Below are 144,179 nucleotides of genomic sequence, written 5' to 3'. Positions count from 1 at the left end.
GCTTCTGAACTCCCAGATGCATTGCTTTCGAAGTGACACTGGTTAATCTGTTCTGTACCTTACAGTATTTAATTTATACACTTTATTTTGTTGGTTTATGTGTAATTCATCTGTAGGTATAATCCTTACTTTCCTAAGTTATTGTGTGTTATGTATACTACACCCTGATTTGGAGAAACAATGCCTCATTTGACGGTATACATCTATATAGTTAAATGACAATAAACTTGACTTGACTTGAAATTGCCGGGGCCCTAATAGAGATATTTTAGCAACAGGTGAGGTACCAGAGGATTGGAGGATAGCTAATGTTGTTTCGCTGTTTAAGAAAAGCTCTAAAAAATAAACCAGGAAATTATAGGCCAGTGAGCCTGATAAGAGTAGTGAGTAAATTATTGGCAGGTATACTAAAGAACCAAATATTTGAGTATTTGGATAGACATGGACTGATTAAGAATAGTCAGCATGGCTTTGCGCATGGTAGGTCATGTCTAACCAATCTTATAGAGCTTTTCAAGGAAGTTACTAGGAAAATTGATGAAGGCGAGATAGTGAATGGTGCCTACATGGACTTTGGCAAGGCCTTTGACATAGTCCTGTATGAGAAGTTGGTCAAGAAGGTTCAGTTGCTCGGCATTGGATTAGATATTGACTCTGTGGGAGAAGCCAGAGAGTGGTAGTAGATGGCTGCCTCTCTGACTGGAGGCCTGTGACTAGTGGAGTGCCACAGGGATCAATGCTGGGTCCATTGATTTGTCATCTACATCAACAACCTGGATGATAATGTGGATAAATGGATCAGCAAATTTGAGGATGACACCAAGATTGGGGCCGTAGTTGACAGTGAGGAAGACTATAATGGCATGCAGTGTGATCTGGACCAGATGGAATTTAACGCAGACAAGTGCGAGGTCTTCAACTCTACCATCTACCTAAACTTAGTGCATTTTACAGGGGCTAGTTAATCGACTGCCCTGCATATCATTGGCTTGTGTGAACATGCAAAGTCCACACCAAGAATGCTGAAAGTCAGGATTGAGCCTGGGTCAGTGGAGCGATAAGGCAGCAGCTCTTCTCGCTGTGTATGCTGCATTCTGGAGCAAAACTCAAACAAGCTGCTGGAGGATCGCAATGGGTTGAACAACATCAAGATCCTCCAGCAGTTAGTGTTTTTGTCATAAGGAGATTTCCTTCAATGGGTGAAGGTAAAACCAAGGGGCCAAATTCTCATGATAAGGAATTGCCTACCTTACTCATTATTTTTCACACTATTTTTGTTGTAACTTATATTAAAATTTTACATCTTACACTAGTCTATTGTCACAAAACAACAAACTTCATTATGTATGTTAGTGATAATAATCTGATTCGGATTCCCTATCCCTGAGTGTATTCCTTTGCACTTTCAAATCTTGCAATTGTTGCTCACTAGAGGGTAGGTCAGGACCTACATGCTGGAGAGAGACACGGTGTCAAGAAAAACCACTTGGGACAAGCTAACAAGTGTGGTGGAATCCTTTGGATTATAAACTTACACTAAAAACCTCCTGACTCTTGGCCAATCTGGCTCCAGAAACATATAAAATCTCTGTTTTGGATGTCCCAATCTACTGTCAGGGATGAACATTTTCGAGACACTGGTTTCTGTGTCTAGTTCTGCTGCTAAAGTTTATTCAAGGTGTGAAGGATTTGCAGAAGAAATTCATTGAAATTATTCCAGGGACGGGAGACATTAGTAATGTGAATAAACTGTAGAAATTCAGGTTGTGCTCCTTTGAACAGAGATGTATGTGAAGATATCTGATAGCAGCATTTAAAATCATACAGGCTATAGACAGTGCTTACAGTGCGAAACTGCATTAGCGGAGGGTTTAGAACGAAGTGTTCAAGGTTGTAGGCGATTACCAAAGGAACCAGGAGAGACATGGAGTCATAGAGTAGAATCATTTGGCCATTTGGCCATCTAGTCTGTGATGACCTGGTCTTCTGCATAGTCCCATCAACCTATATTTGGATCATAGCCCTCCATACTCCTCTTATCCAAGTACCTATTTAAACCACTTAACATTTACAATTGAAATTGTATCTACCACCTCTACTGGCAGCTCTTTCCACACCCGTACCACCTTTTGAGTGACGATGATCCCCTCAGATTCCCCTTAAATATTACACCTTGCACCCCAAACCTATGACCTCTAGTTCCAGTCTCACTCAACCTAAGGGGAAACAGCTTCAATGCAATCACCCATTATGCACCCCTCATAATTTTGTATAACTCTTTAAAAATTCCCACTATTCTCCTGCATTCCATGAGGAAAGAAATCTTACATTTTTTGTGAAAGGACTGAGTCTGGAAAGTACTAGTACTAGGGGAACTGGTAAAGATATGTTCAGTTTTGGAGTTGAAATTATTTGATTGTGTGTCACAACCACAGATTCAGCAGCACAACAGATACAGCAATTGTGCTTGTGAAAATGCACGTCTCAGCTAATTATTATTTTGTTGTTGTAGTATTTAACTCCATTCATTCCGTCGTAGTATTTGTCGAGACTTGGACATGAACATAGCCATGCTTCGTTATCTCCATTCCGCCTTGCCTGAGAAATTGGACTGTTGAGTCAACTGACTGTGAGGACTAGCAATATTTGCTTTATTCTTAGTTGTTCTTTTCAATCGCAATGTAGGCTTCGTTTTCCAGTTGAATGTTTTAGTTAACAGCCCTGTTTGACCTAGTGTTTATTGTTTTGTTTTCCCTTTAACACTGTTTGCATTAAAGTCTGTGAACTATCGACCCACTTCAGTGTCTTTCACTCCGCACTTGGGCCATGTCCGAACCGGGTGACATTGTGGGCACATGTGCCAAAAGGCTTTTTCCCAGGGCTGAAATGGCTAACACGAGAGGACACAGTTTTAAGGTGCTTGGAAGTAGGTACAGAGGAGATGTCAGGGGTAAGTTTTTTACGCAGGGAGTGGTGAGTGTGTGGAATGGGCTGCCGGCATTGTGGTGGAGGCGGATGCTATAGTGTCTTTTAGGAGACTCCCGGACAGGTACATGGAGCTCAGAAAAATAGAGGGCTATGGGTAACCTGAGGTAATTTCTAAAGTAAGTACATGTTTGGCACAGCTTTGTGGGCCGAAGGGCCTGTATTGTGCTATAGGTTTCCTATGTTTCTATAACATTGTAGGCCAAAGAGACCATGCCGTGCAGTAATGTTCTATGTTCTATATATGGTGTAAAGTTTGCCTTGCATACCAGTCATACAGATCAATTCATTACATAGTGCATCCAGGTGGTACAAGACAAACAAACGACAGAATGCAATATCTATAGAGAAAGGGCAGTGCAGACAGACAATAAGGTGCAAGATTATAACAAGGTAGATTGTGAGATCAAGAGTCCAGCTTGTGGTACTAGGAAGCTATTCAATAGTCTTATAGCAGCAGGGTAGAAACTTCCCTTGAGGCCGGTGGTACATGCTTGCAGGCTTTTGTAGAAGAAGAAAAGAGAATGAACAGGGTGGATGGGACCATTGATTATGTTGTTTTACTGAGGCAGCGAGAAATATAAACCGAGTCTAAGGAAGCGAGGCTGGATTCTATGCAAAGCTAAGCTGTGTCCACAACTCTCTGCAGTTTCTTACAGTCACAGGTAGACTATGGAGCTGGATTAAGAGTCCATAAGACCATAAGATATAGGAGCAGAAGCAGTTCATTCAGCACATCGAGTCTGCTCCGCCATTTAATCGTCAACTGATCCAATTCTTCCAGTCATCCTCACTCCCCTGCTTTCACCCCATACCATTTGAGGTTCTGGCAAATCAAGAACCTATCTATCTCTGCCTTAAATACGCCCAATGACTTGGCCTCCACAGCTGCTCGTGGCAACAAATTCCACAGATTTACCATGCTCTGACTAAAGTAATTTCTCCACATCTCAGTTCTAAAAGGACGTCCTTCAACCCTGAAGTTGTGCCCTCTTGTCCTAGAATCCCCTACCATCGGAAATAACTTTGTCATATCTAAGCTGTTCAGTCCTTTTAACATTCGGAATGTTTCTATGAGATCCCCCCTCATTCTCCTGAACTTCAGGGAATACAGCCCAAGAGCTGCCAGACGTTCCTCATACTGTAACTTTTTCATTTCTGGAATCATTCTCGTGAATCTTCTCTGAACCCTCTCTAATGTCAGTATATCCTTTCTAAAATAAGGAGCCCAAAACTGAACACAATACTTCAAGTGTGGTCTCATGAGTGCCTTATAGAGCCTCAACATCACATCCCTGCTCTTATATTCTATACCTCTAGAAATGAATGCCAACATTGCATTCGCCTTCTTCATAACTGACTCAACCTCGTGGTTAACCTTTAGGGTATGTTGCACAAGGACTCCCAAGTCCCTTTGCATCTCAGCATTTTGAATTCTTTCCCCATCTAAATAATAGTTTGTCCATTTATTTCTTCCGCCAAAGTGCATGACCATACACTTTCCAACATTGCATTCCATTTGCCACTTCTTTGCCCATTCCCCTAAACTATCTAAATCTCTCTGCAGATTCTCTGTTTCCTAAACACTACCCGCTCCTCATACTGTAGCCTAAATTCTTGACATACATCGTAAAAAGCAGCGGTCCCAACACTGACCCCTGCGGAACTCTACTGGTAACTGGCAGCCAGCCAGAATAGGACCCTTTTATTCCCACTCTCTGTTTTCTGCCCACCAGCCAATGCTCCACCCACACTAGTAACTTCCCCGTAATTCCATGGGCTCTTATTTTGCAAAGCAGCCTCGTGTGCTGCCTTCTGAAAATCCAAGTACACCACGTCAGCGGTATCTCCTTCTTCATTCTGCTTGTACTTTCCTCAAAGAATTGCAGTAGGTTTGTCAGGCAGGATTTTCCTTTCAGGAAACCATGCTGGCTTTGGCTTATCTTGTCATGTGCCTCCAGGTACTCCGTAATCTCATCCCTAACAATCAATTCCAACAACTTCCCAACCACTGAAGTCAGGCTAACAGGTCTATAGTTTCCTTTCTGCTGCCTCCCACCCTTCTCAAATAGCAGAATAACATTTGCAGTTTTCCAGTCATCTGGTACAATGCCAGAATCTATCGATTCTTGAAAGATCATCGTTAATGCCTCCACAATCTCTCCAGCTACTTCCTTCAGAATCCAAGGGTGCATTCTATCGGGTCCAGGAGATTTTTCCACCCTCAGATCATTAAGCTTCCTGAGCACCTTCTCAGTCGTAATATTCACTGCACAAACTTCACTTCCCTGACACTCTTGAATGTCCGGTATACTGCAGGCATTTTACACTGTGAAGACTGATGCAAAATACGCATTCATTCCTCTGCCATCTCAGCATCTCTCATTACAATATCTTCAGAGTCATTTTGTATTGGTCCTATATCTACCCTAAACTCTCTTTTACCCTTTATATACTTAGAAAAGCTTTTAGTATCTTTATTGAAATTAGTCGCCAGCTTCCTCTCATAATTCACCTTTTCCTTCCGAATGACCTCCTTAGTTTTCTTCTGCAAGTTTTTAAAAGCTCCCCAATCCTCTATCTTCCCAGTAGCTCTGACTTCCTTGTATGCCCTCTCTTTTGCTTTTACTTTGGCTCTAACTTCACTTGTCAGCCACAGTAGTGTCCTTCTTCCCTTTGAAAATTTCTTATTTGGAATATATCTGTCTTGAACTTCCCTCATTTTTCACAGAAACTCCATCCATTGCTACTCTGCTATTTTTCCTGCGAGTTTCCCTTTCCAGTCAATTTTGGCCAGTTCCCCTCTCGTGCCACTATAATTTATTTTATTCCACTGAAATACTGACTCATTGAATTTAATTTTCTCTCTTCTCAAAGTCCAATGTGAACTCGATCATATTGTGATCACTGTTCCCTAAGGGTTCCTTAATCTTAAGCTCCCTTATCACCTCCAAATCATTGCACAACACCCAATCCAGCACAACCAATCCCCTAGTGGGTTCAACCACAAGCTGTTCTAAAAAGCCATCCTTTAGACATTCTACAAATCCTCCCTTTTGAGGTCCAATACTGACCTGGTTTTCCCAATTCACTTTCATGTTAAAATCCCCAACGATTGTCATGACATTGCCTTTTCTATCTCCTGTTGTAATTTGCAATCCATATCCCGGCTGCTGTTTGGAGGCCTGTATACAACTGCCATTGGTGTCCTTCTACCCTTGCCATTTCTTAACTCAACCCATAGAGACTCTACACCTTCCAATCCTATATCATCTCTTTCCAATGATTTAATATTATTTCTTATAAACAGAGCCACACCACCCCCTCTGCCTACAAACCTATCTTTCCAATATACTGTATATCCTTGGACGTTAAGCTCCCAATGGCAGCCATCCTTTAGCCAAGTTTCAGAAATGGCCACAACGTCATATTTGCCAATCAGTCGAAGGTAACATAAGGGGAAAACAAGTAGAGAATTTTCGTAAGAGTAGATCTAGATGAGTTATTCTTTCATTAGGTTGGCAGAGACTCAAAGGCTGAATGCATTCCATCAGTGCTGTAATCTTCTGTCAACACTACAATATTCTATCAGTAGTTTAGACCATAAGATGTAAGAGCAGAATTAGGCCATGTGGTCTATCACATGTGCTCTGCTATTTTATCATGGCTGATCCAATTTTCCTCTCAGCCCCAATCTCCTGCCTTCTCCCTGTATCCCTTCATGCATTTGCCAATCAAGAATCTATCAACTTCTACCTTAAATATAGATAAAAACTTGGCCTTCACAGCTGCCTGTGGCAAAGAATTCCACAGATTCACTACTCTATGGCTAAAGGAATCCCTCCTCTTTTTTCTAAAGGACGCCCCCTCTATTCTGAGGCTGTGTCCTCTAGTCTTAGACTCTCCCACCATAGGAAACAGCCTCTCCACATCCCTTCGATCAAGGCATTTCACCATTGGATATGTTTCAATTAGGTCAGCGCGCATTCTGCTGAATTCTGGTGAATACAGTCCCAGAGCTTTGAAATACTCTTCATATGATAAGCTGTTCAAACCTGGAATCATTTTTGTGAAACTCCTCTGAACCCGCTCCAATTTCAGCACATCATTTCTAAGAAAAGGGGCACAAACATGCTCACAATAATCCAAGTGAGGCCTCACCAGTGCTTTATAATGTCTCAACATTATATCCTTGCTTTTATATTGTAATCCTCTTGAAATGAATGCTAGCATTGCATCAGCCTTCCTCACCACAGACTCAACCTGCAAATTAACCTTTAGGGAATCCTGCACAAGGAATCCCAAGTCCCTTTGCACCTCAGTTTTTTGTATTTCCTATCCACTTAGAAAATAGCCAACCCTTCCATTTCTTTCTACCAAAGCGAATGAGCATCCACTGCCCAACTCTCTACTCCATCTGCAATTTCTTTGCCCATTCCCCTAATCTGTCTAAGTCCCTCTGTAGCCTTTCTACTTCTTCAAAACCATCTGCCCCTCCACCTATCTTCATATCGTCTGCAAACTTTGCAACAAAGCCATCAATTCCATAATCCAATTCATTGACATATAATGTACAAACAATTGGTCACAACACAGACCCCTATGGAACGCCACTAGTCACCAGCAGCCAGCCAGAAAATGCACCCTTCATTCCCACTCTTTGCCTGCTGCCAACCAGCCACTGCTTGATCCATGCTAGAATCTTTCCTAAAGCAGTCTCATGTGTGGCAGCTTGTCAAAGGCCTTCTGAAAATCCAAGTACTTAACAGCAACCAATTCTCCTTTGTCTATCCTGCTTGTCATTTCATCAAAGAATTCCAACAGATTTGTTAGGCAAGATTTTCCCTTGAGGAAACCATGCTGACTATGGCCTACGGTATTTTATTGTGTGCCTCCAAGTACGCTGAGATCTCATCCTTAGAATCGAGTCCAACATCTTCCCAACCACTGAGGTCGGACTAACTGGTCTATAGTTTCCTTTTCAGTAGCTGGATGACTCTCAGGAGATGGAGTGGAAATGTAAATAGGCAGTTTGCACAGAACACTCCTGTGGACATTCCCCTTAATAAAAGTATACCATTTTAGATACCTTTGTGCGGGATGCCCTCCCAGGGGAATGCCACAGAGACCAGGTTACTGACACTGAACAGGAGTCTGTGGTGCAGAAGGGAAAGAAGAAGAGGGAGCAGTAGTGATCGGGGACTCAAAAGTCAGAGGAGCAGACAGGAGATTCTGTGGACGTGAATGGGACACCTGGATGGTATGTTGCCTCCCAGGTGCCAGGGTCAGGGATGTCTCGGATCATGTCCACATCACCTTGGAGGGGTAGGGAGAGCAGACAGATGTCTTGGTACATATTGGTACCAATGACATAGGAAGGAAAAGCAAAGAGGTCCTGAGGAGAAAATTTAGAGACCTAGGCAGAAAGCTGAGAAGCAGGACATCCAGGGTAGTAATTTCCAGATTGCTACCTATGCCACACACCAGTGAGGGTAGAAACAGGATGATTTAACATGGCTGAGAAACTGGTGCAGAGGGCGGGGCTTCAGTTCTTAGATCATTAGGATCTCTTCTGGGGGAATGTGACCTATACAAAAGGGACAGGTTGCACCTGAACCCAAGGGGAACTAATATTGTTTGTGGGCAGGTTTGTTAGAGCTATTGGGGAGTGTTTAAAATAATTCGGCATGGGGATGAAACTGGAGTGAAGGGACCCAGGATAAGACAGATGGTAAAAAAGCAAAGATAGCATGCAGTCAGACTGTTAGGAAGGGCAGGCAGATGATAGGACAAAACTGTAGCGAGCAGGGTGAGTATCAGTGCATTAAGGATGCAGAATCGAAAAGGGTAGCAAATACAGTACTCTAAGTGTGATATCTCAATGCACGAGGTATAAAAATTAAAGAGGATGATCTTCTTGTACTTTTATGGATTGTCAGGTATGATGTTGTGGCCATCGCTGAATCGTGGCTGAAGGATCATTGACATTGGGAGCTGAATGTCCAAGGTTACACATTGTAATGGAGGGACAGGGAGGTAGGCAGAGGTGGTGGTGTGGCTCTGCTGATAAAGAATGGCATCAAGTCATTAGAAAGATGTTATGTAGGATCAGGAGATGTTGAATCCTTATGGGTTTAGTTAAGAAACTGCAACGGTAAAAGGGTCCTGATGGCAGTTATGTGCAGGCTTCCCAACAGTAGCTGGGATGTGTGATACAGATTATAATGGGAAATAGAAAAGGTGTGTCAAAAGGGCAACGTTATGATAGTCGTGGTAGATTTTAATGTGCAGGTAGATTGGGAGAATCAGGTTAGTAATGGATCTCAAGAGTGTGAGTTTGTTGAATGCCTACGAGATGGCTTTTAAGAGCAGTTTGTTGTTGAGCCTACCAGGGGATTAGCTATACTGGATTGGGTGTTATGTAATTAACCAGAGGTCATTAGGAGCTTAAGGTAAAAGAACCCTTAGGAACCAGTGACCACAATATGATTGAGTTCAGCTTGAAATTTGATAGGAAGAAAATAAGTCTGGAGTAGCAGTATTTCTGTGAAGTAAAGAAAATTACAGTAGTATTAGAGAGGAGTTGGCCAAAGTAAATTGGAAGGAGATGCTGGCAGGGATGACAGCAGAGCAGCAATGGCGTGAGTTTCTGGGAAAAATGAGGAAGGTGCAGGAGAGATGTATTCCAAGAACAAAGAAATACTCAAATGGCAAAGTAGGTACAACTGTGGCTGACAAGGGAAGTAAAAGCTAATGTAAAACTAGAAGAAAGGACATACAACAAAGCAAAAATTAGACGGAAGATAGAGGAGTGGGAAGCTTTTAAAAACCTGCAAAAAGCAACTAAAAGAATCATTAGGAAGGAAAAGATGAAATTTGAAAGCAAGCTAGCAAACAATGTCAAAGTGGATAGAAAAAGCTTTTTCAAGTATGTAAAAAATAAAAGAGAGATGAGAGTGGATATTGGGCCGCTAGAAAATGAGGCCAGAGAAATAATAATGAGTGACAAGGAGATGTCAGATGAACTAAATGAGTATTTTGCATGAGTCTTCAGTCTTCACTATGGAAGACACTAGCAGTATGCTGGGTGTGAGGGAAGATAAGTGAGTGCAATTTCTATTGCAAGGGAGAAGATGCTGAAAAAGCTGAAAGACCTGATGGTGCATAAGTCATCCAGAACTATGCAACAGGGTTCTGAAAGAGGTAGAGGTAGAGATTGTGGAGGCATTAGTAATGCTCTTTCAAAAATCATTGGACTCTGGCATGGTTCCAGAGGACTGAAAAATTGCAAATGTCACTCCACTCTTTAAGAAAAGAGGGAGGCAGCAGAAAAGAAATTATAGACTAGTTAGCCTGACCTCAGTGGTTAAGAAGATGTTGGAGTCAATTGTTAAGGATGAAGTTGTAGAGTACTTGGTGATTGAGGGCAAGATAGGATAAAGTCAGCATGGTTTCCTCAAGAGAAAATTTTGTCTGAAGAACCTATTGGAATTCTTTGAGGAGTTTACATGTAGGATAGATAAAGGGGTTGCAGTGGATGTTGTATATTTGGATTTTCAGAAGACCTTTGACAAGGTGCCACACAAGAAGCTGCTTACCAAGTTAAGAGCTATGGTACTAGCATAGTTAGAGCATTGGTTGATTGGTAGGAGGCAGCGAGTAGGAATAGAAGGATCCTTTTCTGGTTGGCTGCCAGTGATTAGTGGTTTTCCGCAGGGGTCAGTTTTGGGACCGCTTATTTTTATGCTGTATATCAATGAATAAGATGATGGAGTAGATCACAATCAGAATCAGAATCAGGTTTATTATCATTGGTTTGTGACGTGAAATTTGTTAACTTGGCAGCAGCAGTTCAATGCAATACATAATATAGGAGAAAAAAATTAATAATAATAAATAAGTAAATTGTATTCAGTATACTTTTATACAGTATATGTATTTTGAATAGATTAAAACTCATGCAAAAACCAGTAACACTATATATTTTTAAAAAATAAAATTATGTCCAAGGGCTCAGTGTTCATTTAGGAATCAGATGGCAGAGGGGAAGAAGCTGTTCCTGAATCGCTGATGGCTTTGTTGCCAACTTTGCTGATGACATAAAGATTAGTGGAGTGGCAGGTAGTGTTGAAGAAACAGGAGGCTGCAGAAGGACTTAGAGACAGATTAGGAGAATGGGTGAGAAAGTGGCAAATGAAATACAATGTTGGAAAGTGCACGGTTATGCACTTTGATAGAAGAAATAAATGTGCAGACTTTTCTAAATGGGGAGAAAGTCCAAAAATCTGAGATGCAACTTGAGAGTCCTTGTGCATGATTCCCTAAAGGTTAATTTGCAGATTGAGTCTGTGATGTGGAAGGCAAATACAATGTTAGCATTCATTTCAAGAGGACTAGAATCTAAGAGCAGGGATGTGATGTCGAGGCTTTATAAGGCACTGGTGGGGCCTCACCTTGAGTATTGTGTACAGTTTTCAGCTCCTTATCTCAAGAAGTCACTGCCATTGAAGAGGGTTCAGAGGAGATTCACAAGGATGATTCCGGGAATGAAAGGGTTATCATATGAGGAACGTTTGATGGCTCTGGGCCTGTACTCACTGGAATTTAGAAGGATGAGGGGGGAGATCTCATTGAAACCTTTCGAATGTTGGAAGGTCTAGACAGAGTAGATGTGTAAAGGGTGTTTCCCATGGTGGGAGAGTCTAGGACAAGAGATCACAGCCTCAGGGTAGACGGGCATCCATTTAAAACAGAGATGCAGAGAAATTTCTTTAGCCGGGGGTGGCGAATTTGTGGAACTTTTTTACCACAGGCAGCTGTGGAGGCCAGGTCACTGGGTGTATTAAGGAGATTGATACGTTCTTGATTGGCCACGCCGTCCAAGGTTATGGGGAGAAGACTGGGGAGTGTGGCTAAGGAGGGCAGAAAAGGGTCAGCCATCATTAAATGGCGGGGCAGACTCAATGATCCAAATGTCCTAATTCTGCTCTTATGTGTTCTGGTCTTCTTCTCTCTCTTTCCCTTCTTGAAGTGTGCAGTGACATTTGCAGATTTCCAGTTTTCCAGAACCATGCCAGAATCTAGTGATTCTTGAAAGATCATTACTAATGCCTCCACAATCTCTTCAGCCACCTCTTTCAGAACATCAGGGTGTACAGCATCTGGTCTAGGTGATTTATCTTCCTTCGGACCTTCCAGTTTCCCATGAACCTCTGTCCAGCTATGGATATTTCACACACTTCATGCCCTCTGTTACCTGGAACTTCTACCATACTGCTAGTGTCTACCAAAGTGAAGACTGATGCAGAATGCTTATTCAGTTCATCCTCCATTTCCTTGTCCCCCTTTACTACCCCTCCAGCATTGTTTTCCAGTGGTCTGATATCCACTTTCACCTCTCTTTTACACTTTATCTATCCGAAGAAACTCTTTAATATTATTGTCTAGTTTACTGTGGTATTCCATCTTTACCTTCTTAATGACTTTTCTAGCTACCTTCTGTTGGTTTTTAAAAGCTTCTTAATCTTCTAACTTCCCATTAATTTTTGCTCTATTATATGCCCTCTCTGTGGCTTTTATGTTGGCTTTGACTTCCCTTGTTAGCCACGGTTGTGTCATCTTTCCTTTAGAATACTTCTTCCTTTTTGGGCCTTCCGAATATATATTGTGCCTTCCGAATTGCTTCCAGAAATTCCAGCCATTGATGCTCTGCTGTCAATCCTGCCAGTGTTGTTTTCCAATCAATTCTGGCCAACTCCTCTCTCATGCCTCTGTAATTCCCTTTACTCCACTGTAATACTGATACGTCTGACCTTAGCTTCTCCTCAAGTTTCAGGGTGATTTCAATCATATTATGATCACTTTTCCCTGAGGGTTCTTTTACCTTAAGCTCTCTAATCAGTTCTGGTTCATTGCACAACACCCAATGCAGAATAGCTGATCCTCGAGTGGGCTCAACCACATGCTGCACTAAAAGGCCATCTCGTAGGCACTCTAGAAATTCCTCCTCCTGGATTCCAACACCAACGTGATTTTCCTAATCTACCTGCATATTGAAGTTTCCCACAATTATCGTAACATTGCCCTTTTGGCATACATTTTCTACCTCCCATTGCAATTTGTAGGCCACATCCTTACTACTGTTTGGTTGTCTGTATACCACTCCCATCAGGGTCTTTTTACCTTTGCAGTTCCTTAGCTCCATCCACAATGATTCAACACCTTCCCACCCTATGCCACCTCTTTCTAACGATTTGATTTCATTTTTTACCAGCAGAGCAATGCCACCCCCCTTGCCTTACTGCCTATGCTTTCAACATATTATGTGTCCTTGGACATTCAGCTCCCAGCTATAAATTTTCAGCCATGATTCAGTGATGCCTACATCATACCTGCCAGTCTGCGACTGTACTGCAAATTCATCGAACTTGTTCCGTATACTTTACGCATTCAAATACAACACCTTCAGTCTTTTCGATTTTGTTACACCATGCTGTTGTGATGGAAATGAGACAGATTCTTTGGATCTCAAAGGCAAGGATTCTGGACACACAGTTTTAACAATAAGGAGTTTATTTACAAGGGGAGAAGAGCTTGGGGACAACACAAGCAGCTACAATATTCGCACAAACATGCTTAGAATAGACGAGCGAGGGAAAAGTCGGGTCGGCAGTACAATACACAGGAAAACGGTGTGGGGACAGAGTACAGGTACATATACAAGCAAGGGAAAAGTAACTACAATACCTGCCACCTCTTGACTATGGGCAGGCACGGCTCTCTGCTACAGAGATAACAATAAGCGCTCCCAGAACCCTATTCAATGCACAGCCCAGCACATGTCTCCAGCGCTGTTCTGCAGTCTTCAGCCTGGAGTGAGGCAGGGTGGTCCCTCGAGGATGGCAAAAAAGAGAGCGAGCCAAGCACATGTAGCACCCTTTATAGGTCAGGGGGCTGGAGGATCCAGCCCAGGTGATTCACCAGGGGGGCCAACGGCTTGGTGCTAGACGGGTTAATCCAATTAAGGTGCTCAATGGTTAAGTGTGCATTGATTAGTTGGGAGGGGTGAAATGTTGACTGGCATGTGGTGTGCCTTCCGACCAGGCAGAGGGCAGTGCTGAGCCGTGACAGGCACGGCTCTCTGGATACACGTGCTCAACCTTTTGATTCCTAACTTTGTCTGAGGTCTTGCCAACATCTGCATCCACAACCTCTCCACTAACTATTATACATTATAGTTCCCATCCCCCTGCAACTCTAGTTTGAACGTCATTGTGCAGCATTAACAAACCTTCCCACTAGGATATTTGTCCCCCTCCAGTTCAGTTGCAAACTGTCCCTTCTGTACAGCTCCCACCTTCCTTCAAAGAGACCAAAATAATCCAAAAATCCTATGCCCTCCTTCCTACACCAACACCTTAAGCCACATATTAAACTATATAATCTTCCTAGTTGTAACCTCACTAGCACATGGCACAGGTACCAATCCTGAGATCACAACCCTGGAGGTTCTGCCCTTTAAATTAGCACCTAATTCCCTGAAATCCCTATACAGAACCTTGTCACTCGTCCTACCCATGTCATTGGTTCCTACATGGACCACAACCTCTGGCTGTTCACCCTCCAACTTAAGAATGCTGAGGACTCGATCTGAGATAGATATCCCAGACCCTGCACCCAGGAGGCAATATACCATCTGGGAATCTCATTCTCGCCTACAGAACCTCCTGTGTGTTCCCCTAACTAATGAATCCCCTATCAACACAGCATGCCTCTTGTTACGGACCAGCAACAATAGATGCAGAATGGAGTCGGGGAATTAATGCAAAACAACTAAATTTATTGACGTTTACGCAGAAATATAGAAACTTAAACAAACAACTAACTTAAGCAGAAGTTAACGGTGATATGCGTCTATAGCTCCCAAACAATCAAACTTAGAAACAGTTCTTAACAAAGTCTTACTCAAGCACAGTCTCACAGTGGCAGTTCAGGAAGTCCAGGTGATTCATGAAATAAGTGAGAGGAGAGACTTGTATATTCACGATGCAATGAAGAGACGATCTTGGAGATTCACAAAACAGCGGAGAGGCAATCTTGAAGAAACAGTTACCGGAGTTTGCAGCCACGGAGTACCTTTTTCGAAGAGTCCAAGAAGAGCGGGATTTCACAGAGTAACTGACAGGGAATGTCCCTTTCGCCGAAATGGTCACCACACAACACCCGAAGCCTGCAACCTTCACTCTCACTCTCTCTTCCCGTCGATTTCTTAACGACTCCCAAATGAGCGACTGACTCACTAAATGACTGCGACTCTTTCTATACCGTCAGGAATATGTCATTACGTGACTCTCACAGAAACAAAGTCATGGATTCCCAGTAAACCACGTGGCGCCCCCAGGAATCGAAACTGCAAGCTTCCAGCAAAGCAAGAGTATAGATACAACTCACTTAGTAAATGAAACTAATATCGCGTGACATCCACAGGAATTGAAACTGTGGACCCATAACACTCTTTTTCCCCCTTCCCTTCTGAGTCACAGAGCCAGATTCAGTGCCAGAGACCTGGCCGCTGTGTCTTTCCTCTGTTAGGTCATTCCCCTGACATTATCCAAAGTGATATACCTGTTGTTGAGGGGGATGGTCACGGGGGTACTCTGCACTGGCTCCTCAATCCGTTTCCCCTTCCTGACTGTCACCCAGTTTCCTGTGTCCTGCACCTTGGGACCTCTCCATATGTCCTATCTATCACGCCTTCAGCCTCCCGAATGATCTGGAGTTCATCCAGTTCCAGCTCTAACTCCTTAAAGCGGTTTGTTAGAAGCTGCACTTCTTGCAGTTGTAGTTGTTAGGGAGACTGGAGGTCTCCCTACCTTCCCATGTTGTGCAAGAGGAGCTTTGCACTATACAGCCTGACTGCTGTACTGTCCTAGCTGAGCAGATATAAAGAAGAGGAGGAAAAAAACCTGAGCTTTTCCTTCCTCTGCTTTCTCTGATTTTACTGGAATTTCAGTGTAGATCTCTGTGACGAGGTTTCTGGAGTAGGACATGAAACTAAAACCTCTTAACATAAATGCAACAGCCAACACCTAAAGGAAGGGAAATAGAGATATACAAAAGTGGTTCAAGATTTGAGTGTGTTTGCTACCCTAAGTTGTCACAAGCAACACACACAAAGTTACTGGAGAAACTCAGCAAGTCAGACAGTTCTCTGGAGGGAAATGGACAGTTGACATTTCAGGCCAAAACCCCTTCATCAGCCCTGAGGGAAAGATCTCGTTCAAAACATTGACCGTCATTTCCCTTCAGTGATGTTGCTGTGTTCATCCAGCATTTTGTTACTCAAGATTCCTGGCATCTCTCTTGTTAGCCTGAGTTGCTACTGTGCTGGCTTACCAGCGATTAACTCGCAGGGGGAGCCAAGAGGTCAAAAGAGGCAGCGGGCGATTGCAGACTCAGCTATCTCGATCATGAGCACAACCTCCCCCATTGTCAGGGGTATCTACAAGAGGTAATCTTTCAGGAAGGCAACATCCATCATAAGGACCCACACCATCCAGACCATGCCCCCTCCTTGCTGCTATCAGGTTCTTCAATATTTCTGAAAAGCACTAATGCTTCCTCATACTCTGCTTCTTTTCACACCCCCTCAACTTGCTAACGTCATTATGTTTGTTCCGTCATGCAATTTATGAATAATTTACATTTATGTTAACTTATGTTTGTCGTGTTGTAATGTTGTGTTTATAACCACACCGCTATTTGTTATTTGTGTTTAGGAAATAAAAATGTGGACTTACCTTTTTTCTGTATTAAATTACATACATTCATAAGCAAAGCAATTTAATACAGAAAAAAGGTAAATCCACATTCTTATTTCCTAAACACAAATAACAAACAGCGGTGTGGTTATAAATCCAAGTATGCAGCATTATTTATTAAAAATAGAGTACTGCAGATGCTGTAAATCTGAGGTCAAATAGAGAAGGGTGAAATACCCAGAGACTTAAGAAGCATCTGTGGGGAAAGAAAATAATATCAAAAATATAAGTATGATTTGGAAAGTTTATAATGAATGTAATTTTTTAAAAAAGCAAATGTCATGAATACTTAAGACGATTAGGTTACATTTGGAACTCACTGTGTATCTTCTGTCCTAGCTATAAGCGACTGGTCCTCGGCAAAGTACACATTTACTGCTATTATACCAATGATGCAGATTACAATATTCATAGGAAATTTCAAAGAATGATCCACATTTGGGAATGTAACTATATTCTTGCCAAAAGCCATGTAGCAGATTCTGCTTTTAAAATGTTGTTTTTCCTTCAGAACTGATTGCTTCTACAATGTGGAATTTTTGGAACCAATTTCATTTATTTTTAAGTTAATTTTGTAACAGAGTTTTTGATGCATATGTAGTCTATTTTCTTTTCATGTAATATTTTCTGTGAGAAAATTCAGATATTTGGTCAAATAATTGGGTAGCAATGCTCATAATAATGTTAACTAATTGTATTTCTATACAGAGAAAAGAGAAGATGGAGAATCAGTTTGGAAGATAAATTAATTTCAGGGATTGGAATCAGGTAAATATATAAAATGTCGCACATAAACCTCTTGATATAAAGCGGTTTTGCTTAATAATCCAAGAAACCAACAGTTCCTTTTCTTTGTCTTCTTGAAAAGTTTAATAGCAGTTGGCAGACCAACATAAAGTTCATTCCCATCACCAACTAAGTTGGAGTGTGGAGCAAAGAGAAAAGTATACCCACTAAATTACACCCCCCTAAAAAAAACTCAAATAATATTAAAAAATTCAGATGCTTTTCAGAAAGTCAAATATGCATTAGTAATCATTGCGATGGCAGTGATATCCTAACAAACTTTCTATGTTAATCTGTATCTGTCCCAAAGATCTCAATTTAGCAATTAAATGTTTCCTTTGCACCTCATAGGAATTGCATTCAAAAAATATATGCTGCACCATTTCTTTACAAGTGCCCTCCCTATAGATGCACATATCTTGTATAGTAATTCTGAATGGGAAATTATTCAACCTAATATGTCTAATACATCAACGTGTAACTATAATTTCTTCTCTCCTTTTATACCCATCTCCCAGTTGAGTTCCCACTATCCTCTGAACTTTATATAAATGCCGCCCTTTTGTTTCCTTATCCCAACTTTATTGCCATAGTGATTGAATAGATTTTTAAATTCAAGCTTTCATCTCACCCTTATGGAAATGCACCGCTACATTTATACCTCTAATTTTAAGTGATTGCTTGGTTAGGATGTCTGCCACCTCATTACCTCCAACCCCAACATGGGTAGGAACCCATGTGAAATGTATACCTAGACCCTGCAGCCTTAACAGATGTTGTCCAATCTCAAGAAGAATTTTTTGATAGCTAAAATGATTGCAACCATCTCAGACATGAATACTGATACTTTGTCTGATAATCTTTTCTTAATAGTGACCTGAAACTTTGGAACGTAAACAGCAAAACCTGAACGACCTGTCACCGGAGCTTTTGAACCATCTGTGTAGATACGTAAGAAACCATAATACTGCTAAACTTCCTGTGCCACTGATAAACAAATACTCCTCATCTTGATCTTTTATTTAAGTCCCAAATCAACCACAAGCAAAGGGAAAACCCATGGAGGTGTTACAGAAACAGGTAATCTGGTACCATAATCCACATTAAACAACTCAAGATTCTGCACCTATTCATTTCCCATCCACTGAAAACTGAAGACCTTACAATTACAGTGCTGCCAACACTCTACCAATGTTCCCAAGATTGGATGACCAACTTTATGTCCTCTTACGTTAACCCAATAAACCATTGTTAACTCTAATCTGTGTAGATGCAAAGGTACTTCACCCATTCACACCAGCAATGTCGAATTTGGGATGATTTAATAGTACCACAACATAATCTCAATGCTTCAAGACTGCTGGTGAGGCTGACCCATAATCAAAGACAAATCTAATTGGAGGAATATACATTTGTTTAAGTGACCTTCTACTCACACCCCAATCACACCCAGTCAAGCACCTGAGCACATTAAGGGCTTTTTTACACTTCTCTAGAATTTTATTCACGTTAGCCTTGTGTCCATCTACATACCTAGAAACTTTACCACTAACTCTTATTTAAGAGATTTATCATATAACTTAAGACCAATTGTGGGTATAATGTTCCTTTTAGAAAAACAAATACTTGAATCTTTGCAACAGGAAATTTAAGTCCCCACTGATGTCCCCATTCCTGAACTTCATTAAAGGCTGCCTACATTCTCCTAACCATGAAATTTATATTCCTGCCTCTGTTCCACACTGCACCATCATCAGTATGTAACAACTTGGAAATATCTGAGCCAATATTTAAGAAAATATCATGAATCATACAATAAAAAAAGGAGCGGGCTATTCACATTCCCCTGTGGAGTTCCATTTTCTATCTCATACTCGTTAGGGAATCTTGTTCCCACCCTAACTTCTATCTTTCTATCACATGAAAAATATTGACTCCAACTGAACATTCTACCACCTATTCCCACGTTTTCCAGTTTAAGCAACAATTCTTATGTCCATAACCTTTCACAAGCTTTCTCTACACTTTTGGAATGTTGTTGCTCGCTTCAATTGTTTGCATGATTTGAGTACTTTTTTCTTTCTCTTGCGCATCGGGTGTTGGTCTTTTATTTTTATTTTTTTCTCCAATTGGGTTCCTTTGGGTGTCTTTCTTTGAGGCTACCTGTAAGCAAACAAATCTCAAGGTTGTATAATTTATACATTCTATGTACTTTGAATTTGAATCAAAGAAAATTACTACCACCGTTTCTTTATTAATTTGAGTCTTATGAATATCAGATTCCAAACTTAGATAGACGAAGGAGAATTGGTTGATGTTCTGTATTTGGATTTTCAGAAGACCTTTGACAAGGTGCCACACACGAGGTTGTTTAACAAGCTGTGAGCCCATGGTATTGCAGGGAAATTTCTAGCATGATAAAACAGTGGCTGACTGGCAGGAGGCAAAGATGGGAATAAAGGGAGCCTTTTCTGGTTGGCTATCGATAACTAGTAGTGTTGGGACCGATTCTTTTTACGTTATATGTCAATGATTTGGATGATGGAATTGATGGTTTGAAGCAATATTTGATATGAAGTTAGGTGGAGGAGCAGATAGTTTTGAGGAAGTAGAGAGGCTACAGCAGGGGTCCCCAAACTTTTTTGCACTGTGGACCGGTTTAATATTCACCATATTCTTGTGGACCGGCCGACGGGGGAGGGGTGTTCAAGTTCAACAGTGGGCATGACAGGGAATGAGGAAAGATGCAGCTGACTCATATCGTTTCTTAATGCATGCATTACTAAATGACAATAAAAGAGGACTATGTGTCTTCATAATTATATAAATCATATCGTTTCCTCGTGGCCCGGTAGCACATGCTTTGCGGCCCGGTGCTTGGGGACCACTGGGCTACAGGACTTAGACAAATTAGGAAAATGGGCAAAGAAATGGCAGATGGAATACAGTGTTTGGAAGTGTATGGTCATGCCCTTCAGTAGAAGACATGAAAGGGATGACTATTTTCTAAATGGAGAAATAATACAAAAAACTGAGGCGCAAGATGTGAGATTCCATAAAGGTTAATTTGCAGGTTGAGTCTGTGGTGAGGAAGGCTAATGCAATGTTAGCATTCATTTCAAGAGGACTACAATATAAAAGCAAGGATGTAACGTTGAGACCTTATAAAGCAGTGGTGATCCTCAGTTGGAGTATTGTGAGCAGGTTTGGGCACCTCATCTTAGAAAGGATGTGCTGAAACTGGAGAGAGTTCAAAGGAAGTTCACAAAAATGATTCCAGGTTTGAACAGCTTGTCATATGTAGAGTGTTTGATGTCTCTGGGCCTGTATTCACTAGAATTCAGAAGAATAAGTGGTAACCGCATTGAAACCTATTGAATGGTGAAAGGCCTTGATGGAGTGGATGAAGGAGAGGATGTTTCCTATGGAGGGAGAGTCTAAGACCAAAGGCACAGCCTCAGAACAAAGTCTTAGAATGGAGATGAGGAGGAACTTATTTAGCCAGAGACTGATGAATCTGTGCAATTCATTGCCACAGGCAGCTGTGGAGGCAAAATCATTGGGTATATCTAAGGCAGATGTTGATAGATTCTTGATTGGCCAGGGCATGAAGGGATACGGGGAGAAGGCAGGAGATTGGGGCTGAGAGGAAAAAATGGATCAGCCATGCTGAAATGGCGGAGAAGACCCAATGGGCCAAATGGCCTAATTCTGTTCCTATGTCTTTGTGGTAAACCATATAATATGTTGTAACTGGGTTACCTGTCTGGACACGCCCCTCTGCTGACTGACCCTGTGGCTCCTCCCACAGACCCCTGAATAAAGGCGATTTCGCCCTGCTCCTCTCCCTCAGTCTAGGGGCAGACACTCAGCATGCTGGAAATCACATTTTACTGCGAATAAAAGCCTTTCAGTATTTACCCTACTTCAGTCTTTTGGAGTAATTGAAGGCGCAGTAAATTTTAAAGCATGGAACACACTCTGAGACCCGACAAGTTAGACCTTGATCCGCAAACACCTGAAGCTGGAAACGCTTTCGAACTCTGGCTGGCCTGCTTCGAATCGTACCTAGAGGAGATTAAAGCGACCGACTCCGCAGTGAAGCGCAGAGTTCTACTCTAGGGTCAGTCCACGGGTTTATTCGCTGATCAGAGACCAGCCGAGCTACGACGGCGTGATGAGCGCACTCAAAGAACAATACCTGTGGCCGGTAAACAGCGTCTACGCGCGACATCGTTTAGCGACTCAGCACCAGCGGCCCAGGGAATCAAATGCTGAGTTTGTCCGGGCGCTACAGACGCTCATGTGAGCCTGCAATTGCCAAGAACTGACGGCAGGACAGCATGCAGAGCTCCTAGTGAGAGACGCCTTCATCACGGGGACCAGGCCAGTGTATGTGCGCCAGCGGCTGTTGGAAAAAGCTGATCTTACCTTACGTTCGGTGATCGAGCTGGCCGACACACTGGAGGCTGCTCTGCACAACTCTGATGCTCTCCATGCACGCGATCCCCCGATGGCCTTGTGGACACCGCAGACCCCGCAACCCGCCGGCGACTTGACCTCGGCTGCTGCCAGTCGCGAGTCCGCGAAGTGCTACTTCTGCGGACTGGAGAAGCACCCCCGGAAACGTTGCCCGGCCCGACAAGCTATCTGCTCCAGCTGCGGAAAGAAGGCCCACTTCGCCAAGCTCTGTAAGTCCAATCCACGAGCGGGATCAAGCAGCGCCGCGTGCAAGACATGGGGGTTGCCATCTTGCCTGCCGCCATCTTCCCTGCACGCCACCACCACGTGCGAGACATGGAGGTCGCCATCTTGGTCGGAGCCACCTCCCACCGCCTACGACCAACGGGTGCTCACAGGGCACCCCACCACACCGGAACAAGACAGCGACTCAACCCTGGCTTCTGTGACCCTCGACCAAAGCGCTCCCCACCAGCTCGCAAGGTCAATGATGCACATCCTGGTGGAGGGGCGCAGGACAAGCTGCCTGTTTGACACGGGCAACATGGAGAATTTTATCCACCCGGACACGGTGCAGCATTGCGGACTCGCGATTCGGCCGGTAAGTCAGAGGGTCGCCATGGCTTTCGGGTCGCATACAACAGACATCCGGGGGGTTTGTGTAGCGGTGCTAGTGGTGCAGGGCACAGAATATCGAGACTTTACGTTACTGGTCATGCCTCAACTGTGTGCCCCTGTGCTACTGGGGCTCGACTTCCAGAGCCACCTGAAAAGCGTGACAATGGAGTATGATGGGCCCCTCCCACCAATCACTGTTGTAAATCCCCAGTTTTGTAGGACTACGTCACATACCCCACTACTGACCACACACACACACACACCGACCCGCACATCCCACCCAACACCATGCCAACTGCCGCACTACCGACACCACTTGCGGCCTCTCCACCCTCAAGATCCCACCTCCCCCACCGCTGTTCGCCAACCTGACCCCCAACTGTAAACCTGTGGCAACTAAAAGCAGGAGGTACAGCGCGGGGGACAGAGCCTTCATTAAGTCGGAGGTGCAGCGGCTGCTCAGGGAGGGGGTCATTGAGGCAAGCACAAGTCCTTGGAGGGTGCAGGTGATCGTTATTCAGAACGGGGAGAAAAATAGGATGGTTGTGGACTATAGCCAGACCATCAATAGGTTCACACAGCTCGACGCGTACCCTCTACCCCGCATCGCGGATATGGTCACTCAGATAGCACAGTACAAGGTGTACTCGACCATAGACCTAAAATCTGCTTACCATCAGCTCCCCATCCGCCGGGAGGACTGCCCTCATACCACCTTCAAGGGGGACAGCAGGCTTTATCACTTCCTGTGCGTCCCTTTCGGGTCACGAATGGTGTATCTGTCTTCCAGAGGAAAATGGACCGGATGGTGGACCAGTGCCAACTGAAGGCCACATTCCCATATCTGGATAACATCACCATCTGCGGTCACGACCGACAGGATCACAAGAACAACCTCCAAAAATTTGTCCAAGCGGCCAAAGCTTTCAATCTCACCTATAACAAGGACAAGTGGGTGTTCGGGACCACCCGACTTGCTATCCTTGGGTGTGTCCTGAAGAACAGAGTCATTGGCCCTGACCCCGACCTTATGCGCCCCTGTTGGAACTCCCTCTTCCCAACACCCTCAGAGCCCTCAAAAGGTGCCTGGGCTTCTTTTCATATTACGCCCAATGGGTCTCTAACTACGCAGACAAGGCCTACCCCCTGGTCAAGTTCACCACATTCCTCCTCTCAGCTGAGGCCCACGCGGTCTTCAGCCGCATAAAAGTGGACATTGCCAAAGCAGCAATGCATGCAGTGGACGAGGCCATTCCCTTCCAAGTAGAGAGTGACGCCTCCGACTTTGCACTGGCTGTTACCCTCAACCAGGCAGGAAGACCGGTGGCGTTCTTCTCCCGTACCCTTCAAGGCCCTGAACTTCGACACTCTGCGGTAGAGAAAGAGGCCCAGGCCATAGTGGAAGCTATTAGGCACTGGAGCCACTATCTCACCGGCAAAAAGTTCACCCTGCTGACTGACCAGCGCTCAGTCGCATTCACGTTTAGTAACCAACAGCGGGGCAAAATCAAAAACGATAAAATTCTGAGGTGGAGAATCGAACTCTCCACCTACAACTATGACATCATGTACAGGCCTCGGAAGCTCAATGAGCCTTCCGATGCCCTATCCCGTGGAACGTGCGCCAGCGCGCAGATCGACCGGCTATACGCCCTACATGTAGATCTTTGTCACCCGACTTCTCCACTTCGTGAAAGCCCGGAACCTGCCTTACTCCCTTGAGGAGATCAGGACGATGACCAGGGACTGCCAAGTCTGCGCAGAGTGCAAACTGCACTTCTACTGACCCGAAAAGGCACAACTAATCAAGGCCACCCGCCCCTTTGAGCGACTGAGTGTTGACTTCAAGGGCCCCCTTCTCTCCACCAACTGCAATGTGTACTTTCTTAACGTTATCGACGAGTACTCGCGGTTCCCCTTCGCCATTCCCTGCCCCGACACCACTACCATGTCAGTTATAAAAACCCTGCGCAAGCTCGTCACTCTGTTCGGATACCCATGCTATATCCACAGTGACAGAGGGTCCTCGTTTATGAGTGACGAGCTGCGCCAATACCTACTGGCTAGGGAAATTGCAACTAGTAGGACCACGAGCTAATATCCCCGGGGGAATGGACAGGTGGAGAAGGAGAATGGCACGGTGTGGAAAGCCACACTCTTAGCCCTCAGGTCAAAGGGACTGCCGGTCTCCCACTGGCAGGATGTCCTTCCCGAGGCACTCCACTCCATCCACTCCCTGTTATGCACGTCCGCCAATGCCACCCCTCATGAGCGGCTCTTTTCCCAGAAAGTTGACCACTGGGACTACCCTACCAACTTGGCTGACGTCCCCGGGGCTAGTGTTGCTCCGGAAACATGCGAGGAGCAATAAATACTCCCCAATGGTCGAGAGGGTTCACTTACTTCATGCAAACCCCCAGTTCGCCTATGTGGTTTTACCTGTCAGGCAGGAGGACACAGTCTCCATCGTGACCTGGCGCCCGCAGGAGCACCGGGCTCCTACCCTGAACACTCCACGGTGACTATTAACCCCGTATCCACCGACTCCATGGTGACTATTAACCCCGTATCCACCGATATGTATACCCACCAGACACTGCGCACTCCAAGCCCCACACAGACACCACCAGACACTCCCATACCAGGCGCGACGCACGTGCACGAGGGATTACCGACACCCAACGTGCTGGTACCTCAAGTCAGGCCGGAGCCAGCACAACCGCCGTCGCCGGTGCAATCATACCGGTGCTACGTAGATCACAGCGATGGACTCGACCGCCTGATAGACTTGACCTGTAAATATACTTGTTTTAAATATTGTCAGTCACTTCACCCCACGGGACTCTTTTAAAAAAAAAGGAGGGGTGCATGTGGTAAACCTTATATATGTTGTAACTGGGTTAACTGTCTGGACACGCCCCTCTGCTGACTCCCCCTGTGCTCCTCCCACAGACCCCTGAATAAAGGTGATTTCACCCTGCTCCTCTCCCTCAGTCCAGGGGCAGACACTCAGCATGCTGGAAGTCATGTTTTACTGCGAATACAAGCCTTTCAGTATTTACCCTACTTCAGTCTTTTGGAATAATTGAAGGTGCATCAGTCTTATAGTCTTAACACCAGTCTATAGTCAAAACCAACAGTTCCGTTCAAAGAAAGGTAATACAATGCAATGGGCGTTGCCTTCTGCTGTGGCGAAGGTGGGCAAACTAACACTCGGAGTCTGAATAAAACATCTCCAACATCATTTAGATAGGACACTGTATCACAGGAAGGCTACACCCTGTAACATGGATAATCAATTTTCAGTGTGGTGCAAGCCTTTAAGGGCAAGGTGCACCCGGTAACATGAATATACCATGTTCTCGTGTGGCGGCGAATCGCAGTGCGGGAGAATATTCCGAGCTGGTGCGAAGTGCAGCGAGCTCGCCCTGTACTATGAATATTCAAGCACCCCTGTGACAGAGAGACGTCGATGTTGATTTATCCCCTCTCATGGGTTCCAGGGAACGGTCCGCCCGATTTTCAGAACGCTGAATAAGTAATATGTGCGGATGAATGTTGCGTTATTGGTTTATGCCGGCTGCGGGTGGAGTCTGTCAATCTTTTGCATTTTAAAACGCCTCAGACCGAGCGCTGGCGGTAAAGTAAGCAGAGCGGGGTTTAAAATTTAATCTGTCCTCTCTGGAAGATGGCGGAGGCGCTCGGGGTGGCCGACACCCGCAGACTGCACAGCAAACCGCAGGATCTGAACGATGCCTACGGTCCCCCCAGCAATTTCCTAGAGATCGACATCTTCAACCCGCAGACCATCGGCGTCGGGAGGAGCAAGTACACCACTTACGAGGTCCGAATGAGGGTGAGTGTTCCGCCTCTGTCCTGCACAGCCGGGCAGGGCTGGAAATCGAGCCCGAGGCTTCCGCTGTGGCCTTCATTCTTTCTCCAGACCATGGCAGTCTTTTGCCTCTGTGGGAAAGGTGTTTTATTTTTGGGAGAATGAACGTAGGGTCATTCCTACTGACAAAACAACATTATCTGTACGAATGTATATTTGGCGTTTCTACATTAATTTAGGCATTAAAACAACCAAATGTAGGCTCCGGAGTGTTATTTTCTGTATTGCAATGTCTGCTTTCCGTTTATGCCTTTATATAACCGCATACATTTTATTTGTAAGGGCGGGTCAATTAGCGAGTTGATCTTGTAACTTTTTCATGGTTTATTTTCAGTATTAGCTATAGAGATTTCTAGAAGGACCAAACAATCTCCTGTAAAATCTAACGTTAGTTTACGTCGCTGACAGGCGGTGTGTATTGTCGTTCCAATCACTTAACTTTCTAGTGAATGGAGACATATCTTAGAAGAATTCCTGCTATTCGAAGAATGGACTGAAGGTGCAAATATGTCTAATAATTCAAGATTCTTTAACTGGCATTCACGACATTTGAAAGTAAATTGCGCAGAGCACCACTAGATGCTTTATAGAAAGGTCTGTGGTCTGATTATATCGTGTTTATCTCAACTGTCAAAATTTGTTTTTGGTCCTAGTTCTCGTTTTGCCAAATCCCGTTTTTTAAATAAAACGTGGAATTGTAAAACTGTATCTCATAGTGTATTTTATTTTGGGCTTTACTGAGGAGAGTTTAACAATTGAAATGTAGAAAACAGCATCACTATTGGATAAACAGCACAGATGCTATCCTGCAGCATGGAAAGGTATTAATAAAGTGGTGTGTCAGAAAATGATGTTGCCTTCATTTGTTCATTTGAATTTTCTGTGCTAAGTATGTATATGAAATATTACATTGGAAGTGATTTTTAAAAAAAAAATCTGTCAAATGAGTATGGAAATATCTTAGACCTGTCATTTAGGTGGATGTAGTTACTTCCAAACTGATTTTCTTGAGTGTTTTGTTCCTAATGCCTGGGGGAGGGGGGGGGAATCTGTGGTGCTGACCTAAGTTTTGCTTAAGTGTTAGTAATTTTTCTATCCAGATTCTGCTGAAACACTAGGAAATAAAGGTTGTATAGCAACTCCTACCTGAGAAGCAACTTGGATCCACTCCAATTTGGTGCAACAAGTCCACAGCAGGTGCCATTTCATTGGCTGTTCACTCAACCCTGGAACAGCTGGACAACAAAGATACATACATCAGGATGTTCTTTATGAACTACAGCTTGGTATTCAATACCACCATCCCTTCAAAACAAAACAATAAACTTCAATACCTCCATGTGCAATTGGATCCACTATTTCCTCACTTGCAGATTCTAGTCAGTTTGGATTGGTAACAACCTCTCCACAATCATCAGAACTGGTGCACCACAAAGCTGTGTACTTAGCGTCCTGCTCTATTTGCTTTATACTTATGACTGTGTGGGTAAGCACAGCTCCAATGCCATGTTTGCTGGTGACACCATTGTTGTAGGCCAAATCAAAGGTGGTGACTAGTCTGCATTTAGGAGGGAGATTGAAATCTGGCTGAGTGGTGCCATAATAACAACCTCTCACTCAATGTCAGCAAGACCAAGGAGCTGATTATTGACATCAAGAGGAGGAAACCAGCAGTGCATGAGCTAGTTCTCTTCTGAGGATCAAGGTGAAGAGGATCAGCACTTCCAGTTCCTTCCTGTTGTTTGAAGTGCTGTCCTGGCCCAGCACACAAGTGCAATTATGAAAAAAGCATGGCAATACCTCTACTTCCTTTTGTGAAGATTGACATCTAAAACTATGACAGATGTCTATAGATGTGTAGTGCAGAGTATATTGACTGGCTGCCTCACAGCCTGGTATGGAAACACCCTTTCCTTTGACTGGAAAATCGTACAATTAGTAGTGGATATGGACCAGTCTATGGGTAAAGCCGTCCCCACCATTGAGCACATCTACACAGAACATGAAAACGGCATCCATCGCCAGGGATCCCCACTCCCAGCTCATGTTGTCTTCTCCATACTGTCTTCAAGAAGAAGGTTCTGGACCCTCAGGACTCTCCAGCAGGTTCAGGAACAGTTATACCCCACAATCATCAGGCTCTTGAACCAATAGGGATAACTTCACTCAACACAAACAAGAGAAAATCTGCAGATGCAGGAAATCCAAGCAACACACACAGTGCTGGAGGAACTCAGCAGGCCAGACAGCATCTGTGGAAAAGAGCATAGTCGACATTTTGGGATGAGACCCTTCGGCAGGACTGGAGAAAAAAAGATCTGAGTCAAAGGGTGGAGGGAGAGGAGGAAGAAACACAAGGTGATAGATGAAACGGGGGGGGTAAAGTAAAGAGTTGGGAAGTTGATTGGCGAAAGAGATACAGGGCTGGAGAAGGTGGAATCTAATAGGAGAGGACAGGAGGCTATGGAAGAAAGAAAAAGGAGGGAGGAGTGCTAGAGGGAGGCAATTGGCAGGCAAGGAGCTAAGGAGAGAGGGAAATCACGGTGAGACCCAACATAGATTGGAAGACTGCTTCGCCAAACATTTTCACTCCATCCGCCAGAAGTAGAGGGATCTCCCAGTGATCTCATTTTAATTCCACTTCCCAATCCTATTCCGACATGCCCATCCATGGCCTCTACTGTCATGATGAGGCCACACTCCGGATGGAGGAGCAACAGTTTGTATTCCATCTGGGTAGCCTCCAACCTGATGGCATGAACATTGATTTCTCAAACTTCGGGTAATGTGCACCCCCACCTCTCCACCATTTCCCTCTCTGTCTCCTTATTTCCTTGCCTGCCCATTGCCTCTGTCTGGTGCTCCTTCCCCCTCCCCCTTTCTCCATCCCTGTATGTCTTTCACCAATTAACTTTCCAACTCTTTACTTCACCCCTCCTCCTGGTTTTACCTATCATCTTGTGTTTCTCTCTCCCCTCCTGTCCCTTTACTCTGACTCCTCATTTTTTTTCTTCAGTCCTGCTGAAGGGTCTCAGCCTGAGACATCGACTGTACCCTTTTTTTCCATTGATGCTGCCTGACCTGCTAAGTTCCTCCAGCGTTTTGTTTATGTAACTTCACTTGTTCAATGACTGAACTGTTCTCACAACCTGTGGACTCACTTTCAAGGACTCTTCATCTCAAGTTCTCGTTTATTTGTTTGTGTTTGCATTTACACCTTGTCACTTGCACACTGGCTGAGTGCTCAAGATGGTGCAGCATTTCATTGATTCTATTACAGTTATTATTCTATTCTGAATTTATTGAGTATGCTCACACGAAAATGAATCTCAGGGTTGTAAATGGTGACATATGTACAAACCCCATTTCCAGAAAAGTTGGGATATTTTCCAAAGTACAATAAAAACAAAAATCTGTGATGTGTTAATTCATGTGAACCTTTATTTAACTGACAAAAGTACAAAGAAAAGATTTTCAGTAGTTTTACTGATCAACTTAATTGTATTTTGTAAACATACACAATTTTAGAATTTGATGGCTGCAACACACTCAACAAAAGTTGGGACAGAGGCATGTTTACCATTGTGTTACATCACCTTTCCTTTTAATAACACTTCTTAATCGTTTTGGAACTGAGAATGCTAATTGTAGTAGATTTGCAATTGAAAATTTTGTCCATTCTTGCTTGATATAAGACTTCAGCTGCTCAATAGTCCGTGGTCTCCGTTGTCTGATTCTCCTCTTCATGATGCACCATACATTTTCAATAGGAGATAGATCTTGACTGGTAGCAGGCCAGTCAAGCACACACACTCTGTGTCTACAAAGCCACGCTGTTGTAGCCCGTGCAGAATGTGGTCTGGCATTGTCCTGCTGAAATAAGCATGGACGTCCCAGGAAGAGACGTCGCCTTGATGGCAACATATGTCTCTCTAAAATCCTAATATACGCCTCAGAGTCAGTGGTACCTTCACATACATTCAACTCACCCATGCCGTGGGCACTGATGCACCCCCATACCATCACAGATGCTGGCTTTTGCACCTTTCGCTGATAACAATCTGGATGGTTGTTTTCATCTTTGGCATGGGGAACTCGACGCCCGTTTTTTTCTGAAAACTAGCTGAAATGTGGACTCACCTGACCACAGCACACGGTTCCACAGTCTTTCTGTCCATCTGAGATTAGCTCGGGCCCAGAGAACTCACCAGCGTTTCTGCATAGAGTTGATGTATGGCTTCCTCCTTGCGTAATACAGTTTCAAGTTGCATTTCTGGATGCAGCGATGGACTGTTGGGTGACTATGGTTTTCCGAAGTACTCCCAAGCCCAGGTGGCTATAATTGTCACAGTAGCATGACTTTTCTGTGCACTTTTCAATCTTATTTTAACTCTGTCCCAACTTTTGTTGAGTGTGTTGCAGCCATCAAATTCTAAATTTGTTTATATTTACAAAATACAATCAAGTTGGTCAGTAAAACTATTGAAAATCTTTTTTTTGTACTTTTGTCAGTTAAATAAAGGTTCACGTGAATTAACATATCACAGATTTTTGTTTTTATTGCATTTTGGAAAATATCCCAACTTTTCTGGAAATGGGGTTTGTACTTTCAACTTTGAAATCTGAAGAACTTACTGAACCCTGGGTAAGGATTCATGGGAGTAACTTGCTGAAACATTTTAGCAGCACCAATCAGACTTGGGGGCTGGGGTGGGGTGGAATACTAGCTATGCTCAGCAGGTCTGTTATCTGCAAAGAAAGATTTGACCTTTTCACCATGCTAAAGGAGTTCTACAGGGTACATCCTACAGAACTGTTCATGATGTAATCTACAGCTGTTAAATACCTGGCTGCTAGATTATCCTAGCTTTTAAAGGTATGCAAGTAATGACAAAATGAGTGGTTAATGTTGATGAAATGGCTAAAACTCAGACTCCTGCTCTTGCCTCAGCAATTGTTCATGGTGACACTCTTAACAAGTTTGTGGCTTTTGTTGGTGTGAAAGTTGAGACTGCTTTAAGTGAAGGACATGAATGAGGCCATTGGTATAAATCTTCCACAGGAGAGTGAGTTTACTCATTTAGATACTATCCTAAAGCTCATCAATTAGGACCTATTTAGTCATTGATCTTAATAATGAAAAATACTATTCAAGTATTGTTTGAATGATTTGTATGTTTTTAAATGAATTTCGCTATACCATTCATAGTAATTCAAATGGCCTTGGTCTAGCTGAGTCTGGCTTTCAAAGCCACTTATCTGTCTTGGAATAAAATGTTTATGCCATGACTTTGCTTAAAGCTAGAATTTTGACCTACATGCTACTTAACCAAAGAATACATCAAAACCTGTGGTCAGTTACTATCATATGCTTATTTTTTTTATATATGACAAATGGACCCATGAAGGAAGGTCACAATTAAGATGGAGATACTAAGAACAAAAGTAGAGTGACTAATTCAGAGGTGCATCAAGCAAATGGCACCATGATAGAATCTCAAACCATCTCCCCCCCGCCTCCCCCAACCTTATTCTGGTTTCTGCCCCTTTTCTTTCCAGTTTTGAAGGTCTTGGCCTAAAACATCAAATGTTTATCCCTCTTCTTAGATGCTGCCTGACCCACTGAGTTCTCCAGGGTTTTGTTTTACTTGATTGGGTGCACAAAGTTTGGCAGCAACTCGAGTGCAATGGCTGTCAGCTAATGATAATCAATGTAATATCGGCTTAAACAGTTGTGGTCCTGTTGCAGGAGATGTATGCTGGTGATTTTATACAGGAGAAAGGAATTGATGTTAAAGGGCCTTTTATTCCAAACTCCTACAGCTGGCTCTGACTACTGTCTTCATTTAAGGTAGGGGTAGCCAGTCTGGGGTCCACAGACTCCTCTGTTAATGATAAGGCTCCATGGCATAAAGGTTAGGAACCCCTGCTCTAAGGTCTTCATACTCCAGTTTCTGTCTCTGCTGTGACAAGATTCTCTACACCATTGCCTTTTGCATGTGTAGGGACAACAATGATTGTAGTCTCATTTCACTGAGTGGTGCTTTGTGTCTGAATTTCTAAACCACTAAATTTTGAATAATCTGTAATCCCCAAACACAATTCAACTAAGTGACTATTGCTTGAATATATTCAGTTTACCTATTGTTGCTTTTAATAATTGGCTACTTTGTTATATTTGTGGTGACTTTATGGATAACTGAAAGGGTGGAAAAATTTCTTGTGTAAGAATTTCAAGATCCAGATATTTCTGGCAAAATATTCAGTAGAAATTTCAAGAAAATCATTTGGACTTGTTGGTATGTTTTGTCTACTTGCCATTGTAAACAGTAATTGTTATCAGGCTGGAAGTGCATTTTTAAAAATACTGAATTTTGCTTTGCCAGAAGGTGCATAAATTAAAGTTGATTTTAAATGGCTTCAGACTTGCTGCTGTTTTATTGTTTCCATCTGCTGGAATAATGTATACTTTTCAATTGCAAAACATCATGATAAGGACATGAGCCCAAAGGTCTGGAAATATACCAGCCATTGGAGAAACTTGTTAATGGCACTAGTGGTGTGTTTGAAGCTAATGGTTGTTGGCATCATGTGGCCATGTAGACATTCTCAAATAGTTTTTTGCTGTGCCTATGTGATTCTTCCCACCCCCCCACCCCCGAAATCTTATTTTTTTAAAAAATTGGTCACTACTTCCATATTCCAGTTTTATAACAAAAATACAATGACAAGTAGCTTTTACTGTACCTTGCCTCAGTGTTCTTGCACACTTTTCCCCAACACCTCACTTTGCAAAATGGTGTGCCTCAAGAAAAGGCATCTGTCCTTGCAAGCTGCTATTGCACTTTAGCCTTTTTAAGAATACTTAAACATGTTGCTTGCTTTATCTTGCCCCTCTTCCTTTGCTTTGTATTTAAGCAATTTGCAAAGTATGCATTGTCATGAGATATCTACTAAAAAAATATACAATCCTACTGTGCCTTTACTGTAATCGCTATGAATTGTTACTACTTCAGTGATTGTTTAATCCATCAGATTGGGACTGACTTGATCCGGCGATATTTTCCCTCTGACACTGCTGCACATTTACCTCAAGTTCTGTGGAGCTCTAAATTTAGCTGTATCACCTTTTCATGCTGCCTTGTGGCTTTTCATCTTTAGATAACTAATTCAAAGTTTATAATTAGCATTTGGCTCTATCATCATCATCATCAGGTGCCATGCCCAGTTTGAGCTTTGTCTGCCATGGCCCACACACTCCTGTTTCTGGTCAAGTGGATCAATTTATTGGTATTCATTTCCAGTTCTCTGGCTGCTTTCTCCATTATCATTTGTCTTTGTCTTCCTCTTGCTTTCTTCCCTTCAATCTTTCCCATAATTACCATGCAGTCTAACTCCTCTTTTTGTGTTTGCTCTGTTCATGACATCCTTGTTAGATATTCTTTGCATCCTCCTCAAAAACCACATCTCTGCTGCTACAATTCGTTTCCTCATGTTACCAGATATTGTCCGACATTCTGAGCCATGTAACATAATTGGATAAATGTTAACATTTCAATACTCTGAGGTGGGTTGTCATGCCTAGTTTAGTGTTGGTCAGTATACTCTTCATTCTCGTAAAGGTGTCTTTTGCCATCCCTATTCTTCTTTTGATGTCCATGTCGCACCTGCCATCTGATGTCACTCAGCTTCCTAAGTAGCAAAAGTTCTGTAATTGTTTTATATCTTCCCCGTTTATTCTCAGCCTGCAGATAGGATTCTCCTTTTTCGATATCACCATACATTGTCTTTTTGTAATTGATGAACTCATTTTTGCACTTCCTTCAACAATTTTATCAATTAAGTTTTGTAGTTCTTCCTCCGTACTTGCAATTAACACAGTGTCATCTGCATATCTGAAATTATTGATTCCCAAGATGTTTCTTATCTTTTTGTAATATCAGACAACCGGGTGACCCATTGGGGCACCTTTTGAGAGAAAGGTAGTGCAGTGTGATGTGATGTGCTTTGGAAATTAAAGAAGTAGTAGTCAGTGTATTAAAGAAGAAAGACGCGTAGCAAGACAAATATTGCTCCTCGTTTAACAAATGACACTCTTTATGACCACATCTCTCGCAATAATTACTCTGTGCCACATATTGTCGAGTTGATCTTTCCTTTTCTCCTCTGTCTCTTCCTCTCTCCTCCTTCTCAGCCTGTTTTTGTCATTCTGGAGACACGCAACCCTTTTATCCTTTATCTCTTCTACCATTTGTTTTTTCCCTCCGATCCTGGAGTCGTGCGGCCCTGGCCTGATTGGATTCTTGTTCTGTCCTCCGTCTGTGCCTATTGTTGTCGTTTTGAACACGTGTATGCCTGACCTCCTCTGTCTCGTCTTCTCTCATCTTTTTTGTCCTAACTCTTTGATCCTGGAGTCGTGCGGCCTTGGCCTCATCTGATTGTTGTTCTCTCCCTCTCCTTGCTGCTTCCCGACGATGTTTGGCATCATCTCTTGACCATAATGTCCCCTTTCTTTTTCTACACAACATAATTAGCTATCCATATATTTTTACCCTAATGCTTGATAGAAGATGGGAAGCAGTAACACCAAAGCCTCCAAGATGCTGTTGTTTCTTGATGATGTGGTTGGTGCTCTCCTAAATGGACGTGATAGCCCTGCCATTTTGCTGCGGTTGGTGTGGCTGCTGTGAGCATCGTGAGGTGCTGCTGAGGCTGGCCGTGCTCATGCGTCGGGCTGTTGCATCCTGATTTCCATGGTGGCCGATCGGGTCTTGGGTGAAAGGCAGCTTGTTGATTTTTGGCGAATGAGCAATTTTATACGAATATATAACCCTGAACTTTGCTTGCATTCTGTAAGTTAGCGCATTTTAATTCAATTTAGCCGAAAAAAGTGCCGCTGTAATGCAGCTAATTGAAGGTCACAAACAGACAAACAGACAGACAGAGCATGAGAGTTTTAGTATATAGATTGTTTCACTGTACACATTAAATAAATCGGGGAGAAAACACACCATGGTCTAACGCCTGTCTTGATTTTCGTAAACTGACTCACTTCTCCATCTACTCTTACAGTGGCAGTTTGTTCCCAGTACAGATTTCTGATTAGGCAGAGGTCTTTCGAATCTAGATCTAGAGTTTTCTGTAATATTTCAAATGACTTACTGTGCTTCACTTTATCAAATACTTTTGTGTAGTCGATAAAACAAACAAATCTTCTTGCACTTGAATAGCTCGTTCTGATAGAATCCTTAACATCAATATAGCTGCTCTATACATGTTTTAAAATTAAAATTTCCACAATCTGATTTCCATTTCCAAATGACCTTTCTTTTTAAAACATTCTTCAAATGAAAACCTTCCACATCATTTAAACCTCAGTACACTGAGCCAAACTGCTCCACACCTTGGTATTTCTGACTGTTTTTCTGACTTTGCCCTCTAATCAGCTACATTGAAAAATCATTTTGGTCTGAAAGAGAACTGGTTATGTCTATTTAATTTGTACTTTCTGCTTTGGTTAAAGTTAACATGAAGGCCTGGTATGATTTTTAAGGATGCATTGACTAGGCCAGGAATAAGTCTTGCTTATCCATTTTAAAGCAAACAACAGACCATGGATTTTTATTTTCCATTCTCCAGGTTTATGTAGATACTGATATCTTTGCTTGGGAGGTGAGATGGATGTACAATGAGATTTTGTCAGATGTTGTTGGGATACATCTATTTTCTGACCCAGGAATGGTGGACTTTGTGCTTCAATTCATGATTCTTCCTGTTCCATTTTGTATATGACATATACCTTTTGCCACTATGGTTATTTGTGTGTATTCTGAAATGTCTAATGTGGAAATGCTCTACATTATTTAAACTTATTAGAATATTGATTTTCTGAAGTAATTTCCAAATTTTGCAGGAAACAATAGAATCTATTTGAAATTTTATTTTATTGTACTTGCGAGAACTTGAATATCCACTTGGTATGGCACCAGTTCTGAGTGAGATTGAAAATGGACTTTGCAGTCTGGCTAGAACAATGTCTCTTTGTCAGACAGGTTTAAACAATTGTGTTCTTGCACAGTAATTTAAGATAGTGTAGGTTCTGAAGTTTTTTTTAAAAGACTTGCTGGCATGTCTAGAGTGATTTTAAGAATTGAAATTGGACATTATGATTGGGCATATTACACCCTCCAGTGCTTGTGCGAAAAGTGGGGAGATTCAAAGTTCAAATTAACTTTATTATCTAAGTACACATGTGTCAATATACAACACATATACAACCCTGAGATTAATTTTCTTGTGTGCATACTCAATAAATCCATAATGGAATCAATGGAAGTCTGCAGCAACTTGCATGTTCAAACAGTGTGCAAAAGACATCAAACTGCAAATACAAAAGTAAAATAATAATATAAATACTGAGAACACGAGTGGAGTCCTTGAAAGTACATTCATAGGTTGTGGGAACATTTCAGTGATGGGACAAATGAAGTTCAGTGAAGTTGTCCTCTTTGGTTCAAGAGCCTGATGGTTGAGGTGTATTAACATTTTCTGAACCTGGTGGTGTGGGTCCTGAAGGTGCTACAGGAGCTTCTTGATGGCAGCACAGAGAAGAGAGCATGGCCTAGGTGGTGGGGATCACTGATGGATGTTGCTTTCCTGGACACCTCTCTGTGCAGAGGTCATTACGTTTAAAGCATTCTGACTGATTTTTTTAAAATCCCAAAACATGTGTCCTTGGCTCCATAAAGTACAAATTTAAAATTTTATCTACCCAAATTTGAATTGGAGTTTATAGTGTATATCAAAAAGACTTAATTTAAGTGGACATTATAATGATCAATTTAAAGAAATGCCACTTTAAAATCTAAACAACAGGAATTCTGCAGATGCTGGAAATTCAAGCAACACACATCAAAGTTGCTGGTGAACGCAGCAGGCCAAGCAGCATCTATAGGAAGAGGCGCAGTCGACATTTCAGGCCGAGACCCTTCGTCAGGACTAACTGAAGGAAGAGTGAGTAAGGGCCTTACTCACTCTTCCTTCAGTTAGTCCTGACGAAGGGTCTCGGCCTGAAATGTCGACTGCGCCTCTTCCTATAGATGCTGCTTGGCCTGCTGCGTTCACCAGCAACTTTGATGTGTGTTGCTTCCACTTTAAAATCTGTTGGCTTGAACTCTGTACTGCTGCAATCAATGTCTAGTGTATTTGCATGGATCTCAAAGGCCAAGTTGAGTTTATTGTCATTTGCAGAAGTACTTGTGTATATCGCTGCAGTCAAAATCTTGCAGTAGCATCATAGAAGCTGGATTCACAAGAAAACTATTAAGAGATGGCATCACTATTGCTTGACTACCTACAATGAGCAGTTTTCCTTAACTTTTTTAGTCAAGGTTTACTTGGATTTTCAGAAGACCTTTGAGGTGCTGCACATGAGGCTGCTTGGCAAGATAAGATCCCATGGCATTACAGGGAAGTTACTAGCGTGGGTGGAGCATTGGCTGGTTGGCAGAAAGCAGAGTGGGAACAAAGGGATGCTATTCTGGCTGGTTGCCAGTTACCAGTGGAGTTCCGCAGGGGTCGATGTTGGGAATGCTGCTTTTTACGATGTATGTCAACGACTTGGACTACAGTGTTAATGGACTTGCGGCTAAATTTGGCCGCTGATACAAAGGTAGATGGAGGAGCGGGTAATGTTGAGGAAACAGAGCCTGCAAATGAAATACAATGTTGGAAACTGTATGGTCATGCACTTTGGTGGAAGAAATAAACAGGCAGACTATTACAGGTTTTCCCCGCCATCCGAAGGTAGAGCGTTCCTATGAAACAGTTCGTAAGCCGAAATGTCGTAAAGCGAAGAAACAATTACCATTTATTTATATGGGAAAATTTTGTGAGCGTTCGCAGACACAAAAATAACCTACCAAATCATGCCAAGTAACACATAAGACCTAAAATAACAGTAACATATAGTAAAAGCAGGAATGATATGATAAATACACAGCCTATATAAGGTAGAAATACTTCTCTACAACGATTGCCTGCTCAGATCTCCGTAGTGAAAATCTCACGCAAGCGCTGTTGGCATAATCGCGCTCTCCAGTAACCTTTAAACTATGAAGCTGCCAAATCTACCAAATAACACGTAAAAATACACAGCCTATATAAAGTAGAAATAATGTATGTACAGTGTAGTATCAGTTACCGGAATTGGGAAAACAGTGCCAAGCACACTGATGATGGTGTGTTAGACTGAGTCATTGCAGGCTGGGTGGTGCAGTGGCCCCCACCCTCCGGGCTGCCGACCCGATACATTGCAGCGAAGAACACAGTGGTAGCCAGCAGGCACCCAGCACATGTTTAAGAAAAAAGCTGAAATAAACATGCTAATTAATTAGGTGCTGCTCGGCACATAAATGTCGGCGCAGATCAGAGGCGATTGCCGATTGCATCGCCTCTGATCTGGGCCGACAATTACGTGCTAGGCAGCACCTAATTATTAGCATGTTTAGTTCGGCTTTTTACCTAAAGATGTACCGTGTGCCTCCCGGCTACCGCTGCGTTCTTCGCGAATCGGTATCTGTCCGGGGCCCAGGTGTTGGGGTGGTGGGACACGGGGGTGTCATCTCATCGTCGATCAGGGCAGGCAGCTCATCTTCTCCTATTACTGCCCGCCTCAATGTCGAAGGTTGAGGTTCGTTGTCTGCTGTGGCTGATGTGGAAGGCTTGCTTTGACTGCTGAGCCTTGCACATTTTTCTATCATAGAGTTGTTTGTAAGCACTCAAACCGTCCTGCAAATATCCCCTAAACCTACGTACTCTTTCAAAATTAAAGTCGTACTTTATCATTGCAGCGAAAATCTCATGCAGTTGCTTCACTTTCTGCATTCGGTTTCGATTGTTATCCTTTCCTCTTCCAATTGCATCAGCTCTTCATCTATCAGTTCTTGGTCATGGGATGCCAAAACCTCTTCAACATCATCTTCGTCAACTTCCACAAGTCAAACTCACTTTGTCCTTGCTTCGTTCACCACGATCGAAACGCTTAATTATGTCTAGTTTTATGCTAAGTGTAACACCCTTACGAGCTCTTTCAGGCTTTTCCGATACCTTAGAACTCATCTTGCTAATGGCTGCTCAATGCAATGTATTAAAGCAATGCCGTTCTGAATCCGGGGGAGAGCGGCTGCTCAGGGCGCGTGCTGCCTTTTATCGCGCGCTGCCTTTCACTTTCTGAAAGCAAAAACAGGATACTAATGTAGGTCTTTCGTTACAGTGAGGTTTCGTAAAGCAAACGTTCGAAAGGTTAACCTCCAGGTTGAGTTGGTTGTGAAGAAGGTGAATGCAATGTTGGCATTCATTTCTAGAGGTATAGAATATAAGAGCAGGGATGTGATGTTGAGGCTCTGTAAGGCACTCGTGAGACCATACGGAGTATTGTGTGCAGTTTTGGGCTCCTTATTTTAGAAAGGATATACTGGCATTAGAGAAGGTTCAGAGAAGATTCACGAGTGATTCCAGGAATGAAAGGGTTACCGAATGAGGAACATCTGGCAGCTTTTGGGCTGTATTCCCTGGAGTTCAGGGGAATGGGGGGGATCTCATAAAAAATATTCCGAATGTTAAAAGGCCTGAACAGATTAGATATGGCAGTTATTTCCCATGGTAGGGGAGTCTAGGGTAAGACAGCACGACATCAGGATTAAAGGATGTCCTTTTAGAACTGGGATGCGGAGAAATTACTTTAGTTAGAGGGTGGTAAATCTGTGGAATTTGTTGCCACGAGCAGCTGTGGAGGCCAAGTCATTGGATGTATTCAAGGCAGAGGTAGGTTCTTGATTAGCCAGGGCATCAAAGGGTGAAAACGGGAGTGGGAATGACTGGAAGAATTGGATCAGCCCATGATTGAATGGAGGAACAGACTCGATGAGCCGAATGGCTTACTTCTGCTCCTATGTCTTATGGTCTTATGATTTTGCAGTCAGTAAATGTCATCTTTCATTGATTATGGAAGAAAATGACTTGCAAATCAGGATTTCCTTTTCCTGTATTGTTAATCTGATGAGTAGTAACGGTCAGGTCATCAAGCAGGGCAAACAGTCACTTGCATTGAAGTTTTCTCTAAACAGCAAAGCTGATTGTATGTTTTTTTTTGCAGGATCATAATCATTCCTTAAGATTTGATGTACTTAAAACCTGATTTTTTTTTGGGTCAAAATGGCATGAAGAAATTGTCATTAAAAATTACAGTCTGAGATTACAAGCCATTGCGGGTAGTTGGAGATGGCAATAATGCAGGCATTGCCAACTGATACTTCTGTTCTACACTTGTCAAACCACTCTGAACATAATGTGCCGATTAGGTAGGGATTGTTTGTCCTTAGCTGCTGCAAAACAGCAGTGTGAAATATTGGCTAATCCTTCCATTGCTAGTTAAAGTTCAAGTAATTTGTATTGATTTTGTGTCTGCTGTGTTGATTTTGTAACTTAACTGAAAGAGGATGCTATCTTGCAGTTCCATATTTAATCCATGGGGCATTTATCCAGAATTGTTTTGTACATTTACATACTTTACTACGGGTTTTTAACTGCACTTGGAAATCCAAAATTATGCAACCCTGTCCAGGGGTCTGCGCCACTATGAAAGTCTTCATGTCTGAAAATTAACTCCCATTCTTTAAATCTAGGATAAGGATGTTGATCTTTCCTATTCATTCAGAAGCTACAATGGCTTGCAAAAGTTTGGGCACCCCAGTCAAAATTTCTGTTACTGTGAATAGCTAAGTGAGTAAAAGATGACCTGATTTCCAAAAGGCATAAAGTTAAAGATGACACATTTCTTTAATATTTTAAGCAAGATTACTTTTTTTATTTCCATCTGTACGGGGTCTTTCTTTTTTGTTAAATTTAAAATGGCTTCTCTTGTTATGTTATACTGGGGAATGCTGAGAAAGTCTCTAACTAGACAGTTGCTTGGGTTAATACAGACAGCAGGGTGCTATTAGCCAGTGGGTGGTCATGTATCGTTTTGTTTTCGGGTGATAATGCTGTATCATATGACTGGGGACGGGGTTTTTGGCGGGGAGTCGGAGGAGAGACGGGGAGGACGGCGGATGGGGGTTTTTGGCGGGGAGTCGGAGGAGAGACGGGGAGGACGGTGGACGTGCGGAAAGGCTCCGGTCGATCACTCCGGGTGGTCCCGAGCCGTGAGTCGACAGGATCCGGGTAGTTGTCAGGAATCGATTGAGCTCCAGCGGTTGCGCGCGAAGAACTGGACTTTGATAAGTCTTGGCGCCTTTTTTTGTCATTACTTTCCTCTCTGTATCAAAGTTATATTAATGTCATAGAATTAGTAACATCTATAAAGTGTACTTGTTAAAATTTACTGGGTGTGCTGGCTGAGGATTGATGTTTGTGATTGATTCGGGCAGCGACCGACCCTGTGGGGAGTGTTGAGGCAGGTGCTGGGCGGGATTTCCCCTAGCCAATATAACAGAAAGTTACAAGTGGGGGCACCGTCCTGGATTTGGATTTTCGGTAAAGCTGTAATAGTCGTCGCGTTAAGTGGTGCGAAGATGGATCGAGGTAAGAATGTAAGTTGGTGTGAATTGGAGGAGGTACTGGTGAATCATGCGTGCGTGCTAAGTGGGGTCGATTATCGCATTCCGGCAGATGTACTGGTGCGAGGGTTGAGTTTGATTAAAGGTATCGGGCAGGTAGAACTTATAGCTTGAAGGTGTGGGAAAGAACTGGAGTCCAGCTGGATGTTAGTGCGGATGAGTGCCGACGTCATGACGTTGGAACTACCAGCGACAGTCCATGTCCAGGGGGAGGCAGGGCCGTGGGGTCTCCACACCCTCCTGGAGGACGAAAGTGAGGAGGTGCCGGAGGAGGAACTAGATGAGGCCCCAGGGGAGGTGCCAGTAGCCAGGGGTGGAGGTGTGGAGCGGGAAAGCTTGGCCAGGCCCCATCCCCCAGTTAGGGCTGAGACCTCCGAGTTAGCGGCTGCCATTACCTCCCTGACGAGAAGGGTTGAGGGGCCCCGCCTGAAGCTGAGAATTTTCTGGGGAGCCAGGCCCACCCCGGAAGGAGAGGATGAATATGAGACCTGGGTTGGGTTTTGTGTTTTACAAGGAGCCCTGGTGAACTCTGTTAACATCATGAGGGCATGACTTTTATTGGTGGGGGGGAGAGTGTACGGGGTCTTTCTTTTTTGTTAAATTTAAAATGGCTTCTCTTGATATGTTATACTGGGGAATGCTGAGAAAGTCTCTAACTAGACAGTTGCTTGGGTTAATACAGACAGCAGGGTGCTATTAGCCAATGGGTGGTCATGTATCGTTTTGTTTTCGGATGATAATGCTGTATCATATGACTGGGGACGGGGTTTTTGCAGGGAGTCGGAGGAGAGACGGGGAGTTGGAGGAGAGATGGGGAGGACGGCGGATGGGGGTTTTTGGCGGGGAGTCGGAGGAGAGACGGGGAGGACGGTGGACAGGGGTTTTTGGCGGAGAGTCGGGGAGGACGGTGGACGTGCGGAAAGGCTCCGGTCGGTCACTCCGGGTGGTCCCGAGCCGTGAGTCGACAGGATCCGGGTAGTCGTCAGAAATCGATTGAGCTCTAACGGTAGCGCGCAAAGAACTTGGACTTTGATAAGTCTTGGCGCCTTTTTTTTTCATTACTTTCCTCTCTGTATCAAATTTATATTAATGTCATAGAATTAGTAATATCTATAAAGTGTACTTGTTAAAATTTACTGGGTGTGCTGGCTGATGATTGATGTTTGTGATTGATTCGGACGGCGACCAACCCTGTGGGGAGTGTTGAGGCAAGTGCTGGGCGGGATTTCCCCTAGACATATACAAGCCAATATAATGGAACGTTACACATCTTTTATAGTTTCAAAATAACAAAAAAGGAAAAGGGCCTGAAGCAAAAGTTTGGGCACCCTGCATGGTCAGTATTTAGTAACACCCCCTTTGGCAAATATCACAGCTTGTAAATGCTTTCTGTAGCCAGCTAAGAGTCTTTCAATTCTTGTCTGGGGGATTTTCGCCATTTCTTCCTTGCAAAAGGCTTCTAGTTCTGTGAGCTTCTTGGGCCGTCTTGCATGCACTGCTCTTTTGAGGTCTATCCACAGATTCTCGATGATGTTTAGGTCGGGGACTGTGAGGGCCATGGCAAACCTTCAACTTGCGCCTCTTGAGGTAGTCCATTGTGGATTTTGAGGTGTGTTTAGGATCATTATCCTGTTGTAGAAGCCATCCTCTTTTTATCTTCGGTTTTTTTACAGACGGTGTAATGTTTGCTTCCAGAATTTGCTAGTATTTAATTGAATTAATTCTTCCCTCTACCAGTGAAAAGTTCCCTTTGCCACTGGCTGCAACACAAGCCCAAAGCATGATCGATCCACCCCCATGCTTAACAATTGGAGAGGTGTTCTTTCCATGAAATCCTGCACCCTTTTTTCTCCAAATATACCTTTGCTTGTTGCGGCCAAGAAGTTCTATTTTAACTTCATCAGTCCACAGGACTTGTTTCCAAAATACATCAGGCTTGTTTAGATGTTCCTTTGCAAACTTCTGATGCTGAATTTTGTGGTGAGAATGCAGAAAAGGTTTTTTTTCTGATGACTCTTCTATGAAGATCATATTTGTGCAGGTGTCGCTGCACAGTAGAACAGTGTACCACCACTCCAGAGTCCGTTAAATCTTCCTGAAGGTCTTTTGCAGTCAAACAGGGGTTTTGATTTGCCTTTCTAGCAATCCTACGAGCAGTCCTCTCCGAAAGTCTTCTTGGTCTTCCAGACCTCAACTTGACCTCCACCATTCCTGTTAACTGCCATTTCTTAATTACATTACGAACTGAGGAAACGGCTCCCTGAAAATGCTTTGCTATCTTCTTATAGCCTTCTCCTGCTTTGTGGGCATCATTTATTTTAATTTTCAGAGTGCTAGGCAGCTGCTTAGAGGAGCCCATGGCTGCTGATTGTTGGGACAAGGTTTGAGGAGTCAGGGTACTTATTAAGCTTTGAAATTTGCATCACCTGGCCTTTCCTAACTATGACTGTGAACAAGCCATAGCCCTAACAAGCTAATTAAGGTGTGAGACCTCGGTAAAAGTTATCTGAGAGCTCAAATCTCTTGGGGTGCCCAAACTTTTGCATGGTGCTTCTTTCCTTTTTATCACTCTAAAATTGTACAAAACAAAAATAATACACGCATGTTGCTTAAAATGTTGAAAAGAATGTTTCATCTTTAACTTTATCACTTTTGGAGATCAGTTCTTCTACTCAACTATTCACAGTAGCAGAAATTTTGACCAGGGGTGCCCAAACTTTTGCATGCCACTGTATTGCTGGAAAGTTCTGCGTGGAATGCCCATTCCTAATGATCCCTTGAGTAGTTCATTTGGATACTTATAGCTCATCTTCAACTTTCATGTTATAGGCTTGAAGTTGCATTGGCTGCTGTAGCAAAAGATGCTGAAATCTAGTGTAACAATCTGCTGGAGAACCTCAACGGGTTGAGCAGCAACTTTTTTTTAATGTGGGGGCAGGCGTGGTGTTAGAGGAAGCAAGTGTTGCTTTTTCAGGACAAAACCCTGTGTCAGGACAATTTATTCCCTCAATACAATTTGCTTTAATTTCTTGCAGATCGTAGTGGTAAAATACTAGTGTATAATCTGTCAAACAACAGGAATTCTGTATGTCTTTGCGATGGAGTTCAATGTGAATTTGAATTGCCAACCATAGGCAGGATTTGAATTTGTTTCCAGATCTCAGTTTGTAAATACTCCTCTGCAATGCCCAATGATGCTATAGCCAGTCCTTAAGCTTTTCCATTTTGTTCCAGCCTGGTGACTACGGAGAGACTGGGAATTAAAGGGGGGAGAAAACATAGTATTTATATTTATCTGCAAGTGTTTGGAATTGTGGAGTACTACAATGCAGAAACACGCCTATCAGCCCATCTAGTCCATGCCAAGATGTTACTCTGCCTAGTCCTATTGGCCTGACACTGGACCATAGCCCTCCATTTTCTCTTTAAGTGTTGCAATTAAATCCTCTCTGTCTAAATAATTCTATATCCTGTCTCTGATTAATGAATGGCAAAGCAAAAGTGAAAGGTAAAACTATTTTTGTCAAATAGTCTCCAAGCCTCCCGGACGTCTACATCTGCGCCAAGTGCATCGAGATGCAGCTCCTAAGGGACCGTGTTACGGAACTGGAGCTGCAGCTCGATGACCTTCGTCTGGTCAGGGAGAGTGAGGAGGTGATAGAGAGGAGTTGCAGGCAGGTGGTCACGCCGGGGCCACGGGAGGCAGACAAGTGGGTCACGGTTAGGAGGGGGAAGGGGAAGAGTCAGGTAATAGGGAGTACCCCGGTGGCTGTGCCCCTTAACAATAGGTACTCCTGTTTGAGTACTGTTGGGGGGGGGGACAGCTTACCCGGGGGAAGCGACAGTGGCCGTGCCTCCGGCACAGAGTCTGGCCCTGTAGCTCAGAAGGGTAGGGAAAGGAACAGGAGGGCAGTTGTGATAGGGGACTCGATAGTAAGGGGGTCAGATAGGCGATTCTGTGGACGCAGTCCAGAGACCCGGATGGTAGTTTGCCTCCCTGGTGCCAGGGTCCGGGATATTTCTGATCGTGTCCAAGATATCCTGAAGTGGGAGGGTGAGGAGCCAGAGGTCGTGGTACATATAGGTACCAGTGACATAGGTAGGAAAAGGGATGAGGTCCTGAAAGGAGAATATAGGGAGCTAGGAAGGGAGTTGAGAAAAAGGACCGCAAAGGTAGTAATCTCAGGATTACTGCCTGTGCCACGCGACAGTGAGAGTAGGAATGCGATGAGGTGGAGGATAAATGCGTGGCTGAGGGATTGGAGCAGGGGGCAGGGATTCAAGTTTTTGGATCATTGGGACCTCTTTTGGCGCAGGCGTGACCTGTACAAAAAGGACGGGTTACACTTGAATCCTAGGGGGACCAATATCCTGGCAGTGGGATTAGCGAGGGCTACTGAGGTGACTTTAAACTAGAATGGTTGGGGGGTGGGAATCAAATTAAAGAGGCTAAGCATGAGGAGGTTAGTTCACAACAGGGGGATGGGAACCAGTGCAGAGAGACAGAGGGGTGTAAAGTGAGGGTAGAAGCAAAAAGTACTAAGGAGAAAAGTAAAAGTGGCAGGCCGACAAATCCAGGGCAAGCATTAAAAAGGGCCACTTTTCAACATAATTGTATAAGGACTAAGAGAGTTGTAAAAGAGCGCCTGAAGGCTTTGTGTGTCAATGCAAGGAGCATTAGTAATAAGGTGGATGAATTGAAAGTGCAGATTGTTATTAATGATTATGATATAGTTGGGATCACAGAGACGTGGCTCCAGGGTGACCAGGGATGGGAGCTCAACGTTCAGGGATATTCAATATTCAGGAGGGATAGACATGAAGGAAGGGGAGGTGGGGTGGCGTTGCTGGTTAAAGAAGAGATTAACGCAATAGAAAGGAAGGACATAAGCCGGGAAGATGTGGAATCGATATGGGTAGAGCTGCGTAACACTAAGGGGCAGAAGACGCTGGTGGGAGTTGTGTACAGGCCACCTAACAGTAGTAGTGAGGTCGGAGATGGTATTAAACAGGAAATTAGAAATGTGTGCAATAAAGGAACAGCAGTTATAATGGGTGACTTCAATCTACATGTAGATTGGGTGAACCAAATTGGTAAAGGTGCTGAGGAAGAGGATTTCTTGGAATGTATGCGGGATGGTTTTTTGAACCAACATGTTGAGGAACCAACTGGAGAGCAGGCTATTCTGGACTGGGTTTTGAGCAATGAGGAAGGGTTAATTAGCGATCTTGTCGTGAGAGGCCCCTTGGGTAAGAGTGACCATAATATGGTGGAATTCTTCATTAAGATGGAGAGTGACATAGTTAATTCAGAAACAAAGGTTCTGAACTTAGAGGGGTAACTTTGAAGGTATGAGACGTGAATTAGCTAAGATAGACTGGCAAATGACACTTAAAGGATTGACGGTGGATATGCAATGGCAAGCATTTAAAGGTTGCATGGATAAATTACAACAATTGTTCATCCCAGTTTGGCAAAAGAATAAATCAAGGAAGGTAGTGCACCCGTGGCTGACAAGAGAAATTAGGGATAGTATCAATTCCAAAGAAGAAGCATACAAATTAGCCAGAGAAAGTGGCTCACCTGAGGACTGGGAGAAATTCAGAGTTCAGCAGAGGAGGACAAAGGGCTTAATTAGGAAGGGGAAAAAAGATTATGAGAGAAAACTGGCAGGGAACATAAAAACGGACTGTAAAAGCTTTTATAGATATGTAAAAAGGAAAAGACTGGTAAAGACAAATGTAGGTCCCCTGCAGACAGAAACAGGTAAATTGATTATGGGGAGCAAGGACATGGCAGACCAATTGAATAATTACTTTGGTTCTGTCTTCACTAAGGAGGACATAAATAATCTTCCAGAAATAGCAGGGGACAGAGGATCCAGTGGGATGGAGGAACTGAGCGAAATACATGTTAGTAGGGAAGTGGTGTTGGGTAAATTGAAGGGATTGAAGGCAGATAAATCCCCAGGGCCAGATGGTCTGCATCCTAGAGTGCTTAAGGAAGTAGCCCAAGAAATAGTGGATGCATTAGTGATAGTTTTTCAAAACTCGTTAGATTCTGGACTAGTTCCTGAGGATTGGAGGGTGGCTAATGTAACTCCACTTTTTAAAAAAGGAGGGAGAGAGAAACCGGGGAATTATAGACCGGTTAGCCTAACGTCGGTGGTGGGGAAACTGCTGGAGTCAGTTATCAAGGATGTGATAACAGCACATTTGGAAAGCGGTGAAATGATCGGACAAAGTCAGCATGGATTTGTGAAAGGAAAACCATGTCTGACGAATCTCATAGAATTTTTTGAGGATGTAACTAGTAGAGTGGATAGGGGAGAACCAGTGGATGTGGTATATTTGGATTTTCAAAAGGCTTTTGACAAGGTCCCACACAGGAGATTAGTGTGCAAACTTAAAGCACACGGTATTGGGGGTAAGGTATTGGTGTGGGTGGAGAATTGGTTAGCAGACAGGAAGCAAAGAGTGGGGATAAACGGGACCTTTTCAGAATGGCAGGCGGTGACTAGTGGGGTACCGCAAGGCTCAGTGCTGGGACCCCAGTTGTTTACAATATATATTAATGACTTGGATGAGGGAATTAAATGCAGCATCTCCAAGTTTGCGGATGACACGAAGCTGGGTGCAGTGTTAGCAGTGAGGAGGATGCTAAGAGGATGCAGGGTGACTTGGATAGGTTGGGTGAGTGGGCAAATTCATGGCAGATGCAATTTAATGTGGATAAATGTGAAGTTATCCACTTTGGTGGCAAAAATAGGAAAACAGATTATTATCTGAATGGTGGCCGATTAGGAAAAGGGGAGGTGCAACGAGACCTGGGTGTCATTATACACCAGTCATTGAAAGTGGGCATGCAGGTATAGCAGGCTGTGAAAAAGGCGAACGGTATGCTGGCATTTATAGCGAGAGGATTCGAGTACAGGAGCAGGGAGGTACTACTGCAGTTGTACAAGGCCTTGGTGAGACCACACCTGGAGTATTGTGTGCAGTTTTGGTCCCCTAATCTGAGGAAAGACATCCTTGCCATAGAAGGTTCACCAGATTGATTCCTGGGATGGCAGGACTTTCATATGAAGAAAGACTGGATGAACCGGGCTTGTACTCGTTGGAATTTAGAAGATTGAGGGGGGATCTGATTGAAACGTATAAGATCCTAAAGGGATTGGACAGGCTAGATGCAGGAAGATTGTTCCCGATGTTGGGGAAGTCCAGAACGAGGGGCCACAGTTTGAGGATAGAGGGGAAGCCTTTTAGGACCGAGATTAAGAAAAACTTCTTCACACAGAGAGTGGTGAATCTGTGGAATTCTCTGCCACAGGAAACAGTTGAGGCCAGTTCATTGGCTATATTTAAGAGGGAGTTAGATATGGCCCTTGTGGCTACGGGGGTCAGGGGGTATGGAGGGAAGGCTGGGGCGGGGTTCTGAGTTGGAGGATCAGCCATGATCATAATAAATGGCGGTGCAGGCTCGAAGGGCCGAATGGCCTACTCCTGCACCTATTTTCTATGTTTCTAAAAAGGCCTGTTTTGCATTGGCATGTAAAATGAATTCCTTATCTCAAAGTATTCTGGTTTTGCTGGCTCTCTCGCATGAGGTATGTATATTATGGCATCTGTGCCTGTGTCTATTTGCATCAGTTGAAGTTTAGCAGGAACCTTTCTCTTCTCGAAAATCAATAGCATGACCCATATTTGTCATCCTACATTAACAAGAGTATGAATTCATGCAGAAATTTTCTTAACACTGAAAATCAGGCCTTAGTGAGAAACTGGTTCACAATGATGGAAATGTGATTGGAAGAAAGCAGAAATTCTTTGTTCTTTCCTCATGGTATCCATACTGCGAATTGAGCGACAGATTCAAGATGCTTGAGATACTGTAAGATAGCTGGGCAGGCACCGGGAAAATGACATTGCATGTGTAGTGGAAGAAGGAATTTGAAAGCTGACTTCTCACTCGTTTGACAGTGTAAACTTGTCAAAGCTGAGTGCATGATAATTAAATAGAAATTATTTACAGTAGCTGAGGTCAATCAAGTTTGAGGAAATAGATGAAAATTGCCTGAGTAGAAGTGATAGTAGGTTGAAAGGAGCTGGTTTTTGACAAATTAAAGCTGAAGATCTTGGTGCAGATGTTTTCTCGAGAACAAATCTGGATATTCTTGTGGAATAAGAGTGAAAAAGGAATTTAAAATCTGGTGTAATCCATCTTCCTCTCCCCTGTCCCCACACTAATTTCTGCATTGTATATTTCAACTCTGGAATATCTGCCTCAAATACTGATGTTGCCTCACTTTGCAATTGTTTTTATGGAGTAATAACCCAGGTGATTAAGCCCTGCAGTGGAAAGGTAAAAAGCAAATGTCGTTCAAATTTACTGCCACTGTTGTGCTTTGTGGACCTAGTTTTGTATTGTCTGACAGTGGGTTCATTTGTAGACATAATTGTTCAGTACTATAACTTATTAAGTCTCTTGTACAAGTTGCAGAGTCTGATAGTTGAGGTGCTTTCTTTTGCATGTACATAGAGCTACTGTACATCACTAAAGTTCATTATCTGTCCTTTTGCAGACAAATCTTCCAATCTTTAAAATGAAGGATTCATGTGTGCGCCGACGATACAGTGACTTTGAATGGTTAAAAAGTGAATTGGAGAGAGACAGTAAGGTAAAGGCTATTGACTTGAAGTGCATTGATTTATGGATCTCTTGCTGGTTTGTTAGATTTTATTCAGACTATTTGATATCAACTTTTTAAAACACTACAATCAAAGTGGTGTCAAAGCTCGTGCATTTGAATATCAATTACAAGCTTTATCTTTTAAATTAAGACTTTTTTTAGAGACACTTTTAAAATAAACTAATCTTTAAACCATTCTGACAAACAGTGGCTTTTTGTTAAAGTATCAAAATGCTCTTAATGTTTGTTTGTGTATGCCCACTGCCTATGAAATAATTCTACCCTTTAGGTGCATACATGGGCTACAGAAATAATTATTTTGAAGCAATACTTCTGTAAAACAAAATTTGTGCAATCTGAGAAATGTCTGTCATTGCTTTAGCAGTGTAAATATGGTTGAAGTGAGCAAGGCAAGTGTTTTGATCAAAGCTTTCCATACTGATTTAGATACTTGATTTTTTTGTTAGAATAAGAGTAATAAAATAGCGTGGCTTACAAGGTCTTTTTTATAAAGCTACTGAGGGATTTGTGGACGATTCAGATTATTGCCTTAAATATTCTGTACGATATTTGTGTATTGTATCCTATAAGTGGGAAAGCATGTATTTTAAAACTTGACTTGCCTGAATAGATTCATTCCTTAAATTTTTAGTTTCCTTTCTTTGTTGCAGATTGTTGTTCCACCATTACCAGGAAAAGCTTTGAAACGACAACTTCCATTTAGAATGGATGAAGGAATTTTTGATGAGTCTTTTATTGAAGAAAGAAGAGTGGGATTAGAACAATTCATTAACAAGTAAATTCTTTGACTAATTCTACAAATCCTGACTGTTGAGAATTTAAAGTATCATTGACAAGACCAATTTTTATTGCTAATTACCCTCAAAGGTATTTGAGCCTTTTGAATTGGTACAATCCTTCACATTAAGGTACTGGGTAAGATGTTCCAGCATTTGGACCCAGAATCATAAAGCTCTGGTATTCCCAAATTGGGATGTTATGTGACTTGGAGGGAATCCTGCAAGTATTTTCACATGCATTATTCTGGGTGGTGTCATGGATTTGCTGGGTATAACCTAAATAAATAACTCTGCACTTTGTGCACCACACATATCACATGCCACTGACTGTCGGTAAATATTTGGGCTGGTGAGTGGGATGCCAGCCAAAAAGGCTTTAGTCTCAGTGATGAGCTTCTCAGGTTGATCTGAGCGGGAGAGTCCTCTATCATATTTCTGATGGGCCGTGTAAATGATAGACAAGGCAAGTGACCAGACCTCTGACAATGCAGGACTTTTCTGTAACCATTTATACATAGGGAATTATCTTTTCCTTCATTGTCATCCTAGTAATGTGTGGCTTTGTTTTTGTGGAAGTACAGGACACTTGGAAAGCTTCTTAGTGACTTTCTGCTTTTTTTAAATTTTGGTGAGCAATCTGAAAGTTTGTCTCTGACCTGATTGCAACATCAGTATTACAAGGCCCACTATACTGCAATCTAAAGTCAAAATATTGTAAACTGGAGCGCATTTTTCAGAATTGGGCATTAAATTCAGTTGTGGCAACTGATTCATCTTCTAAATTTATCAGAAGAAAATTAAATTTTGAAGTAGAAGGTGAAACATTCTTTGTTTTTTTAATACATTGTCAAAATGCTTACTTAAGAAGGAATTGATTAAAAATCAATTATGGGCAAAATGCAAGGATGGTTCCGACAAGGAGAAGGTGAAATGGTTGTAGCATGAAATTTTGTAGCTTTTTAAAGTTGTGGAGAACTAGCATTAGCTTAATGATTCCAGTACATGCATTATGGATCAAGGTTTCCAGAAGCCATTTTAATGGTGCCATAGAAAAGGTACCAAAGAAAATAGACAAAGCGCTAACAAAACAGCATAATGTCAAATTTCGTTTTGACAGGAAAAGACCCATTATTCGACGGGTGACCGCAAAAATCAGATGCAAAGGGATCTTGGTGTCCTTGTGTATGGTTCACAAAGATTATGCCCTTGCAACAGAACAAGGGATACTAACAATTATTCTAGGAAAACTGAATACAAAAGTGGAGATCTTGTGCTTGGTTACATAAGGTATGGACCTTGTGAGTTTGTACACTACGGGTACAGTACTTTCCTCATATCTGGGACTTGCAGTTATCTAAAATGGGCAGCCATTATTTTGAAACAGAATCTTTTTTTGCAGTTCATGAGTCCTTGGAATGTTCTTCCTCCAAGTTGTGAATATGGAGTTCTTGAATATTAAGGCAGAGGTAGATAGTTTTACATTTCGATGGAAGTGCATGTGGAGTGAACTTATGGATAAGTAAGCTACTCCTAATTCATGACTTTCATGTATCTAACTTTATTCTCTTTCTAGAATTGCCGGTCATCCGTTGGCTCAGAATGAACGCTGCCTCCACATGTTCTTACAAGAAGAATGCATTGATAGGAATTATGTACCTGGTAAAGTGCGTCAATAGGTCAGCTGGGTTCTTTGGTTTCTTCCTCACACACCCCCTCACCTCACTTCCAGTGAATTGCATTTATTTTTTACACTAAAATTATATGCATTTATAATCACCTGTCTCTAACTTCAACCATTCTAGAGAACACAGGTTTTTCAGAATCATATATTTGCATTTTAAACACCTTGTGCTCTCCCAAGTTCTACTTGTGAAATGTAGGTTCTGTAGTTCGGGATTCTTGGTTTGAGTTGGACTGAAAACATCAGATTGTTGAGGCTTCCCATTCCCCTTGTTGTGTTTCTACCCCAAGTCCATGATTTCACTTGAAAGGGAATGGCACCATTAAAGTTTGGTTTACTGACCTCCTGGAAGTCAAGTACAATTTCTAGTTTTTGTATGCTTGATTTGACTTGTTTAAACTAGTTGTTCATATTGCAAAACTGTTAAGCTTGTGTGCCCTACAAAATATTTTCTGTTTTTGCTGGAGAACAATTTGCTGAAGAATCAAAGTTATTTTTAAAGCTTTAACCTTCAAGGTATCTTGGTAGATTCCACTGATTTGAGTACACGTGTTCTGATTTCTTCAACTTTTTCTGTCATGTGATGCACTGATTGGTTTTGTATGGGCTTGTAAAGGGTGATCCTCTTGGACCAGATTTTGAATTGTAAAAATGCCTAAACCCCAAATGATGAATTTTAAGTGCTTAAAACTGAGCCCTTGCCTACGGATAACTTGTGTTGATATCATACATTATAAAACTACTTTATTAAAGGGTTAATATGACTGAATGTTGACAACATATCTTTGAATTTATTTATTTTAGTCCCTTTTTGGCCAAAGGTTCTGAGGGCCAGTATATAATCTGGGATTTTCCTTAAGGAGATTAAGTATTGAATGTGCTGCAATTGTTCTTTAGTGTAGTTGGTGAGTTTTACACTTTATTGCAAAATGTACATAAGCTATGTAGTCTTAAGATGCATCTTCAACATCTTGGCAAGTAACATTGGGTAACTTCTGTTAAAGTGATTTTTGTTAAGTATTCAGTGACTTTTAATATTCAACATTCTTGTTTAATGAGCAATTGAATCCAAGACTAAAAGGATTGATGTTGGCAAGGAACCTCCTAGGAAAGGATTGAAATGTGATCTTTGGTTCCAACCATAAACTCTAAACTGTATCAGATTAATTTCTGGTTTCTCAATTTTTTTGCTCCTTTCCATTTTTTGCACTCTATAATTTTACACTTTGCTGATTCACTAACGGTGCTGCTGCTTCAGCTTGAAATCATTGTACAGATCTTAGCACGGATTCTTTGTAATTGAGGTCTTTAGCTGGTTTGAGATGTAAGTGTGTTAAGCACTTGTATTCTGAAGGCCTCCAAAAGAAACATGGACATCCTCTCAACAGCTATTGTGTGTTGACTATTAATTTAAAAGTGAATAATCCTGTAACTATGCCAGGTAAATACAATGGCATTTGGTTAAGCCATCTAGTTAATAACATTTAAGTCCCAAAAGTTATTTGTAAGCAGACTCTGTATTTTAAATTACAATGCCAGTTTAAAAATTGAAGTTACCATTGGTGTTAGCTTCAATCAATACCCTACTATTAAACTGCCATTTTTTTTTTTTTTGATTTCCATCTCTTCCCTCACCCACCCTCCCCAAACTCCAGATTCTCTCTGTGGACTTCTAATAGGGAAACAAATCTGAGTCACCTGCAGTGCTTTGGATGGAAAGGCTGTTGACCTGAAGACAATTACAGTTGTTAGTCTTAATGCTTCTGCCATCCTACTGTTTTATTGTTTTACCTTTTTTCTGGTTTCATTTGCTTTGCTATCCTGTTTGCTGCTTGTACTGGGTACTCTTGCATCAAACACTTCTTCTACAGTAGTAAATTGTAGCATTTAGAACTGAAGAAGAGTTGTACATTCAGTAGTTAAAAGTGAAAGGCTTGACAAATGATTTCATCAGTTAGAGCAGATGGAGAGGGGATGTCTTCAAATACAGAAGACAAGCCAGTTTGGTGACCTAATTGCTGATTTTTGGGTGTATTCATTAAACGTCTCCCATTTTAGGTGTTTCAATTGGAATGTGTGAAGTTTATTTAACAATTCAGTTGGAAATAAAATTCTCACTTTGTCCCAGCTTGGAGTATAACTTTCACTAAGAACCTTGGAGTTGAGAGTTTTTGATGTATACTCCTAACCGAAGAACTGGAGCACTGAATGAAACTGCAGTGTAAGTAGGCAGGCCAAGCTATTGGCAGATTGGCAATGGAGAAACCCTAGGTTACACACAGCTGAAAGGCAGTGATCAATTGCTTTATGAGGGTGAAGAACACAATGTACTGAATCTTTCGGTTCTGAGTGGGAGATGTTTATAATATTTCAGGACCAAATGGATTTGGAATATCCAAGTGATAACTGGATGTGGAGTAGTAATTGAAACAATTGTACAATACATTGGAACTGTTCAGTTTATACTTCTGGGAATAGTAAAGTTGATAACTCTGTATCTGATCTGTGAATGGGTGTGCACTTGAAGATCGATTCTTTCAATATTGGGGTGATGCTTTAGAAGAATCTTTGCCAAAGATCAATGCGAAGTGCAGTCTGTCGCTGCCTCCAGAAACCAGAAATCAATCTGATTTGTTTTATTTAATGAGTAAACCGGCATGGAGCTGACAATTTAATCTTGATATTCAGTATTGTTGCCAATAATGTGCCCTCCTGACCTATTCAACACTTAAAACAAGAGTTTTCTGTAAATTCACTTTGTACTATTACATTGGTTTTATCTAGGTGCTTTTTGTGTCAGTGGGGAAAGGATTACTTACTATATTGAGCAGCTTTCTCTTAATCTAAACAGATGTGTCCACTTTTGCATTCATAATAAACCACTATAAAATCACAATTTGTGCTGGTCTTTATTTTTGTAACGACTTGGTTTCATTATCACTGGAAATTCTTTGTGACAGGAGTACAGTTGCAAAAATTCCAATCAATCACAACATAGTGCGAAAAGGGGAAAAAAAAATCTGATGCCAGAGGGGAAGAAGCTGTTCATGACAGTGTAGATCTTTAGGTTCATCTGGATGCTGATAAGAAGTTGTGTCTGGATGGTGAGGATCCTTAATGATGGATGAAAATGACCTTGATGGTGGGGAGAGCTGTGCCCACAGAGCTAGCTGAGTCTACAGCCCTCTGTAGCCTCTTTCAATCCTATGCACTAGCACCTCCATTCCAGATGTTGATGCAACCATTCAGAACGCTCTCCACTGTACATCTACAGAAATTTGCAGGAGTCTTTTAATGTATGCCAAATAACAAACCACTAATTAAGTAGAGCCTTGTGTTTTGCATCAGTGTTCAGTCTAAGACCAATCCTCTGATCTGTCTAAGAATGTAAAGATACTGGTTTAAACTTTGTGCGGTTAACAAATAGCATTCAACATGTAATATGTGCTTTGATCTGCTGTAACTTGGGATTATCACATGTCTGCCATGAGTTCACCTTTGGAGGGGAAAAGGCTGAAGAGTTGAAGTCTAAACTAGGAGCCAGTGAAATACAATAAACACTTAATGCATATGACTATTGTGATATTTTCTTCCATTAATACACTTAATTGTTTTATCAGCATTATTTCTAATTCAGAGTAAAATGCCCTGACACATAGTAAAATGTGTAATTCTCTTTTGCCACTACCTGCATACACAGCAAAACTTAAAACTGGCATGTTTGAGGCTTGGGTATTAGACTGACATTTTTTTTGGGCATATTTACATACTAGAATAACATCCAATATTTGGATAGTATGGAGTATAATTTTCCAGTACAGCCAATAAGCTTCAAGGGAGCATGAGAGTTGGACCTTTGTAAAATAGTGTTATGGCAACAACATTTTCTTCAATATCAGTAAAAGAAAAAATAGTCTTTTCCTTCAGGAAGAGGTGCAGTGCACATGCTGCTGTGTGCATTGACAGTGTTGAGGTTAAGAGTTTAAAGTTCCCAGGGGTGAACATCACCAATAGTCTGGACATCATAGTCAAGAAGAGTTCACTAATCTTTTAACTTCCTCAGGATGCTAAAGAGATTTAGCATTTCCCTGTTGATTAACAATTTTTATCAATGGATCATAGCTTGGTATGACAACTGTTCTGCCTGTGATCAAAAGAAACAAATCAGCATGTGGGAGGGAGATTGAAAACCTGGCTGAGTGGTGCCATATCAACCTGTCACTGGATGGCAGCAAGACCAGTGTCATCATGAGCCAGTCCTCATCAGAGGATCAGCAACTTTTAAATTCTTAGGTGTTATCATTTCAGGGGATCTATCTGGAGCCCAGCACATAAGTGGAATTACAAAGAGAGCACAGCAGCACCTCTACTTCTTTGGGTATTTGAGAAGATATCATGCTGAATCAAAAGCTTTGACTAACATCTATAGATGTGTGGTGGAGAGTATATTGACTGGTTGCATCATGGTCTGATATGGATACACCAAAGCCCTTGAATGGAAAATCCTACAAAGTACTGGATACAGTCCAGTCTATCACAGGTGAAGCCCTTCCCACCATTGAGCATATCTATATGGAGTGCTGTTGCAGAAAAGCAGCATTCATAGCAGAAATAAATCTAAGATAGTGAGCAGTAAAGATGTCAGGAAAGACGGGCAGGTGATGGGGGCAAAATTGTAGCCATTGGGATGAGTTGCAGTGCAATAAAGTTGCAGTGAAATCAAAGTAAAAAGTACCAAATACTGGTCTTAAGCTGTTATACTTAAATGCACGCAGCATAAGGAATAAGGTGGATGATCTTGTCGTACAGCTACAGATTGGTAGGTATGATATTGTGGCCATCACTGAGACGTGGCTAAAGGATGCATGTCTCTGGGAGCTGAACATCCAAGGATACACGGTGTATCGGAAGGATAGGAAGGTAGGCAGAGGGGGAGGTGTGGCTTTATTGGTAAGAAATGATATTAAATCAGAAAAAGGTGATATAGGATCGGAAGATGCAGAATCTTTATGGGTTGAGCTAAGAAATTGCAGGGGTAAAGGGACCCTGATGGCAGTTATTTATAGGCCTCCAAACAGCTGCAGGGATGTGGACTACAAATTACAACAGGAAATAGAAAAGGCTTGTCAGAAGGGCAGTGTTATGTTAATTGTGGGGGATTTAAACATGCAAGTGGATTGGGAAAATCAGGTCGGCACTGGATCTCAAGAGAGAGAATTTGTAGAATGTCTGCGAGATGGCTTTTTAGAACAGCTTTTTATTGAGCCCACTAGGGGATCAGCTGTACTGGATTGGGTATTGTGTAAGGTGATTAGAGAGATTGAGGTGAAGGAACCCTTAGGAGGCAGTGATCATAACATGATTGAGTTCACTGTGACATTTGAAAAAGAGAAGCCGAAATCTGATGTGTCGGTATTTCAGTGGAGTAAAGGAAATTACAGTGGCATGAGAGAGGAACTGGCCAAAGTTGGCTGGAAAGGGACACTGGCGGGAAAGATGGCAGAGCAGCAGTGGCTGGAATTTATGCGAGAAGTGAGGAAGGTGCAAGACAGGTATATCCCAAAAAAGAAGAAATTTTCGAATGGAAAAAGGATGCAACCATGGTTGACAAGAGAAGTCTAAGCCAAAGTTAAAGCAAAGGAGAGGGCATACAAGGAAGCAAAAATTAGTGGGAAGACAGAGGATTGGGAAGTTTTTAAAACCTTACAAAAGGAAACTAAGAAGGTCATTAAGAGGGAAAAGATTAACTATGAAAAGAAGCTAGCAAATAATATCAAAGAGGATACTAAAAGCTTTTTCAAGTATATAAAGAGTAAAAGACAGGTGAGAGTAGATACTGGACCGATAGAAAATGATGCTGGAGAAATCGTAATGGGAGACAAGGAGATGGCGGAGGAACTGAACGAGTATTTTGCATCAGGCTTCACTGAGGAAGACATCAGCAGTATACCGGACACTGAAGGGTGGCAAGGAAGAGAGGTGTGCGCTGTCACAATTACGACAGAGAAAGTAGTCAGGAAGCTGAATAGTCTAAAGGTAGATAAATCTCCTGGACCAGATGGAATGCACCCGCGCATTCCGAAGGAAGTAGCTGTGGAGATTGCGGAGGCATTAGCGATGATCTTTCAAAAGTAGATAGATTCTGGCATGGTTCCAGAGGACTGGAAGATTGCAAATGTCACTCCACTATTTAAGAAGGGGGCAAGGAAGCAAAAAGGAAATTATAGACCTGTTACCTTGACATCGGTGGTTGGGAAGTTGTTGGAGTCAATTGTCAAGGATGAGGTTACAGAGTACCTGGAGGCATATGACAAGATAGGCAGAACTCAGCATGGATTCCTTAAAGGAAAATCCTGCCTGACAACCTATTACAATTTTTTGAGGAAATTACCAGTAGCGTAGACAAGGGAGATGTAGTGGATGTTGTATATTTGGATTTTCAGAAGGCCTTTGACAAGGTGCCACACATGAGGCTACTTAACAAGATAAGAGCCCATGGAATTACGGGAAAGTTACATACGTGGATAGAACGTTGGCTGATTGGCAGGAAACAGAGAGTGGGAATAAAGGTATCCTATTCTGGTTGGCTGCCGGTTACCAGTGGTGTTCCACAGGGGTCCATGTTGGAGCCGCTTCTTTTTACATTGTACATCAACGATTTGGATTATGGAATAGATGGCTTTGTGGCTAAGTTTGCTGACGATACGAAGATAGGTGGAGGGGCCAGTAGTGCTGAGGAAACGGAGAGTCTGCAGAGAGACTTGGATAGATTAGAAGAATAGGCAGAGAAGTGGCAAATGAAGTACAATGTTGGAAAGTGTATGGTTATGCACTTTGGCAGAAATAATAAACAGGCAGACTAATATTTAAATGGGGAAAGAATTCAAAGTTTGGAGATGCAACGGGACTTGGGAGTCCTCGTACAGGATACCCTTAAGGTTAACCTCCAGTTTAAGTCAGTAGTGAAGAAGGCGAATGCAATGTTGGCATTCATTTCTAGAGGAATAGAGTATAGGAGCAGGGATGTAATGTTGAGGCTCTATAAGGCGCTGGTGAGACCTCACTTGGAGTACTGTGGGCAGTTTTGGTCTCCTTATTTAAGAAAGGATGTGCTGACATTGGAGAGGGTACAGAGAAGATTCACTAGAATGATTCCGGGAATGAGAGGGTTAACATATGAGGAACGTTTGTCCACTCTTGGACTGTATTCCTTGGAGCTTAGAAGAATGAGGGGAGACCTCAAAGAAACATTTCGAATGTTGAAAGGCATGAACAGAGTGGATGTGGCAAAGTTGTTTCCCATGATGGAGGAGTCTAGTACGAGAGGGCATGACTTAAGGATTGAAGGGTGCCCATTCAGAACAGAAATGTGAAGAAATTTTTTTAGTCAGAGGGTGGTGAATCTATGGAATTTGTTGCCACAGGCAGCAGTGGAGGCCAAGTCATTGGGTGTATTTAAGGCAGAGATTGATAGGTATCTGAGTAGCCAGGGTATCAAAGGTTATGGTGAGAAGGCGGGGGAGTGGGACTAAATGGGAGAATGGATCAACTCATGATAAAATGGCAGAGCAGACTCATGGGCTGAATGGCCAACTTCTGCTCCTTTGTCTTATGGTCTTATGGTCATTCATTATCAAAGACCCCCATCATCCAGGCCATGCTCTCTTCTCGCTGCTGCAAACATGAGGAAGGTACATTAGCCTCAAGACCCACACCACCAGGTTCAAGAACAGTTATTACCTCTCAACCATCAGGCTCTTGAACCAGAGGGGATAACTTCACTTAGCTTCGCTTGCCCCATTACTGGAACTGCTTTCACAACATATGGTCTCACTTTCAAAGATTCTTAATCTTATGTCCTCCATAAATTGCTTATTTATTATTTTTTTCTTTTGTATTTGCACAGCGTCTTTTGTTCATTGGTTGTTTGTCCTGTTGCGTGTGGTCTTTTATTGATTCTACTGTGTTTCTTGGATTTATTGTATATGCTCAAAAGGAAATGAATCTCAGGGTTGTATATGGTGACATTAATGTACTTCAGTGATAAGTATACTTTGAAATTGCAGAGTTGTGGACATACCCTGGTCATTTTCTCTTCTCCCTTCTCTCATCAGACAGAAGATGCAAAAACCTGAAAGCAAGTACCATCAAGCTCATGGACAGAGTATTAAATGGTTCTCTAGGATGATAAAATGGGCTCTTAAATTTACTTTATGATCTTACACTTATTGTTTAACTGCACTGCATTTTCCCTGTACACTTTATTTTACAGGTAATTGTCTTGCCTCAATGCTAGGTGTAATAATCTGATCTGTATGAAAAAGTGCAAGACAAATTTTTCACTATCTCAGAACATGTGACAATAATAAACCAATTATTGGAGCCAACACCCAATGAGCCTGCATTCTTGGAACAATTTAGACAGGAGATTAGGACTGTGTTGCATCTAGGTGCTTTCTTGATGTTTGACTCATGCCAATTACAATACAGGAATCAAAGGTCCCAGTGGCCACCCATTTTAATTCCACGTCCCATTCCCATTCTGACATGTCCATCCACGGTCTCCTCTACTGTAAAGATGAAGCCACACTCAGGTTGGAGGAACAACATCTTATATTCCGTCTGGGTAGCCTCCAACCTAATGCATGAACATCGACTTCTCTAACTTCCACTAGTGCCCCACCTCCCCCCAGTACCCCATCCGTTATTTATTTTTATACATACATTCTTTCTCTCACTCTCCTTTTTCTCCCTCTGTCCCTCTGACCCTCTGACTATACCCCTTGCCCATCCTCTGGGTCCCCCCCCCTTGTCTTTCTCCCCCGGACCTCCTGTCCCATGATCCTCTCATATCCCTTTTGCCTATCACCTGTCCAGCTCTTGGCTCCATCCCTCCCCCTCCTGTCTTCTCCTATCATTTTGGATCTCCCCCTCCCCCTCTCACTTTCAAATCTCTTACTAACTCTTCCTTCAGTTAGTCCTGACGAAGGGTCTCGGCCTGAAACGTCGACTGAAACTCTTACAATAGATGCTGCCTGGCCTGCTGCGTTTACCAGCAACTTTGATGTGTGTTGTTCTTTTGACTCCCGTCCTTCTCCATGGCAGTCATGATTGTTCAGTTTTGAAATGTTATGGTGGGGCTCAGCAAAAATATAGAACCCATGATGGCTTTGATCCTTTCTAAGACACCCAAAGTTCAGCCATGTGAATGCTGTCAAGTTTTGATATTGAAGCAAATTTGAATGATTACCACCTGGGCAACTTTTCTATAACCGGCATAAAATTACCAGCGATCTGCTGTACATGCCAAATTCAGCCACCAGATGGCAGCAAATCCAAACTCGAAGCCACCTATCTATCAATTGTGCTGCAGGATCTCAACCCAAAAATGTCAATATCCTTCTGCCTCCACAGAAGTTGCTTAACATGCTGAGTTCTACCAGCAGCTTTTGTTTTTTCTCCAGATTACAATATCCTCTGTCTCCAGAAATGAAAGTAGACAGAAATATTTGGACGTCCTTTGGCTTTGATGTGTAAATGTGCAAATCCACCGGTCCCTGGAAGAGGACATTGTGATGCCTTATAATTTCCAACAATTTTTTACATATTTAGCTACTTAATCTCCAGTTCATGGTGCAAGTCACTGAAAACAATCAATATTCCATTCCTTGTTAGAATGAAATAAAGTCTTGAGAAACGGGACAAGATTAAATGGTTTAGGGAGTGTTTCAGCATGAAGCCAAAGCACCAGGAAATACAGCTGCCAATTGTCTAAAAGTGTGATGTAAATATGACCAAAATCAGTGAGAAAAGTGGAAATCTACTGAAGGTAATCCTCTGAGAGAAGAGGTCATTGATGAACTGAATGAGCTGTATTGTGATAGTAGATTTTTGATGAAAAATAAGAGGGTTTCTGTACTGTATAATATGGGACTACTTTATGTTGTAGGGACACGTCATTGCATGTGCTATTAGGCACGTATTGAGCATGCGTTATTAGGCGCGTATTGATCTGTACCTGTGTGTTCAGTTCGGTTTCAGTCGGTAAAGAACCTTGTTAACTTAGCTCCTGTCCACAGCGTTTTCATTTATAGCTTTGTTGTGTAACCCGGCCACATACACAACAGTTTCCTTTAGCAATAATCACAACTAATGACACTTCATCAAGGGCTCAGCCCAAAACATCAACTGTTTATTTCTCTTCATGGATGCTGTCTGGCCCGCTGAGTTTCAACAGCATTTTGTGTGTGTGTGTGTTGCTGTAGATTTTCAGGATCTGCAAAATCTCTTGTGTTTAGGATCCTCTCCACCATGTAACTATAGAAGTTTGGCAACGTTTGGGTGATGTGCCGAATCAAAGTAAACTTCAAAGGAAGTAGAGGTGCTGTTGTGTCTTCTTAGTGAATACACTTATGTTCTGGTCCCAGGACAGATCCTCGGATATGTTATGCTAAGGAATTTAAAACTACTGACTCCCTCCACTTCTGTTCCCATAAAGAGGTCTAGATCCTGGAATTCTAACTTCCTCCTGTAGTCAATAAAAACACATCAAAGTTGCTGGTAAATGCAGCAGGCCAGGCAGCATCTCTAGGAAGAGGTACAGTCAATGTTTCGGGCCGAGACCCTTCGTCAGGACTAACTGCAGGGTCTCGGCCCGAAACGTCGACTGTACCACTTCCTAGAGATGCTGCCTGGCCTGCTGCATTCACCAGCAACTTTGATGTGTGTTGCTTGAATTTCCAGCATCTGCAGAATTCCTTGTGTTCCTGTAGTCAATAATCAGCTCTTTGTTCTGGCTAATGTTGAGTGAGAGGTTTTTTTCCCTCCATCTGAGTGGATAAAAGATACTTGTACCTCTGTCATTTCCTTTCTCTGCTATTAGACATATAACTTAATGTTTTAGTTCTAATTATGTTTTCTCCCACAACAGGTTTAACAGGTGTAACAGGTGTGAATAGGCTCTGGGGATGATGATATCATAGTCATAACAGAAACATGGCTGAGGGAAGGGCATGACTAGCAGTTCAGTGTTGTAGGATACAGATGCTACTGAGATGCAGATAAGAGAGGAAGGGAAGTTGCTTTAATGAAAGAAGACATAACAGTCCTTAGATGTTATTCTTGGGGATCATCTCATGAGACCATACAGGTAGAACTTGGAGGCAAGAAAGGGATTGTATTACAGTATAGTGAGAATTGGAGGAGTAGATATGTAGAGGGATTGCAAGTTGTTGTAAATATAATAAGGTAGTATTAGTGGAAGATTTTAATTTTCCCTAATATAGACTGGGCTAATCATATTGTGAAAGGTGAGGACAGAATGCAATTTGTGAGATGTATCCGAGAGCTTCTTCGATCAATATATAGAGGGACAAAGGAGAGGGACTTGCTGGCCCTCATGGGGAATGAGGTGGGAGATATTTACAGACTTTTTTTTTTACCTCTCCAGGCTTCAATCTGAGGCTCCTACCTGATTTAAGAAGACCACTCAGCCTGCTTCCCAAGAGAAACAAGCTAACTTGATCTAATGACTACCATTCAGTTGTTCTGACATCCACCATCTTGCATGCCTTCCAAACACACGATTTCATTACAACAGTGCATTAAGGAAGTACAAGGGAAAACAATAGCAGGAGGTAGGCATAGCTCAAATACCATCTATAAATTTGCTGACGATACAACCGTTGTTGGTAGAATCTCAGGTGGTGACAAGAGGGTGTACAGGAGTGAGATATGCCAACTAGTGGAGTGGTGCTGCAGCAACAACCTGGCACTCAACGTCAGTAAGATGAGAGAGCTGATTGTAGACTTCGGGAAGGGTAAGACGAAGGAACACATACCAGTCCCCAGAGGGACCAGAAGTGGAGAGAGTGAGCAGCTTCAAGTTCCTGGGTGTCAAGATCTCTGAGGATCTAACCTGGTCCCAACATATCGATGCAGTTATAAAGAAGGCAAGACAGCGGCTATACTTCATTAGGAGTTTGAAGAGATTTGGCATGTCAACAAATACACTCAAAAACTTCTATAGATGTACTGTGGAGAACATTCTGACAGGCTGCATCACTGTCTGGTATGGCGGGGGGGGGTGGGTTGCTACTGCACAGGACTGAAAGAAGCTGCAGAAGGTTGTAAATCTAGTCAGCTCCATCTTGGGTACTAGCCTACAAAGTACCCAGGACATCTTAAAGGAGCGGTGTCTCAGAAAGGCAGCATCCATTATTAAGGATCTCCAGCACCCAGGGGATGCCCTTTTCTCACTGTTACCATCAGGTAGGAGGTACAGAAGCCTGAAGGCACACACTCAGCAATTCAGGAACGGCTTCTTCCCCTCTGCCATCCGTTTCCTAAATGGACATTGAACCCTTGGACACTACCTCACTCTTTTAATATACATTATTTCTGTTTTTTGCACGATTTTTAATCTATTCAATACAAGTATACTGTAATTGATTTATTTATTATTTTCTCTTCTAGATTATGTATCGCATTGAACTGTCGCTGCTAAGTTAACAAATTTCACGTCACATGCCGGTGATAATAAAACTGATTCGGATTCTGAATAAAGTGTTAGTGTTGCAAATAAGGAGAACATTTTAATATTTCTCTTCAGTTTTTACTGTAGAGAAAAAAAAGAAATACAGGAAATTAGTGGTGATGTCTTGAACCACATAAGAATTAGTAGGAAGGAGGCATGAGTGTTTTAAGGTGGATAAATCCCCAGGAGCCTGACCTGGTACATTCTTGTATTTTGTGGGAAGCAGGGGAAGAAATTGCAGAGATTTGTACTTCATCTTTCGCCAGAGGACAATAAAGAGGAACGGGGGCATTGGAGTGCAATTGCACAGCTTATTGAACGTAGCATCGCAGTGAGATGGGTGGTACCATTGTTTAAAAAGGGTAGCAAAAACAATCCCAGAAAGCCTGACAGAGACAGCGAGTGATGGGGCTCACACCTTTGTGCAATGGGGAGATGTGTCTGACAAATCTCGGAGTTTTTCGAGGGGGTAGAGCATCGTGGCACACTAGTCTGGAAGGTTAGATGATCACATGAGATCCAGGGGGAGGTAGTGGATTGAATTCGTAATTAGCTCAGTGATTGGAAACGGATGGTAATGATCGAGATTGTTTCTCAGTCTGGAGGCCTGTGTCTAGTAGTGTGCCACAGGCGTGGTGCTAGGGCTTTTGTATAAACAATGTAGAATGTACAAGGCAAGGTTAGTAAGTTTGCAGATGATACTAACATAGGTGGTGATGTAAACAGTGTAGAAGGTTATGAAAAATTACAGGGGGGTCTTGATCAGCTAGGTATATGGACTGAGGATCGGTAAATAGCTTTCAATTCAGATAAATGTGAGGTGTTGCGTTTGGGAGATCAAACAAGGATGGGGCTTGCAGAGTGAATGGCGGGGTACTGGACAGTAATAATGGGACAGAGGGACCTAGGAACATAAGTTCATAGTTCACTGAAAGCAGTGTGGGGTGATGGGCAATAACATTTCACTAGCATTCAACACAGGTGCACCTCAATGATAGGTGCTTAGGCCACTGCTCTGCTCTCACTCCGCTCATGATTATGTGGCTAAGCACAGCTCAAATGGCACCTGTAAATTCACCAATGACACTTGTTGTCGGTAGAATTCCTGATGGCAAATAGGAACTGTGCAGAAGTGAGATAAATTCAATGATGTTGCAGCACCAACCTGACATTCGATATCAGCAAGACCAAGAAATTAATTGTGGACTTCAAGAAGGGGAAGTTGGAGAATATAAACCAGTCTTCATTGAGGAATCAGTGGTGTCCTTCTCCACTGCGGACACCTTCAACATGCAGTGCCTCGAGAAGGCAGCGTTCATCCCCAAGGACCCTCGCCCGCAGGGACATGCCCTCTTCCCATTACTAACAGTCGGGAGGAGATTCCGGAGCCTGAGGACCCACACTTAATTATTTAAAAATAGCTTTTTCCTCTTTGCCACCAGTTTGCTGAATCGTCCATGAATAGAACTTTATTTTGTTTGTTTTTACAAACATAAGCCTTGCAAGTTATAGTAGATTTGTATATACACTATACTGCCACAGACCAACAAATGTCACACCATACAAGTTAGTGCTAATCATTCTAATTCGGAAGAAAGCACTTGGCATACATGATAATGAGTAAAGGAGTGTGGAATTATGTTGGCAAGGCTGCACTTGGAGTATTGTGTGCGCGTTTGGTCACTTTGTCAAAGAAAATATGTTATTAAACTAGAAACAGTGCAGAAAAGATTTACCAGGAAACCATCTGGTCTTGGGGACCTGAGTTACAAGTACTAGCTGTGTAAGCCACCCCCCACCTGCAGGAAGGCTACTAAAAACAAGAGGGCACATGTTTAAGATCAGAGAAAAGAAATTTAAAAGGGATGTTGGGCAGCTTCTTCACACAAAGGATGGTGCGTATTTGGAATGACCTGCCAGAAACTGTACTGAGACAGGCACATTAGCAATATTTAAAAGCCATCCAGATATGTACATGGATAGGAAAAGTTTAGAGGGCTACGGGCCAAACACAAGCAGAAGGAACTAGTTCGCAGAGCTACATAGCTACCATAGACACGTTGGGCTAGCATGGACACTTTGGGCCAAAGGGCCTGTTGCTTTGCTGTGTTATTCTATGACTGTATGTCTCTGACTCGATCGGTTTTTAAGTCTCCTTTGGTTCCTAAAACTCCAAGGTCTTGGATTTACTGTCATTCTTCATGACTTTTTCAAGCTTAACATTCAATTAAAATACCTTCCCTACTTAGTTACGCATGAATTACTCTCCTGTGAAGTCTTTACTTCAGTGCATCTTTGTTGAGACTTACAAAGTGCAAGTAAATTCCTGATATTGCTCATCAACCCACAACTCTTTGCATTCACTTTCCTGATTGACACTGGCTGAATCTGTTTTATGGGAAGAATGTAATAGAGAAATGGAGGTCATTTAAAGGTGAAATTTTGAGAGTACAGAATCTTTATGGTCCTGTTAGGTTGAAAGGAAAGGTTAAAAGTTTGAGAGAGCCATGATTTTCAAGGGATATTGGAAACTTGGTTTGGAAAAAGAGAGATATCTACAATAAATATAGGCAGCATGGAGTAAATGAGGTGCTCGAGGAATATAAAGAATGTAAAAAGAATCTTAAGAAAGGAACTAGAAAAGCTAAAAGAAGATATGAGGTTGCTTTGGCAAATAAGGTGAAAATAAATCTCAAGGGTTTCTACCATTATATTAATAGCAAAAGGATAGTGAGGGATAAAATTGGCCCCTTAGAGAATCAGAGTGGACAGCTATGTGTGGAACCAAAAGAGATGGGGGAGATTCTGAACAATTTCTTTTTTCGGTATTCACTAAGGAGAAGGATATTGAATTGTGTAAGATAAGGGAAACAGGTAGGGAAGTTATGGAAACTATGATGATTAAAGAAGAGGAAGTACTGGAGCTTTTAAGGAATATAAAAGTGGATAAGTCTCCGGGTCCTGACAGGATATTCCCTAGGACCTTGAGGGAAGTTAGTGTGGAAATAGCAGGGGCTCTGACAGAAATATTTCAAATGTCATTAGAAATGGGGATGGTGTCAGAGGATTAGTGTATTGCTCATGTTGTTCCATTGTTTAAAAAGGGTTCTAAGAGTAAACCTAGCAATTATCGGCCGGTGAGTTTGACGTCAGTGGTGGGTACATTGATGAAAAGTATTCTTAGATATGGTATATATAATTATCTGGATAGACAGGGTCTGATTAGGAACAGTCAACATGGATTTGTGCATGGAAGGTCATGTTTGACAAATCTCATTGAATTTTTTGAAGAGGTTACTAGGAAAGTTGACGACGGTAAAGCGGTGGATGTTGTCTATATGGACTTCAGTAAGGCCTTTGACAAGGTCCCACATGGAAGGTTGGTTAGGATGGTTCAATCATTAGGTATTAATATTGAAGTAGTAAAATGGATTCAGCAGTGGCTGGATGGGAGATGCCAGAGAGTGGTGGTGGATAACTGTTTGTCAGATTGGCGGCCGGTGACCAGTGGTGTGCCTCAGGGCACACCACACTGTACTGGGTCCAATGTTATTTGTCATATACATTAATGGTCTGGATGATGGGGTGGTAAATTGGATGAGTAAGTATGCAGATGATACTAAGATAGGTGGAGTTGTGGATAATGAAGTAAGTTTTCAAAGCTTGCAGAGAGATTTATGCCAGTTAGAAGAGTGGGCTGAAAGATGGCAGATGGAGGTTAATGCTGATAAATGTGAGGTGCTACATTTTGGTAGGACTAATCAAAATAGGACATACATGGTAAATGGTAGGGCATTGAAGAATGCAGTAGAACAGAGGGATCTAGGGATAATGGTGCAAAGTTCCCTGAAGGTGGAATCTCATGTGGATAGGGTGGTGAAGAAAGGTTTTGGTATGCTGGCCTTTATAAATCAGGGCATTGAGTATAGGAGTTGGGATGTAATGTTGAAATTGTACAAAGGACTGGTGAGGCCAAATTTGGAGTATTGTGTACAGTTTTGGTCACCGAATTATAGGAAAGATGTCAATAAAATAGAGAGAGTACAGAGAAGATTTACTAGCATGTTACCTGGGTTTCATCACCTGAGTTACAGAGAAAGGTTGAACGTTGGGTCTTTATTCTTTGGAACGTAGGAGGTTGAGGGGGGACTTGATAGAGGTGTTTAAAATTATGAGGGGGATAGATAGAGTTGATGTGGATAAGCTTTTTCCATTGAGAGTGGGGGAGATTCAAACAAGATGACATGAGTTGAGAGCTAAAGGGCAACAGTTTAGGGGGAACATGAGGGGGAACTTCTTTACTCAGAGAGTGGTAGCTGTGTGGAACGAGCTTCCAGCAGAAGTGGTTGAGGCAGGTTCGATGTTGTCATTTAAAGTTAAGTTGGACAGCTATATGGACAGGAAAGGAATGGAGGGTTATGGGCTGAGTGCAGGTCAGTGGGACTAGGTGAGAGTAAGAGTTTGGCACAGACTAGAAGGGCCGAGATGGCCTGTTTTGGTGTTGTAATTGTTATATGGTTATATGGAATCACCATGCATGCTAATACCTTTAACATTAAAACTCTAGTATCAGATTTAAGATGTATTATTGCTCATTATTAAAAGTCCATCATTTTTATATTAAGATTACTCTCCCCACAATATCCTTGCTGTGTAATTACTAAATAATCCAGAAAAATAGCTAGATCCCTGGTTGAGTCTACAGCTTAATGTTCTAGGAAACTACTCTGAATAGATTTCCATCATTCTGAATAATACTGTGGTCATTTTCAATTGTTCAGTCTCTGTTAAGATTATAGTCCATAAATTAATTCCATTACCTTTGTTGTGAAACACCATTATTTCATAAGAACATGTGTAGTGGTCAGTGCAACACCATTACAGCTCGGGGCATTCCCGAATTCAGCTCCGTCGCCATCTGTAAGGAGATTGTATGTTCTCGCTATGGTTTTCTGCAGATGGTCCTGTTTCTGCACACAGTCCAAAGACTAAACCTATATGGTTAGCAGGTTAATTAGTCATTATAAATTGTCCTTGGATGGGGCTAGTGATAAATAGGTGGGTTGCTGGGTGGTGTGGCTTAATGAGCCAGATGGGCCTATCCTGCACTGTATCGATAGCTAGCTAGATAGATAAACAAATACAAGTAGAAACTGGCTTACACAATCAGTCCCCTGCCTGCTACACCATTCAGTATGATAATAAATAATATTTCACCATAGCACATGTCTGTACTAGTCCTGTATTCCTAGAATCCTTTAACTTTTGGATATTTATCTCCTGGATATGCAGTAATCAGCAACTGAGCCTGCACAGCTCTCTTGGGTAGTGAATTCTACAGATTCACCGCTCTGAATGGGGGAATCTCATGTGCCCTGAGTTGTCAGCTCTTTATTCTCAGACTGTAGCCTCTTCCAGACACTCCAGATGGGAAATGATTGAATGTCTCCATTCATTTCAATTCAAGAGAGCATATGCTCAGCCTGCATTATCTCTTTATTCCCTTACCTTCACCAACCCTGACACTATTTTCAAAACCAAAATCACTCATCATAATCCTAGAGTCATCCTTTCTCATCTTTTTTTCTTTCTCACAAACTCTGCCTCTTTCTCCCTCCCAAAGACAAGACCAGGTATGCCCTTTTCAAGTCCCAGTTCATTGGAAAAGGCGAACATACACAAGGCTTTTGGCGGTATACCTGTAGGAGTTTGCAAGTGTCTTTGATCGTATACCAATCTCCACAAATTCCTAATTAATTCTCTCCAACAGATTTCACATTCATTTTGCATATTTCCCAAATATGGAATATTTCAGGTTTGTCACCTTGCAACCATATCTCTGTAATGGATTTAGATCAAACCTTTTATATCTACTTTTGACACTAATTTATCAACATTGTTATGAATTCAGATAAAGACTCTTTATCTTCTCTGTACCTTCCTTCCACATTATATTTATTATTTCCCCATCTCTAAATTTCTAATTTTTTTTCTCTCAGACCTGAACCCTATCCGCTCCCGAAGACACGCAAAGCCTATATCAGTCAAGTAAGTATTTCTGAAGTGTCAGTGCTTGAAATGCAGGTACAAGTAGCAAATGTATCAACTTGTCAGGAATAATAGGGAGGAGAACTGGAAAAGAGGTAGGGGCAAATGGTTTGGGATCAAATTGTCTGACAGAAGGTCTACAATTACTTGTTCTTTAAAGAATGTTGCTGTATGAAAATGAAAAACATGGCAAGATGGGGAAATCATCTCATTAGTTCAATGTTAACTGTACAATCAGTTTTTTGGAGTGGGTTTAGTGATGAAAACTAATAAGTTTTTAAGGTCGCAAACAACAGGAATACTGCAGATGCTGGAATTTCAAGCAACACACATCAAAGTTGCTGGTGAACGCAACAGGCAAGGCAGCATCTCTAGAAAGAGGTACAGTCGACGTTTCGGACCGAGACCCTTCGTCAGGACTAACTGAAAGGAGAGCTAGTAAGAGGTTTGAAAGTGGGAGGGGGAGGGGGAAATCCAAAATGATAGGAGAAGACAGGAGGGGGAGGGATGGAGCCAAGAGCTGGACAGTTAGTCCTGACAAAGGGTCTCGGCCTGAAACGTCAACTGTACCTCTTCCTAGAGATGCTGCCTGGCCTGCTGCGTTCACCAGCAACTTCGATGTGTGTTGCAAGTTTTTAAGGTATAGTGTGGGAATAAAGGAGGCCTTTTCTGCTTGTCTGCCACTGACTAGTGGTATTCGGCAGGAGTCAGTGTTGGGACTGTTTCTTTTCATGTTATATATCAATGTTTTGGATGACAGAATTGATAGCTTCGTGGGCAAGTTTGCAGTTGATACAAAGTTAGCTGAAGGGGCAGATAGTATTGAGGAAGCAGGGAGTGTGCAGAAGGACAGATGAGGAGAATGGGCAAAAATGTGGTAGACAGAATACAATGTAGCAAAGTGTATGGTCATGCACTTTGGCAGAAAAGTTAAAGACAAGGACTATTTTCTAAATGGGGAGTAAATTCAGAAATGAAAGGTTCAAAAGGACGTGGGAGTCCTTGTGCAGGATTCTCTAAAGGTTAACTTGCAGTTTGAGTCAGTGGTAAGGAAGGCAAATGTTATTATTCATTTCAAAAGGACTAGAATGTAAAAGCAAGGATGTAATGCTAAGGCTTTATAAGGCATTGAACAGACTGCACTTGGAGTATTGTGCACAATTTTGGGCCTTTTATCTACGAAAAGATGTGCTGCTATTGGAGAGAATGCAGAGTAACAATGATTTCAGTAATGAAGGAGTTAACGCATGAGGAGCTTTTGATGGTGTTGTGTGTACCCGCTGGAGTTTACAAGAATGATGGGGGGGGGGGCGGAGCGGGATTTAATTGAAATCTATGGATTACTGAAAGGCCTGGATAGAGTGGATGTGGCGAGCATGTTTCCTGTAGTGGGTGAGTCTAAGACCAGAGGGCACAGCCTCAGGATACAAAGGCATCTCTTTAGAACAGAGATGAGGAGTTTCTTTAGCTAGGGGGTGGCGAATCTGTGGAATTCATTGCCATGGCTGGGTATGGAGGCCAAGTCATTGGGTATATTTAAAATGTCAATTGATACGTTCTTGATTAATAAGGGCAACAATGGTTATGGGGAGCAGGCCGGAGTCTGGGGTTCAGAGTGATAGTAGATCAGCCACGACGCAATGGCAGAGCAGACTCGAAGGACCAAATGACCTAATTCTGCTCCTATATTTTACGGTAAAAAAAATTAATAACCGACAAAACGAGAACTAGTAAGAACAGAAAAAGGCTGAAGACTGTCAGGAGTTCCGTATTCATCTTCGCAGAGATACTGCGAGCTAGCGTCTCAGGCTTCCAGCATCTACTGCCTTACACTGCAAGAGAAAAGTGGACCGCAAGCGATTAGAACCCAGCTGCTTGATATATATGAGGAAAATACTGCGGACAAGTCACGGTCGTATTAAATTAATCCAGGAGAGCGTCCGCCGGGAGAGAAACAAATTTGACTGTCTGTGTATTTGCAGAACTCCCTCCGTCGTTCCCCAGTGAGTGGGAGAGGCGGGGCTCTTGGTGATTAACTGGGATCTCGCACGCTTCCTGTTTATAAGTATCCCAAGGGACTGAATGTTGTTGGCAATTAGTTTTGCCGTCAGATGTGTTACTAGAGCCCGGCTATCTCGCCGACGTTTTCCCGTGTTTTCGTGTTAAAATGGGGCCAGGGGCGGAGTCTCTGCCTGGCAGGGTATTTGTTTTCTCTGTCGTTGATTGATTCGGTAGTTGCGTTGATTCTGGCGACCTGCCCAATCAGTGAAGGACGAGATCAGGGGGCCGATTTACACCTGATTTTCGAGCATAAAATGATTACGGAACACTAACCTCGATCAGTCGATTGTATGTTCGAGCTCCGCTGTGATTCAAGAGCGCCAGTTACATGTGAATAAAGCAGCCACATTACATAAAAGCGGTGGCTGTAATTCACACCCTTCGCCAAAAGGAGCTTCACCCAGAGTCTGTAGCGATCCCTTTCCTGTCTTGTCCGGAGGAATGGACGCTGAGGACAAAGCTGGGCAGATGTCGGAATCTGCCGAGGATGAAGTGGAGGGAACAGTGCAAGAGGTGGAGGTGCCTGGGAGCAAAGAAACCCCACAACCGGTGGCTGTCTCGCCTTCTGCTCCCCAGCCAACCTACCAAGTGCCCGATGGAGGTTTCGGCTGGGTAGTGGTGTTTGCGGCCACCTGGTGCAGCGGTTCCATCTTCGGCATCCAAAATTCATTCGGAATTCTCTTCTTGATGTTCCTGAAGGAGGTGGAGGACCAGAAGGACCCGAGCCTTCTCTTTAAGACGGGTGAGTGCGGATTGCCTGCTTTCTCCCAGTTCCCAGTTCCGCACGTGTTGTCACCGAGTGTGTAACTAACCTGTACCTCCAATCCATTCTGTAATGAGTTCATTTCAAATTGTCATTCAACCATACACATGTATACTGCCAAACGAAACCACGTTCCTCCGGACCAAGGTGCACAACAAAGCATGTATAACTGTACACAATGCATGAAGTGATATTGCTGCAAATAAATTAACAAATAATAAAAATGTATTCCAGAAGATTGACATTTAGCATAAAGTGCATTTAGGACACACTTTAAAAAAAGTAAACAGTATAACACTCCACTAAGGTTAGCGACAGGGCGACAATAATCCCAGAGTATTTTGTGCCTTATACAAAGCAATGGGCAAAACATCCCGAATTTTCCCGAAAGGAATGGAAGTTGGAATTTCTGGGAGCACCCAGACCAAGATCAGAGAGAGAGAGAGAGAGAGAGTGTTTCTCTCCGTGGAAGTATTCCTAGTGAGTCTACTTCAGCTTGTGCTTCGATGTATGTGCCACCTTGTACATGACGTTTCAATACGATGGGATCAGCTGTGTAATTTACCGCAAACAAATGGCCACTAAGTTTGCAGGGTGGCGTTGATGGGTGAAATTGGGGCAGATATGAATTCCAGAATTTTACAGGGGATGGAGGCGAAATAAGGCAGGAAAGCTTAAGGCACAGTTTCAGGTGATTCTGTGCTGGTGTCCAACGTTCCCTCTAATACTTCTTTCACAGCTGCGCGAACCAACCATTGCTCTGAGCAGGAAAGTTTTGCATGGCCTGAAATCTGCGTGGCCCTTTAATGAAGCACATTATAAATGAGAATTCCAGCTGTGTGGCAACAGAGGCTATGTGTGCATGAGCATTTCAGTTACTGCACAAGTACAGCTCATGTAGCTTGGAGGGTACAGTGGGCACGTCACAATTTCTCAGCAGGTTTAATTGAAATGTAAACTGCAGAGAAATTCTTCGTCAGAGTACTTGTAGTTTGGTGGACACTCAGGGCATCTTGAGATGTGCTCCATTTTCTCCATTTTGTCATGTTCCCTGCCAATTTTGATGGCCACACTTATTATATTTGGGGAAAGGGTGGCTGCAAGCGGTTGTGGAATTTATGTTTAATGTAAATAATGTTGTTTTTAAATAAAACTTGCTACAAATAAACAGCTCTTGGCTTTTTAATTAATGCCATTTTCTCTTTCAAAGTTTTAATTACATCCACGTATCGCTTGCCAACTCTTGCCTCATCCCACTCCCTCACCAATTTATAGGGGCATGGGCTCGAACTAAATCATCCACTTCTCTTCACAGATGCTGCCTGACCTGCTGAATTCCTCCAGCAACATTTTTTTTTCTTCACTCCAGATTCCAGTCTTGTGCTTTCGTGACAAAAGATTCTATTCATCAAAGACATTTAACATCAACAAAACATTTCCTCGGTTCTTACCTTTTAAAGGGCACTTGAAATGGGAGGCCAACTAAAGGTTTTATTTTCTGGCTGTTAAGGTGATGCATTTTTGAGCTAGTCTATTAAGTTGAGTTTATTGGCATGTGCACAAATACAGTGAGATACAGTTAAAGTACGACAAAAAGCCTGCAGCACCATCACAGATCTATAGGTAAGATGACAGACTGAATATATACTATACAGTGCAGATAAATATTCTGCAAACCAAAGACATTGGTGCTTCTAGACTGTTCTCTCAACAGTTTGTTGAGGAGGGATAGAGTAATTCCCCTGGTATCATTGGCATCATTTACCCTACATTCAACATAAATTAAACTGGTTGTTTGAAACACTCAGTTAAAAGGTGAAAGACCATAGTAATAAAATACATAAAGAAAAAGTTGAGTCCAGAGATCAAACTGTAACATTTCTTCAACAGTGAAGTAGTTACTGCAGTTCAAAAATGCCCTTTCTTTTGAATTCCCATTGGTCTTTGGAGGCCTTTTGGGTGTGTTTTAGAACATAATCACAAACTTTTTTAAATACAGCACAGTTAAGAGCCGTCCAAGCGAATGAGCCTCTGCCACTCAATTATACCATTGTGTACCATATAGCCTACTTTATAATATGGGACTATTTTATGTCGTTGTAACACGTTATTGAGTATGTGTTATTAGGCGCGGATTGATCTGTATATATGTGCTCAGTTCGGGTTCCGTAAGTAAAAGCCCCTGTTAACTTGGCTCCAGTCTCTAGCGTTTTTATTTATAGTTGTGTAATCCGGCCATATACACAACAAATTGGCGACGAGGTTAGTGAACCTACATCATATCGAAACACCGTGTTTAAGTGATAACGGCACTCAGAAGAGACAGAGTGAGTCCGTGAGTCTGAAAAGAAGCAGGAGTTCAGCCAGAGTCGGGAACGTCGGGAGACTGAAAGACACAGTCAGCCATGGCACGTCCAGGCGAGACCACAGCCGGCGCTGAACCCCAGGGCTGAGGGTCTGCCTGCCTCAGAAGGGAGATTTAAAAAAGGAGTGACACACGCATCTAGCCAGAGTACGCTCGCGATGCTAGCAAAAAAAAAGGTCACATGAGTCAAAAACAATACAAGGAATACGAAATGCAGAGCTTTTTCTGCAACTGGAGACAGAAAAACTGTAAAGGAATTATATTAGAGAGAAGAAAGAAGCGGAGAGAGTGCAGGAACCCCCACCTCAGACCAGCCTGAGCCGCAACCACCTCACACAGGAGTTGGACTGCGACTTGGTATCCAGACCAGTCACAATAGGGGTACGATCTGAGGTACCAATAGACAATGTTGATGTCTTACTCGGTAAAGACCTTGCAGCTGGAGATGTTTACCCAGCAGTTCAGTTCACAAGTAAGCCTGCCGCTGCTGAGGACCCGTCCATAGATGCTGATGTGTATCCCGCATGCGCAGTGACTCGAAGCATGTCCAAAATGGCTGCTGATTTATCCGAGACTTTCCTACTGTCCCTATACCAACAGGACCTAGAGGGTAGTAAGGCTGGGGAGAGTAAGGAGGAAGGGAAAGACTTGTCCTTATCGAGGAAGGAATTTATAGAGGAACAGAATAAAGATCCTGAAATTGTGGCTGAAATTCAGAAAGAGACAGTGGGATATTACCTTAAAGATGGGGTGTTGATGAGGAAGTGGAGACCAGTCACTGTGTCTGCAAGTGAGGATTGGGCTACTGTGCATCAGATAGTGCTTCCAAAGGTTTGCAGGGCTGAAATTTTAAACCTGGCCCACAAGATGCCTTTAAGGAGACATTTTGGAGTAAAGAAGACAGTGCACAGGATTATGAGGGAATTTTATTGGCCTAACGTGAGGAAAGATATCGTTCAAGTTTGTGGAGTAGAAAGACAAAACTTGAAGTGTTGTTTAGACGAAGAGGCACCATCTGCAGGTGTTATTATTAAAACACTTGGAACTAAAGATTTCGGAGATAAAATTAATGACTTGTTTGGAACAAAGGACTTATTTGGAATTTTAACAAATGTGCTTAGTTTAGAAAACATTGGTGTGCAAGGATCTATTCGAGCTGATAAGCAAGTTGATCAAGTGATGACTAAATGTTCTGTTTTGAAGTGGACAAGGGACAATGGGTGATCAAGCACCATTTTGAGGACAACAGGATCTGGTTTTGCAGGAATTTGACTTTTTTTTGTAACAAAGCATGTGAAAGATGAAGGCACTATCATGGTAGACTGTCTAAATATTAAGTTTAAAAGTGAAATAGAAATTAGTATTTGTATACGCTTCTGTAATGTGCTACATGATAACCACGTATATATTGCTTTATAAATCCTGTAATCTACTGTTAGGCAAAAATTTTGCCTTCGTCAAAATTTTTCCGAAAGGGAAGGTGTTATGTAACCACCCCCCCCCGAGGGGGGTCATTTTTTTATGGACTATACCTTTAAAATGAGAGAGAGAGAGAGTTGTTCAACATCAGACACCTTGCTATTAAGAGAGAGAGGCGAAAACTGCTTTGAAATGGTGTTATGAACCCCTAAGGTTCATATTTTCTGTGGACTGTCACTTTAAGGCATGAGAAAGAACTGAGACTAACTTTTGGATTTCTGCTGAGTTCAGAGAGAGAGGGCACCGAGCAGCTCGTGGGTCGCCATGGTGACCGAGGGTGGCATTATTTGATGGACGATCGATGTTATGGTTTCTGTGCAGCATGTTTACTTTTTACAAGGACAGTTCCAGACACAGAGAAACACATGCTCGGAGTCAAGATGGATTCGATCAATGAAACACACCAGTGAGTGAGGTCCTGGTCTAAACTTTCAGTAGCCCGAAAAGGGGTGAGTTGAGATCGATCCTAAGTATTGATAAATGACTCTTACAAGTTTCCTGCAACTGGAACAAGTTTGCAGGGAGAGAGAAGAGAGGAGCTACTTGATGGACAGCTGGTGTTCAGCGTGGTGAGAGGAATAGAAGGTCAGCTGATAGATGGACAGACACATGGTTTTGGGACACTGGATGAGCTTTGTTGTGCCTGCAGAAAGGTGGGTTTTTGGAGGATGGGTCAGGAGAATCGATCAATGGCTCTTGCAGCGTGGAGAAGGTGTGACTGGTGGGGAGTTATTTGTGGTTCAACCCTCGCCTAGGTTGATAATTCCACCACAGAAGAACGGTCCCCTTTTGTTGTGGTCACATTCGGTGACTTTAAAGGAAGAGAAGAGAGGAGAGAAGGTTTGAAACAGAAGAAACCTAGTGACAGAGGTCACTGTTTGGACTCTCTTTCTAAGTAGCCCATAAGGGTGAGTTTCATTCCATTCGAATACGAAAGTGTGGTTGTCACATAGTTAATCCACAGGAGTGGGCTCTTTGGTGAATACTACTTGTGTGTTACCCTTGTTTGGGTGTGGTAGTTCACTGAAGAAGGGCACCCCGGTGGCAAATCACTGTTGCAGTTATTTCGTATGTCGTAGAACTGGATATGTGGCTATCACAGTTGTGTGTTCGGGGTAACCTTGTGTGGAAACTACCTGTGTGTGATAATCCTTGCCTGAGTTGGTAGTTTTACCACTTGAAGAAGGTCCCCTTAGCGATAGACTACTGTTGGTGATAATCCCTACATGGATTCTGTTGGAGTGTCCTGTGGCCACCACTTTGGGATGACATGTAGTTGAATTGGGGTGTGGTACCACTTGTGTCGAAAGGATATTCGTTGAAGATCACTGTCAGTGATACTTTGTGTGTGCAGTGGAACAACTTCGGAGATAAAACCTACCACTATTGTTATTCTGTATTGCTGTCGTGGAATATCGACATAATTGCCTTCTCACAACATTCGCCCTTGGATTACAAACATCTCGCATTAATTAACCTGAAGAATTAAATATCTCTCTCTCTCCATCACTACTCAACTAAATGTCACGAACTGAACTGAAATTTACTCATCATCGTAAGACTATTTACCCCTAGACTCGAAGAAGCTTGATTTTCATATATCACCACATTTATACAAAACAGATTAGCAATGAATATATCTGATTTTTATATCACTGTATTGCATAGTTACTAATATATACCATTAGTTAATAGCAATACTGGACTCCAAAGTGTTTTCCATTTCTGCTGGGTCACCAGGTATGTGACACTAGCGTTTTTATTTATAGTCTTGTTGTGTAACCTGGCCACATACAGAACACTTCGTGACCAACTAACCTACTAACCAGTATGTCTTTGGAATATGGGAGGAAACTGGAACACCCAGAGGAAATCCTCGTGGTCATAGGGGGAACATACAAATTTTTTACAGACAGCAGCGGGAATTGAACCTAGGTTTCTTGCTCTGTAATGGTGTTGGGCTAACCAGTTCATTGCAGTGCCAGGCACTGTTCTATAGCAGTTAGCATAACACTTCTACAACTCGGAGTTGGAGTTCAGAGTTCAATTCCAGCGTCCTTTACAAGACAGTTTGTATGCTCTTCCCATGTGTACATGGGTTTCCTCCAGGTGCTCCAGTTTCCTCCCACAGTCCCAAAGACCTGCCAGTTCCCAGGTTAATTGGTAATTGGAAATTGTCCTGTGATTAGGCTGGGGGTAAATTGGTGGGTTGGTGGGCAGGAAGGGCCTGTGCCATGCTGTCTCTTTGAAGGGTCTCTTTTGTTTGGGTTTACCATGGATGTTGTGTCCCATCTGTCTACGTGATACACAAACCCAGGCGGTACAATATGCAGAGCAAGCTGTTGCCCATGCAGCAGACTCCCCCTCTCCCTGCATCTGATGAATCTAAAGATGCAGCAGAGATTGATGCAGTTCGGCACCAGCAGCGTTGAGGGAGTTGCCAGTCAGCGTTGAACTCAACTTGGGACTACTTAGGGACTCCAGCTCCAGACTTTTCCTCGGGGCTTGCTCCCAACACCTTCTCCGTGAGTAGGTATAGCTTCAAGTTAGCAGTGGTGGTTTGAGATCAGAATTTTCCTTCTAGGTGAGCTGCCAACTATGGCTGAAGAGCCCCATCTGCCTGAAGCTATATCTCTAAAATAAGTAAGTATTGAGAAAGGTTCTGTAACATGTCATTGACCAATAAAATTTCTGTGTCTCTCACAAATGCTGTCTGACCTGCTAGGAGTTCCCAGCAGTTTGATTTCACTTCTAGTTTACAGAATTTTATTCTTCAGTGCTGTTCCATGAATTTTCAAACCATGTTTGGAAGATCAGTTGATCTTGATATAAAATCTCTTCAGTTTTCTCCCTAACAGTGGACTCGTAAGGGAGAATGATTCTGTAGCTGCTGTGGTGACATTGAAAGCAGAGTTGAACAAGGTATCATGGATGCTGTCTGACCTAAGGAGTTCCTCCAGCATTTTATTTGTGTTGCTACCAATTTAAATTGGCTTTATTTGTCATACATGCACCGAAGCATATAGTGAAGTGTGTCTTTTGCATCAAATCCAATCTGTGAGTATTGCATTGAGCAGCCTGTACGTGTCGCCACACTGCTAGCATAGCAAGCCCACAGCTCTCTAACCCTAACCTGTGCATCTTTTGAAAGTGGGTGGAAATGAGAGCACTCGAGGGAGCCCACATGGCTATGAGGAGAATGTACAGACTCCTGGCAGGCTGCAGCAGGAATCGAACCCTGATCTTGGAGCTGGTACTGTAAAGCATTGCGCTAACTGCTACTCTGGCACGCCGCCTATTGTTCAAATAGAATACGGAAAATAAAATGACTTGCTGCCAAGCCCTTCAGCACTTGTGTTTTGAACTAAAACATCTTGCTTTAAATCTAGGCAACTGCAGTTAGTGGCCACTTTGTTAGGCACAGGAGTGCAACCTGGCGTGGTCTTTGCTGTAGCCCATCCACGTCAAGGTTCGACATGTTGCACATTCATAGACGTTCTTCTGGACACTGTTGTAATGCATGTTTTTTTTTTGAGTTACTGTTGCCATCCTGTCATCTTGAACCAGTCTGGCTATTCTCCTCTGACTTCTTAAAAAGGCATTTTCACCTACAGCGCTCCCACTCGCTGTATTTTCTTTTGTTTGTGTTTTTTTTTTGCATCGTTCTCTGTTGCGAGTGAAAGTCCTAGGAGATCAGCAATTTTTGAGATAATTAAACCATCCAACTGGCACCGACAATGATTCCACAGTCAAAGTCCTATAAATTGCACTTCCTCCCCATTCTGATGTTTGGTCTGAGCAACAACTGAATCTCTTGACCACATTTACATGTTTTTTAATGCATTGATTTGCTGCCACATGATTGTCTGATTAGGTATTTTCATTAACAAGCAGGTGTACCTAATAAAGCGACCACTGACTGCATAATCCCAATACAAGTTAATTGTCTCTTTTGCCAGAAATAAAACACAGAAATCTACAGCACATTACAGGCCTTTCAGCCCATAATGTTGTGCCGACCATGTAACCTACTCTAGAAACTGCCTAGAATTTCCCTGCCAGATAGCCCTCTATTTTTCTAAGCTCCATGTACCTATCTAGAATTTAATTTTGAACCTTGTGGAGTCAAGCACAATGGTGGTAGTAAGCTCAGCCACGTTTAGAGCGTGCTCTTTTGTTCTGCTTAATCTAATTTAGTTGAATTCTGTTTTGTGAAAAAGTATCACGAGATTTTGAAACAAATTATGGAAGTACTCTGAAATACTAATATAATTTGCAGAGGGAATTCCATATGAGCTAGCTATTACCTCAGGATAAAGTTGTTCCTTGATTTTAACTTATTCCTTTTTCAGGATACAGGCATCAGCAACAAGGCCAGCATTTTTAGCCCATCCCTGAGAAACCGGCCGAGGGAAAACACTGCCCTCTGTCCATCAGGACTGTATGTTGACCATTATGCATTCATTTGCTCTATTCCTACTTTATGCACCCAAGTTTGCATCTGTTGCTTTCCACCCCCCCCTCCAAGATTCTATCTCATCATCTTGTCTTTGAGCTTCTAATGTACTACAACTTCCTAAAGTGCTTGTCAACCTACTTGGGAGGGAATCACTTTGCCGAGTCGGTGGAGTTGGTATTGGAAACTGCTTTGTCTGGGTCAACACAAAGTTGTGGAGACAGCTTAGCCCATCACAGAAACCAACCTCCCCTCCATGAACTCTGTCTACACTTCTCACTGCCTAGAGAAAGACCTCACCCACTCCAGATGTTCTTGCTTTTACCCCTTCCCATCAAGCAGGACCCAAAACTGCTCACAGTATTCTAAGTGAGGCCTCACCAGAGCTTTTGTTTGTGTTTTTTTTTTTTGCATCGTTCTCTGTTGCGAGTGAAAGTCCTAGGAGATCAGCAGTTTTTGAGATAATTAAACCATCCAACTGGCACCAACAATGATTCCACAGTCAAAGTCCTATAAATTGCACTTCCTCCCCATTCTAGTCCTCTTAATATAAATGCTAACATTGCATTTGCCTTTCACACCACAGACTCGATCCACAAATTAACCTGTAGGGTATCCTGCATGAGGACTCCCAAGTCCCTTTGCACCTCAGTTTTTTGCATTTTCACTCTATTTAGAAAATTGTCAACCCTTTCATTTCTTCTTCTACTTTGCCCATTCTTCTAATCTGTCTAAAGCGCTTCTGTACCACCTCTACTTCCTCAAAACTACCTGGCCCTCTTCCTATCTTCATATTGCCTGCAAACTTTGCAACAAAACCATTAATTCCATCATCCAAATCATTGACATATAATGTAAAAATAATCGGTCCCAACCTGGCCCCTTGTGGAACATCACTGGTAGCCAACCATAAAAGGATCCCTTTATTCCCACGCTTTGCCTCCTTCCAATCAGCCACTGCTTTAGCCATGCTAGAATCTTCCCTGTAATAACATTGGCTCGTAGCTTGTTAAGCAGCCTCATGTGTGGCACCTTGTCAAAGGCCTTCTGAAAATCTAAGTACTCAACATCAGCCAATTCTCCTTTGTCTATCCTGCTTGTTATTTCCTCAAAGAATTCCAACAGATTTGTGAGGCCAAATTTCCCCTTGAGGAAATCGTGCTGACTTTGGGTTATATTGTCATGTGCTTCAAAGTACCCTGAGACCTTGTCGTTAATAATTGACTCCAACATCTTTCCAGCGACTGAGGTCAGACTAGACGAACTGACCTATAGTTTCCTTTCTTCTGCCTCTCTCCCATCTTGAAGAATGGAGTGACATTTGCAATTTTTCATTCTTCCGGAACCATTCCAGAATCTATTGTTTCTTTGAAAGATCATTATTAATGCCCCCACAATCTATTTAGCTGCTTCTTTAAGAATTCTGGGGTTTATACTATTTTTTTCCAGGTGACATCCTCCTTCAAACCTTTTCAGTGTACCACAAACCTTTGCCCTAGTAATGGTAGCTTCACACACTTATCTACCTTCAGACCTCTGTCTAGCTGTGGACATTTCAGACACTTCATGCCCCCTGACACCTGGAACTTCCACCATACTGCTCGTGTCTTTCACACTGAAGACTGATGCAAAATACTTATTCAGTTCATCTGCTATTTCCTTGCCCCAATTACTACCTCTCCAGCATGGTTTTCCAGCAGTCCAATATCCACTCTCGCCTCTCTTTTACACTTAATGTATCTGAAGAAACTTATGGTATCCTCTTTAATATTACCGGCGAGCTTACCTTTGTAATCCATCGTTACCTTTTTAATTATGTTTTTAGTTGCCTTCTGTTGGTTTTTAGAGGATTGAGAAGTTTTTAACTTTCCAGTCATTTTTACTCTATTAGATGCCTGCTCTTTGGCTTTTATGTTGCTTTTGACTTCTCTTGCTAGCCACAGTTGTGTCATCAGTACTTTAGAATATGTCTTCCTCTTTGAGATGTATATATCCTGTGCCTTCTGAATTGCTTCCAGAAACTCCAGCCATTGCTGCTCTGCCATCATCCCTGCCAGTGTTCTTTTCCAGTCAATTCAGGCCAACTCCTTTCTCGTGCCTCTATAGAAGACAATTGAACGGCTTCCTTGTACAATAAAATGAACTTTTGACCTCATAATCTACCTTGTTATGGCCTTAAAGGATTTTTAAAGTATTTGTCCCATATGCATCAAAGCATACAGTGAAATGTGTCATTTGCATCAAATCAGTGAGGATTGTGCTAGAGAGTCGGCAGGTGTAACTGTGCCTTTAGCACTAGCATAACATGCTCACAACTCACTACCACTAACCATGTATCTCTGAAATGTAGGAGAAAACCGGATCGCTCGATGGAAACCCACTTGTTCACGAGGAGAATGTACAACTCCTTACAATCATCAGCAGGAATTGAACCCTGACTGGTGATTGTGCTGCTGTAATAGTTTAACACTAATTATTATGACACCATGCTTTGCAGCTTATTGTCTGCATACACTGCATTTCTCTGTAGCTGTTGCACTTTATTCCACATTGTTATTGTTTTCCCTTGTACTACCTCAGTGCACATCTGTATGCATGACATGCAAAACTAAGTTTTTCACAATTGCTTGGTTCATGTGACAGTAACACATTTACCATTATATCGGCTTAAACATATAAAGGTAGCAAGTGCAGCAGGAGGCTTTTTATAATATTCAGCTAAATTATTTTAAACCGAGAATAAAGATTGAAATTGTGTTCCTAAGCTGTCAATGTGAGGTTTAAACTGATTCACTCCACTCTGATAAACTTACTTTGAACTTTGAATGCCATTGAGATACAAAGTACATATATGTCACCATATGGAACCCTGAGATTCATTTTCTTGTGTGTATGCTCATTAAATCCATAACAGAATCTATGAAAGACCACACTAATTTGGGCATTCAGCCAGTGTGCAAAAGACAACAAGCTGCAAAAGTAAAAAGGAACAAGTAATTATAATGCATAAATAAACAATAAATATCAAGAGCATGTGCTGAAGAGTCCTTGCAAGTGAGCCTGTAGTTGTGGGAACAGTTCAATGTTGGTGTGAGTGAATTTAACCCCTCTGGTTCAAGAGCCTGATGGTTGAGGGGTAACAACTGTTCCTGAATTGTAGGTCCTGGGGCTCCTGTTCCACCTTCCTGATGGCAGCAGTGAAAGACACCATATCCTGCGTGTTGGGGGTCCCTGATGATGGATGCTGTTTTGCTGCAACAACGCTCTGTGTCAATGTATTCAATGGCGGGGAGGGCTTTACTTGTAATGGGCTGTGTCATTTCAGAGCTTTTAAATAGTAAAGAAGTGCTTCACCAGAGCCATTATTCAACACAGTTCTATATTGAGCTGCGCTATCAAAGGCTTGCTAAATGAGTTTAAGGAGTGACTGGGGGAAACTCGTGCAGTTGCAGAGAAACGTCACGCAGATGGCACCTGATGTCAGGACTCAACCCAGGTTTCTGACGCTGCAAGGTAAAATTTCTACTAGCTATACTATTGTGCCATCTTATAGGATCATTGGACCACTCCAATCTTGGGTCATCTGATGTTGAAATCTCTATTTTAGCTCTTGTTGAACCTTGACCTGATTGTTCAATGCATCGATGGACAAACTCAGTCGTTTCACTCTACGTAATGTATTTTGTCTTTCACTTTCTTTAACCAGCTGAAATCTTTTACGAGATCAGTTCTCCATTTCAAGTTGACTGCCGGCATTTCCATTGCCTTCCCTTAGAATTCTAATGCCAACACAGAGTTAGCTGACCCTGTTGTTTGTTGCTGATTTTAAATACTGGTTTACACATATGAGATTTCAATTGTATCATCCCAAAAGGTCAGCTTGCAGCTGAAACACCAATGCAAAGATACAGTTCTCTGTTGATCAGCCTTCTTCAGAGTTCAAAGTCATCATATTCTGATACATAGAAACGCAAAAGAATCAATGAAAATCTACATGCAAAGGTGGACAAACAACCAATGCACAAAAGACACACGAATATATACAAACAACCATAATGTCCAGTTGTGAGGTTTGGTGGTAGTAAAGATGCAGTCTGAGCCCACTGATGGATTAATCTCAATGTTCTCTGCCTTATCCTGTTTTTATTATCCTCTGTATAGTATAATGCAATGTTTTTGGACTGATTGAGTTGAGCATGCTAAGTCTTGAATCTGGCACCACTCTGATGATTCACTACTTGTGTCAAAGTCTCATTTCTCGCATAAAACCAGCAATTACTGGAAATGCTCGGCAGGGAAAGCAGCATCTGTGGAAAGAGAGAATTAATATTTCAACTCCTTTACCTAGTGCCAGAACTGGAGAGAAAACAAGTTGGTTTTCAGTAGTAGAGAAAGTGGGAAACAAATGGGTAAAAGAAACATGGATAACTTCACTTATCTCAACATGGAACTGACTGTACAACTGATGGACTTCACTACCACTAATGTTCCTTTCTTACTGTCTTTCTTCCATTGTTCTTCCTTAATTTCTTTCATATTTCTTTGTTCTACTGTGAATGCCTGCAGGAAAATGAATCTCAGGGTAGTGTATGGTGACGTAAACACCCAGTTATTTACATATACCTGCACACTTGCTTGTTAATGCAAATATCCAATCAGTCAATCATGCATCTCAGAGACTGCTGATCTCCTGGGATTTTCATGCACAATACTCTCAAGAGCAGCGGTTCCCAACCTTTTTCATGCCATGGACCCCTACCATTAACTGAAGGGTCCACGGACCCTGGGTTGAGAACCCCTTTTCACAGAGAATGGTGCAAAAAAAAAAAACCCAGAAAAAAGCATCCTGTGAGTAGCATTTCTGTGGGAGAAAATACCTTGATAATGAGAAAGGTCAGAGGAGACTGGCCGGACTAGTTCAAGCTGACAGGAAGGTGACAGTAACTCAAATAACCATGTGTTACAACAGTGGTGTGCAGAATAACATCTCTGAGTGCACAGCATGTTGAACCTTGAAGTGGATTTGCTACAGCAGCAGAAAACCACGAATGTACACTCAGGCGGTACCTAATGAAATGACAACTGGATGTACGTACTTTGATGATAATTTTATGTTGAACCTTGAATTTTAGAAAAAATGGAAAGTATCTAATAGGACAAGACGAACTGAATTGAAGCGACTTGGGCACAGGAGCAAATAGGATAGTACCTCGATCAGTTGGTCAGCTTGCCTTTCATGTTTTTTTTTGCTGTCTGCTGGATTTCAGTTTTACTGGTGTCCTAGCTAGTTTCTGCTGTTCTACCAACCATCAGTCTGAGCTCAGTCAAATCTCAAGTGCCTGATTACTAATATACGTTAACTAATCATGTATCAATTCCCGTGCTTGTTGATGGAGTCTGATCCCCTGTTTAGCAAATTTTAAAATAATTATAAATCTCTTATTCTTTTCAAATCGTTACATTAGTCCATTAATGACACATTATACGTACAGATAAGCACTTTCATGTGCAGAATGAGCTGCCAGCAGAAATGGTGGATGCAGGTTTGATTGCCACATTTAAGAGAAGTTTGGATGAGTACATGGATGGGAGGAGTAGATGAGGCAAAGGGAGTGTTTCTGTGCTGTGGCTTCTCTATAGAGTTATAGAGCACATAATCTGCCTCCAAATGCCCCCATCAAACTAGTTGGTCTCATTCAGTTAGAGAACTTCCTTTTTACCTCCCCCCCCCCCACCATCTTGTCTACTGAATACTTGTTTTCCTCCTTTCCCAGTTCTGCAAAGGATCTTGGTATTAATATTATTTTCATATAGTGAAAAGTTTATCTTGCATATAGATTAAATTATGACACGGTGCATTGAGGTGCAACAAGGTGATATCGTAACAATGCACAATAAAGTGTAAAAGCTACAGAGAAAGTGCAGTGCAGGTAAATGACGAACTGTAAGATCACAGCACAGTAGATTGTGAAGTCAAGAGTCCATCTTATACAAGAGGTCTGTTCAAGAGACTGATAACAGCAGAATAGAAGCTGTCTTTGAGCCTGGCGCTACGTGCTTTCAGGCTTTTGTATCTTCTGCAGGCGGGAGAGGACAGAATGTCAGGGATAGACCTACATGCTAAATTGCTTGTTTTCACAGATATTTCCTGACCTGCTGAGCACTTTTCTGTATTTCTGGTAAAGTTCTAATGGGAAGGAGGTACAAAGTTGATTGTTTCATTTTGAAATAAAAGCTGAAAATGTTCTAGGTGCTTTGGAGGTGTGGCAACAATGGAATCTGAACTGGAATTCAGAACCTAATGCCGGCTTTCCTGCTTTTTGCATTCATGTAGCTGAACAATTTCCTGCCAATCCCATTTAAGACATCTATATGACTCATCCTTGAAGGAGACAAAACTGCCATTGACATTCCTGTGGTCCTCACAACTTGGAATTGTGCCCTGAATGAAACTGCTTTACCTTATTGTTTCATTATTAATATTTGGACGCTATTGTATGCATTCCCTCAAATAAATAAAACTCAATGGACACTTCATCGGGTCAACCTGCTCATTAATGCAAATATCTGATCAGCCAATCATGTGGCAGTAAATCAATGGATAAAATCATGCAGGCATGGTCAAGAGGTTCATTTGTTGTTCAGACAAAACATCAGAACGGGGAAGAAATGTGATCTTAGTGACATTGACTGTGCCAGATTGTTGGTGCCAGACAGAGTGGTTTGAGTATCTCAGAAACAGCTGGTCTACTGGGATTTTCATGACCAACAGTCTTGTGTTTCAAGGAATTGGTGCAAATAAACACAGAACAGTCAATGAGCTGCAGTTCTGTGGGAAAAGAAGCTTTGTTAATGAGAGAGCTCAGAGGAGAATGGCCAGAGTGGTTAATGCTGAGAGGAAGGTGAAAGTAATTCAAATAATCATGTTATAGTGGTGTGCAGAAGAACATCTTAGAACACACAACAGATCTTATCTTGAAGTGTATGGTCCATAGCAGCAGAGGGCCACAATGTGTTCTGCTGCTTTACCTAATAAAGTGGCCACTGAGTGTAATTTTGCATAAATTCTCTCAATCACTAGTCCACAAAATAACATCCCCAATCTACATTTTTAAAACTCTGCCTCCTGGCAAATCTCCAGCGTGATGACTATTCATTTTTTCTCTCCCCCAACTGTCTTCTCTGACCTATTGTTTTCAAATGACGAATTAGTACCTCTTCAGAACCTCTGACAGGGGCAAGTTAAAATCTTTTTTAAAATTATGTCTGTTTTAAGGATATTAAACCAGCTGTACCTAATTATTCATCTTAAAAACAGCTAAGGATTTACCAATTGTTAACTTGAAAATTAGATTGGTAGATTTCTGTTGGCTCAAAGGCAAAGGACAAAAAGAAACAGGAGTAGGCAGCCAGATCCCTCAAGCCTGCATCATCACTCAGAATGATATTGGCTGATCTATGTTAGTCTCACCTCTTCTTCTGTGCTAGTTCCCCGTAACACTACTTCCTTCAAATAGCTTTCAAATATTTGTCTCCCTCCATCTCAAATGATCCAGCCTCCACCTATATCAGGGGCAGAGACATCCAGAGATTCACTGTCCTGAGAGAGGATACTTCTCAGTTGTAAATGACCACCTCCTTATTGTGTAGCTGTGTTCCCTTGTTTGTGACTCTCCCACAAGTGGAAGCATCTCAACATCTATCTGGTAAAGACCCCTTGGGATCTTGCATGTATGAATAAGGCCATCTCTCATTATTCTAAACTTCAAGGAACACAGACCAAACTGTCTGGATACTCTTGGTAGCATGACCCTTTCACCCAGGAATTGGCTTGGCACCAATGCTATTATAGGCATCAAGGTGCCAAGCTATATTATATACTGTAGATATTAAGTATTTTTAACCTAAGGGGACAAAAACCATGCATAGTATTCCAGATGTGACCTCATGAACAACCAGTACATCTGTAACAAATCCTCCCTATTTTTAAACTCTAGCCCCTTTGCAATAAAGGCCAATATGTCACTTCCATTCTTAACTATTGGTTCTACATGCACTAGAACTTTTGAACTCTACCCATTTGCACTCTCTCTCCATTTAGATAATTCATCATTTGATTCCTCTTACTCTCACGCATAAACTCACACTTCCAGAGTTGCCAGGTTCAAGTTCAAGTTTAACTGTAACTGGCATTCAGCCATACCTGAATACAGCCAAATGAAACAGTGTTACTCCAGGGCCAACAAGCTAAACATAGTACAATCAGCACAAGGCACATATAGCTCATGAAAGATAGCAAGCACATGCAAGATATCAGTAAAATACAGTCACACAAAAAAAACAGTTCAAGATCCTGAGTCCATGAATGTTGCAGGAGTCTGCAGTTGAACACAATACAGCTGGTCTAATGCCGAGTGAACACTGGGATACAGCACTGACTCTGACTTGGATGCCACGCTGCACCACCTCCGGTGGAGCAGATTGATTCCAATGCCTCTCTCCTGGGCGCCTGTAAACAGGCGACACCGCGACTTGAGGCCTAGTCCTCGCTGCAACCAAGACCACGCAGTTCCCCCTCCATCTGCCAATCAATCACAATGTCTTTATTACAGCATGCCCTTCTAATTACTTTTGTGTCCTTGGAAACCTTTCATTTTATTTCCTCCTCCAGGCAAACACTTAGGGATAAGAACCTATCTGTCTTTGGGGTTACTCGTTACTTCCCTCCACCCTGAAATGAGCCCATTTATTCCTAGTTTCTACATGATTGCATGTTTTCAATCCCCGTTAACACACTTCCTCAAAGATCTTTGAGCTCTTAATTTTCGTACCAGCCTCTTGTGTGCCATTCTGTCAAATGCCTTTAGAAGATCTAAATACACCCCCCTCCATTAACTCTCCCTGTAACATTTTCAAAGAATTCAAGCACATTAGTCAACATGATGTACTTACCTTGTGTAAAGCCATGGTGACTAGGTTAGATTATATTCAACTTTCCAAAATGATTAGTTAGTTCCTCCTGATTATTGATTACAGTATCTTGCCAGCAATAGGCAATAAACTACACACAGTGGCCACTTTATTAGGTACCTCCTATACGTAATATAGTGGATAGAGTGTATATTCTTCATCTTCTGCTGCCATATCCCATCCACATCAAGGTTCGATGTGTTGTGCTTCTGCACACCGCTGTTGTAACAATGTTACTTGACCTATTGTTGCCTTCCTGTCAACTTGAACTCGCCCAGCTATTCTTCTCTGACCTCTTTCAATAACCGGACATTTTTGGCTGCAGAATTGCCGCTCACTGTATGTTTTTTTTGATCTTCATACCATTCTCTGTAAACTCTGGAGACTGTTGCATGTGAAAATCCCAGGAGATCAGCAGTTTCTGAGACACTCAAACCACCCGGTCTGGCACAAACACTTGTTTGACTCCACAGTCAAAATCACTTGTATCACATTTCTCCCCCATTCGGATGTTTGGTCTGAAGAACTGAATCCCATTAACTATGTCTGCATGTGTCCATGCATTGAGTTACTGCCACGTGATTGGCTAATTAGATATTTGCATTAACAAGCAGGCGTATAGGTGTACCTAATAAAGTGGCTGTACTGTGTACAGTAATCGGTTGGTGGTTCTTCACCTTCTGTACAAAGGAGTCACGTTGGCTGTTTTCGATTTTTATGGAAATTTTGTGAGTTCGGAACTTTTTCAACTAATTGGTCCAGCACATCTGTGGCCATCTCCTTTAAAAGCCTTGTGTGCAAATCCTTGGCTTGTGGCAATGCTTCCGCCTTTTGCCGTGCGAGTTTCCCTTGTATTTTATTCCTTGTGGTTTGCAATTTCTACAAGCTCTTCTGTGTTATTTGAAATTATCCTATGTTATCTGAGGCATATTTGTAGTATCCTCCACAGTGAAGATTGATATATGATTTAACTCTGCCACTTACTTGTTTCCTGTATTTTTTTTCTATCTCATTCTCTAGGGGTCCTTAGAACGTTACAGCACAGTACAGTCCACAATGTCGTGCCGACCTTTTAACCCACTCTAGATCAATCTAACCCTTCCCTCCTACATAATCCTCCATCTTTCTATCATCTGTGCACCTATCCAAGAGTTCATTAAATGCAGCTAACGTACCTGCCTTTACCACCACCCTGGCAGCACATTCCACACACTTACCACAGTCTGTGTAAGAAAGAAAATTACACCCACCTCGTATTAGTCATTTTCGCACACTACTTAATCACCTTCTTCCTATTAGTATATCCTTAGAGACACAGTTTTGATACTACACATTTTCTCTCAAAATCAATTTCCTGTTCCTTGTGAACTTTGTAATCTTTCACTGCTAGATCCTAAAGACTCCCCGTTGCTGTAGTCTGCCTGCAGCCCTGCTGCTATGTCTATTTTACTTAGACATTTAACACTGTCCTTGCCTCTCGTTAACCATAGATTGTTCCTCTTTCTCATGGAATCTCTCTTGCCAATTGGGATAGATTCTTGCTGAGTGTTATAAACCAGTAGTTTGAATATCTGCCACTGTTGATCTACTGAATGTCTCTCAGCTTGTTTTCCCTGTCCACCTTCACACTTTCATAACTGTGGTTGTTTAAATTGAATACCATAGCATTGGTCCCACGGTGTTTACTCTCAAACTGCACCCGAACTTCTGTCTATTATGATCACTACCTCCTAAGGGATCTTTAACCACAAGATCTCCTATTAATCCTCCATCATTACTCATGACTATATCCAAAATAGCCTGTACCGCAGTAGGTTCTGGAGCATGCATGTTCTAAGGAGTATATCTGAATACAACACAAATACTTCTCTGCAATCCACTTTAAAAACGCAAACACGGGGAAATCTGCAGATGCTGGAAATTCAGGCAACACACATCAAAGTTGCTGGTGAACGCAGCAGGCCAGGCAGCATCTCTAGGAAGAGGTACAGTCGACGTTTCGGGCCGAGACCCTTTGTCAGGACTAACTGAAAGAAGAGCTAGTAAGAGATTTGAAAGTGGATGGGGGAGGGGGGATCCAAAATGATAGGAGAAGACAGGAGGGGGAGGGATGGAGCCAAGAGCTGGACGGTTGATTGGCACAAGGGATATGAGAGGATCATGGGACAGGAGGCCTAGGGAGAAAGAAAAGGGGAAGCGGGGTGGGGGGAACCCAGAGGATGAGCAAGGAGTAAAATGAGAGGGACAGAGGGAGAAAAAGGGGAGAGAGAGAAAAAGAATGTGTGCATATAAATAAATAATGGATGGGGTACGAGGGGGAGGTGGGGCATGCCATCAGATTGGAGGCTACCCAGATGGAATATAAGGTGTTGTTCCTCCAACCTGAGTGTGACTTCATCTTTATAGTAGAGGAGGCCGTGGATAGACATAGAAATGGGACATGGAATTAAAATGTGTGGCCACTGGGAGATCCTGCTTTCTCTGGTGGACAGAGCGTAGGTATGCTATACAAGTGCTACACATGCCCTTACACTTCCTCCCTCACCACCATTCAGGGCCCCAGACAGTCCTTCCAGGTGAGGCGACACTTCACCTGTGAGTCGGCTGGGGTGATATACTGCGTCCGTTGCTCCTGATGTGGCTTTCTATATATTGGCGAGACCCGACGCAGACTGGGAGACCGCTTTGCTGAACATCTACGCTCTGTCCGCCAGAGAAAGCAGGTTCTCCCAGTGGCCACACATTTTAATTCCACATCCCATTCCCATTCTGACATGTCTATCCACGGCCTCCTCTACTGTAAAGTTGAAGCCGCACTCAGGTTGGAGGAACAACACCTTATATTCCGTCTCGGTAGCCTCCAACCTGATGGCATGAACATTGACTTCTCAAACTTCCGCTAATGCCTCACCTCCCCCTCGTACCCCATCTGTTATTTATTTATATACACACATTATTTTTCTCTCTCTCTCCTTTTTCTCCCTCTGTCCCTCTCACTTTACCCCTTTATCATCCCCTGGGCTTTCCCCCCCCCCTTTTCTTTCTCTCTAGGCCTCCTGTCCCATGATCCTCTCCTATCCCTTTGGCCAATCAACTGTCCAGCTTTTGGCTCCATCCCTCCCCCTCCTGTCTTCTCCTATCATTTTGGATCTCCCCCTCCCCCTCCAACTTTCAAATCCCTTACTAACTCTTCCTTCAGTTAGTCCTGACGAAGGGTCTCGTGAAACGTCGACTGCGCCTCTTCCTATAGATGCTGCCTGGCCTGCTGCGTTCACCAGCAACTTTGATGTGTGTTGCTTGAATTTCCAGCATCTGCAGAATTCCTGTTGTTTGTAGTCAACATTTAGGGCTGAGATCCTTTTAAATTCAAAGTAAATTTATAATCAAAATATGCATTTGTCACCATATGCTATCCTGGGATTCATTTTCTTACAGGCATTTAGAACAAAGAAATGCCACAGAATGAATGAAAAACAACACACAAACAACTAATGTGTAAAAGAAAACAAATTGTGGAAATACCAAAAAAAAACAAGTAATATTATTTGCATCAGGACTGGAGCAGCTCAACAGAACCAGCAATGAGAGATGGTTAAGTCCTGAAGGGCAAAGCTGATAGACAATGACTACTGTGGGCAGTAAATGAAACTACATTAGGAATAACCATTCTTACTCATTCTAGCCCTGGCAGATGTGGCAATTTGTAGAAGCCATCACCGTGCATTCCTTGTGAGGACAATGTCCTGGCTTCACCCTGAGGGCAGCCTCCATGTTTTTATGTGTGCTAATTAATTATGTAGAGATACAGCCTGTCCGGCCCAACGAGCCCACGCCACCCATGCAACCAGAGGAAATCCACCTGGTCTCAGACAGGAGCGGGTTTGAATCTGGGTTGTTTGCACTGTAATAGCATAGGGCTAATGTGCCTCCCAAGGGCACAGAAGACAAGAGAAGATGTGTGTAGCCTATATCTGCACACCTAAGTTAGAGTTTAACCCAGGTCTCTGGCACTGTGAGGCATTGGCTCTACAACTGTGTTGTGTGGCACAGTAGTACAGTTGTTAGTTGAACGCTTTACAGTGCTGGCTGCATGATTGGGGTTTAATTTCTGCCACTATCTGTAAGGAGTTGGTACGTTCCACTCCTTTCCCCCCCGCCCCACCATCACTGCAGCTATTTCCCCTGGGTGCTCTGGTTTCCTCTCAAATTCCAAAGAGGATTAGTAAGGTTGTGGGCATCCGATGTTGGTGTCAGAAGCATGGCCACACTTACAGCTGCCCCCAGCACATACTCGGGCTGTGTTGGTCATGACAAAAGTGGCGCATTTCACTGTATGTTTCAATGTACATGTGACAAATCTAATGGGGCAGACTTGGAACACATCTGGCACTTCAGGAGATGCCGTGGACCATCAGCATCAGTAGAAACATGTGCTGTCGCAATCTGTAACCTCCCCCCACCCCCACCCTGGCCCAGCTCAGCACAGTCCTCACTCTAGCATTACTGAAAGCCAGTGAATCAACAGTGGTTTGATGAGGCGTGCACAAGGGCTTGCTAGGAGCCGCACCAGGCATTGGTGAAAAATGAAGTGTCTACCTAACGAAGCTGCAATATCAGCACTAAAGAGCAAAAATAGCAACCAACAGCCGGAGCGCAGCGATCTCGTAATGCAACAGATCACAGCATTCCTACCTATCCAGTTCTGAATGGTAGTAGGCATTTAAACAGCTTAACAGGCAGGCTCTGAAATCTTCAACAATGGCAGGTATCAGCTTGTGAGGCTAAAACATTTGCAGCCACATTAGTTCACTTTTCAGGAATCCTCCTGAGACCCTCAGCATCCCTCCAGCCGATTTGATGCACCCCAGGGGACGTCGAGCAACAATTGAAAGCACTGTATGCAACACAAGCAGTGAGACCATACCACCTTAACTACAGTACTGCTCCAGAACTAGCTGCGCCTTTACCAGTATGAATGCTACCCTTGAGTTTACATTAACATGTACAAGAGTGTCCAAATGTGTCTTTTCTCATCATGTATTCTGGGTAATTACCAACCGATCTCTCATATCCCTATCATCCTTTAAAGATTAAATTTTAAATATTATACTTTATTGTTGCCAAACAATTGATACTAGAACGTACAATCATCTTCGTGCTCCCTGGAGTACAAATCAATAGTAAATATTAAAAATTTAAATTATAAATCATTAATAGAAAATAGAAAAGGAAAAGTAATGTAGTGCAAAAAAAACCGAGAGGCAGGTCTGGATATTTGGAGGGTACGGCCCAGATCCGGGTCAGGATCCGTTCAGCAGTCTTATCACAGTTGGAAAGAAGCTGTTCCCAAATCTGGCCGTATGAGTCTTCAAGCCCCTGAGCCTTCTCCTGGAGGAAAGAGGGATGAAAAGTGTGTTGGCTGGGTGGGTCGTGTCCTTGATTATCCTGGCAGCACTGCTCCGACAGTGTGTGGTGTAAAGTGAGTCCAAGGACAGAAGATTTATTAGCTTAATTTGTCAAATGCACTGTATATCAAAATATGCTGTGAAATGCATTGTTTGCATCAACAGCAAACACTGTCTGAGAATTGTGCCATTGCTTCTGGCGCCAACGTAGCATGCCCACAACTCCTAACCCTAACCCAACATCACTTTTGGACTGTGGGAGGAGACCAGAGCACCTGCAGGAGACTCCTTGCTCACAGAGGCTGGAATTGAAAGTAGATTTTTTATCAGGTATGTATAAATTACACAACATTGAGATTTGTTTGCTCACACGTAGCCGCAAAGCAAGAACTCCGAAAGAACCCAACTAAAGAGCAAAAAAATAAAAAGACCAACACCCAACGCGCAAGAGAAAGAAAAAAAAATGCAAATCATGCAAACAATTGAAGCAAAGACCAACAGCTGCTCCCTGATTGGTGATTGCTGGTATCGTAAAGCGTTGCACTAACTACTATGCTACTGTGAGGAAAGCTGATGTTGACGCACCATCAGGCAGGAGCTACTCGCCAGTGCCTAGTTTTAGCTTTGACAGTTCCGTGTTGCTCCATACATAGGTGAACTCCAGAGGTAAGCTATGAGAGACTTCAAGGTAGCGTTTGACTGAATGTGGCTCCGGTAAAAGTGAGGTTAATGGGTATCAAGGGGGAAAACCTTCCAGTGGCTGGAGTCATACTTTGTACAAGATACGTTGCTGTCATTGGAGTTAATCATCACAGTCCTAGAGGTTTCTCAGAGCTGTGTATAGACAGAATCACCTTCAGCTGTTTCACCAATGGCTTCCCTTCCACAAAGTGGCAATACTCGCCGATGACTTCCCAATGCTCAAGTTCACTTCCGACTTTCAACAAACAAAGCAGCCCCTGCCCGCTCACAGTAAAGCCTAGTGATCCTCCAGGTATTGGCTAATAAGTAGGAAGTAACATCCATGCCCCAATAATGCAGGGCAAAGTGAGTTTCCAACAAGAGAAATTTTAACCAACAGCTCTCAGTAAATTCAGTACCATTGCCAGTTCCAGTATCCGAAACTGAAATGGATGAACTCTATAATTACAGTGGTAGCTAGAGCAGATCAGAGGGTGAGTGCTTACAGTTCACGAGCCACCTCCTGACACCCCAACGCAAGGTGTTTTCGCTGACCAGATACTACAGGTCAAGAATCTTTGCTAAATGCAAGAGATTCTCTAAATAGTCATAGTCATACTTTATTGATCCTGGGGGAAACTGGTGTTCGTTACAGTTGCACCATAAATAATTAAATAGTAATATGTAAATTATGCCAGGAAATAAGTCCAGGACCAGCCTATTGGCTCAGGGTGTCTGACCCTCCAAGGGAGGAGTTGTAAAGTTTGATGGCCACAGGCAGGAATGACTTCCTATGACGCTCTGTGTTGCATCTCGGTGGAATGAGTCTCTGGCTGAATGTACTCCTGTGCCCACCCAGTACATTATGTAGTGGATGGGAGACATTGACCAAGATGGCATGCAACTTAGACAACATCCTCTTTTCAGACACCACCGTGAGAGAGTCCAGTTCCATCCCCACAACATCACTGGCCTTACGAATGATGGGAATCTTGAGCAACACACACAAAACACTGGAGGAACTCAGCAGGTCAGGCAGCATCTATGGAGAGAAATAAACAGTCACCATTTTGGGCTGACACCCTTCATCAGGAGTCTGTCCATGCTGGTTGAGTGCAGTTCCAACAACACTTATTAGGTATGATTCCATCCAGGTGGATAAGGAACCCCCATAACCAGTGGCTTTGGTACCTCATCCCTTACTCCAATCATTCATTGTCAAAGGCTGTAGCGTGTGCTGTCCACAAAATGCTCTGCGGCTACCTGGTCATCTCCTTCTAAACCTCCACTTTCTACCACCAGGAAAGACGAGGTGCGTGGGAGCACCTAAACACACTGGTTCCTCTTCCTGTCACTTCCCATTCTGATATGGAAATATATGGCTCATCACTAGATATAAATCCTGTCGCTCCCTTTTCCTTAGGAATAGATTTAGCAGAGGGACAGTGGGTGTATACAAATGTGACTCCTTGTCATCTTAAGGGCAAAAATCAGCATGAGCAGATTAAAATGTTGGAGCAACGCCTAAAAATGAATAAATTAAATATCTGAGATCTTATAAAGGTGTTAGTATGATATACAGGATAATATGTCTTATCTCTTTAGCTCTTTCTTAAAAACTGAAGCAGTTTAATGTTGCTCAGTCTGTGTGTTGAAGAATGTATACCAAAGAGGAGAATCCAAGTGTTCCCAAACTGGAAACGATGGATGAACCCGGAGATCCTCTCCCTTCCAAAGTCTGGGAAGGCAGTGTAGAGATACAAAAATAACAGGGTGCAGAATAGAGTGTTACAGTTACAAAGCACAATGCAGGTCGACAACAAGGTTATGAGAGTGAGATTGTGATGCCACAAGTCCATCTGATGGTACTAGGGAACTGTTCAATAGTCTTGTAGAAGTTGTTCCTGACCCTGGTAGTGCGTCTTTTCAGGCTTTTGTGTCTGATGGGAGAGGGGAGAATGGAGAATGTCCGGGGTGTGTGGGGTCTTTGATTAAGCAGGATGCTTTACTGAGGCAGTGAGAAGTATAGACAAAGTCCATGGAGAGGAGAGGCTGGTTACTGTGATGTGCTGAACTGTGTCTGTATCACTCTCTTAGTTCCTTTTGGTCACAGACAAAGCAGTTGCCATACCAAGCCATGTCGTATCTAGATAGAATGCTTTCTATGTTTTTTTTTCAAATTAACAAAATAAACTTTATTCACAATGAAAAATTATTTCCAAGAATGATCCCTTTCACGACTTTCCATTCTTTACAGAGGCGGTCAGTGCTTTTCACACTGTTGTAACAGTGTCACCACTTGTACCACTCTAGGTTTTAATCTGAAATAACTACAGTAATTGAGGGGCTTCCTCCCCCCACCTGGCCCCTCCCTCTCCCACAGGAGAAGGACCCTAAACCGTGGCTCTTCCCCACCAAACACTTGCGGTGGCTGCACCAAGTTTTAGTGTGTCCCTCAGCTGGTCCTGCAGCCTGGAATGTGTCGGCTGGCAGCATTCTTCCACAGACATCTTTATGTGCTGGAAGACCAACAAGTTTCGGGCCGACCAAAGAACGTCTTTCACCAGGTTGATGATCTTCCAGCAGCACCGGATGTTTGTCTCCGTGTGCGTCCCCGGGAACAGCCCATAGATCAGAGAGTCCTCTGTTACGCACCTGCTGGGGATGAAGCGTGACATCAGCCCTTCCATCCTCCTCCACACCCTCTCCACAAACCCACAGTGTGCAAAGAGGTGGGTTACTGATCCTGCCCCACTGCAGTCCTCCCGTGGGCAGTGGAATGTGGAGACAATGTTCCGGGCGTACAGGAGGGATCTGACTGGGAGGACCCCTCTCACCGCCAGCCAGGCAAGGTCTTGGTGCCTGTTGGTGAGGTCTGGCGATGAGGCGTTCTACCAGATGGACAGTCTGCTCAGGGAACCATCAGAGATCTTGACACCCAGGAACTTGAAACTGCTCACTCTCTCCACTTCTGATCTTTCTCTGAGGATTGGTATGTGTTCCTGAAGTCCACAGTCAGCTCTTTCATTTTACTGACGTTGAGTGCCAGGTTGTTGCTGCGACACCACTCCATAACTTGGCATATCTCACTCCTGTACACCCTTCTCATCTCCATTTAAGATTCTGCCAACAATGGTTGTATCATCAGCAAATTTATAGGTGGTATTTGAGCAATGCTTAGCCACACGGTCATGGGTTTAGAGGGAGTAGAGCAGTGGGCTAAGCACACACCACCAAGTGTAATTATCCTCTTTTGTTCAAGAGCCTGATGGTTGAGGGGTAGTAATTGTTCCTGAACCTATTGGTGCGAGTCCTGAGGCATTTGTACCTTCTGCCTGATGGCAGAAAAGAGCAAGGCCTGGGTGGTGAGGATCTTTGCACTACAGATGTCTGTGTAGAGCAGTTGGATCTGATTCCTGATTGCCTCCCCAAATCCTACTTTGGTGAGTATGTCCATCATGTATGTGTGTGATATCCTGTCGAAGGCTTTCACCTGGTCCAAGCAGTTGTGTCAATAAAGATCAGTGAAGGGTAAAGGGGATGTGCCAAATTTCTTTAACCTCCTGAAGAAGTAGAGGTGCTGGTGAGCATTCTTTGTCATGGTGTGTGAAGTGTGGTAAAATGCGAGGGCATTCTGAGATGAAGAAAGGGGTAGTATTGGTTTCTCCAAAGAACATTAAGGTGCATGCCCCCAGAGCCTTGGATTGTTTACTCTGGAGTGGAAGAGGCTGAGGGGAGACCAGACAGAAGGTTACGAGAGGCGTAGATTTTTCCTTCAGAGTCAAAATGGCTGATACTAGAGGGCATAAATGTAAGGAGAAAGGGGGAAAGGTCAAAGGGGATGTGCAAGAGCAGGTTTTGACAGAGCAGTGGGTGCCTGGAATACACTTCCAGGGGTGATAGTGGAGGCAGATACGATAGAGGCATTTAAGAATATGCAGGGAATGGATAGATATAGTCTATATCCAGATAGAAGGAATTAATTTAATTCTGTATCTTAATTAGTATGCCTTTGAACACTATCTCACTTTTTTATTTCTGTTTTTTAGCATTACTTATTTTAACAACTATTTAATAGGTATGTGTGTGTGTATATATATATATATCAGTTTTTTTCTCTATATTTATCATGTATTTCATTGTCCTGCCGTAAAGTTAACAAATTTCACGACAGATAATAATTCTGATTCTGACTCTTCGAGGCCAAGTTTGTGGATGATACTAAGATGGGTGGAGGTGGAGGTAGTGTTGAGGAAGCAGGGAGTCTACAAGATGACTTAGACAGATTGGGAGAATGGATGAAGAAGTGGCAGATGGAATACAATGTAGGGAATATATGGTCATGCACTTTGGTAGAAGGAATAGAGGCGCAAAGTATTGTCTAAATGAGGGAAAAAGTTCAAAAATCAGAGATGCAAAGGGACTTGAGAGTCCTCCTACACGATTCACTAAAGGTTAGCTTGCAGGTTGAGTTGGTAGTAAGGAAGGTAAATACAATGGTAGGATCATTTTGAGAGAGCAAGGATGTAATGGTGAGGCTTTATAAGGCATTGGACAGACCGCACTTGGAGTTCTGTGAGCAGTCTTGGACCCTTTACAGTATCTACAAAAAGATGTGCAGGCGTTAGAGCGGGTCCAGAGGAGACTCACGAGAATGACTCCATGAATGAAAAAGTAATGAATGAGGAGCGTTTGATGGCCCTTGGCCTGTACTTGCTAGAGTTTAGAAGAATGAGGGGCGATCTCATCGAAACCTATTGAAAGACTTACAGAGAGTGGAGGTTTCCTATAGTGGGGGAGTCTATGCCCAGAGGACACAGCCTCAAAATAGAGGAATGTCCATTTAGAATGGAGATGAGGAGGAATTTCTTTAGCCAGATGGTGGAGAATCTGTAGAATTCTTTGCCCTGGACAGCTGTGGAGCTGTGACTGAGTTGACTTAAAGTAGAGGTTGATAGGTTCTTGATTAGACAGGGCATCAAAGGCCAGGGAGAGAAGGCAGCAGGACAGGGCTGAGATGGATAATGAATCAGCCATGATGGAATGGTAGAACAGATGCCAAGGGCAAAATGGGCTAATTCTGCTCCAGTGACTTAGGGACTTATGGTCTGATTAGTTCAGCTAATTGTGAACCAAAGGGCTTGTTCCTCTGCTGTTCTGTTCTTTGTTCTATGAAGTGTCTTGGCCTGTTTTGGTATTCTCAAGCCGGGCATCATTCTGGGCCGAAGTGGAGGTTCAAAACTATGACTGTTTTCCTATCTGAAACAGGGGTTCAAACTATCCCCTAGGTCTGGTCAGGAAGGGACTCAAGCAGAGACCACATTGCCAGCCACAGGTGGTGAGATCTTGTCATTGCCTCGTGGTTGCAGTTGCAGCGATTAGTAAGGAAGGGCTTTCCTGTTGAAGCGTGAACTCCTTACGGATCATTGATCGCTGAGCTCTTGGGCAGGTGTGTCTCCCTGCTGGGAACTCGCCAGCTTTTCCTCCCCCATCCATGCTAGCTTATGATTCCAGTCAAGGAGAGCAGCCTCGTGTACTGATGCCCTTAACTGGGATCAAATAGTTTGTACAAAATCCAGGTCGATCTTTCCACATGTGCCATACCCCTTCTTGTAGACTGCACGACTTGAGATCACAGTGGAAATTACCAAATAAAACAAAAATTGCTGGGAACATTCAGCAGATAAGACAGCATTCATGGAAAGAGAAACATCATTAATGCCAATTCCCACAAAGGTTGCTTCAAATTCAGATGCTGATTGCTTTTCCCTTTTCAAAAATGCCACTTGACTTGCTGGGTGTTTCTGGCACTCTCCGTTTTTGTTTCAGATTTCCAGCATCTGCAGGTTTTGAAAAGTATTTTGTGGTAATTAATCACCATTTAAAGATAAAGCTTAGCAATATTTGTCACCTGTACTTTGAAACATAGTGAAATGCGCCGTTTGCATCAACGACCAGCGCAGTCCGAGGATGTGCAGGGGCAGCCCACAAGTATCGCCATGCTTCTTGCACCAACGTACCATGCCCTAAACTAAGCTGTATGTTTTTGCAATGTGGTAGGAAACTGGAGCATCTGTGGGGAAAGCCATGGGGAGAACGTCCACATTCCTTACAGACAGCAGTGGGAATTGAACCCCGATCTGTAAAGCATTACGCTAATTACTGCACTGTTGCACCGCTCACACCATTTATGACAATACCAAGAATATACCTCTAGCTAATCTAACCCATGGTTGTTGATGCTGTCAGAATAGCATCAGGTCAGCAAATATTCAAGATTGTTTAATGTCATTCTTCACTGCACTAGTGTAAAGGAGAATGAAATGATTGTTACCCTGGATCTGATACAGCATTTAGAAATCCCAATAAGCACAAAGAACACAATAAAATAACAATAAATACATAAAATTAGTTAATTTTAGGCTCAGGAGCTTGAAGACTCGTAAGGCCAGATTTGGGAACAGCTTCTTTCCAACTGTGATAAGACTGCTGAACGGATCCTGACCCGGATCTGGGCCGTACCCTCCAAATATCCAGACCTGCCTCTCAGTTTTTTTTTGCACTACCTTACTTTCCATTTTCTATTTTCTATTTATGATTTATAATTTAAATTTTTACTATTTACTATCGATTTGTACTCCAGGGAGCACGAAGCGCAGAATCAAATATCGCTGTGATGATTGTATGCTCGAGTATCAGTTATTTGGCGACAATAGAGTAAAGTAATATACAGAAACTGATTGTATGTACATAAAGTGATGCTAGGTCCAGGAGTATCAGTACATAAGATGATCCTGACAAGAAATGATAAAGTAGTGGTGGTTTAATTAAGTGTCTCAGCCTGAGCACACACCCCTCAGCATCAGCGGCTCCACAGTGGAGAGAGTGGAAAACATCAAGTTCCTTGGGGTGCAGATCTCGGACAATCTCACCTGGTCCAGGAACACCACTGGGATTGTGAAATGGGCCCAGCAGAGATTACACTTTCTGAGGAAGCTTAAACAAGCATCACTCCCCACTAACATCTTAACTACATTCTACAGAGGCGTGGTTGAGAGTGTGCTGACCTTTTGCATCACAACCTGGTACTCCAGCTGCAGTGCTGTTGACAAAAAAGCCTTGCAGAGGGTGGTTAGGGGAGCAGAGAAGGTTATTGGGGTCTCCGTACCTTTTGTCCAAGACCTCTTTCAGAGTCCATGCCCTCAGAAGACACGGTACATCATTAAAGACCCCTCACACCCTCTCCATGAACTGTTTGTTCTTCTGCCATCAGGCAAACGTTACAGGAGCATCAAAACTAAAACCACAAGGCTACTAAACAGCTTCCTCCCACAGGCAGTCAGACTGCTAAATGGCTGCTCTACCTGACTCTGCTTTGGACACTTTTAACTTGCACTGGACACTTATAACTGATTTTATCTGACATGTGGCTGTTGTGTTTTACTATTTATTGTTATGTTTATTATTTAGTGTTGCGTTTGTTATGTTATGATTGCACTGCTCCTGAGAAACGCTGTCTCATTCTGCCCTGCAGAGCTGATGTACGGTTAGAATGACAATGAAGTTTTTTTGATTTGATTTAGTTCCACTTAACATTGTCAGCTAAAGGACTAGTTCCTGTGCTGTTCTATAAAGCAAGATCACAATCTCTCAAGCATCTATTCCAATATTCTTCAGCCAGCAAGTCCGACACACTAATCTATGTTATTTGCATGCCGCAGACCCATTCTTGGCTTTACGCCACGCCACGCCATACCACACCACCTTTTGATGCCAACAAGTCCCCCAACTCGTAATTATTCCTTTCTATTTTGAGATTGGCTGGCACATTGATCCTTATAAAATCTCCTTGCTTAAGTGAAATGTGGAGCTGGCATAACTATATATTCAGAATGGTCTCGAGAATGTCCTGCAGCTAATCACAAATGAGTGAAGTACAAAGGGATCCAGATGTTCTCGTGTGAAAATCAGAAAAAAATTAGCAGGTCAGTTTATTAGATCATTAAGAAGGCAAAGGCATATTAGTGTTTATTACAAAGGAGTTGGGGTTTAGAAGATGAGACATTTTGTTAAAATTATATAAGGTGCTACTGAAGACTAAATCTGAAGTACTGTGCACAGTCTTAGTTCCTTTGGATAAGAAAGACAGCGCAAAATATATTTCTCAGGAAAATTCCTGGAATGGGAAGGTTATCTTGTCACTAAAGTAATAGGAAATGAAGGGTCGTCTTATTGCAAGGTCCTAAGTAGGCATGACAGGGTAATTGTTGATATGTTTCCACTAGTGGAAGAGGCTTGAATGAAGGGACATGGATACAGATAAGGAAGTGATCATTTAAAACCAAGAAGTGAAGAAATTTCTTTTCAGAGGCTGGTGAATCTTTGGAATTCTCTACCCCAGAAGGTTGCAAAGGTTTTGAGAGGAGGTAGAGAAAATTTTGAAATATTATGGAATTGAGGGCAATGGGAAATTAGTACAAAAGGGGACATGAAGTCCAGGGGAGACCAGTCACAATCATATTGAATGAGCGGCCAAGTGTCTTATTCCTTCTGCTATGTTCTTGCCTTCTTGTGATGCTCTCATTCAGTTTGAATGGAGATGGTCTAAATGTTATGTAGAACTCTTTGAACTTTTCCCAACCTCTGGATCTGCTGCTAAACCCTTTAGCAATACACGTTGACATTTCTTGGCCCCTGAATATGGTGCTATTATTTTAAACCAACCCTGAACTCTGATCCTAAACTTTGCAAAGTCAACCATTTTGATTCCAGCAATATTGTTTTGATAGTTTAAGGGAAAGCATATCTGGACTTTGGAAAAAAAAAAGACTGAATCAGTTTACCTTTGCATTAACGTTTAATTTTTCGCTTAATTGAATCAAAAGCTCAGAAAAGTCAGCACACAGGTACATTCTGTTTTCACAGTTTGTTCTGAGGGATGTATGGAGCAAAGTAATAGTAATAGGTAGAGGTAAGTTAAGTATAACCAGCCACTAAATTCTATGTAAAAGTTTAACTCTCCTTTGGACCTTGTACTATCTGATATTGCTTAATTTGGGTCAACATATGATAACCTAACCTTCAACTATTTGATGTCTACACAAAGACATTGGGATCATGGCCAGTCATCTTTGCTTTCCCCCCAACCCCACCCCCCATCTCCAGTGATGAACCTTTCTGATATTGCCGTTGCATATTGTCTCTTCTTAATCAGGTCTGATGAAGGGTCTCAACCCCAAAAGTCAACTGCTTATTCCCCTCCATAGAGGCTGACTGGCGTTGAGTTCCTTCAGCATTTAGTGTATATTGCTCTAGATTTGTAGCATCTTCAGAATCTCTTCTTTTTACGCCAAGGTTGGACTTGGATGGGGCAGGTGGGCCGAATTCATACTGGAATCTTGGCCAAAAGATTTTTGGGTCTGCAGAGCCTGAATTGAAAATGAAAACAGATGCAACATTGTTAGAAAAAATTTTGCTCAACAGTGGACCTGTTCCCCACTCAAAAGAGAAAAACCGCTGTGTTGGGAGAATAAAAGCTGCCAGAACTCATTATAACTTGGCCCTTGACAATGTCTTCAGAAGCACATAATCAAATTCCTGTTGAGACAGCTTTCCAAAAGTTGAAAGCACTTTGTGCAATTAGTTGATAAAAGCAAATCGAGCCCTCCTACTGGCCTATTGAACTGAACAATTTATGCGAGAGCCTAGGTTGATTGCGACTATTTGGAAAACGTGCAATTCCCATTCAAGTTGCAGGATTTGAATTCCTTTGTGGGGTGGATGTGAGTGTTTTGTTTGTATCCCACAGAACAATATTGCACAAGTGCCAAATTCTAAGCTTGTTTCACAAAGATAGGAGAAGCAACCAAGGTAATTAAAGAGAAACGTAGCTGGTTTCTCCATGATCTCTGTTCCCTAATGCCTATTACTAACAATCTTTTCTTAGCAGCCCAGGTACGGAATCTAATGTCGAAAGTTGGAACAGTTGGAATACCACTAATCTTAATGCAACAAAGCACATTAGCAAGAAGTCTGCTTCAATGAAACAATTTAATCTCACTTTTTAAATATAAAATATAAATATATAATATAAAATTCTAAATATAAATTTGAAGAAATGAGAAAGGATCTAAAGAGCGTGGATTGGGACAGGTTGTTCTCTGGCAAGGATGTGAAGTGCAAGTGGGAGGCCTTCAAAGGAGAAATTTTGAGAGTGCAGAGTCTGTATGTTCCTGTCAGGATTAAAGGCAAAGTGAATAAGAATAAGGAGCCTTGGTTCTCAAGGTATATTGCAACTCTGATAAAAGAAGAAAAGAGAGACATGTATGACATGTATAGGAAACAGGGAGCAAATAAGGTGCTTGAGGAGTATAAAAAGTGCAAAAAAATCCTTAAGAAAGAAATCAGGAGGGCTAAAAGAAGTCATGAGGTTGCTTTGGCAGTCAAGGTGAAGGATCATCCAAAAAGCTTCTACAGGTATATTAAGAGCAAAAGGATAGCAAGGGATAAAATTGGTCCTCTTGAAGATCAGAGTGGTCGGCTATGTATGGAACCAAAAGAAATGGGGGAGATCTTAAATAAGTTTTTTACGTCTGTATTTACTAAGGAAACTGGTTTGGAATCAATGGAAATAAGGCGAACAGGTAGTGAGGTCATGGAACCTATACAAATTGAGGAGGAGGAGGTGCTTGCTATCTTGAGGCAAATCTGAGTAGATAAATCCCCAGGACCTGACAGGGTATTCCATCGGACCTTGAAGGAGACTAGTGTTGAAATTGCAGGGTCCCTGGCAGATATATTTAAAATGTCACTGCCTACAGGTGAGGTGCCGGAGGATTGGAGGATAGCTCATGTTGTTCCGTTATTTAAAAAAGGCTCTAAAAGTAATCCGGGAAATTATAGGCCGGTAAGTTTGACGTTGATAGTAGGTAAATTATTGGAAGGAGTACTAAGAGATAGGATCTACAAGTATTTGGATAGACAGGGACTTATTAGGGAGAGTCAAAATGGCTTTGTGCGTGGGAGGTTATGTTTAACCAATCTAATAGAGTTTTTCGAGGAGGTTACAAGGAAAGTGGATGAAGGGAAGGCAGTGGATGTTGTCTACATGGACTTCAGTAAGGCCTTTGACAAGGTCCCGCATGGGCGGTTAGTTGGGAAGATTCAGTCACTAGGTATATATGGAGAGGTAGTAAATTGGATTGGGCATTGGCTCAATGGCAGAAGCCAGAGAGTGGTAGTGGAGGATTGCTTCTCTGAGTGGAGGCCTGTAACTAGTGGTGTACCACAGGGATCAGTGCTGGGTCCATTGTTATTTGTCATCTATATCAATGATCTGGATAATGTGGTAAATTAGATCAGCAAATTTGCTGATGATACAAAGATTGGAGGTGTAGTGGACAGTGAGGAAGGTTTTCAAAGCTTGCAGAGGGATTTGGACCAGCTGGAAAAATGGGCTGATAAATGGCAGTTGGAGTTTAATACAGACAAGTGTGAGGTATTGCACTTTGGAAGTACAAACCAAGGTAGAACATACAAGGTAAATGGTAGGGCACTGAGGAGTGCAATAGAACGGAGGGATCTGGGAATACAGATACAAAATTCCCTAAAAGTGGCATCACAGGTAGATAGGGTTGTAAAGAGAGCTTTTAGTACATTGGCCTTTATACAAACCCCATTTCCAGAAAAGTTGGGATATTTTCCAAAATGCAATAAAAACAAAAATCTGTGATATGTTAATTCACGTGAACCTTTATTTAACTGACAAAAGTACAAAGAAAAGATTTTCAGTAGATTTACTGGCCAACTTAATTGTATTTTGTAAACATACACAAATTTAGAATTTGATGGCTACAACACACTCAACAAAAGTTGGGACAGAGGCATGTTTACCATTGTGTTACATCACCTTTCCTTTTAATAACACTTTTTAATCGTTTTGGAACTGAGAATACTAATTGTAGTAGATTTGGAATTGGAAACTTTGTCCATTCTTGCTTGATATAAGACTTCAGCTGCTCAACAGTCCGTTGTTTCCATTGTCTGATTCTCCTTTTCATGATGCACCATACATTTTCAATAGATAGATCGGAACTGGCAGCAGGCCAGTCAAGCACACGCACTCTGTGTCTACAAAGCCACGCTGTTGTAGCCTGTGCAGAATGTGGTCTGGCATTGTCCTGCTGAAATAACCATGGACGTCCCGGGAAGAGACGTCACCTTGATGGCAACGTATGTCTCTCTAAAATCCTAATATACGCCTCAGAGTTAATGGTTCCTTCACAAACATGCAACTCACCTATGCTGTGGGCACTGATGCACCCCCATACCATCACAGATGCTGGCTTTTGCACCTTTCGCTGATAACAATCTGGATGGTCATTTACATCTTTGGCACGGAGAACTCGATGCCCGTTTTGTCCAAAAACTAGCTGAAATGTGGACTCATCTGACCACAGCACATGTTTCCACAGTCTTTCGTTCCATCTGAGATGAACTCGGGCCCAGAGAACTTGCCGGCGTTTCTGCATAGATTTGATGTATGGCTTCCTCCTTGTATAATACAGTTTCAAGTTGCATTTCTGGATGCAGCGACGGACTGTGTTGAGTGACAATGGTTTTCCAAAGTACTCCCGAGTCCAGGTGGCTATAATTGTCACAGTAGCATGACGATTTCTTAGGCAGTGCCACCTGAGGGCTTGAAGATCACGCACATTCAACAGTGGTTTCCGACCTTGCCCTTTATGCACTGAGATGTCTCTGAATTCTCTGAATCTTTTCACAATATTATGTACTGTAGATGTTGAAAGACCTAAATTCTCTGCAATCTTGCGTTGAGAAATGTTCCTTTTGAACTGACTAACAATTCTGTCACGAATTTTGGCACAAAGGGGTGAGCCACACCCATCCTTGCTTGCAAAGACTGAGCCTTTGATGGATGCTACTTTTATACCCAGTCATGATACCTCACCTGCTACCAATTAGCCTACTTAATGTGGAGTTTTCCAAACTGGTGTTACTTGAATATTCTGTGCACTTTTCAATCTTATTTTAACTCTGTCCCAACTTTTGCAGCCATCAAATTCTAAATTTGTGTATATTTACAAAATACAATTAAGTTGGTCAGTAAAACTATTGAAAATCTTTTCTTTGTACTTTTGTCAGTTAAGTAAAGGTTCACGTGAATTAACAAATCACAGATTTTTGTTTTTATTGCATTTTGGAAAATATCCCAACTTTTCTAGAAATGGGGTTTGTAAATCAAAGTATTGAGGAAAAGGGTTGGAATGTTATGGTGAGGTTGTATAAGGCATTGGTGAGGCCGAATTTGGAGTATTGTGTGCAGTTTTGGTCACCAAGTTACAGGAAGGATATTAATAAGGTTGAAAGAGTGCAGAGAAGGTTTACAAGGATGTTGCCGGGACTTGAGAAACTGAGTTACAGAGAAAGGTTGAATAGGTTTAGACTTTATTCCCTGGAGCGTAGAAGAATGAGGGGAGATTTGATAGAGTTATATAAAATTATGATGGGTATAGATAGAGTGAATGCAAGCAGGCTTTTTCCGCTGAGGCTAGGGGAGGAAAAAAAACAGAGGACATGGGTTAAGGGTGAAGGGGAGAAAAGTTTGAAGGGAACATGGGGGCGGGGAGCTTCTTCACACAGAGAGTGGTGGGAGTGTGGAATGAGCTGCCAGATGAAGTGGTAAATGTGGGCTCACTTTTAACATTTAAGAAAAACTTGAACAGGTACATGGACGAGAGGTGTATAGAGGGATATGGTTCGGCGCAGCTAAGAAGGGCCAAAAGGCCTGTTTCTGTGCAGTAATGTTCTATGGTTCTATTGATGACATGAATAAGTAACACAGTAGGAGTGGTAGAGTGATCACTCAGTCGAGTATGATCTTCTCCTAAGGGGTTGTCTATTGGTGGGTCCTCAGGTGGCTGTATAGCTGATCCGGGACAACATACTCTGGTGCAGTGTGGACAAGACTAAGAGGTGGCTGTGGTTAGTGGTTGGATCTTTTGATTGTTCAGTCTCTCTTTCCACAGTTGCCACTTGTTCTCTGAGGCACAGCTCCCTCTCGAACAGATTTCCTCCTGGTTTATCTGTTGAGTGCAATGTCTTCCCAGTTTTTAGATGTAATGTTGAATTTCTTCCGGCTGATTTTGATGCTACCTTTGAAGCCCTCCAGGGGCTTGCTGATCTTTCTTAAACTGGGAGTCAAGGATCTGTTTGGGGAGAACTTGAGTTAGATATCTAGATGACATGACCTATCCATTGGAGTTGGTTATTTCTTTATCGTAGTGGAGGTGCTGTTCATGTTGGCCTTCTTCCGGTCCACTGGTGTTAGTGCATCTGTCCTCCCAGCTGATTGTCAAAACCATTCATAAGGACGCAGGACTAAATTCCCCTACACTGACTAAAAACAACTATAAAAACAAACTGGACTTTGTAACAATTTAAATTGACTGGAACATCTTGCATTCCCATATCAGTCCGGAGCTGTCCATTCCTAGTCCGAAGGGATATTCTGAAGATGGTTTATTTTAAATGCTATAGCCACAATCAGCAAGTTTTTTTTTCTGGTGTCCTGAGTATCTGTGATCTGGCTGTTGAGATTTAGTAATCCCATCAGTAAAGCAAAAGTAACTTGAAGGCACCTGTTTCTATTATTTTATAACTTTCATCCGTTTTAAAATCATCAACCAGTGAATTATTGGAGTCTTTCATCTTGAACAGTTCTTACTTCATAACAATCATCCCCATCTCCAGATCGAGCAGCTATTATGCTTTATACTTGAAATCAGATGAGTTCATCCTTTTGTGAATTAGCCTTTGATGGAAATATTTCATACCTCTCTTGCAAATGGTGTGAGTAATAGTTGGTATAAGAAGGGAAATAATGGTTGTCTTCATTAATGTGGTAAATGGTGGGAACGAGTGATTAAACCCTATAAAATCTACTTGTCCTGTTGTATGTTCTACACAGCTTGGATCGGTGCCCTCGCGATGGGGATGATATTCTTCTGTTCTCCAATAGTCAGCATTTTTACTGACTGGCTTGGCTGCAGAAAGACAGCGATGAGCGGAGCTGCAGTGGCGTTTATTGGACTTCTTTCCAGTTCCTTCACAAAGTAAGATGGTATTTAAGATGATTGTGTTTGTGCGGACGGACACACACACACACACGCGCGCATACACCCATATAAAAGCATCTACACCTTGCATTATCTCCCAGTAGAAAGTATAGGGGACTTGATCAGCTGGAATGATACCCCATGCCTTGGATGCTGCTGGAAGATTAGAAGCTGGGTTCTTGATGCTGTTTACACTATGATCTGTCTCAGCCACTGCATTTTAACTTCATGTCCACCTGAGCTGATAGATAGCACTTTATCTTCCATCCACTGTGTTTTTATCCCAAGTGCCCTTCCCTTCCAAGTCTCTCCATAATCCTAGGTCAATTTAAGTTAATGTGTCATTTTTCATGTAATATTCTGTTTTGGACAATAGGGTTTCCCAATCCAGGCTGCTGTCCAGGTATGCTACACACAAAACCAACTATCAAGAATGATATTTTTTTCTCATTTGTATACATGGATACATTGCTAACCTTGTCGTAGTGCTCTAATGGCATTTACTACTCAATCAAGTTCAATAATGATATTGAGTCCACTTCTTATATATTTGTCACAGTCTTCGTCAAGGGCATTTTTCAAATCCGTAGGAAGATGGACTTGAGCAAAAAACAGATATAGTTACTTGAGAAGCACTCACAAAATGCTGGAGAAACTCAGTAGGTCAGGCAGCATCTATGGAGAGAAATAAACAGTCAATATTTTGGGCTGACTTGATTTGTTCAACTCAGTGATCTGAGATTAATGAGAAGGCAGACAGTATATGTTCACACTGGCTATCTTCCTGCTAATTTCAGGCATTTGTGTTGAATGAGTCAAGTGATTTGATTTAACATCAGAGGATGTATATAGTATACAACCTGAAATTCTTATTCTTCATGATCAAGTGCTTTTGTTAATACTAACAAAATGCCAGACTAATACTATTGTTAGTCAATATAAGATAATAAAGACAAGAATCTTTTCTTAGAATAAGTATATAAATGTATAGTTTTGATTTCTTTGTTTAAAGAAGGATGTACGGCAGTGTAGATGACGTGGTTATCCTTTTAGAAAGACCAGTTGTCCATCTAGGCCCGTGGACTATTGGGAAATTTAGAGTTATGGGATCAGACTACCTGATGGACTTGAGACCAGCCATCAGATCAGTCATAATCGTGTGATGCAGAGGGTGGTGCTGCTTCCGACTGCTGTCATGTTCTCCTTTCAACAACAGAAACCAAGATCCTGCAATTCATTCATGTATCCTTTGTTCTGCACGTTGTATAACAAAAAAAGTACAAGCAGGATGTTTGGAGCCTACCCCATTTAACAAGTTCATGACTAGTCTACTTCAGCCTAATTTTCCTATCCTACACAAATATCCTTGAATTTACTAATATCCCCTGATGCTTTAATAATTGAGCATCTATGGCTCTCCATTGGGGAAAATTCTGGGGAATCACCACCCTTTAAGTGAGGAAATGCCTCCACGTTTCAGTCCCAAATAGTCTCCCCCACCCCTTTGTTTTGAGACTGTGGCCCACTGGTTCTGGACTTCGCAACCAGAGGAAACATCCTACCCACACCTACCTGTAAAAGAACACAACATCAATATTGAAAGGCCTAGATAGAGTGGACGTGGAGAGGGTGTTTGCTATAGTGGCGGAGTCTAGGACCAGAGGGCACAGCATCGGAATACAAAAATGTCCCTTTAGAACAGAGATGAGGAGGAATTTCATTAGCCAGAGGGTGGTGAATCTATGATTTATCGCATTATTTGCCGCAGATGGCTAGAGAGGCCAAGTCATTAGGTATGTTTAAAGCAAGAGTTTCTTAGATTTTTCATTAGTAAAGGCGTCAAAGGTTCTGGGGAGAAGACAGGAGAATGGGGTGGAGAGGGATAATAAACCAGCCATGATGGAATGACAGAAGTGACTTGATGGTCTGAATGACCTAATCTGCTCCTGTCTTATGGTTTTATGGTCTTAACATTAGTAGGTAGAAAGAGTGCCAAATAGGAAAGAAGAGCTGAAGGGCTTCACTGGGTGAAGAATGCTGATTTGAAAACCTACCCCAATAACTAAAAGTAAAGGAATTGTGAAATTAGGTTTTCAGCAGCAAAGATCTTGAGAAGAAATGAAAGCTTTAATTCATCTGTACCAACCACTTAGAAGGTATTGACAATCTCACACTTGGTTCAATGCCCTTTATCCTAGGGAGATGCCCATAGGTCACTGTGGAGAAGCACAGCAGGAATTCTCACCATTCCTATTACCAATTCCAGGTAATTACATCTTTATGCTCCTTGAATCTGCAAGCTGTTACCTCCTATATTCAACTTTTCCCACTTATAAGTTCTCACGTGAACATTTATATTGGGAGACGTTGCCGTGTAAATAACTAGGCTGAACTTGCACCTCGCTGGCATCCCTGTCACCTCTAAGTGGGGTTTCTATATGCCTGAAATTGATCTTGTGCTGTGGCTACATTCTAGTACTCCAGACAATTATTACTACTTTGAGATTTAAATAGGGTATCATTTATTTAAGACCATAAGACATAGGAACAGAATTAGGCAATTTGGCTCATCAAAGTTTGCTCCACTGTTCCATCATGGCTAATTTATTATCCCTATCTGTTCCATTCTCCTGTCTTTGCCCTGTAACCTTTGACACCCTGATGAATCAAGAACCTGTCAACTTGCACTTTAAATATACCCAATGACTTTGGCTTCCACAGTCTTCTGTGGTAATGAATTCCACAGATTTGTCACTCTCAGGCTAAAGAACTTCTACCTCATTTCTGTTCTGTGGATGTCCCTCTACGCTGAGGCTGTGCCCTCTGGTCCTAGAGTCCCCCACATCCTCACGTCTTCACTACATCCACTCTACCCACCACTGAGCACGTCTGCATGAAACGGTGTCGCAGGAAAGCAGCCTCCATCATCAGGGACCCCCACCATTCAGGACTTGCTCTCTTCTCACTGCGGCCATCGGGAAGAAAGCCCAGGAACCTCAGAACTCACACCACCAGGTTCAGGAACGGTTATTAACCCTCATCCATCAGGCTCTTGAACCAGAGGAGATAACTCACCCCATCATTGAGATGTTCCCACAACCTATGGCCTCACCTTCAAGGACTCCTTATCTTACGCTCTCAATATTTGTTGCTTACTTATTTATTATTATCATTTCTTTCTTTTTGTATTTGCACAGTTTGTTGTCTTTCGCACAGTGGCTGAATATCCAAGCTGGTACGGTCTTTTATTGATTCTGTTTTGTTTATTATTCTATAGATTTATTGAGTATTCCCTAAGATGATGAATTTCAGAGTTGTATCTGGTGATGTATGTGTACTTTGATAATGAATTTACTTTGAACAGTGTTGAGGAGAGTGAAGTTATCTATGTTAGTTCAAGAGCCTGATGGTTGAAGGGTAATAACTGTTCCTGAACCTGATGGTGTGGAACCCAACACCGCTGTACCTCCTGTAGGGAGAAGAGAGCATGTTCCGGATGATGGAAGTCCCTGATGTTCATGTTACCAAGGCAGAGTTTGACAGCCCAGGCATTTGTTACTGAATGCGTGATGCAGTTAGCACAGAAAGAAACTCGTTAATGGTTTGCCTTGTACATAAGTTGCCTGTGTATATTAACTGGCGAGTTAGTTATTTTATGCTTTTTTTTAGTTTGCTTTGCAAACATGTATTTTATCTTGGGACTTGGTAAATCGTAGATTTGTGTACCAAAAAAAAACCAAATGCACCTGTTTTTTTTTTAGTACAGACTTCTGTACTAATAACATGGAAATGATAATCCTGCATATTTACGTCAGCAGTGAAAACAAGCTGTTGATTGAGTTACTTTTCTGATGCGAACACTAAGTTCTTTATCACTTGTGAATACTGCAGAAGCTGGGTGGTCAAACATTAAACTACTGATTTGTATTGTAAGTGACTAATGGATTTTGTGAAACTCCCTACCCTAAACAACAGTTTTCTTTATGCCGATGGTGAGAGCAAGAGTCAAACAAGCTCTTGAAAAACAATCTCTAATTTCCTGGAATAGATTTAATTGGGGTAAGGAGTGGGGGGGTGGTGGTGGGGGTGGAAGGAGTATAAACTGGCAGGTGATAGGTGAAATCAGCTGAAAAGGAAGATGGGTGGGTGGGAGAGGGGGATGAACGGAGAAGCTGGGAAGTGATAGGGGGAAAAGGTAAATGGCTGAAGAAGGAATGTGATGGGAGAGAAGAATGGACATTTATTCCCGTCCATTGATGCTGCCTGACCTGCTGAGTTCTGGATTTCTAGCATCTGCAGAATCTCTTATGATCGGGAATTGAGCACATTCCAGATTAATCTTTGCCTTGAGTCATTAAAGGTTAAGAGTTTCCCATTTTGTATGTAGTTACTCTCTTCCCTGAATGTCTATAAATGCACAGACCAGGAATATTGAGAAGTGCTTGAAGATGAGACTGGTGGGGTTCTTCAGATGATCTGACCTCATGGTGTTGGGGATAGATTATGTAAATCAGTCTGCTGGTTTAGCTGGAACTGCTCTGTTGACAGCATTGAGTGCTTTGCAAATATTGCCAAAAGCAATGTAGAATTATCTGGAGCTAAAACACAACATGCTGGAGGAACTCAGCAGGTGAGGCAGCATCAATGGAGGAGAATAAACTGTCAACCTTTCAGTACAAGACCCTTCATCAGGACTGGAAAGGAAAGGGGAAGAAACCAAAATAAGGTGGCGGGGTGAGGGGAAGGAGTACAAACTGGCAGGTGCCAGGGGAGAGGGAAGGTAGGCGGGAGAGGGGATGAAGTAAGAAGCTGGGAGGTGATAGGTGGAAAAGGTAAAGGTCTGAAGAAGGAGAAATCTGATAGGCGAGGAGAGGAGACCTTTATTCTGATAGCAGAGGAGACTGGACTTCCAAGCTTACAGATGATTTGAAGATAGGTGGAGCGCAGGTAGTTTTGAGGAAGTAGAGAGGCTACAGAGGACTTCGATTAGAAGAATGGGCAAAGAAATGGCAGATGCAATACAGTATTGGGAAGTGTATGGTCATGCACTTTGGGTGAAAAAGTGAAAGGGTTGATTATTTTCAAAATGGCGAGAAAATACAAAAAATCTGAGGTACAAAGGGTTTTGGGAGTCCTTGTGCAGAATTCCCTAAAGGTTAATTTGCAGGTTGAGTCTGTGGTGTGGAAGGCAAATGTGATGTTGGCATTCATTTCAAGAGGACTAGAATATAAAAGCAAGGATGTAATTTTGAGACTTTATAAAGCACTGGAGAAGGTTTACTTGGAGGTTCACGAAAATGATTCCAAGGGTTAAACTGCTTGTCATAAGAAGAGTGTTTGATGGCTCTGGGCCTGTATTCACTAGAATTTAGAAGAATGAGGGGTGACCTCATTGAAACCTATGGAACAGGCCTTGATAGAATCGATGCGGAGAAGATTTTTCCTATGGTGTGAGAGTCTAAGACTAGAAAACACAGCTTCAAAATAGAGGGGCATCTTTTTAGATGAGATGAGGAGGAATTTCTTTAATCAGAGATGGTGAATCTGTGGAATCTGTTGCCACAGGTGGCTGTGGAGGCCAAGTCTTTATGTATATTTAAGGGATTATTGATAGATTCTTGATTGGTCAGGGCATGAAGACCTATGGGGGGGGGGGAAGGCAGGAGATTGGGTCTGAGAGAAAAAAAATGGATCAGTGGTGAAGCAGACTCAATGGGCCTAATTCTGCTCCTATATCTTATGGTCTTAAGGTCTTATTCGCCTCCATGGATGCTGCCTGACCTTCTGAGTTCCTCCAGCATTTTGTATGTTGCTCAGGATTTCCATCATTTGTGTTTATAAAATTACCTAGTATACTTTGGTTGTAAACACAAAATAATCTGCAGATGCTGGGATCATAGGGCCTCTGCCCCTTCCCTCTTCGGTCCTGACGAAGGGTTCCGGCCCGAAACGTCGACTCATCGTTTCCACAGATGCTGCCCGACCTGCTGAGTTCCTCCAGCGTGTTGTGAATGACATTTCGGTTGTAGTTCGTGCAGAGAAAGCATCATGTCCAAATTGTTCTCCCATCCCTAAATTTACACTGTGATTCAATACAGATGGGATCCAACCACACTGAATCTCAGTGTAGATGCATCATGCATCAAAATGACCCTTATGAAATATTTTCTCACTGTGCTTCACAATGAGATACCTCTGAGGATGCAACAAACTCCCTTATCTCCTGTATTTTTAGATAATGACAATGGCCACATCATGCATGTGGTAAATTGTACCCCTTCCAGCATTTAAAGATTACATTTTTTTGTTGCAAGTATGTCGAAACATACAATGAAATATGTTGCTTTAGTCAACGACCGATACAGTTCAAGGATTGTGGTTGCAATCCTTGTTACAACTCTTCAGGCACCAACAAAGTATGCCCATCACTCAATAACCCTAACCTGTACGTCTTTGGAAGGTGGGAGGAAACTGGAGCATCTCGAGGAAACACACATGGTCACAGGGAGACCTGACAGAGATGGGTCAATTTTCATTCCTACGTTTAAGGATTTCTGCTGGAATACCATTCTTCCAGAGACATGCCACATAACAGAGGTCGAAGTTGACGGGGAGAAGGCAGGAAAATGAAGCTGAGAGGGAAAATAAATCAGCCAAGATCAAATGGCAGGGTTGACTTTGGGCTGAATGACTATATTCTGCTCCTGTGTTTTATGGTCAACTACTGAGATCTGGGTGGCTTTGGTTCTGAAGTGCAATTGCTGTAGATAGAATACTTCTCCACTAGATCGGAAGGTGCAATTTCTTATTTAAAAAGAGAACTATGTACAAAAGGAAACAGCTGAATCCAGTATCCCTTTCAGAAGCTGATTGTCCAGTCTGTTTACTCTAATCTAGAACAAATTATTCAAATGCCAAGTTCTTTGTACGTTCCTCTAAAGAGCTTTCTTTCCTTTGGTTATACCTCCAGCAGCTTTTTTTATTTTTCATTTTAGATTTTCCCTTGGTGGTGTCAGACCATTGCAGTCCATATGCTTTTTGAAACCCTGTTGCATCTAAGCAATGGTCAGAATTTATCATTCATCATTTATTGATGAGGAAGTGCTAGAGACTGGGGTGGTGACTCTAAGTTTGTTGGTTGGTTTTATGTAGAGTGCTGTTGGGAATTTCAGATCTTGACCAACAGTCGTAGAGCAAAAGCAGTCTGTTTCGTGTCCTAATTGTGCACAACCTCAAAGTTAATTCATTATCTAAGTACGCTCCTGTATATATCATTATATACTGCTTTGAGATTTCTTTCCTTGCAGGGATTTACAATGGTATTTGCGAGCAGAGAGCACGGCCTGGATGGTGGGGGTCCTTGATGATGGATGCTGCCTTCCTGGGGCAGCGCTCCTTGTAGATGTGCTCAGTGGTGGTAAACAATTCTGAACGAGAGGCCAGTGATAAAGGAGCTGAAATTGAGAATATTTATGAGCCTCTTAGATAGACACATGGATGAAAGAGAAATGGAGGGCTATGTGGGAGGGAAGGGTTAGATTGATCTTCGAGTAGGTTGAAAAGCCAGCACCACATCATGGGCCGAGGGGCTTGCACAGTTGTTCTATGTTCTATGTATATCACTGGGCCAGACACACTGCCTTGCATAGATCCAACTCTGATGTCCTGGGGCCGAGATAATCGACCTCCAGGCATAATCACCATCTCCATTTTTACAAGGCACAGCTCGAGCAGCCTGAGAACGGACGTCTGTGCAGGCAGGAAGGGCGGTGGAAAGAGAGCAGCGGGGAGGGGGGTCAGGTTTGGTGAGGCTGCAGATTCAGCCCTGATGATGGTCAGTAGACTTCGCAGTAACGACCAGCACTGATTCCTCCATGAGATTAAGACCTGCAGGGGTACCCTGTCCACTTCCAGCTGGTTCTTGCTGTGGCAGACTGGTGGCACGTTCTGGAGTGAATGCCAGGCTGTGTTTCAGAGTGACATGCCTATCATAACTGAATTGTACAAGCTGTGAGAGGTGGGTATTATCTTCTCTCTTCTCCCCTCTCAAAACCCCCAAGCCCAACCTCAGTGTCCCTCACCAGAGAAACCTCCCCTGAATCCGTTCATCGCAATTGGGTGACACATATTTCTCCTATCTCTTATCTTCAGCAGTAACCAAAAACAAGCAGCTTACACAGAGAACAGAAAAGCACAACAGGGAAAAAAATGAGGCATGTGAACCAGGGCATTACAGGAAGATAAAATGAAAAGCTAAAATAGATAAAAAGATAAAATAGATCGAGTCATTACACAGTACATCGAGCTAGAGAAAGGCAAAATGATAACAATGCAGAATAAAGTGTAGAGGCTGCCAAAATCGTGCAGTGCAGGTAAATGATAAAGTGCAAGATCGTAACAAGGTAGGCTGTGAGGCCACAAGTCCATCTATTGTACTAGAGGTCTGTTCGAGTCTGTCATTGAGCCTGGTGATGAGGACTTTCAGGCTTTAGTATTTTCTGCCTGATGGGAGAGAGACTGTATGGGATGGGTGGGATCTTTGATTATGTTGGCTGCTTTGCTGAGGCAGTGAGCATGGAGAGTGTCCATGGAGGGATGGTAGTTCCCTGTGATGAGTCATAGTCATACTTTATTAATCCCGGGATAAATTGGTTTTTGTTACAGTTGCTCTATAAATAATAAATAGTAATAGAACCATAAATAGTAATATGTAAATTATGCCAGAAAATTATGAAATAAGTCCAGGACCAGCCTATTGGCTCAGGGTGTCTGACCCTCCAAGGGAGGAGTTGTAAAGTTTGATGGCCACAGGCAGGAATGACTTCCTATGACGCTCAGTGCTGCATCTCAGTGGAATGAGTCTCTGGCTGAATGTACTCCTGTGCCCACCCAGTACATTATGTAGTGGATGGGAGACATTGTCCAAGATGGCATGCAACTTAGACAGCATCCTCTTTTCAGACACCAGCGTCAGAGAGTCCAGTTCCATCCCCACAACATCACCGGCCTTACGAATGAGTTTGTTGATTCTGTTGGAGTTGAGCTGTGTCCACCAACTCTGCAGTTTCTTGTGGTCACGTGCAGAGCAGTAACCGAACCAAGCAGTTACACCTCCAGACAGAATGCTTTCTATTGTGCATCGATTAAAAATTGATAAGAGTTGACGGGGGCGTGCTGAATTCCTTTAGCCGTCTGAGGAAGTAAAGGCAATGGTGAGCTTTCTCGGCTGTGACATCAACATGATTAGGCCAGGATAGCTACTGGTGATCTTCACACCCAGGATCTCAAAGCTCTCAACCCTCTCAACTTCGACATCACCGATGTGGACAGGAGCATGTGCATTGCTCCTTTCTGGAGTCAATGACCAGCTCTTATGCTTTGTTGACATAGAGAGAAATGTTGTTGTGATGCGGCTGGTCCATTTGAGTTTCTGGTCAGTGGTGGCACGGTGGTAATTTGGGCAGTCTGTGGCGAGTGGTGCAGTCCTTTCAAATGCCATTTCCAGATCTTGATGATTGATTCTTGTAACCCTGTACCGAAGTTCTCAGGGCCTGGCTGCTGCCTTTGGAGATTAGTTTCCACTGCCTCTGAGAACATGTGTGGAGAACTTCTTAGCTCAGCCTTTCAGGGGCGGTCAAGTTCAGCATTGTGCTGGTTCAGCGCCGTGTCCAAAATTATGTGACAAATATCAGCACCCTACAGACATCATATTCAAATCCCACCAGTGAGGCACAGGATCATCACTTGGCTTCCAAATGAACAGCAGCCTGCACCGAGATCTAGTAGCATGGCAGGGCCTTCTCCTTTGACTGCTGTACAAAGCTTTATTTTGCTATTGCCTCAATCATGAGCATAGCTACCGTGGCAACAGGTCCATTAGCTTTGTAGACAAAATATTCTAGTTTAGCAGCCAGCAGGAGATTTAAGCTTTACTTTCTCCCCCCTCCCCCAAGGAGGCCCCTTGCACATACAGTACCTCAGATTGTAAACCACATCGCTGACCTATTTTGTTTTTCTAAAGTTCTTTGTAGAGTTTTAACTCCCAGTTACCAGGAAGGTTTGGAATTCACTTTGTCTCTTTAAATAAATCTTTGGATTTTTATTTATTCCTTCCTTAAAATTTACGCACGTAACTGTTTGAACTGCACGGATCTTTGGGTGAGGTGGGGACATTTCCGACTTGTGTTTGTCCCTTTCACTGATACGTTAAGACGGCACTTTGGCATTGCAGTTAGAGGGAATGCTAATACAGCGCCAGCAACCTGGGTTCAACTCTGCGGCTGTCTGTGGGGAGTTTGCACGTTCTCCCCATGACCGCGTGAGTTTCCTCTTGGTTCTCTGGTTTCCTGCCTCTCCACAGAGATGCACAAGTTAGTAAGTTAATCAGTCACGTGGGCGTAATTGGGTGATGCAGGCTTGTTGGGCCAGAAGGGCCTTTTATTGTACTGTATCGCTAAATAAATCTAAAATAGTAGGCAGCAGTTAATAGAAGCGCAATTAATTATTTAATATAATAATTACCAGTCCAATTCCTTTAGATTTATTTTTATTGTGCATGTGTTTTTTCTCTCTTGGGCTGCTCATCACAGAAATCTGGAGATTACTCATTACTTCCTGTGGTTTCCATGACGATCCAGGAAGGTTGATCATAGAGCTTTGAATAATATTTTTATTGGAATAGATCAAGCAGAAGAATGATATTTGGTTTTGGCTGGCAGTTCTGTAACTCGACGAGTGGGCTTTGCAAAACATTCAAGTGTCAAGCATGAGAAAGTCTGCAGTTGCTGGAAATCCAAAGCAACACACACAAAATGCTGGAGGAGCTCAGCAGGCCAGGCGGCTTCTGTGGAAAAGAGTAAACAAACAGTCAACGTTTCGGGCTGAGACCCCTCTTCAGGACTGAGAAGGGAGGGCGAAGATGCCTGAATAAAAAGCTGGGGGGAGGGGAAAGTGGCTAGCTGGAAAGTGTAGGTGAAGCCAGGTGGGTGGGAAAGGTAAAGGGCTGGCGAAGAAAGAATCTGATAGGAGAGAGGAGTGGACAATCGGAGAAAGGGAAGGAGGAGGAGATCCAAGGGAAGTAATTGGCAGGGGAATAGAGGAAGGGGTGGGGGTGGAGAAATCCTTCACCAGAAGGAGAAATCGATGTTCATGCTATCAGGTTGGAGAGTACCCAGACGGAATATAAGGTGTTGCTCCTGCACCCTGAGGGTGACCTCATCCTGGCACAAGAGGAGGCCATGGAATGACGTGTTGGAATGGGAATTAAAATGTTTGGCCACTTTGGAGTCCTGCTTGTGGCGGATGGTGCAGAGGTGCTCAATAAAGTATCCCCCAGTTTGCAAGTGTCAAATCCATGTGCTGAAAATTTCTATTTAGGCACAGAATTACCAGAGGCCCATACCAGAAACTGGGCACTGGGTTTCGTCGGCATATTACCTGTAAATCCTAGATTGCAACTGAGGAGCTTGCAGGAGGAAATAGGACCAATTCAGGCTTGTGCATGGTGGGGTTGTAATATGTAGCTCAGGATGTGGGACAATAACCCCTACACTTCCTGGTTCCACATGAGGGTGAAGCGATAACATAAGGGTTAATTTTTTATGATTTGGCCACAACAGTCTCTGAACAAACAGAATCCAGACTGACCAGTACAGAGCAGTTTTGCAGACGGACGCATGCATTCATTAATAAACGGCCAAATGTTTGCTAAAGATAACCGTACAGAGGTTGAGGTTTTGTTCAAGGCTGATTGGATGACAGACAAGTGCTTTAGAGTGCAAGACATATGTGGACTAGTAAGATCATTAAGTTTTGATCCCACTAATTGCCTGAGAATCAGACTCATGTCTGTTTTCTCAGCCAATGAACAGTTGTCTCTCTTCTTAACTCAGCACTTTTTTTTGCCATCAGTAACTTGTCAAGAAACTGCACCCAACAGTGCCCTTTTCTTACTAAGAATAATGTAGCACTATTGTATCTCACAGAAATATGGCCAACAGTTATAGTTCATTAGGAGCTGGAGGAGACTTGGTACGTCACCATGAACTCGAGCAAATTTCTACAGATGTACGATGGAGAGTATTCTGACTGGTTGCACCGTCATCTGGTTTGGAGGCTCCAAAGTGCAGCATCAAAAAAGGCCGAAAACAATTGTAAACTCAGCCATCTCCTTCACAGGCACCACCCTTGCCACCACTGAGGACACCTTCAAAAGTTAATGCCTCGAGAAGGCAGCATTCGTCATTAAAGACCACCACTTCTCGTTACTGCCATCAGGGAGGAGGTACACGAGTCTGAAGACCCACGTGCAATACCTCAGGAACAGCTTCTTCCCCTCCGCCATCAGATTTCTGAACTGTCCATGAACACAGCCTCACTATTCCCGTTTTGGACTATCCAATCTATGGTAACATATTTAGGGGTGGCATGGTAGCACAGTGGTTAGTATAACGCTATTACAGTGCCTGCAACCGGGTTCAGTTCTGCCGCTGTCTCTAAGGAGTTTGTACTTTCTTGCCATGACTGCATAGTTTTTCTCCACCTGCTCTGGTTTCCTCCCACATTTCAAAGACACGCTGGATACTAGGTTACTTGGTGATATGGGTGTAAGTAGGCAGTGCGGGCTCGCTGTATCTCTAAATAAAACAATATTATTGTAATTATTTTCTATGCCTTGCACTATATTATTGCGGCAAAGCAAAAAAATTGCCTGACATACAATACTGGGCAAAAGCTCGGGTGCCTGAGATGTTTGCACAGTACTGTATTTGTCAATGTGGAGAGGAGAGTGAGTTTGTAAATCTGGCAGGAGCAAGGGGTTTTGGGAATGGCGACAGCGGAGCGCTGCGGGAGGGGTGTGGGACAGGTGGCAGAGACGGAATGCCTGTGGGGAGGTGGGGATGGCGTGTGTGCGGACACCCCCAGCCCTGAGATACAAGGCAAGCTCATTTGATTCCAAACAATTGGTTCATTGATCGTTACAGAATGTCTCTCTGGTGTTTCCCACTCCCTCCCCTCTCCCTTCTCCTTTTCCCAACCACCATTCCCCCCCCTTCCCACTCTCAGTCCACAGTAGAGACCTATATCAGAATCAGGTTTATCACCACTCACAAATGTCATGAAATTTGTTTTTTGTTCACGACGGCAGTACAGTGCAATACATAAAACTACTGCAGTACCATGCAAAGGCCTTGGGCACCCAAGCTATATATATATATATAATATATGCCTAAGACTTTTGCACGGACCTACAGTATATGATAATAAACCTGAATTCTGATCCTGCGATTCCCTCCCACTTGTCAGCCTTGACTCAAGGGTCCAGTTTACTGTTGGTGACAAAACAACAGCATAACTAAAATAACCAAGCCCGTGCCTTGTGAATCAACACTATTTGGATCAGCAAATCAATCTGCCAGTTTCGAACAAAGGGTCAGTTGCGTTCTTTAGGATATCCAGTTTAAATACTTTAAGTTTAATGTTCAAAATATCCCCTTCTCACTTTGGTGCATGCAATTCATTGCCAGATCAGTCTCCCAGACAGACACACGTAAAGGAGCAACGCTGGTCATGAAGACAGCACGTGCAGTACAACCTGGTGAACTAAATGTCAGTGAGCTTGAGTTGTAAATAACCCAGCAGGCAGAGATGTAAATAATGTTCAGTGACATGTTACATCCCTGACCCTTCATGTCCCTCCAGCATTCTGGACAGTTTTTTTAAAAAAGAAGAGAAACTAGAAGTTTCCCTCTAGGGTGATTTTTTTTTTAGGTGAGGCTCACAGAATGTCACAGCTCGGGAGGAGGGCATTTTCCCAGCACGCTTTCGAGAAGCTCAATTAGTCCGACTCCCTGCTCTTTCCCCAGAGCCCTGTAAATGTTTTCTCTTTGGATATGGATCGATTTTTCCTGTTTAAAAAAGAGGGGACTTTGCAACTATGTCATGTCCAGCCTTGACGCAGTGCCAGCAAGGCACACTCTTTCACATAATCCACTTTCTCTGATATCCATGCTTGTGCAGAGCTGTTGTATATTTGTCTGGGTTAAGTGTACTCACCGAGTTCTTTCTGTGCATGCTCAGAGGTGATCCACGTGGTTACATCTGCTTGTTCCAGCTCTTTGAAAGAGTTCGCTAATAAAAGATCGGCTTTGCTTGTCACACATACGCCGAAGCATACAGAGAAATGCGTTGTTTAGGTTGAAACAAATCAGCGAGGGTTATGCTGGGCAGCCTGCAGCTATCGCCACACTGCTCGTGCTAACATAGCTTGCCCTCAACACATTAACCCTAAGCCTAACTGTACATCTTTGGATTGTGGGAGGAAACTGGAGCATTCAGAGGAAGCCCACAATGTTAGGGCGAGAATGTACAAATCCTTTACACACACTGGTAGGAATTAAACCCCCATTGGTGATTGGTGGTACTGTTTTTTTGAGGCAGCCATTGGTTGGGGTTGACGATGGATGTCGTGTCCCAGCTGTCTACATGATACAAAAGCGAGTATGCAAGCCAGGGCAGTACAATATGGAGAGCAAGTTGTTGCCTATGTAGCAGGCTTCCCCTCTCCACACAGCTGATGAATCCAAAGGAACGGCAGAGACCAATACAGTTTGGCACCAGTGGTGTCACAGAAGTTGCCAGTCCGAGTTGAACTCGATGCAGAACTGCCTTATGGACTCCAGCTCCGGATTTTTCCTCTGGGTTTATTCCCAAATTGAGGGGGTGTAGCTAGAAGGCAGCGGAGGTCTGAGATCAGAGTTTTCCTTCCGTATGAGCTGTCGACCACAGCTCGTGAGCCCCATCTGCCCAAAGCGACTGGTTTTATTTAAGGCACTAGTAACCTGCCTTTGCCCTTTCTCCTGTCAGTAGAAATGGTTCCACCGGGCTTAGAAGCTAAGCCCTACATGAAGGCAAAACAAAAATGTGTATAAGCTGTAGTTGTCAACATTATTGCCATCTCTGAATTCTGCACCATTGACCAGAAACTTTACTGGCCCAATCATGTAAACATTAACATTTTATGGATTAGATAAGCAAAAGAATACACTTCTGAATTTCAGTTACAAATGCAGAGAAAAGACTGGGAATTCAATAGCCAATGAACAGTTCTCAAAGTCTTTCCACACTTTCCAGGCATCTCAGGAATCTGATGGATTTTTTTCCCACATGCCTGGATGGATGCAGCTCCAACAATAGTAAGAAAACTAATACCATCAATATCAAAGTCTTGCTGAAGGATTTTGGCCTGAAACGTCGACTGTACTTTTTTCCAAAGATGCTGCCTGGCATGCCTTTGCCTGGTTTGGCTTTTTCCATTGAGAGTAGGGGAGATTCAAACAAGAGAACATGAGTTGAGAGTTAAAGGGCAAAAGTTTAGGGATAACATGAGGGGGAACTTCTTTACTCAGAGAGTGGTGGCTGTGTGGAACGAGCTTCCAGCAGAAGTGGTTGAGGCAGGTTCGATGTTGTCATTTAAAGTTAAATTGGACAGCTATATGGACAGGAAAGGAATGGAGGGTTATGGGCTGAGTGCAGGTCGGTGGGACTAGGTGAGAGTAAGAGTTCGGCATGGACTAGAAGGGCCGAGGTGGCCTGTTTCCGTGCTGTAATTGTTATATGGTTATAAGGCCAGGAACTGGACTTCACTGTCATAGGCTATTTGAGATGTACATTATTGGGAGCATTTAATAGGTAGTGGGTGATTATCCCCAGCTGTAAACACCTTAAGGAACCAGTACCGTAATAATGTTATGCTAACCACTAAGCTACTGTGCCAGCAACATCCCTCCCGTTCCCCTGCTCTTCATACAATTTTCCAGTGTTTTGTTTTCAAGAACGTATCCTGTTAAGTTTTGAAAGTTAACAGTATATTTCCCTCCAACATCCTTTCCAATCAAAACAGCTAGATCATGTGAGCTGATTGTGTTCATGTGTTTAAAAAAAAACATTTTGCAATGTTGCTTTGCCAGCCACCTTAAGTTGGGACATTTTTGTCTTAGTGTAACAGAATCCTTTAACAAATGCAGAGTGGGAGGAGGGCTGCCATATATAGCTGAGGTTTTCCAGCTCTGCTCACTTCTCACTGGAGACCCAGAGCAGGGTCTAAGTTCAATTTTATTGTCATGGACATTTATACCATGAAAATTAGCTTTACAAACATGAGAAACATTTATTACTTAAATTAACATAAATTATACAGAACTTGCTCCACACTATAAACAAAGCTATCATAATGGTGTTAGTGCCAGCTGAAGGAAGTATAGTCCAAGATAGAATTAATATTTTTCAGGTCGGTTCAAGAACTTGATAGCAGTGGGGAAGAAGCTGCTGTTGAACCCTGAGACGTGGATCTTCAAGCTGCTGTGTATCTCCTGCTTGCTCTTCAGGGTACATCTGTTGAAGTTTGTTGAAATCTTTGATTACATGCTAAATCCCTTTAAGCTTCTAAGAAAGTGGAGATGTGGGTGCATCCTCTTCATGGTTGTATCTCTGAGCAAGGCTGACGACAGATGCTCCGAGATGTTGAAGCTGCTCTTTGTGGGCCACTGTGTAACAGGCGTTTCTCATCTTCCATTCCTCCCAATCAGCCTTTCTTTAGGTGACCCTTCACTACGGCTTCTGGTTATCTAATTGTGAGGGGACCATCACATTCAAATCCAGTAATGTACCCACTGGACATCCATTCATCCCTGTAGGAAAAACTGAGGTGTGGTGGATGTTACACAAACATCTGCACTACTACCTCAAATGAACGGACTTTCTTTTCATAGAGTCATAGAGCACTACAGCACAGAAACAGGCCCTTCAACCCATCTGGTCCATGCTGAACTATTATTCTGCCTAGTCCCATTGACCTGCACCTGGACCATAGCCCTCCATACCCCTCTCATCCCTGTACCTATCCAAAATTCTCTGAAATGTTGCTATTGAACCCATACCCATCCTTTCCACTGGCAGCTCGTTCTACACTCACATCACCTTCAGAGTGAAGAAGTTCACCCTTAGAGTCCCCTTCAATATTTTGCATTTCATCCCTAACCTATGACTTCTAATTTTAGCGCAAACAACAGGAATTCTACGGATGCTGGAAATTCAAGCAACACACATCAAAGTTGTTGGTGAACGCAGCAGGCCAGGCAGCATCTCTAGGAAGAGGTGCAGTCGACGTTTCAGGCCGAGACCCTTCATCAGGACCTGACGAAGGGTCTCGGCCTGAAACATCGACTGCACCTCTTCCTACAGATGCTGCCTGGCCTGCTGCGTTCACCAGCAACTTTGATGTGTGTTACCTCTAATTTTAGTCTCACCCAACCTCCGTAGAAAACGCCTGCTTGCATTTACCCTTTCTATAGCTCTCATAATTGTACATACAGTTCCTTCTGTCAAATCTCTCCCCTACACTCCTGGGAACTTGCGTTCTAACCTACTCTTTCTTTCCTTGTAACTCAGTCATATCATTGCTTGAGAGAAATCTTTTATTTCTGTCTCCTGCTGCCAACATCTCAGGCACATCCTGTGATCAGTGGAGCAAATGTCTCTTTATTAGATCCCAAGGTATGCAGCCTCTAACCATCCCACGCAAACACCCACACAGTTCAAAATTTGACCATTGAGCATTAATTGGACTCCACATTGTGCACTGGACCACAGAGATAGATAGACTGTTGCGTTAATTTGAAATTGATCTGGAAAAGGCAGTGAATTTTAAAAGGCAGGAACGATGTTTACTTTTTGCAGCTGTACCCAAGGAGAGTCTATCAGGAATGGCTTCATTCATTTTAGGGGGAAACATGTAGGCCAGAGCTTTCTAGAAAATGGTGGGAGACCTGGGGCCCTGTCTGTTGTTCTGTGCCAGGTTAGGCCCGGTGCAGGAACAGTGAACACACGTTTGTGAAGGGAGCAGAGATGCTGGGTTGAGAGATAATAATTTCATTAATGTTTTACTTTTGAAAAAGTCAGTTAATTCAAACTGTTTAATTTGTTTAAAAGAATCTGTGATATTTTTTTAAAAAGCTTAATATATTTAATTTTTTCTAACTGATGGTTCTAGTAGTGTTTGAATGGGGCGCTACAGTGGCGTTCTCACGGCATCTCCGTGAGAACATCTGGGAGCAGAGAGGACTCAGCCTTACCACCAAGCTGAAGGTCTACTGTGCAGTGGTCCTTACCACCCTCCTTTACGCCAGCGAGACCTGGACTGCCTACAGCAGAGACGCCAGACAGCACAACCACTTTCACCTGAGCTGTCTCTGCAGACTCTTCCACATCAGATGGCAGGACAAAGTCCCCGACACGGAAATCCTGGAACAAGCTGGGCTCTGCAGCGTCTACACCCTCCTGCTGAAAGCCCAAGCCAGGTGGGCTGGACATGTGGTCAGAATGCCAGACAGCCGATTGCCTAAGCAGCTGCTGTACGGAGAACTGTGTCAGGGCAAGCGCTCAGTCGGGGGGCAGAAGAAACGTTACAAAGACTGCCTGAAAGCGTCCCTCAAAAGGCCTGGGTGTCGACATCAACACGTGGGAGACACTTGCCCTCGACCGTCCAGCTTGGCGCAGCAAGATCACCACAGGAGCCCATGCAGCTGAAGTCAGGCGCATCATCGAGGCGCAACGAAAGCGTGCTGTGCGCAAGGCCCGAGCAGCATCCACTGCCACGACAGCACCCACCCACTTGTGTCCCACATGTGGGCAAGCCTTCAGGGCCCGGATTGGCCTCATCAGTCACCTCCGGACCCACAGCCACCAATCTCCCATTTGACTTTGAAGCCAAGGTCATCTTCAACTACGAAGGACAAACAACAAACACAGTGGCGTAGTGGTTAGAACGATGCTATTACAACTCAGGGCATCAGAGCTTGGAGTTCAATTCTGGCGTCCTCTGTAAGAAATTTTGTACGTTCTTCCGTGTGCATGTGTGTTTCCTCTGGGTGCTCCAGTTTTATTGTACAGTCCAAAGACGTACCATTTAGTAGGTAAATTGGACATTGTAACTTGTCCCGTGATTAGGCTAGTGCTGAATCAGTGGGCTGCTGGCCAGTGTGGCTGATTGGGGTGGAAGGGATGGTTCCATGTTTCATCTCTAAATAAATAAATTTTCATCTTCAAGCTACGTGATGAGCTCTGGAGCTGGCAATGGCTGAGGCTGTGGTTTGGGTGGTTAAATTTGTTTTTCAATTGTTCCCCTGCGTATGGTGTGTTCTGCAATCTCCCCCCCCCCGCCCCCGACTCTTGCCTCCCACCAACGGTTAACCCATGATGACATCACTTAATGCCCACCACAGCCCAGAGTGATGCTGTGCTTATTTGGGATAAATTCAGGAAAAACACCTTGTTAGATCTGGAAGAGCTAAATTAATTTCCTCCTTCCTTGATTAATTTCTGTACCTGAAGCTGAAGTTCGGGCTCCAGGTCATCAACTCTAAGCACAGGTTCCACAATCACAGTAGTTCCTATTTGCTTACACACCGTAATCCAGCTGTGTTGTTGCTTTAGATGTAATTTATTCATTAGTTAATTTATAAGTCAAACTCTGTATAACTTGTAGTTAGAATTTTGTTGAATTAACCTGCTTTAAGGTACCGATTTTACTGATTTTTTTTTGGGGGTCCGGATTATAATAATGAACTCTTTTAGGATGGATAACGATTTTTTAAAAAGTACAATACTCTCTAGCTACTAACCTTGCTGAAATGCCATATGTTGTTCTTATTCCCGCTCTTTAATACCCATAATGGTGCATGGTGCATTTTATTAACCCTGATTTTTCTTTTAAGCATACTTTGCCGACCATGGCCAATACATGAGGGCACAATGTTAAGATGATTGGAGGGAAGTGTAGAGGTGGGGGATGTCAGAGGTAGATTCTTTTTTACACACAGTGGAACCTGCTGTCAAGGATGGGGATAGCATTAAGTACATTAGGGACACGCAAGAGATTTTTACATAGATACATGGATGAATGAAAAATAGAGAGCTATATGGGAAGGATGTTTTTTGCACCATTCTCTGTAAACTCTAGAGACTGTTTTGTGTGAAAATCCCTGGAGATCAGCAGTTTCTGAGATATTCAAACCACCCCATCTGGCACCAACAGTCAAAGTCACTGAGATCACATTGTTCCCCATTTTGATGTTTGGTCTAAACAAAACAGAACCTCTTGACCATGTCTGGATGCATTGAGTTACTGCCACATGATTGGCTGATTAGATCTTTGCATTAACGAGCAGGTGTACAGGTGTACCTAATAAAGAGGCCACTGAGTGTAGGTATCAAAACAATTGAAGACCCATTATATTCGGTTTCAGGGACTTGTTTTCTGTGATTGATTCAGTATGGGGATTTTGCTCTCAGGTGTAACTTGCTCCTGTGAAGCAGGAACGATACCAGTCTCTCTCCTTTCCCTAAAATTGAACTGCTTGTGCCATATGATTGTGTAAAATGAACTCCTTTGGAGTTTTGGGAAGGTTTTTGTGGGACAAGTTACTAGAATGGAAGCAAGCCCCTTCCTTTAAAGAGAGCAGCCATCTGATGCAATGTACCTCTCTGTTGTCTTCAACAGGTCCCTGGAGCTGAGGTATTTTACCTATGGAATTCTCTTTGGATGCGGGTCATCTTTTGCTTTCCAGCCATCATTAGTCATTCTTGGCCATTACTTCCGACGCCATTTAGGCCTGGTGAACGGAGTGATGACGGCTGGAAGCAGTCTGTTTTCCAGCGTCATGCCTCTTTTCCTGAAGAAGATTGGTGATGCCTTGGGTCTGGCCCACACCCTGCAGATTCTCAGCGTGTTCTTGTTCATACAGATACTTCTGTCCTTGACATATAAGCCTCTGTTACCAAGCAATCCTGAAGAAGGGAGGACTAACACAACAAAATTCGACAAGTGTTTCCATCAGGTCAGGAGATACCTAAATCTGAGAGTCTTCAGGGAAGTAACATACAGGGTTTGGGCCTTTGGAGTCGCCACTGCTGTCCTAGGTTACTTTGTGCCATATGTTCACTTGGTAAGTGCACCAAACCGGAACGAGATTTTCTGTAATGAAATGTAAAAACTATTCTGAATGGTTTTGTGCATGGAAAACCCTCTATTCCTCTACTAAATTGGATTGACATGCTTATATACGAAGGTCAAATTAATTTTAAAGAATTCTGTGCACAGCAGAACAATGTTAATGTGGGTTTGTTTGATCAGCAGTGATTATTGATTCATGGAATCAGAACATTTGGGCCATCGAGTTCATTACCAACCATATATCCATCCATATTAATCCTATCTCCTAGCACTTGATCCATAGTCCTCTGTACCTAGACAAGTCAAGTGCTCACCTAGACACTCATTAATGCTGTTAGTGACTCTGCGTCCAACACTCCTTCAGGCAGTGTTTCCAAGTGCTTGCCACGTTCTAGAGGGACCCCTCAGATCCTTTCCAAATCTCTTAGCCCTTACCCTAAGTCTATGTTTTATTCACCTCCTAAAAGAGGAAAGGTTTCCTACAGACAGATCCTGAGTGATTTTTTAACTCCGCTTCAAAATGACTACAGTAGATTCAAAGCAAACATATTAGTATAAAGGTGACTGTTTCTCAGGCTCAATATCTCTGCTGGAAATTTAACCTATTGGACCCGTAAATTCAAAAATTAAAACCCACAAACTTAAATTCATGCATAGATGCTGTGTGGCCTCCTGAGTTCCTCCAGCATTTTGTGTGTGTTGCTTGGATTTCCAGATTTGCAGATTTTCTTGAACTTGAATTAATGTGTGGCTAAAAGTATAACTCTGTGCTGACGACTGTCAAACTTTAGGGAATTCTGAAGCACTTCCACTGCCGTCTGAATAGTCACAGAAGGAAAGTCACTGTTAAATTGAAAGTCAATATTCTGCCCCACAATCTGCAGGGGTTATTCATTAGACCAATTATTCGTAGTACTAGATGAGAGACAAATGTTGATCAAGGGACTGTAGGGAACTCCCCTGCTCTTCAAGTAAAACCAGGAGGTTTACCAGGAAGATTATGGATGAGACCATAAAACAAAGGAACAGAACTAGGTCACTAGGCCCATTGAATGTGCTCCTGTTAACTTCTCACCCGCAGCATAGCACCTCTGGTGCGGCACCAAGATGTATACAATGTGTGTTCACATATCAGATATGCAGGATTTAAGCTATGCCACACAGACCAGTGTGACCACTGAGCAGTTTGTGCAACATAGAATTTTAAATGATATTAATCTTACCCTAAATACGCAAGTCCTGTGTGTTGTTCCATCGGTCATTAGAATCACTTTAAAATTTTTAAATAAAATATGGGGAGAGAGATGGAAAACCTTTCTAGACTTTGGCTGTCTACCTGGTAAATGATGAGCAATTTTGGATGCATATGCATTTGAAGTGTTAAATTTTGACATGAACTTTAAAATGTGAGTCCATCAAAACCCTTCAGACGAGCTTTTCCCTAACAACCAGGAATTCTCCAACTTGGGTTAACTTAGGCCCCCTCTAGTTTCAGTTTTTCCACAGCACATTGCAAGTTCAAACAAGTTAAGTGCAAACAAAACTTTGAGCTCAGCAATTCCAGCCCCTCTCTTCATTCCAGCATTTACTGTCGATTTTGTTCATTGCTTTTCTGATAAATTCCGATGGCTTTGTTATTTATCAATGAAATACCACTCACTTGCATCCTGGTCCTTCACCCCTTTTGTCGTTGACTCCATCCTTGACCTTCAACCCCCAACACCCAGAACATGCTCTCTTCTCACTGCTGCCATCGGGAAGGTGGTAGAGGAGCCTCAAAACTCACACCACCAGTTTCAGGAACAGTTTTTACCCCTCAACCATCAGGCTGTTGAATCAGAGGAGATAACTTCACTCAACTTCACTTGCTCCCTCACTAAAATGTTCCCACAACCCATGGACTCACTTTCAAGGACTCTTCATCTCATGTTCTCGATATTTATTGCTTATTTATTTATTATTATTTATTTCTTTTTGTATTTGCACGCTGGTTGAACACCCGAGTTGGTGCAGTCTTTCATTGATTCTGTTATGGTTATTATTCTATGGATTTACTGAGTATTCCCACAAGGAAATGAATCTCAGGATTGTATACGGTGACATGTATGTACTTTGATAGTAAATTTACTTTGAACTTTGAACCTTTGTGTTCTCTCTGTACCTCCTCTTCATTCGACAGTTTTTCCTGTTCTGATTGAGGATCTGAAATGTTCACTTTGCTGCTCTCTCTACAGATGCTGCCTTACCTGCAGGGTATTTCCATCTCCATTGTATAGTAGAGCAGAGAACAGTATGTTGTGCCGACCTTCTGACTGCCAAGATAAATCTAACGCTCCACTCCCACATAGCCCTCCATTTTTCTTTCATCCATATGTCTATCTAAAACTCCTAAATCACCCTAATGCATCTGCCTCTAGCACCACCCATGACAGTGTGTTCCGTTCACTTACCACTCTCCATAAAACTACCTCTGATATGACCCCTATACTCTCCTCCCATCACCTCAAAATTACGCACTCTCATTTCTGGCCCAGGAAAACGACGCTGACTGTCCACTCTTATCATCTCGCGCACCTCTAGTAAATCTCCTCTCATCCCCCTCCAGTCCAAAGAAAAAAGCCCTAGATTGCTCATCATTTCCTCATAAGGAATGTTCCCCAATTCAGACAGCATCCTGGTAAATCTCCTTTGCACCGTCTCTGAAGCTCCCACATCCTTCCTATAATGAGGGGTCCAGAAATGAGCACAATCTAACTGGAGTTTTATAGAGCTGTATCATTACCTCATGGCTCTTGAACTCAACCACTTGATTAATGAAGGCCAATACACCGTATATCAACTTCGAGGGATCTGTGGATGTGGACCCCAATATTCTTCTGTGCCTCCACACTGCTGAGCACCCTGCCATTCACCCTGTGCTCTGCCTTCAAGTTCGATCTTCCAATTTTTTATTAATTATACAGTACATTAGCCGACTGGCGGCGTAGTGGCATCAGCGCCGGAGTTTAAGGCGAGTGGTCCCGGGTTGAAATCCGGCTGATTCTTCGCACGCTTTCTACCTGTGCTGGGTTGAGCGTCGAGCTAACAACTCAGCCTCGTTTAAAAAAAAAAGACAAATGCTAAAGAAACGGCAAGGTTTCTGCCCGATGCGCCACTGGGCGCGGAAAGGAATGACATCAATAATACGGTGCATTGAGACTGAATGTAGATGGAAGCGATTGATTCCTGAAACACAATGTAAAGATGGAAATGAGTAACTCAGACATTTTCATCTTCTCTACAGCTATTTTTTGGACAATTTGTAGAAAGAGAATTACTATGACTATTAAGAGTACAGTAGTAAAGATTTTTGTGATACAGAGATAAGGAATTCTATATTAGAAATGGAAAACCACCACATAGATCTGACATTGATTCCATGGATAAAATGGCCAGTCAGTTTATTAAAGATTTGTAAGCAGCTTGAAATGTTATTTCTAATATCTAGCAAATGATTTGCCTACAGATGAACCATGTAGAAAAAGAATTTGGAGAAACTGAGAGAAACTGGATACTGCTCGTCTGCATTGGAGCTTCGTCAGGAGTCGGACGCTTAGCATTTGGAAAGATTGGTGATTGCATCCCTGGACCTAAGAAGATCTACCTACAAGTAGGTCAATGCAGTCTAAATACTCAGTTTCTGAGAAGCAGGCTCTTGGCTACAGTTCATTATTTTGCATTGTTTTGATTACCCTGTGAAGGCCTTTTGCTCCTCCTGAAAAATTCCCGTTTAATCTCACAGTTCTGTTGAAACCACACGTACAAAATGGCAGCAACAACTTTTCTTAAGACCAAAGGTTACGATCAAGAGTCATATATCAGGCGTTTCAGAGTTCTGGAGACATTTATAAATGCTCTTTTCAAGATTAATTAGTTAGCAGGAACTGAGATAGTGCCGTTAGGTTAGAGCAGTGGAAAATGTAGCTAGGCTCTCTTGCTTTGACAAGATATTCAGTGAGTCATGCAATAAGGTATACATAAGGTTAGTACAGGATTAGCCCTGAGCCTCCCAATAGCTTGCCAATGTTATTTTTATCTAGTTATTATTGAAATAAAGACTGAATAAAAGCTGCAATGAGAAGAAAAAACAGCCTGGTCACTGCAGGGCAACATGGAAAAGTTCAGAAGAAGTTAGTCAGATGGCAGTTCAGTGGATGATCTGCACACCAATTGCTTCCCTCCCTGCTTCTAGGCAGTACTTGCTTAAAACAAAATTATTTGCTGAGTGGCACACACAAAATGGTGGAGGAACTCAGTAGGTCAGCCAGGATGTATGGACGGAAATAAACAGTTGATTTTTCGAGCAGAGATGCTTCATCAGATTTTAGCCCAAAACCACATCAGCTGTTTATTTTCCTCCATAGTGTGTTGCTCAAGGTTTCCAGCATCTGTAGTTTCCCTTCTGTCTATCATGTTTTAGTGGATAGATTTTTAGTGTCTCATGATTTTTTAACCCTCTGTGGTTTTTATTAGTACTGTAGATCTAGTGAAGCACAGCGACCACTTGCCAGTAGCAAACAAAACTCTAAATTACACTTTTTCTCAGATACAATCACGGCAATCAGTAGCCTGTAACTTCCCTTTAGAAGTTGAGCTTTTGAAATGCCTGTATGGTCTGGCATTTCTGCGCGGTGAACTGAAGTCTCAGAAGTGCAGGACGGTTGCAGCATGGCATATACAGGCCGAATCGAGGCACTTGGGCCCAGGCCCTGGAGTGGGGAACAAGCCAGTGTTTGATCATTGCTGGAACGGAGTAGGAGGTGATTCGATTCAACAGAACAGAGGCGAGGCAGCAGGGCCCAGGCCCGAGATCAAGGAATGGCCAGCTGTTTAAACACCGGGCAGATCGAAGAGGTTGGGTATGGGCTGCATTGAGGTGGTGGCGCCCGGAGCCAAGAGTGTATTGAAGCAGCAGGGCCCAGGTCCAGGAGCGAGGAACGATCCGAGGTTTGGCTGATTTAAGCGATAGGCCAGATTGGAAAGGTCAGAGTGTCAGGGCTGCTGGAGAGGGATAGGCCGGTGTTCAGCTCGCTGCTCTGTGAGGTTTACTCGTCCCTGTGCTGAACTGAGGCTGTGGCCTGCAACTAACGGGTTCCTGGATCAGCTGCAGTGATGACCGGCTTCATGCTGTGAACTCACTGTTGTGAACCTCAGTCCTGCATGTTATTTGCTTACATGATTTGTTCCCCCCCCCCTTCACTTTGGGAGTTTGACAAAAGACTTTTTAAAAATGGATTCTATCGGAAATCTTTGTTTTGTGGCTGCCTATAAGGAGGTGAATCTCAAGGTTGTATATGGCATAAGTACTTTGATAATAAATAGAACTTTAATAGTCTCCTGTTTCCCATTTGTAGGTGGCATCATTTTGGGTGTTGGGTATTATGTCCATCATGATACCACTCTGTAAAGTGTTTGAAGGCCTCATTGCTGTTTGTATTTTACTGGGGTTTTGTGATGGATGTTTCATCACAATTATGGCACCTATTGCCTTCGAACTGGTTGGACCTCAAGAGGCTTCACAGGCTATTGGCTTCATTCTGGGGCTAATGGCCATTCCTATGACTGCAGGACCACCTATTGCAGGTCAGTAAGAAATGAAAATGCAGACTTTATTTTTAACAAGGTAGTCAATAGAGCTAAGCTCTTCCTTGCTAATCAAGATGCGCATCTAAGCTGGTCTCATTTGACTGAGTTTCACCCATACTTCTTTAAACCTTTCTGTCCCGATGTATTTTAAGTGTTAACCATATAACAATTACAGCACGGAAACAGGCCAACTTGGCCCTTCTAGTCCATGCCGAACTCTTACTCTCACCTAGTTCCACCAACCTGCACTCAGCCCATAACCCTCCATTCCATTCCTGTCCATATATCTATCCAATTTAACTTTAAACGACAACATCGAACCTGCCTCAACCACTTCTGCTGGAAGCTCGTTCCACACAGCTACCACTCTCTGAGTAAAGAAGTTCCCCCTCATGTTACCCCTAAACTTTTGCCCTTTAACTCTCATGTCCTCTTGTTTGAATCTTCCCCACTGTCAATGGAAAAAGCCTATCCACGTCAACTCTATCAATCCCTCTCATAATTTTAAACACCTCTATCAACACCTTGTATCTGCCTCAACCACTTTCTCCAGCACATATTACATATACAGACCACTCTGTGTGGAGATGTTGTTCCTTGGGTTTCTATTGAGTCTTTCCCTGCCCCTCTAGTTCTCCTCGTTTTTCTATACTGGCATACTAATCTAAACAATGCACAATTGCACCTTCCAACCTTTCTAAAGAGCAGGAGGTCTGACAAATCCGCTTGCTTTGACTGAGCATGATTAAGAGCTTTTGGTGTGAGATTCCATTTTATTGAAAATCAGATTAGGTCCATTCCTGTGATCAAGACGGAGCTCATGTGGAAACAGTTGTTGATATTAATATACATAAACCTCCAATGCTCAAAGATTCAGATTATTACTTGGTTAAGCACTGTTGCCATGGCTGTAAATTTCCACAAGGATTAGTGGCTTTTAAGTTTAAATTTTGCCGGGGTTTAGTCAAGTGCACTCTTAACTTTTGATCTGTTTACTTCATACAGGGTTTTTAAAAGATTCCTTTGGCAACTATCACTTGGCTTTTTACTTGGCCGGAATTCCACCTATTGTTGGCGGAGTTGTTCTGTTCTTTGTCCCTATAATTCATCATCGAATGATGAAAAAGCAAAAGAAAGAAGACCCTGGCACTGACAAGATATTGTTAGCTTCAGGAAATGCATTAACTGGAGAGATGCTTCCAGGAAACCCCAACCCAGAAACCTGTATGTAATCTGTAAAGTCAAGGCATGCTACATTCCACAGTGGGATCAATGCCAGCACAGACTGTGATGTTTCCTTTTGGTATGTGTGCCTGTTTTGAAATAATAGTTCTTCCACCCATGTAACACTGAGTTCCCTTTCTAAAAATTCCACAAAGGCATTAGAATTTTTAAAAAAATGTTAAAAACTTGGTGGGAAGTTCTCAGATGAGGCTTAAAATGTCTGTGGCCGCTTCTTAAGCGCAGTGTTGGACTTAATCTCAGCCCAGTAGCAATGACAGCATTTTATTGCGGTATTTTGTTAGGAACAATCTGATCAGGGAGCACTGTGTAGAACTGAAATTATAGAAACATTACAGAATAGTGGGAGTCTGTTAAATGGGCACAGTCTGTGCAAAAGTAATCCAGCTGGTTTCAATGGAGTTCTTCCAAAACTCAGGGTATGTGGCCACCAACTTCTCATTGTCCTTCCTTGTTCCTTTTTGTGATTGGGTCAAGAACAGATTGATTTCTGGTCATAATTTGCTTTCCCTTCTCAGCCCCCATGTTAGGGAAAGAGCAAAGAAACATTACAAACAGACAAATCATTTCCAATTTGAGGGTGACCTTTCCCTGATCAAACTCTGAGCAAGGTTTACACCAGGCAACCAATGTCAGGTGGTCATCCTGCACGACCCAACTGCTACTGCCCTGACTTGCCCCCCATCGGCTTCCTAAATTTCTGTTACTGTCATGCAGCATCGGGCAAATGCAGAAAAATAAGGGGACTATCCAACATCTTCCTTATTCTGTGGCAGTGTATTTTCAGTAGTCCACAGCCCCATCATACAATGGTAATTTGCAATTAATGGTGCGTGGGAAGATTACCTCACACCTCTCTATTGTGTCCACTAATGCTCAAATGCCCGATGTGAGCAAACAATAACAGAATGAGCATGTGGTCAAGCAATCAGTTGCCACTTGTGCTCCCGTGTCCCAGTTTCACAGAATACAGTAAAGAGTGAATTAAATGTCTTCTCTTGGGAGACCATATGAGTACAGCATAGGAGGCCATTCTGCCCAATTAAGACCAAGCCAGCACTCATATTTATCCCATTTCTCCGCTTCTTTTCCTGTCTCATTTGTTTCTCAACTGGGACCGCAAGAGAAAGCCGATGGGGATGAGAAAAGGCAGCAACACTGGCTGCAATCACCTGAGAGATTGCAAGAGGGAATAAGATGGAGCAAGGTAAGGATTATAAAGGTCATTAAAAAGGGAGGTAGATGTAGCAGATATTGGTGCTTATCACTACTCCACATCCTTAGACTAATAAACACCCGTCTCAGGATACCGAGTGATGACGCGCAGATGGAGTTAAAGTGCAAAGCAGCCATGATCTAACGAAGTGGTGGCCAATTTGGAGGGTTTGAATGGACGACACCTGGTCCTAGGTTCACTGTGTGTATCAGCATTGATTCGGAAGGAGGAACATTCATGTCAAACTACAAGTAATTTCTGAGATCTTGATAAGTTAAATACAGTAAAACAATCTAATATCTGTTGGAAAAGGACAGTGGAATGTTGAGCAAAATTGTTGTTGTGTGCAGTTAGCATGGGATGTGCAGGAATTACATGACTGAAGCATAATCTCCTGACTATTCAATTCAATTCTCCCATCAAGAAAAAACCTGATTCTGTTGGACTTCCTGATTAGTTGCCACATCTACATGCAAACCTTTTGCAAATTCTGCCCTAGGGCTCAGAGCTTTGCAGACTTGCCCCATTTAAGTACTTTTGTTTTGCCAAAATGAACCACTTCCTCTTTCTTACCTATCCATGTGTCATCAAGCAAATTTGGCATCTGAATTTTTGGTGCTTTCATCCACATCAAGTATATAAATGCAAAAGATTATGCTCCAGCATTGATGGCACATTAGTTACATCTTGCTAACGAGAAAAGGTTTGATTTTAGCCTACCCTCTGTTGTTAGCCAACTTATCCCCTGTCCATGTCATCGCAACTCGCCCATCAGCTTTCATTTTTCAGAATAATATTTAATTTAGTACATTTGATGCCTCTGGGCGTCAAATTTTTCCTTATCCTTGACACCTACTTCATCAAAGAACTTTAATGAAATGGTCCAACTTTCGCAAACCATGTTGCCTTAGCCTGATTTACCCCATCGTGCCCTCTTCCGAAGTTTTTAGTAGTAGCTTCTAACGTTTTTCCCCACAATGTATGTTAAGCTAACTGGCCTGCGGATTCCTGCTTTTCAGATATGGGAATTAGTATTGCTATTTTCCAATTTAATGGAAAGGTCTCTAAATGTAAAAGGAATTTGGAAAGTTAAAAACGAAAATTAAAAATTAAAAACTCTCTAACCACTTTCTAGCAGCTTGGAATGAAGTCTGTGAAGATGCTGAGACTTAAGAGATTGCAGCTCTAACAATGTAGTACAATTGCTCTGTTGATGTAAACAACAGGAATTCTGCAGATGCTGGAAATTCAAGCAACATACATCAAAGTTGCTGGTGAACGCAGCAGGCCAAGCAGCATCTATAGGAAGAGGCGCAGTCGACGTTTCAGGCCGAGACCCTTCGTTAGTCCTGACGAAGGGTCTCGGCCTGAAACGTCGACTGCGCCTCTTCCTATAGATGCTGCTTGGCCTGCTGCGTTCACCAGCAACTTTGATGTATGTTGCTCTGTTGACTGGAGTTTTCCTGGGCTGCTGCTTCCTTCCGTCCAGTTCCCAGTTGACTGCTATTACTGGGATGTTACTTGGATCTTACTATATTGAAACATGTTAAATTCATTTGTCATCTCCTTATTTTTCATTATTAATTCACCTGACTTGCTCCTAGACAACCAATACTAAATTTATTAACTCTTGACAAGAATGGCTGACTGGCAGGAGGCAAAGAGGGGGAATAAAGGGGGTCTTTTTCTGATTGGCTGCCGATGACTAGTGGTGTTCCACAGAGGTCAGAGTTGTGACTACTTTTCACGTTATTCATCAATGATTTAAATGACAGCATTGATGGCTTTGTGACCAAGGTTGTGGATGATCTGAAGGTGTGTGGAAGAAGCAAAGAG

At 42.7% G+C, this 144,179-nt stretch overlaps 2 protein-coding genes across 4 annotated transcripts; both read left to right on the top strand.

The window, feature by feature from the left end:
- Nucleotides 1-26,086: 26,086 nt before the first annotated feature.
- On the top strand, nucleotides 26,087-61,483 carry LOC134353115 (sorting nexin-12). 3 transcript variants are annotated; one of them, XM_063061043.1, is made up of 5 exons: nucleotides 26,087-26,526; nucleotides 50,762-50,857; nucleotides 51,541-51,665; nucleotides 53,243-53,345; nucleotides 61,465-61,483. In XM_063061043.1, exons 1-4 carry the CDS (start codon nucleotides 26,359-26,361, stop codon nucleotides 53,343-53,345), a joined length of 492 nt encoding a protein of 163 aa, XP_062917113.1. In that variant the 5' UTR covers nucleotides 26,087-26,358; the 3' UTR covers nucleotides 61,465-61,483. The 3 variants fall into 3 exon arrangements, with proteins under 3 accessions (XP_062917113.1, XP_062917112.1, XP_062917111.1); XM_063061042.1 differs by lacking the exon at nucleotides 61,465-61,483 and adding an exon at nucleotides 55,006-56,246 and having other exon boundaries at nucleotides 26,090-26,526; XM_063061041.1 differs by lacking the exon at nucleotides 61,465-61,483 and having other exon boundaries at nucleotides 26,113-26,526; nucleotides 53,243-56,246.
- Nucleotides 61,484-73,509: 12,026 nt separating this feature from the next.
- Nucleotides 73,510-143,626, top strand: LOC134353114 (monocarboxylate transporter 8-like). Its single transcript, XM_063061038.1, has 6 exons — nucleotides 73,510-74,736; nucleotides 113,103-113,247; nucleotides 133,808-134,252; nucleotides 137,766-137,909; nucleotides 139,654-139,882; nucleotides 140,891-143,626. Exons 1-6 carry the CDS (start codon nucleotides 74,436-74,438, stop codon nucleotides 141,115-141,117), a joined length of 1,491 nt encoding a protein of 496 aa, XP_062917108.1. The 5' UTR covers nucleotides 73,510-74,435; the 3' UTR covers nucleotides 141,118-143,626.
- The last annotated feature ends 553 nt before the right edge of the window (nucleotides 143,627-144,179 follow it).

Source organism: Mobula hypostoma, chromosome 10 (genome assembly GCF_963921235.1).
Source record: "Mobula hypostoma chromosome 10, sMobHyp1.1, whole genome shotgun sequence".
Lineage (NCBI taxonomy): Eukaryota > Metazoa > Chordata > Chondrichthyes > Myliobatiformes > Myliobatidae > Mobula > Mobula hypostoma.
Note: the sequence above shows the minus strand (reverse complement) of the source record. Positions and strands in the feature narration are given on the sequence as shown.

What these genes read in the sequence shown, in the direction of transcription:
- LOC134353114 (XM_063061038.1), top strand. Translation starts at nt 74,436, where the DNA reads ATGGACGCTGAGGACAAAGCTGGGCAGATGTCGGAATCTGCCGAGGAT. An exon ending in GAGCCTTCTCTTTAAGACGG is followed by an intron (nt 74,737 to 113,102) that starts GTGAGTGCGGAT and finishes TGTTCTACACAG; the next exon opens with CTTGGATCGGTGCCCTCGCG. An exon ending in CTTTCCAGTTCCTTCACAAA is followed by an intron (nt 113,248 to 133,807) that starts GTAAGATGGTAT and finishes TGTCTTCAACAG; the next exon opens with GTCCCTGGAGCTGAGGTATT.
- LOC134353115 (XM_063061043.1), top strand. Translation starts at nt 26,359, where the DNA reads ATGGCGGAGGCGCTCGGGGTGGCCGACACCCGCAGACTGCACAGCAAA. An exon ending in AATTGGAGAGAGACAGTAAG is followed by an intron (nt 50,858 to 51,540) that starts GTAAAGGCTATT and finishes TCTTTGTTGCAG; the next exon opens with ATTGTTGTTCCACCATTACC. An exon ending in TTAGAACAATTCATTAACAA is followed by an intron (nt 51,666 to 53,242) that starts GTAAATTCTTTG and finishes TTCTCTTTCTAG; the next exon opens with AATTGCCGGTCATCCGTTGG.